This window comes from Salmo trutta, chromosome 4 (genome assembly GCF_901001165.1).
Source record: "Salmo trutta chromosome 4, fSalTru1.1, whole genome shotgun sequence".
In the NCBI taxonomy this organism is placed as follows: domain Eukaryota; kingdom Metazoa; phylum Chordata; class Actinopteri; order Salmoniformes; family Salmonidae; genus Salmo; species Salmo trutta.
Window position 1 is genome coordinate 12595190 of NC_042960.1, and position 135866 is coordinate 12731055.

Sequence of the window (135866 nt, forward strand, 5' to 3'; positions counted from 1 at the left end):
CCATGACTAGGGAGAGACTGTCAACGAATAGCAAAGAGCTGCTGTTTTTATGAGTGAGCTCATGTTTAAGTTCTTACTCAGCACTGTCAACACTTTGTTTTCAACACATTTATAAGCAATAAAATGCACATTCTTCCTACTTCCACTGGCACTACAACCAGCACTGTAGTTGTAATGAATAAGTAGGAAAGTGTATTGATAGGCTTTGTTGTTATTATTAGCGGCTTGTTTTTTTTATATATTGAAGAATATTTCACTTTCTCTGTTCATCGGAGCAACAACATGTGCATGAGGCAGACATAATGGGGTGCGACTCCAGACCTTTTTGGTCCGTGACAGCAGCGGAAAGAGAGAGTGGAGGGATATTGAGAGGCCTATCTGCCGCTCTCTCCCTCAGCTGAGACGGACCATCAGATGCAGGCACCATCAGCCCAGTAAAATGAAATAAATTATTTAAATGTACGCTCACTCAGCTATGCCTCACAAGTAATACAACAACTAATCATATGGCCTATCTCAGATTTTGAAATATAAGTTTTACAAATTGTCCAAACAACAATGCATTGGCATGGAAAGTCAAGCAAAGCCAATATGCAGTGATAATGTATTGGGCCTATAGCCTACTGCACAAACCTCATTGCTACAGTACTATTTTTAATAGGTTCATGTTGTATAAGCTTGCATTTTGACTCAGAAAAGGTTAGTGACCACTGTGTTAGGGGGTTAACCTGAGGCGCCATCAGTCTCTCTGAATCACAACTATAGGAGGAAGGAGCATCGCTAGCCGAGTCTGTGTCTGTTCTCTCCCACCGCATACGGACACCTCCCTGTCGCAGACCAAATCTACGCCTCGCCCTGGTCTCAGCCAGTCTGTTGTCATGGAGATGTTGTTTTCTGGTTCGACTGTCTGTTTCTGATTGTGGTTAACAGTGTTGTTCCCCAGCCCAGAGTTGAGGACGCTGTTCCATCCACTGACCTCCACTATGTCGCCTCTGGTCCTGGCCTGCTTAGTGATGTTGTCCCCTGGGCCCTTGGCTGCACCGGTCTGGGTCTGGGAATCCAAGATGACCGCCCAATCTCTGTTAGCCTCCAGCCAACCACCTGTAGGAAGAGTTTAGAAAATAGACTAAAAACATGGCAGAGAAAACTCTACATATGGAGTTTTTTGTCAATTACCTGGTCAAGTTCATACATTATGTGTATGTAAACATAAGTTTCATTTAATGAATGAAGACAAAAAAATTGTCGGGGACATCAATTTTCCCATTGAAGATCTATTACTGTATGTAGGCTATATGTATTTCTCCCTTACCTTGCTCCCCCATCTTTAGTCCACTCAGCAGATCAATGCTCTCTGGTCCATCCTCTACTGTCTCCTCTTTGACTAACAGCAGATCAGGCTTCCCATCCTCCATGTCTACTGACTGTAAGAGATACAGAGTGAGAGGATGTTGGATCAAGAAATCAGATATGAGCACCCAGCTATGGAGCATCTTCTGATTGGGCAATGAAGGATTGCTATGAGTACTATGCCAACATGTAAGTTAATTTGCTACTGGTTAGATGTTGTTAATGGTGTGATAACTCAAAGACATTGTCCCACACTTAAGACAAAATGTATCAAGACCTGGGCCCATATCCACAGTCTCAGATCGAGGATCAGGTCCCCACCTGTCCACATATTCTTATTCATTAAGAGTATGTAGACAAAACTGATCCTAGATCGCACTCCTACTCTGAGACACTGTGGATACGAGCCCTGACCTAATACCATTCAGACAATAGTTTACAGTTGGCTCACCTCAGTGAGACTGTGTGTGGTCCTGTGTTGCTCAGCTGGTTCCTCTGTGGGTTCAGGAGGAGGTGTAGTCTGGTTGTCCTCCATGACCATGGTCCTCTCAGGGTTCCCCAGACCCTCCTCCTCCTGGAAAAGACAGGCGATACAGATTACACAGACATACACTCCCTCCCCTCAGGTACATACACACACAGATAATAACACACTTTCAACATGGAGTGTTTACCCATCCCCACTACATTTAAGTCCTATACTGTAGTCACAGAATGACTTCACTGTTGTTAAACCCATCATGGTGGACATAAAATATGTTGTGGGTAAATTTAAGTTAGCTATGATGCCATCATCAGACAAACCTGACTAAACTATTTTGACATGTACATTAGGTGTTTGTTAGTGTGTGGATATGTTTAGGTATATTTATTATATTTAAGTCTATATTGGTTATAAAGTGCCTGCTTAATGAAAGTCTTAGAATGAAAAGTCCCAATTTGGGTTTATTGAACATAAACAAGTGTCAAATACACCATATGAATACCATACATATAAATCGGCATGAACTTCATTTTTTATTAAAAGTGTCTTGTGAAAAAATTTACTAGTGGATGGAAGTAATGAAACATAATTTGTGAACATCATATATCCTACACAGTACAAACACAATATGAAACAGACTTTTTAGGCTTATATATCACACAATGTCTGGATGGAATATTCTACTCAGGAATATTCAACACTGAAATTGATTACTCTCATTATTCCAAATGCATCTGTGGATCTTTGAATGAAAATGAATTTGTCTTTAATGCAGGGTTTGATGTACACATCAGAAGATATGGAGTGGAATGTTTTTTCTGCTGGTGTATCCTGAGGTAGCTCCTTTCGGAGAACCTCTTCCTGGAGCGCGTACAGGCAAATGGCTTTTCTCACGTGTGGACCTTCAGGTGCCTTTTCAGGTCACCTGCCTGGGTGAAGCGCATGGGACACTGGGTACAGCTGTAAGGTTTCTCCCGTGTGGACCCTCTGGTGCCTTTTCAGGTCACCAGCCTGGGCGAAGCACACGTGACACTGGGTACAACTGAAGGGTTTCACCCCTGTGTGGACCCTCTGGTGCCTCTTCTGGTTGCCCGCATGGGCAAAGCGCATGTGACACTGGTTACAGGTGAAGGGTTTCACCCCTGTGTGGACCCTCTGATGGATCTCCACCTTCTGGGAGCAGCTGAAGCCTTTGTTACAAAACATGCAGAGGAAACGCTTCTCTTTAACACCCGTTGTTGCTCCCCCTTCCCGCGCCTTGGCCTTTTGAGTTCGATACCTGATCGAAAAGGACATGGCCTTGTGAATTGGAAGGTGCCATTGACATGGTCACTCGGTGTAAAGGGGAGTGGATTGCGACATTTAGATTTGTCTCTAAGCTTTCTCTGTAGTCTAAGAAGTCATTGGTGTTTCCCTGTGAGTGTCCTTTCCTAAGTGAGCCTCGTCTGCATTCCATGTCAGAGGAGGGTCGCTCTCCACTTTCACAGTGACCTCATCTACGACCAGTCCCTCCCCTTTCTTATCTAGGAAATCTTCAGAGTATACACTACTGCTGTACTGGTTCCAGTCCCCTCTCATTGGATTAGTCTGTGTATCTAAGCCCACAGGCATGTCACCAGATATCATCTCTGTCGCTGTAGCGTATGAACAGGACGGATCATTGTGAGTCTGTAACGCGTCAGAGTCCTTACGGGACAGAACCGTCCTCGGGCTACCGTAAAGTAAATACTCTGTGCAGGGAGCAGGAGGACAGCCCAGTCGCCCCAGCCCCGATAAAGTCTTCGTGTCTGACTTGAGGACGGCGTTCGACGTTCCACTGACCTCCGTGATGCTTCGTCGGGTCCTGGGCCGCACTGAGGCAGTGGTGGGGACCTCTGTGGCTACAGGGGGCTCTCTAGCCGCACCAGTCTGGATGTCTCTGCTGTGCCGTAGGTCCTCCTCTCCGTCAGACCTCTCCAGCTTGACCTCAGGACCTGCAGCCTCTGCATCTGCAGACTGACACAAAAAGAGAGGAGGTTATTACCGGTACATGAGTTGGATAACAACGTCGTAGGGAAGATAACAATGCCTCTATGGCAGATGAATTAGGATATACATTTAAGCAAGTGAATAATTAAGTTAAGAATAAATTATTATTTACAATGACAGCCTACCCCGGCCAAACCTGGACGACGCTGGGCCAATTGTGCGCCGCCCTATGGGACTCCCAATCACATGCCGGATGTGATACAGCCTGGATTCGAACTAAGGACTACAGTGATGACTCTTGCACTGAGGTGCAGTGCCCTAGACAGCTGCGCCACTCGTGAGTGCTAAACAGGCCACATTTGAGTTACAAATAATACATTTTTTATGCAACACTATAACACTAACCTCTATCACGATAACGTGCTGGGTTGAGGTTCCACTCCCCTCATCAACAGTGATTGGTTGGTCATCTCTCCATGTATTGTGTTCCGCTGGCTTCACAATGCTCCTGTGGCCTCCAGTGAGATGTCCTTCACCTGAGAGAGTTATTGGGGGAAAGAAGTGGTTAGATTAGCTACTGTGAGTGTTCAACGGTATATTGTACATTATTGACACTGTCGAGAAATGGCAAGGACGTAAGGTAATTCATCTCATAAGTTCGTGACATAGTAGGTAGGTAGACTAGCGTTTAGAGCGTCGGGCCAGAAACCAGATGGTCGCTGGTTCGAACACCCGAACCAACAGGGTTAAAAAAAAATAAACAATCTGTTGATATACCCTTGAGCAAGGCACTACTATGGCAGAGCCTGTAAAACAACACATTCCACTGCACCTAGTGTGTGACAAAACATTTTTTACTATCTATGTATTATGTTCCATGTATTACATTGTTTCATTGAGTAAATCATAGTAAATGCTGTAAATTAATAATCAGGTTAGAATATATTGTTTCTTTGCTAAAAATACATATTTTATTTTTACCTAGGCAAGTCAGTTAAGAACAAATTTTTATTTTCAATGACGGCCTAGGAACAGTGGGTTGACTACCTTGTTCATGGGCAGAATGACAGATTTGTACCTTGTCAGCTCGGGGATTCGAATTTGCAACCATTCAGTTACTAGTCCAACGCTCTAACCACTAGGCTACACTGCCGCCCCAAATAATCTGGGGAATTATTGCATACTATCCAAAAACGGACCAAGACCCAATTCTGGGTAACACCTATGACACATGTGCAGCTGGGAACGGGACGACAACCCCTGCCTTATGCAAAATGTACCTCTTGCCATTCCTCTGTATTTATCGAGGATTTTGACACTAGTGGGTCGAATGGCGAGGACACGCTCCCGTGCCACCTTCAGTTCTAGTAGCTGTAGTCTCCTCCGCAATGCCCTGTTTTCTTTCTGGCTTTGAGTTATTTCCAAACGAAACACTGCATAGTCGTCGTCTACGAGTTTACAGATCTCTGACACGGCTGCATTCGCTAGCACCTCCATAATGGAGGCTATTTGAGTGTGAAAAACCATACAGTTAGCCATTGTAAGCTAACGTTAGCAGCTAGCTAGCGTTCCCTAGATAACACTTATCAACCAAGTCCTGTCTCCAACGCGAATTAAAGACTACATGTCGTAAGTATGTGATGCTATGCAGTTAAATTATTAATATTTTGAATTCCAGGGTGTTAATAAACATCTAAATAACAACAAAAACGCAAACATAGAAATTGTTCATGTGTTCACTTCCGTTTACACTCTTCTTTGTGTGGTTTTCCGGCAGACTAGACCCTTAGTTGCGTATTGCTGCCTTCACAGGTCGTAGTGTGAATTTCACATTTTGTTCACAGAAAATGGAAAAGTAGATTGGGGGAATTTAATTGCACCACCATCTTACCCTACATACACAGCACTATCCCCAACAAACCTACCCCCCCACATACACGCCACTGTCCCCAACAAACCTACCACCCCTTCCCACAACTTTGGCCCTTAAAAGTCCTACACCAGGCCGTCGGCCTGGGAAGATGGAACCCAGGTCACTTCAGTCTCACGCTCTCCACCGAGTCTGCATCACACCAAACAGCGGGCCTCATTTACACTGAAGAGAAAGGATGTTATTGGTTGGTGTCATAGCTCAAAGGGTGTGGTTAAATTCAAAAGCTATGCGCTGTTCTTTGAAATATGATACTGCCAGTGGTGGGAAAAGTACCCAATTGTCATACTTGAGTAAAAGTAAAAATAACTAAATAGAAAAGTTGACAATAACTAAATCCCACAGTTGACAGTGCATGTCAGAGCAAAAACCAAGCTGTGAGGTTGAAGGAATTGTCCGTAGAGCTCAGAGACAGGATTGTGTTGAGGTACAGATCTGGGGAAGGGTACCAAAACATTTCTGCAGCATTGAAGGTCCACAAGAACACAGTGGCCTATATCATTCTTAAATGGAAGAAGTTTGGGACCACCAAGACTCTTCCTAGAGCTGGCCGCCTGGCCAAACTGAGCAATTGGGGGAGAAAGACCTTGGTCAGGGAGGTGACCAAGAACCCAATGGTCACTCTGACAGAGCTCCAGAGTTCCTCTGTGGAGATGGGAGAACCTTCCATAAGGACAACCATCTCTGCAGCACTCCACCAAGCAGGCCTTTATGGTAGAGTGGCCAGACGGAAGCCACTCTCTCTCCCACCAGAGAGGAAGGGGGGGAAGTGGGGCTGGTTCTAGGACTTTAACAACCGGTCGTAAACTTCCTCTCTCGTGCACTGCAGTATGGAGAAGTCAAAATTGCTTTGTGTGTAGAGAGAGACTGCCCCAAAACTTTAAAATCAAAAGATTGGACATTGAAACAATATTTCTACACAAAGAATGTGGGAAATGTTCGGGAGGGACTTAAAGAACAATCATGTGAGAACATTTGTTTGGTGATATCATTAAAGATGTTATAACGGAAATATTGTAACTTTATTGTAACTTTAAGAGATATCATAATGGATATGTCAGAGTTACATCAAAATGTTGTAAAACTTATATAATTCTTATTTTCAATGACGGCCTAGGAACAGTGGGTTAACTGCCTTGTTCAGGGGCAGAATTACAGATTTTTATCTTGTCGGCTCGGGGATTCAATCTTGCAACCTTTCGGTTACTAGGTCAATGCTCTAACCACTAGGCTACCCTGCCGCCCCTGGTGTCCCAGGTCTAAATCAGTCCCAGATTAAAGGGGAACAAGGGGGAAAAAAGCAGTGGAACTGGCTTCAAGGTCCAGCGTTGAGTTTGAGGGAGATGGAGCAACCATGTACTGTCTATGTAGGCCTAAAACTGATTCTGGATAAGCTAAATACTGGGCTCACAGCTAACCTTTTAGGTCAATAATATGCTGTTTTAATACAAATGTTGTTGGATTAATAATCGTGAGAGAACTATGCTTTGAACTGCGGAGTAGAGCACCAGTTGAAGGAGTTATAGCCGGGGTCTCGATGGAGGTAGATACTGAATAATTAAAGCGAATCCAAGATGTGGTTGGTGACCGTCCTCTGAACCACATGATGAATGGGGAATAGGAAGAAACTCAGTCGGTTCCTTTGTTTTTTGATAAAGAGCACATTCCTATGCATGTAAAGTTAGGTTACGAAAAGAATGGAGATAGAGTATTTGTCCATAAGCCACTACAATGCAATAACTGTAAAGGATTTGGCCATGTCAAAAATTTAGCAGATGGAAGGAGTATATTGAAGATCGAAGTGAAGAAGGTCAATGTTGCAATTGTGGTGGGGATCATTATCCAGAGTTCTTGGAGTGCCCTGTAAGGGTGAAGGAGGTCAAGGTGGCAAAAGTAAGGGCGGGTCATTGGATCCCCTACGCAGAGCCAAGCAAAAGAATTGAGACAGCAAGTGACGCTAGTGTTGATGATATGGTAGTGGATACACCCCAGACATTAGTGAATGTTTGTCAATCAAGAGAACCGGACACGCTTTGTGTGAAGAAGGTGGATTTTGTGGCGTTTATTGCAGCGGTTATTAATTGTGCTGCTAAAAAATTGTACATCATTGTGGCTGTGGCAGAAAAGTCTTTGGGCCTGAAAGAATTCACAGCGGATGATCTGCAAGGGGTACTGGCGGCAGAAGATGTACCGCCCTCCAGGGCTCCTGACCCTGTGTAGGGATCAGATTGTGATTTTAACAGAAGTAGTAGAGTGAATTTTGATTAGTGTTGTTTGTTTTTGGTAGTTAGTATGAATTTGTTCATCTAAAACATATTTCGTTTTCTTGGGCATATTTTACTACATTAGGTGGCGGCAATACACTTTTATGAGTGTAATCTGCTCATAAACCTCAAAGAAGAAGAAGAATCGTGAGAGAAATTTAACTAGCTAGTAGCTAATGGGAGCTAGTTATACTGAACAAAAATATGACCGCAACATGCAACAATTTAAAAGATTTTGCTGAGTTACAGTTCATATAAGGAAATCAGTGAATCTAAAAAAATAAATTAGGCCTTAAGCTATGGATTTCACATGACTGGGCAGGGGTGCAGCCATGGGTGGGCCTGGGAGGGCATAGGCCCACCCACTTGGAAGCAAGGGTCACCCACTGTGCAGCCAGGCCCAGCCAATCAGGATGATTTTTTTTCCCACAAAAGGGCTTTATTACAGACAGAAGTTCTCCTTAGCACCCTGCCCTCCCCCCTCTGATGATCCCGCAGGTGAAGAAGCCGGATGTGGAGGTCCTGGGCTGGCGAGGTTACACGTAGCCTGCGGTTGTAAGGCCGGTTGGATGTAATGCCAAAATCTCTAAAACAACGTAGAGAAATGAACATTAAATTCTCTGGAAACAGCTCTGGTGGTCATTCCTGCAGTCAGCATGGCAATTGCACGCTTCCTCAACTTGAGACATCTGTGGCATTGTTGAATGTCAAAACTGCACATTTTAGAGTGGCCTTTTATTGTCCCCAGCTCAAGGTGCACCAGTATAATGATCATGCTGTTTAATCAGCTTCTTGATATGCCACACCTGTCAGGTGAATGGGTTATCTTGACAAAGGATAAAATGCTCACTTACAGCGATATAAACACATTTGTGCACAAACCTTGAGAGAAATAAGCTTTTGGTGCATATGTAACATTTCTCGGATCTTTTATTTCAGCTCATGAAACATGGGACCAGAATTTTACATGTTGCGTTTATATTTTTGTTCAGTGTAGTTATACCTAACCAGGTAAGCTGACTTTTCTCAAAACAAACCCTGTGGCTAGCTACTTCGTGTGCCTTATGCTAGCCTGCACAGACAAATATCACTCCAGAAATGTCAAAATTCTAGACCATTTCTCCCCTCCTGCAGCAGCTTTAGCTCATCTTGAGTAACAGAAAAATGCAGTGAAAACCAGCATGCTGCAAACATTCTAAAATGTTTTGTCACCGGTGCTTGTTTTTAGTCCTTTTAGTTGCTCCTACGGCACTAATCTGGTGAGCACCTTTGGAGCTCCGCCCAAGCAAGGCATTTTATTGGTTTGATGTGTTGTGAGGCGTCACTGATTTACACCGGGTTCTCACTCCTCTTTAGGCTGATTTCTGCCATGGAACTTCCCCAGGCTTCTCGTTTTAGGGGAGCCTGTTTCGCAACAAGGCTACATTTAAGGTAATGTCACATTAAATGTGGAAAGAAAAATAAATCCAATGCATTACGATGACCACCCTTTCCATGCATACAACATTTTTGCACTTTTGGTGACTTGGCCTTTTGGTGCCATGGGGGGGAGGGGGGGGGGGCATTCTTATGACATTGCCAGCAGTAAGATTAATTTGAGCTCGATTTCCAAAAAGACAAGTGCTGTAGCTTTTGAATGATATGTCACTTTCTATTTTCTGACTGAAATTGACGAAGTAGGTACCACTTAAGCATCTGAGGACCAAAACAATCTCGGAGTTTAACAGATTAGATGAAGACATGGCTGTCTCATGGTATGGTGGGGTATGCAAAACTTTGAGCACCTATCTCCTGAACGTTTTGAGATTCCGGTAAAAAAAGTAACTTTCTGACCCTTCTACCATGGGCAAATATGTATGGAAAGTGTCATTCAAATCAAAATGGGTGCAGTTAAAAATGGATTGAAATCAAACGTAATGACCCTTTTATTACTTGACACTCTTTAATGGTTTGATAATTCAAAGGCATGGTCCCACACTTAAGACAAAATGTATCAAGACCTGGGCCCGTATCCACAAAGAGTCTCAGAGTAGAAGTCCTGATCAAAGATCAGGTCCCCGCATGTCTACATAGTCTTATTCATTATGATCTAAAAAGCAAAACTGATCCTAGATCAGCACTCCTACTCTGAGAGGCTTTGTGGATACGGGCCCTGACCTAATATCATTCAGACAGTAGTTTACAGTGGGCTCACCTCAGTGAGACTGTGTGGTCCTGTGCTGCTCCGTTGGTTCTTCTGTGGGTTCAGAAGGTGTAGTCTGGTTGTCCTCCATGACCATGGTCCCTTCATGGTTCCCCAGACCCTCCTCATACCCCTTCTCCTCCTCCTGCAATAGAGACGTAATACAGATTACACACACATACAGTATACTCCTTTAGGTATGTACACACGCACACACAGATAAAACACAATTTCAACATGCAGGGTTTTTTTCCCACGCAGCCTATGTCCAAACAGTAAAAAATATATATATATAAAAATTAAAAGTGGATGAAAAAACATTTTCAGTGTGAACTTACATGACTAAAACTAGATAAAGATAAATGGACCTATATATTTTAATAAGATCATCATTAAGAACTAACAATCACCTAAATAAAAGCTAGACAGTCAGCGACCGCACCATTGGCCATGCCCCTGTCACATCCACCACATATGCCCCATTTTGATCCAGAAAAAAACCCTGACATGGAGTGTTTACCCATCCCCACTACGTTTAAGTCCTATACTGTAGTTACAGAATGACTTCATTGTTGTTAAACCCATCATGGTGGACATGAATACGATGTGAGTAAAAAAAACAAGTCAGCTATGCTAAGTCAAAAGTCATCATCAGACAAACCTAACTAAACTATTTTGACGTGTACAGTAGGTGTTTGTTAGTGTGTGGGTATGTGTAGCTATATTTAGTAAGTGTATATTGGTTATAAAGTGCTGTCGGTTATATGCAGAATAGGGTGAGATCAGATGTGATGTATACAAAAGAGAGTCAATGAAAATCTTAGAATGAAAGTCAATTTTTTTGTTTATTAAACAAGCAGGTTTTATATTCACCAGATGAAAAGAACACATACACAGGTCAACAAAAAATCTGCATGAACATGATAAACTGCATTAGTATACTCATTAAAAGTGTCTTGGGGGAAAAAAACATTAAGTAGTTAAATGGGAGTAATGAAATAAACATTTGTTTACATCATATAGCCTACACAGTACAAACACAATATGCAATAGACTTTTTAGGCTTATATACAGGGCCTTCAGAAAGTATTCATACCCTTTGACTCATTCCACATTTTGTGTTACAGCTCGAATTCAAAATGGATTAAAAAAAAAACTACTAAATTCTCTAAATAATATAACCCAGAATGACAAAGTGAAACCATGTTTTTAGAAATATCACATTTACATAAGTATTCACACCCCTGAGCCAATACTTCGTAGAAGCACTTTTGGCAGTGATTACAGCTGAGGTTCTTTCTTGGTAAGTCTCTAAGAGCTTTCCATACCTGGATTGTGCAACATTTGCCCATTATTCTTAAAAGAAAATCTACAAGCTCTGTCAAATTGGTTGTTGATCATTGCTAGAGAACCATTTTCAGGTCTTGCCTCAGATTTTCAAGTAGATTTAAGTCAAAACTGTAACTTGGCCACTCAGAAACATTCACTGTCGTCTTGGTAAGCAAATACAGTGTAGATCTGCCTTTCTGATTTAGGTTATTGTCCTGCTGAAAGGTGAATTAATCTCCCAGTGTCTGGTGGAAAGCAGACTGAACCAGGTTTTCCTTTAGGATTTTGCCTGTGCTTAGCTCCATTCCATTTCTTTTTTATCCTGAAAAACTCCCCAGTCCTTAACAATTAAAAGCATACCATGATGCAGCCACCACTATGCTTGAAAATATGGAGAGTGGTACTCTGTAATGTATTGTATTGGATTTGCCCCAAACATAACACATAGTATTTATTCAGGACAAAAAGTGAATTGCTTTGCCACATTTCTTGCAGTATTACTTTAGTGCCTTGTTGCAAACAGGATGTGCGTTTGGAATATGTTTATTCTGTACAGGCTTCCTTCTTTTCACTCTGTTAATTAGGTTAGTATTGTGGAGTAACTACAATGTTGTTGTGTCAGTGTTCTCCTATCACAGCCATTATCCTCTGTAACCGTTTTAAAGTCACTATTGGCCTCATGGTTAAATCCCTGAGCGGTTTCCTTCCTCTCCAGCAACTGAGTTAGAAAGGCTGCTTGTATCTTTGTAGTGACTGGGTGCATTGATACACCATCCAAAGTGTAACAAAAGGGATTTTCAATGTCTGATATTTTTACTCATCTACCAATAGGTGCCCTTCTTTGCGAGGCATTGAAAAACCTCCCTGGTCTTTGTGGTTTAATCTGTGTTTGAAATTCACTGCTTGACTGAGGGATAATTTTATGTGTGGGGTACAGCGATGAGGTAGTCATTCACAAATCAAATTAAACACTATTATTGCACCAAAGTCCATGCAACTTATGTGACTTAAGCACATTTGTAGTCCTGAACTTATTTAGGCTTGCCATAACAAATGAGTTGAATACTTATTGACTCAATACATTTCAGCTTTTCATTTGTAATTCATTTGTAAAACTTTTGAAAAACATAATTCCACTTTGACATTATGGGGTATTGTATAGCCCAGTGACAAAAATATAAATGTAATACAATTTAAATTCAGGCTGTAACACAATATTGTATTATATGTCTTATACAGTTGAAGTCGGAAGTTTACATACACTTAGGTTGGAGTCATTAAAACACATTTTTCAACCACTCCACAAATTTCGTGTTAGCAAACTAAAGTTTTGGCAAGTCGGTTAGGACATCTACTTCGTGCATGACACATGTAATTCTTCCAACAATTGTTTACAGACAGATTATTTCACTGTATCACAATTCCAGTGGTTCAGAAGTTTACATACACCAAGTTGACTGTGCCTTTAAACAGCTTGGAAAATTCCAGAAAAAGATGTCATGGCTTTAGAAGCTTCTGATAGGCTAATTGACAACATTTGAGTCAATTGGAGGTGTACCTGTGGATGTATTTCAAGGCCTACCTTCAAACTCTGTGCCTCTTGTCTTGACATCATGGGAAAATCAAAAGAAATCAGCCAAGACATCAGAAAAAAATTGTAGACCTCCACAAGTCTGGTTCATCCTTGGGAGAAATTTCCAAACGCCTGAAGGTACCACGTTCATCTGTACAAACAATAGTACGCAAGTATAAACATCATGGGACCACGCAGCAGTCATACCGCTCAGGAATGAGACGCGTTCTGTCTCCTAGAGATGAACGTACTTTGGTGCGAAAAGTGCAAATCAATCCCAGAACAACAGCAAAGGACCTTGTGAAGATGCTGGAGGAAACCGTATCTATATCCGCAGTAAAACGAATCCTATATCGACATAACCTGAAAGGCGCTCAGCAAGGAAGAAGCCACTGCTCCAAAACCGCCATAAAAAAGCCAGACTATGGTTTGCAACTGCACATGGGGAGAAATATCGTGCTTTTTGGAGAAATGTCCTCTGGTCTGATGAAACAAAATTAGAACTGTTTGGCCATAATGACCATTGTTATGTTTGGAGGAAAAAGGGGGATGCTTGCAAGCTGAAGAACACCATCCCAACCGTAAAGCACGGGGTGGAAGCATCATGTTGTGGGGGTGTATTGTTGCAGGAGGGTCTGGTACACTTCACAAAATAGATGGCATCATGAGGTAGGAAAACTATGTGAATATATTGAAGCAACATCTCAAGACATCAGTCAGAAAGTTAAAGCTTGGTCACAAATGGGTCTTCCAAATGGACAATGACCCCAAGCATACTTCCAAAGTTGTGGCAAAATGGCTTAAGGACAACAAAGTCAAGGTATTGGAGTGGCCATCAGAATTTATGAAATAAATAAAAGCTGAAATAAATAATTCTCTCTATTATTATTCTGACATTTCACATTCTTATAATAAATTGGTGATCCTAACTGACCTAAGACAGGGAATTTTTACTAGGATTAAATGTCAGGAATTGTGAAAAACTGAGTTTAAATGTATTTGGATAAGGTGTATGTAAGCTTCCGACGTCAACTGTATATCACAATGTCTGGGCCTTGCACTTCAACGATTGACCCACGACTGCTGTTTATTTTATGCATCTATGTCATCTTGCTGCGTCTACCTTTAATGCAGGGGTTGATCTTAGCATCAGAAGCTATCGAGTGGAATGGTTACTTCCTATGTTATAGTGGAATGGTTTTTCTGCTGGTGCATCTTGAGGTATCTCCTCTCTGAGAACCTCTTCCCACAGTGAGTACAGTCGAATGGCCTTTCTCCCGTGTGGACCTTCAGGTGCATCTTCAGCTGGTGCTGGCGGGAGAACCTCTTCTCGCACTGGGGGCAGCAGTAGGGTTTCTCCCCTGTGTGGACTCTCTGGTGCCTCTTCAGGCTGGACGATTGTGAAAAACTGGCCTGGCACAGGTGGCAGCCGAATGGTTTCTCCCCCGTGTGCATCCTTTGGTGGATTTCTACCTGTTTGCAGAAACTGAAGGCTTTCCCACAGAATGAACACGGGAAGCGCTTCTCTTTGCCACCGTATCTACTGATCGCATCACTACTACTGTCATTTGTCAATGGGCTTGTGTAGCCATTTAAAGTTGAAGCACTGGCATTGTCTGAGGTCTGGTTTAACATTAGGATATTGTGAGAAGGACAAAGACCGGGGAGTGTCTGTGTTGTCACAGGGTCCATGTTCCAGTTGATAGAACCTATAGAAGGCAGGCTGAAGGCAGTACCTGTTTGGGGGTTAACCTGAGGCGCCAACGGTGTCTCTGAATCACAACTATAGGAGCAGGATGGAGTATCGCTAGCAGAGTTTGTTTCTGTTCTCTCCCGCCTCATATGGATACCTCCCAGTCCCCATGGACCAAATCTATGCCTCGCCCTGGTCTCAGCCAGTCTGTTGTCATGGAGACTAAATTCGGATGTTGTTTTGTGTTCGACTGTCTGTTTCTGGTAGTGGTTAACAGTGTTGTTCCCCAGTCCAGAGTTGAGGACGCTGTCCCATCCACTGACCTCCACTATGTCACCTCTGGTCCTGGCCTGCTCAGTGATGTTGTCCCCTGGGCCCTTGGCTGCACCGGTCTGGGTCTGGGAATCCAAAATGGTCGACCAGTCTCCTCTGTTACCTTCCAGCCAACCACCTGCAGGAAGAGGTTACAAAATAGACTTTACAAACATGGCAGAGTTTTTTTGTTGTCAATTACCTGGTCAAGTTCATACATGATTTTATTTTATGAATTAAGAAAAAATAGAAAAGAAAATAGTCAGGCGCATCACTATTCCCAATGAAGATCTATTACTGTATGTAGGCAGGTAGCCTAGCGGTTAAGAGCATTGGGCCGACTAGCTGAAAAGTCTGTCGATGTGCCCTTGAGCAAGGTACTTAAACCTAATTGCTCCTGTAAGTTGCTCTGGATAAGAGTGTCTACTAAATTACTAAAATGTAAATATGTATTTCTCCCTTACCTTGCTCCCCCATCTTTAGTCCACTCAGCAGGTCAATGCTCTCTGGTCCATCTTCTATTGTCTCCTCTTTGACCAGCAGCAGATCAGGCTTCCCATCCTCCATGTCTACTGACTGTAAGAGATACAGAGTGAGAGGATGTTGGATCAAGAAATCTGATATGAGCACCCTGCTATGGAGCCTCTTCTGATTGGGAAATGAGGGATTGCTATGAGTACTATGCAAACATGTTAGTTGATTTGATACTATGCAAACATATTGGTTGATTTGATTACTTGACACTCTTTAATGGTTTGATAATTCAAAGGCATGGTCTCACACTTAAAGGGCAACTCCACCACTTTTCAACCTCACTTTCATTATCTCCATCAAAATACCAGTGTCAACATACTTTTAGTATATGTGGATACCTGCTCGTAGAACATCCCTTTCCAAAATCATGGACATTAATATGGAGTTGGTCCCCCCTTTGCTACCATAACAGCCTCCGCTCTTCTGAGAAGGCTTTCCACTAGATGTTGGAACATTGCTGCAGGGACTTCCTTCCATTCAGCCACAAGAGCATTAGTGAGGTCGGGCACTGATGTTGGGCGATTAGGCCTGGCTCGCAGTCGGCGTTCCAATTCATCCCAAAGGTGTTAGATGAGGTTGAGGTCAGGCCTCTGTACAGGCCTGTCAAGGTCTTCAACACCGATCTCGACAAACCATTTCTGTATGGACCTCGCTTTGTGCATGGGGGCATTGTCATGCTGAAACAGGAAAAGGGCCTTCCCCAAACTGTTTTCACAAAGGTGGAAGCACAGTATCGTCTAAAATGTCATTGTATGCTATAGCATTAAGATTTCCCTTCACTGGAACTAAGGGGCCTTGCCCGAACCATGAAAAACAGCCCCAGACCATTATTCTTCATCCATCAAACTTAACAGTTGGCACTATGCAATGGGACAGGTAGAGTTCTCCTGGCGTCCGCCAAACCTAGATTAGTCCGTCGGACTGCCAGATGGTGAAGCGTGATTCATCACTTAAGAGAACGCGTTTCCACTGCTCCAGAGTCTAATGGTGGCTAGCTTTACACCACTCCAGCAGACGCTTGGCATTGCACATGGTGATCTTAAGTTTGTGTGCAGCTGCTCGACCATGGAAACACATTAGGTATGTGAAAACGGCACATTTCTAAAGTTAAGTAGAAAAGAATAAGGTAAAAATATTCTACCCAATGACATAAAGTGATATTCAAACACTGAGATTTGCAGTGATGTGGGGAGCAAGAAAATACCCTCCCTTGGGCTAGAAACTCGATGCAGGTTTTGAAAATGAATGTTTTTTACTTTTAATCCGTCACAGAGAAGCATTTTTTTAGGACCTTGTCTTTTTCACCACAGTCTGTTTTCACATATGTAGACACTGGTTTGGTGCTGGAAATGATGATTATAAGATTGAAAAGTGGCAGAACTTACCTTTTAAGATGACATGAATCAAGACCGGGCCGTATCCACAAAGAGTCTCAGAGTAGGAGTACTGACCTTTGCATATGCAATGCATTCGGAAAGTATTCAAACCCCTTGACTTTTTCCACATTTTGTTACGTCACAGCCTTATTCTAAAATTGTGTGTAAAATTATTTAATCAATCTACACACAATACCCCAATCTTCCAGAAGGACAACCATCTCTGCAGCACTCCACCACTCAGGCCTCTATTGTAGAGTGGCCAGACGGAATCCACTCCTCAGTAAAAAGGCACATGACAGCCTGCTTGGAGTTTGACAAAAGGCACCTACAGTGAAGGACTCTCAGACCATGAGAAAAAATATTTTCTGATCTGATGAAACCAAGATTGAACTCTTTGGCCTGAATGCCAAGCGTCACATCTGGAAGAAACCTGGCACCATCCCTACAGTGAAGCATGGTGGTGGCAGCATCATGCTGTGGGGATGTTTTTCAGAGACTAGTCAGGATCGAGGGAAAGATGAATGGCACAAAGTACAGAGAGATCCTTGATGAAAACCTGCTCCAGAGCGCTCAGGACCTCAGACTGGGGCGAAGGTTCACCTTCCAACAGTAAAACGACCCTAAGGACACAGCCAAGACAACGCAGGAGTGGTTTCGGGATAAGTCTCTGAATATCCTTAAATGGCCCAGCCAGAGCCCGGACTTTAACCCGATTTAACATCTCTGGGGAGACCTGAAAACAGATATGCAGTGACAGTCCCGATCCAACCTGACAAAGCTTGAGAGGATCTGCAGAGAAGAATGGGAGAAACTCCCCAAATACAGGTGTGCCAAGCTTGTAGCGTCATACCCAAAGGTGCTTCAACAAAGTACTGAGTAAAGGGTCTGAATACTTATGTAAATGTGCCATTTCAGCTCTGAATTTTTAATACATTTGCAAAAATTTCAAAAATACTAATTTGCATTGTCATTATGGGGGGGTTGTGTGTAGATTGATGAGGGGAAAAAAAACAATTTCAGCAATTTTAGAACAAGGCTGTAACGTAACAAAACGTGGAAAAAGTCAAGGGTTCTGAATACTTTCCGAATGCACTGTAGACAGGTATGTGCCTTTCCAAATCATGTACAATCAATTGAATTTACCAACATCAAGGATGATCAATGGAAACACGATGCACCTGAGCTCAATTTTGAGTCTCATAGCAAAGGGTCTGAATACTAATGTAAATACGTTTTTTTTTTTGCTTTTTAAATTTGCTAATATTTATAAAAACCTGTTTTCACTTTGTCATTATGGGGTATTATGTGCCGATTGATGAGGAAAACAATATTGTATCAATTTTAGCTACGTAGGGCAGCAGAGTGGGCAGCTGAGTGGGCAGCAGCTATGTAAAAAAAATCCAGCACATGCACAGAAATCTCTGTATCAATAGGCAAGTTGGGTTCCAGAAAATCGGGAACAGTATATATTTTTGTTGTTGTAATTTTCTCCCCAATTTTGTCATATCCAATTGGAAGTTACGATCTTGCCTCATCGCTGCAACTCCCCAACAGGCTCGGAAGAGGCGAAGGTCGAGTCATGCTTCCTCCGAAACATGACCCGCCAAGCCGCGCTGCTTCTTAACACCTGCTTGCGTAACCCGAAAGCCAGCCGCACCAATGTGTCAGAGGAAACTGACAACTGAAGTCAGTTGGCTCGCCACAAGGAGTCACTAGAGCGCGATGAGCCAAGTAAAGCCACCCGGCCAAACCCAGATGACACTGGGCCAATTGTGCGCTGCCCTATGGGACTCCTGGTCACGGCCGGATGTGACACAGCCTGGGATCAAACCTAGGCTGTCGTGATGCCTCAACACTGCGATGCAGTGCCTTAGACCGCTGTGCCACTCGGGAGGCTTTTAAATGTAATATTGGTGCACAGTTTCAACTTAAAAATATGTTTTAAAAGGCACTCATTTCGTGGAACAACCCAGTTCACATTGGGCTCACCTCAGTGAGACTGTGTGTGGTCCTGTGCTGCTCAGCTGGTTCCTCTGTGGGTTCAGGAGGTGTAGTCTGGTTGTCCTCCATGACCATGGTCCCGTCAGGGTTCCCCAGACCCTCCTCCTTCACCAGCAGCAACTCTGGACCCTCCTCCTCCTGGAAGAGAGAGGTGATACAGATTACACTCCTTAAGGTACACGCACACACAGATAATAAACACGCTTTCAGCATGGATTGTTTACCCATCCCTAATACGTTTGAGTTCTATAATGTAGCTACAGAATGACTTCATTGTTGTTAAACCCATCATAGTGGACATACATTTTATGTTGTGGATAAATATAAGTCAACAATGATAAGTCAAAAGTCATCAGACAAACCTGACTAAACTATTTTGACGCGTACAGTAGGTGTTTGTTAGTGTGTGGGTATGTGTTGGTATTAGGGCTGTCAAACGATGACAATAATCAAGTTAATGGCATTAGTTAATCGTGATTAATCTGCTCAAATTTGGCCCCAAAGAAAGATTTTTCCATTTAAAAAGTAGTGCATTGAGGTACAGGCGTACTATGCTTTGATTGTAAGGAACGGAAACACAAAATGATCTACGTCAAAATCTTTTAATAGCATTTCCACCATGAACAACACACGTCACTAACATAGCTACAGCTATTACTGCTCCCAATGTTTGAGTAGGCCTACTCCCTCTTATGAATGTTCTTGAAGTGTAACACTTGTACATAGTACAGACACACACACTCCCTCTCTTACACACACAGTTTTAAGTACTGTTAAAGCTTCAGGCATTCTAGGAAAAAACAACTGTCGCTATGGATACAAAGAGCTTTTAAACTGATGAAAACATTGTAACCATCTGTACTGTTCAGATAACTTTACACACATAGTCCTACGCACTCTCCCTCCCACACCGGCTCTCTCACAGTATTGACTGTGATTACTGCTTTGTGGGAAAGAGAAAGAAATAAAGACATTTCACTGTACTAGTGCACATGACAATAAAACCGTGAAACTTGAAAAACACATCCTCTCTCTCTCTCTCACACACACACACACACACACACACACACACACACACACACACACACACACACACTTGCGTATGCAGCCTACCTTTGAAGCAACTCTGAGGAGCCAATTCCTTTTCAGTTCTTCCTGTGCCATCCACATTTGTGCATAGCCTAGTCAGTGGTCAAGTTATCAGGTCGCTAGGTAACATAACTAGCTTGCTAAACAATGGTGTTTGTTATCAAACCAAAAAACAGCAGCTTGCGAGTAGTTTAAAACAGCCTGTGACATGCGCACCAATCTGCAGCAGAAAAAAAATAAAAAACATAGCTCCTGTAATACTGGGTATAACTTTCACATGATTTGGGCTAGAAGCACACGGTCTTCAGCTATGCAAAGGTGCAAGCATTAACTGTAGCGGTGTTCCCTGTTGTGTTCTGCACTTAAAATCGCCGGTGCGGAAACACATGCGCTTAAAAGGTTCCATGCGGTGAAGCTATGGAAACGCAATTAACGGCATCCGAAAAATGTACAGCGATAAACATGTCGCGCGTTAAATGATGGGCCTAGTAGGTATATTTAGTAAGTGTATATTGGTTATGAAGCACTGTTGAGATCATATATAATGTATATTAAAGAGAATCTAAATGAAAGTCTTAGAATGAAAAGTCCCATTTTGAGTTTATTAAACATAAACACGTTTTACATAAACCATATGAAAACCACACATACACATGACCCAACTAAAAATCAACATTAACTTCTTGAAATGCATTTATTTTCTCATTAAAAGTGTCTTGGGAAAAAAATTCAGTAGGTGAACACAAGTAATCCAGGCATTTGTAAACATATACCCTACAGAGTACAAACATAATATGTAACACACTTTAGGCTTATAACACACAATGTCTGGATGCAATATTCTACCCAAAAATAGTCAACACTGAAATCTGTTACTCGTTATTCCAAATGTATCTGTAGATATTTTCTGCTGACAACAATGACAATGTATACATTTGTCTTTAATGCAGGGTTTGATCTAAATGTAAGAAGCTACCGCGTGAAATGGTTTATTTCTGTTATAGACTGGAATGATTTTTCTGCTGGTGTATTCTGAGGTAGCTCCTCTCCGAGAACCTCTTCCCGCAGTGCGTACAGGCAAACAGCGCTTCTCCCGTGTGGACCTTCAGGTGCATCTTCAGCTGGTGCTGGCGGGAGAATCTCTTCTCACACTGGGGGCAGCTGTAGGGTTTCTCCCCTGTGTGGACCCTCTGGTGCCTCTTCAGGTCACCAGCCTCAGCGAAGCGCATGTGACACTGGGTACAGCTGAAGGGTTTAACCCCTGTGTGGACCCTCTGGTGCCTCTTCAGGTTGCCAGCCTGGGCAAAGCGCATATGACACCGTGTACAGCTGAAGGGTTTTACCCCTGTGTGGACCCTCTGGTGGATCTCCACATTATGTGGGCAGCTGAAGGCTTTGTTACAGAACATGCAGAGGAACCGTTTCTCTTTACTATTGCCTGATGTAGCATCCCCTCTCTGAGCCTGGGCTCTAGTCCTGTCGTTTGAGTTCAATACCTGATCAAAAAAGACGCGGCCGTGTGAATCAGAAGGCCCCATCGACGTGGACACTGGGTCGCGATCTCTGAACGCATGTGAAGGGGAGTGGGTCACAACATTTAGATTTGTCTCAAAGCTTTCCCTGTAATCTAAAAAGTCACTGGTGTTGCCCTGCGAGTGTCCTTCTCTTAAGTGAGTCTCATCTGCACTCCATGTCTGAGGAGAGTCGCGCTCAACTTTCACAATCATCTCATCTACGACTAGACCTGCCCCTTTCTTATCTAGGAACCCTTCAGAGTATACACTACTGCTGTACTGGTTCCAGTCCCCTCTCATTGGATTAGTCTGTGTATCTAAGCCCACAGGCCCGTCACCAGGTATCATCTGTGTCTCTGTAGTGTATGAACAGGTCGGATCATTGTCAGACGGTAATGCATCACCTGAGTCCCGATTGGATAAAACTGTCCTCAGGTCACCGTAAAGTAAATACTCTGAGCGGGGAGCAGGAGGACAGCCCAGTCGCCCCAGCCCCGTTAAAGTCTCGGTGTCTGTCTCTGACTTGAGAACGGCGTTCTGGGTTCCACTGACCTCCGTGATGCTGCATCGGGTCCTAGGCTGCACTGGGGCGATGGTGGGGTCCTCCATAGCTACAGGGGGCACTCCAGCCAATCCAGTCTGGATATCTGTGCTGTGTCGTGGGTCCTCCTCTCCTTCAGACCTCTCCAGCTTAACTCCAGGACCTGCAGCCTCTGCATCTGCAGACTGACACAAGAAGAGAGGAGGTTATTGAATAACAATGTCATAGGGGAGTCTCACATTTGATGTACTGTAATTTTGATGTAACACTATTAAACTAACCTCTGTCATGATAACGTGCTGGGTTGAGGTTCCACTCCCCTCATCAACAGTGATTGGTTGGTCATCTCTCCATGTATGGTGTCCCATAGGCTTTACAAAGCTTCTGTAGCCTCCAGTGCGATGTCCTTCACCTGAGAGAGTGATTGGGTGGAAAGAGGTGGTTAGGTTAGGTAATGTCAATGCTCAACTGTATATTGTACACTAAGGTAACATTTATCATAACTTCTTGAAATACTATTTATTGATTGATGTATTATGTTCCATGCATCACATTGTTTTCATTGAGTAAATAGGAAAAGCAGTAAATCAATAATCTGGTTAGAATATGATATTGTGTATTTGCGCTAATATAGCTAAGTACTCAGGGGAATTATTGCATACTATCCAAAAACTGACCAAGACTAAATTCTGGGTAACACATCTGAACACATGTCCAGAGGGGAACGGGGCGACAGGCCGCGCATCCTCTGCCTTCTGCAAAATGTACCTCTTGCCATTCCTCTGTATCGGTCGAGGATCTTGACACTACTGGGACGAATGGCGAGGACGCGCTCTGGCATTGTCCTCTCAGCGCGCTCCCGTGCCACCTTCAGTTCCAGTAGTTTTCTCCGCAATGCCCTGTTTTCTTTCTGGCTTTGAGTTATTTCCAAACGAAACACTGCATAGTCGTCGTCTACGAGTTTACAGATCTCTGCAACGGCTGCATTCGCTAGCACCTCCATTATAGAGGCTATTTGAGTGTGAAACACCATACAGTTAGCCATTGTTAGCAGCTAGCGTTACCTAGATAACATCTATCAACTAAATCGTCTCCAACACGAATTATACACTATATAGGGTGATTATGTGATGCTGTGCAGTTACATTAGTCATATTTTGACATCCAGGGTGTTGCACGTCTAAATAACAACAATAAAAACGCTAACGTAGAAATTGTTCATGGTCACTGTGGTTCACTTCCGGTTACTTCTTCTTTACTGCGGTTGGCATCCAATATTTATGGTGCATTACCGCCACCAACTGTACGGGGATGAAAAAAGGAAACTCCATACTGTGAGAGTGGGAGATCAGTTTTGTTATCTCTCACTTCTTCAGTTCTTCAAACGTCCATAACTCCCTCCCCAGGCTCTGGGGCCTGAGAGGGTATCACTGCTCTTGACAGCACCTCAGGGAACTCCTTCGCTGAGAAATCTTTTAGTCCCAGGAACCACTCTGCCGCATCCACAAAAATGCCCATCTTCCTGGACTTTCCCTCCACATTAGCTGTGCCATTGATCACCATTGCCATAAAAACCACAAAGTCCACCTTCTTTACATACAGGATATCTGGATCCTGCTGGTGGGAGGCCAACTCTGCAACCTGCAGAGGCCTACCTGACAACATCGGACCTCCTACTATTTCTACCCTTCTTACCGTCTCCGCATAGGAGACAGACTGAATTCCCTGATTTTGGCCACCTCCATCTCTTTCATCCTATTTGGGCATTCCAAGGATGTCGCCTCATGTTCTCTACCACAGTTACAATACTTTATTCCTTTGCATTTCTCTTCTGCTATACAGTCTCCATCAAAGTGGTTTCCCCCACACGTCCCACATCTCGGCTCCTTCTGTCTGCAGACACTTTCTACATGTCCAAACATTTTACAACTGTTACACTGCAAAGGCCTGGATATAAAGGCTCTGACAGGATAATACAGATATCCCAGCTGCACTCGAGTCAGGAGGGAACCCACATAAAAAAAGACAAGGACAGACAAACTCTTCTCCTTCTTGCCATTAACCACACAATTCATCCAGCGTACATCAACCACTCCAGGAATTTACTTTAGCATATCAATATCAACTTATTATGCAACTCCAGAAATTACTCATTTTAATAGGTGCCCTGCTCCGATTTAACTTTACCCAAAGCTTTCTCCACCACTTTGGATATCTTCACTGGGTTTACAGAGTTGGGTGTACATAGTTCCAGAAAACATACTCCTACCAAGATACGATGGGGAATTATCAACCCTAGCCAATTTTTCTTATTTTTCAATTTCTTTGGACAAATGTCCAAATTTCCACTGCAAATTGATTCAAGCGCCACCATAGCAATAAACGCAAGAAACCCTACCTCTCTGGATCGCTCACTCTTCAGGCCTACTCACTGAGGGGCTCCCAGTCGAATCCCTCACCCTTGGGCTAACCGCTACTCTCGTCACTGCCTCAGCATAGGACACTTTCTGCCCCACTCAAACTCTGGCAATCTCAACCTGTCTCTCTCTCACAGGGCACTTCGGATCCCCAGCTGCATGGGCGCCCACACACACAGTGCTTTCTCTATCCCAACTTTACACTCCCTCTGACTATCCAAGTGAGAAAAAAGTATATTTTACTTAAATATACTACAAATTCACATAATATACTACAACTACAAGATGTATTTTGCTAGTATATCTTAAAGTATACTATCATTACACTTAACACACATTTTAAATGCATTGTTTTTCTGTCTTTAATTATACTACACTGATTGTACAAAACATTAGGAATACCTTCCTAATATTGAGTTGCACCCCCTTTTGCCCTCAGAACAGCCTTAATCCGTCAGAGCATGGACCAGGCTGGTGACCTGAAAAGGCACCAGAGGGTCCACAGAGAGAAGCCGTCCGCCAGTACGCACTGCGGGAAGAGGTTCTCAGAGAGGCTCTACCTCAGGACACACCAGCAGAAAAACCATTCCACTCTATACCATAGAAAGTAACCATTCAACTGGAGTGCTTCTGACGTTTAAATCAAACTCTGCATTAAAGACAAAGATTCATTTTCATTTTTATCATCAAAAAAGACTTTCAGATGCATTTGGAATAACGAGAGTAACAGATTTCAGTGTTGAATATTCCTGGGTAGAATATTGCATTCAGACATCGTGTGATATACACTGAGTGTACAAAACATTAGTACCACCTATTGAGTTGCACACACTTTTGCCCTCAGAACAGCCTCAATTCATTGGGGCATGGGCTCTAACAGGTGTCGAAAGCATTCCACCCATGTTGACTCCAATGCTTCCCACAGTTGTGTCAAGTTGGCTGGATGTCCTTTGGGTGGTGGACCATTCTTGATACTCACAGGAAACATTTGAGAGCGAAAAACTCAGCAGCGTAGAAGTTCTTGCCGCACTCAAACCGGTGGGCCCACTGAATGGCACACATACACAATCCATGTCTCAATTGTCTCAATCCTTCTTTAACCTGTCTTCTCCTGTTCATCTATACTGATTGAAGTGGATTTAACAAGTAACAATAAGGGATCATAGCTTTCACCTGGATTCCCCTGGTCAGTCTATGTCATGAAAGAGCAGGTGTTCCTAATGTTTTGTACACTCAGTGTATATGGGTCTTTCTATAAACTAGGGTACCAAGTCATTAATAATCATATGCAATTTTTGTTCATGTGGATACATTAAGATATAAAGGGGAATATAGATACATTTAATACAATTCATGAGTTGAATCAGAACTTATGTTTAAACCCTTTTTCATGCTTGGAGTCTTCACAGATTTGGCAAAAACTCGAATCAAATTGTATTTGTCACGTGCGCCAAATACAATACCTTAGTGTGAAATGCTTACTTACAAGTCCTTAACCAACAATGCAGTTTTAAGAAAAATGCCTAAAAATATATAAATAAAAGTAGCGGGGGCACCAGTTAGTCGTGTGACATAAAGTCGTGTGACACCACCTTAGTGGTGGTGTGACACCACCTTTCTTTCCTTACATTTATGATACTGTTGTTTGTTGTTATATCATATACTAAGCATTTAACCATTGAATTACACATTTACCTTGATTCTGTGAAATTCCTGGATAGCTGTCTTACTCTTTTGTATGAAGATCTTGGAAGTGTACTGTAACCTCATAACATTTCAAATCAAATTTTATTGGTCACATACACATGGTCAGCAGATGTTATAGAGTGCAGCAAAATGCTTGTGCTTTAAGTTCCGACAGTGCAGCAATATCTAACATGTATTCTAACAATTCCACAACAACTACCTAATACCCACAAATCTTAGTAAGGAATGGAATAAGAGTATATACATATAAATATATAGATGAGCAATGACAGAGCGACATAGGCAAGATGCAATACATTTACATTTACGTAATTTAGCAGACGCTCTTATCCAGAGCGACTTGCAAATTGGTGCATTCACCTTATGATATCCAGTGGAACAACCACTTTACAATAGTACATCTATATCTTATTTTTTATTTTATTTTATTTTTATTTTGGGGGGGTGGATTGGGGGGGTGGGTTAGAAGGATTACTTTATCCTATCCCAGGTATTCCTTAAAGAGGTGGGGTTTCAGGTGTCTCCGGAAGGTGGTGATTGACTCCGCTGTCCTGGCGTCGTGAGGGAGCTTGTTCCACCATTGGGGTGCCAGAGCAGTGAACAGTTTTGACTGGGCTGAGCGGGAACTGTGCTTCCGCAGAGGTAGGGGGGCCAGCAGGCCAGAGGTGGATGAACGTAGTGCCCTTGTTTGGGTGTAGGGACTGATCAGAGCCTGAAGTTACGGAGGTGTCATTCCCCTCACAGCTCCGTAGGCAAGCACCATGGTCTTGTAGCAGATGCGAGCTTCAACTGCAAGCCAGTGGAGTGTGCGGAGGAGCGGGGTGACGTGAGAGAACTTGGGAAGGTTGAACACCAGACGGGCTGCGGCATTCTGGATGAGTTGTAGGGGTTTAATGGCACAGGCAGGGAGCCCAGCCAACAGCGAGTTGCAGTAATCCAGACAGGAGATGACAAGTGCCTGGATTAGGACCTGCGCCGCTTCCTGTGTAAGGCAGGGTCGTACTCTGCGAATGTTGTAGAGCATGAACCTACAGGATCGGGTCACCGCCTTGATGTTAGCGGAGAACGACATGGTGTTGTCCAGGGTCACGCCAAGGCTCTTAGCACTCTGGGAGGAGGACACAATGGAGTTGTCAACCGTGATGGCGAGATCATGGAACGGGCAGTCCTTCCCCTTGCTGAGGTTCTGCCAGACATGCAGAGATGCGATTCGCCACCTGGTTATCAGAAGGGGGAAAGGAGAAGATGAATTGTGTGTCGTCTGCGTAGCAATGATAGGAGAGACCATGTGAGGATATGACAGAGCCAAGTGACTTGGTGTATGAGATGTAGATGTTTTATTGTTGCTTTAAAGTTATGGTATCATTGGGCCTATCTATACTCTCATTCCTGTAACTGCACATAAAGCTGCAGGAAAATCCTGTTTAAATGTATATCAAACCATTTAGAAATTTTGACCCTGATGTCACACATTGGCTCCTTTATTTATAGAAAGACCCATATGTTCACTTTTATCATACTTAAACACACTTATTAAAACACAATTTTGTACGCTTTATTAATAATTTTGTATATTCATTCCAAATACACTTGGAGCTGTTTATGCAAAAAAGTATATTTAGGAAAAAAAAAAAAATCACTAAATATATTTAAGTATACTTTTAAAAGTATGTGCATTTAAAAAGCAATATTACCCAGGATCCTTTTCTGCAGCTGAAGTTTTGATTTATAATAAGTTCCTCATATTTATGCTATTCAAATGTTTTGATGTTCATTTTCTAAATTAATAATTTATCACCGTAATGTGAAAAACTAGTGTGAAATCCCACTGGTGCACAGTTATCAAAACGTTACATGAAAATTGTCACTCCAGCCACAACTGCTTTGTAAATATCCTCTTGTAACATTGGCTGAGAAGATTCCTTGGTCAATAAAGGCAACCTTTATATGGCTAATAACAATAGCTAATGTGGTTAGCTTTTACTCTATTTGTAAAAGTATACTTGAAACACATTATAAATACACTTTATTTGTAAAGAAAATACAGGAATTCCATTTCATTGTTCATGCTAGTGTACTAATAATACAATGACATTGATTGGTCAACTAAATCAAACTTACATTTACACTGAATTTGAATTTTAGTAGACTTCTATTTTGAGAAATATACAATGTACATAAGGAATATTCAAAATATATTTGTTTTACTATTTATCTAATAAACTAAGAATATACACTACCGTTCAAAAGTTTGGGGTCACTTAGAAATGTTCTTGTTTTTGAAAGAAAGGCAATTTTTTTTGGTCCATTAAAATAACATCAAATTGATCAGAAATACAGTGTAGACATTGTTCATGTTGTAAATGACTATTGTAGCTGGAAACTGCAGATTTTTTATGGAATATCTACATAGGGGTACAGAGAAAGAAATGTATGAAATGTATGCATTCACTACTGTAAGTCGCTCTGGATAAGAGCGTCTGCTAAATGACTAAAATGTCAAATGTAATGTAAATGTACAGAGACCCATTATCAGCAACCATCACTCCTGTGTTCCAATGGCATGTTGGGTTAGCTAACCCAAGTTTATCAATTTTAAAGGCTAATTGATCATTAGAAAACCCTTTTGCAATTATGTTAGCACAGCTGAAAACTGTAGTTCTGATTAAAGAAGCAATAAAACTGGCCTTCTTTAGACTAGTTGAGTATCTGGAGCATCAGCATTTGTGGGTTCGATTACAGGCTCAAAATGTCCATAAACAAAGGACTTTCTTCTGAAACTTGTCCGTCTATTCTTGATCTGAGAAATGAAGGCAATTCCATGCGAGACATTGCAAGGAACTGAAGATCTCGTACAACGCTGTGTACTACTCCCTTCACAGAACAGCGCAAACTGGCTCTAACTAGAATAGAAAGAGGAGTGGGAGGCCCCGGGGCACAACTGAGCAAGAGGACAAGTACATTAGAGTGTCTAGTTTGAGAAACAGACATCTCACAGGTCCTCAACTGGCATCTTCATTAAATAGTACCCACAAAACACCAGTCTCAATGTCAACAGTGAAGAGGCGACTCTGGGATGCTGGCCTTCTAGGCAGAGGTCCTCTGTCCAGTGTCTATGTTCTTTTGCCCATCTTAATCTAATCTTTTTATTGGCCAGTTTGAGAAGGCAGCATTCCAGAGTCACCTCTTCACTGTTGACGTTGAGACTGGTGTTTTGCGGGTACTATTTAATGAAGCTGCCAGTTGAGGACTATTCTATTCTACAATCTGCCATTTCCAGCTACAATAGTCATTTACAACATTAACAATATCTACACTGTATTTCTGATCAATTTGGTGTTATTTTAATGTACAACATTTTTTTGCCTTTCTTTCAAAAACAAGGACATTTCTAAGTGACCCCAAACATTTAACGGTAGTGTACTTAAGTACAACAACAAAAATCTAATTTAGATATTATATATTTTAAATATATGAAAGTATATTTATCACAGACATACTTCTAAATACTTAAATATATTGATGAAGTATGATTTAAGTATATTTCAACAAGAAAAAAATTCTGCTTGGGAATGCCCTTCTGCACATTTCTCACATCGTGGGATCTCCCTCCTACACACTGCTCCAAATCCTTGGCACCTAAAGCACAGTAGGGTTTAGGAACATAGGCTTTCACAGAATAACAAATATAACCTTAGCTGACCTTATCAAGTAGAAACTCTTTGCCAAAGTTCAACACGACATACAGGGTATTCTGTCTCGCCATTGCCACCGGGTCTACATCTCACCAAACAGCACGCGTCACAAACACCAGGAAATATTCTTTTTTATTTGATCCACTTCTACACTCAATGCTACCCCATTGATCACTCCTTTGAGCGGCGTCCTGCACGACACAGGTCGATCCCCAAGATGTGGAGTGCCCACTGCGTCTAGGCGGAGGATGCAACCGTTATCAGTTTGTCATTTACCCAGCTTGAAACAATTATGTGGGCATTTCCATCTAAAAGGAGCACCAACATGTGAAGTTCTTAGGAGCATGTCAAATTAAAGATAAGTCAATATTTTTGTACGTTTCTTTTTTTTAATATGAGCATTTTAAACTACCCTGAATTAAAAGGTATTTCAATATTTGGAAAATAAATACAAATATCTCAATTAACAGACGATACAGTTCTGTTTCTAAAAGACAAGGATCAAGTTGCTTTTGCACTTAATATTATCAAATCATTCTCTTCCGTTTCTGGAACTTAACATAAATGCGAAATATTGTCCCTGCATAACTCAAATTACCAATCTGTTGAGAATATTCCAGTGAAAGATAATGTGAAACATTTAGGGGTGCACATTGTGAAAAACCATATTGTCCGTCAACATCTCAATTTCTCTCAGATTAAAGAAAACAAAATCCATCTTTAACAACTGGCTCCAGCCTGAGCTCTCTATTATTGGAATGGTTTTATTGTCCAAAGCAGAGGTCTGTCACGTTTTGTCTACCCTGGTCTCCCTATTTGGAGCTGATCAAACCAGCAAGGATATCAATAAGACTTTCCTGGACTTTATATGGAAAAATATACAACGCTGTCACGTCCTGACCCTAGTAAGTTGTCATTTTCTATAGTAGAGTAGGTCAGGGCGTGACAGGGGGTGTTTTGTGTTTTTCTATGTTTTCTATTTCTAGGTTTATTTCTAGGTTTTCTATTTCTATGTTGGGTTTTTCTCGGGTTGATCTCCAATTGGAGGCAGCTGGTCCTCGTTGCCTCTGATTGGAGATCATATTTAAGTAGGGGTTTTTCTTCCTGGGTTTTTGTGGGTAGTCGTTTTCCGTTTTGTCAAGTGTACTTGACGGAACTGTTGGCTGTCATTTTGTTTAAGTGTCTTCATTAAAGTAAAAAAATGAGCACTCTACACGCTGCGCCTTGGTCCCTTTTATACGACCCACGTTACAGAACTACCCACCATGATTGGATCAAGCGGCATGCCCAGGCTGAAATGGACACCTGGTCACATAGTGAGTGGACGGAGAGGAGAAATTGGACCTGGGGCCAGGTAATCGAGAGATACCGGAGCCTACCTGGGAAGAACAAGAGGCAGCCCAAAACATTTTTTTTGGGGGGGCACACGGGTAGTTTGGCTGGGCCAGGGGTGAGGTCTGAGTCAACTCCCCGTGATTTTTGTGGTGAGCATGTGCCTGCCTCTCGCCCTCTCTCTCCAGTGCGCCTCCATAGCACAGTACGTCCTGTGCCTGCTCCTCGCGCTCTCCGTCCAGAGCGCCTCCAGAATCCAGTACGTCCTGTGCCTGTTGTTCGCACTTTCCCTCCAGTGCGCATCCATAACCCAGTACGGCCGGTGCCTGCTTTGAGCACTCGGTCCTCAGTGCGTCTCTCCAGTCCGGTAAGACCGGTTCCAGCTCCACGTACAAAGCCTCCAGTGATAATCGGTGGTCCGACGCCTGCATAGATGATCCATGGCACTAAGCCTCTAGTGATGATCCATGGCCCGGAGCCTGTAGGGATGTTCCATGGCACGAAGCCTGCAGAGGTAATCCATGGCCCGGAACCTGTAGGGATTATCCTTGGCAAAAAGCCTGGAGGGATTATAAATGGTCCGGAGCCTGTAGGGATAAACCATGGCACGAAGCCTGTAGGAATAATCCATGGCTCGGCACCTGTAGAGATAATCCATGGTAAGAAGCCTCCAGTGATGATCCAGGGCGCGGAACCTGTAGAGATGATCCATGGCATGGAGCCAGCGGCAACGGTCACTAGTCCGGAACCTCCGGCGACGTTTCTCCGTCCGGAGCCTCCAGCGACGCTCCTCAGCCCGGAGGCTCCCAGCGGCGGTCCGCAGCCCGGAGTCTTCAACGGCGGTCCGCAGCCCGGAGTCTTCAACGGCGGTCCACAGCCCGGAGTCTCCAGCGGCAGCCCGGAGCCTCCAGCGGCGGCCCGGAGCCTCCAGCGGCGGTCCGGCGCCTCCAGCGGTGGTCCGCAGCCCGGAGTCTCCAGCGGCAGCCCGGAGCCTCCAGCGGCGGCCCGTACAGAACCTCCAGCGGCGGCCCGGAGCCTCCAGCGGCGGTCCGGAGCCTCCAGCGGTGGTCCGCAGCCCGGAGTCTCCAGCGGCAGCCGGAGCCTCCAGCGGCGGCCCGGACAGAGCCTCCAGCGGCGGCCCGGAGCCTCCAGCGGCGGTCCGGAGCCTCCAGCGGCGGTCCGGAGCCTCCAGCGGCGGTCCACAGCCTCCAGCGGCGGTCCACAGCCTCCAGCGGCGGTCCGCAGCCCGGAGCCTCCAGCGGCGGCCCGCAGCCTGGAGCCTCCAGCAGCGGCCCGCAGCCCGGAACCTCCAGCAGCGGCCCGCAGCCCGGAACCTCCAGCGGCGGCCCGCAGCCCAGAACCTCCAGCAATGATCTACAGTCCGGTTCCTTTGACGACGATCCACGGTCAGGTGGTAATAAAGCAGAAGGATCAGCGGGTGGAGCGGGGAGTACACCCCGAACCGGAGCCGCCTCCTATGCTGGAGGTTAAGGTTATGTGGACTGCATTTGAGCCGCCATAGACAATTATCACCCTCCCTACCCTCCCTTTTGTTTTGTGTTTTTTTGGGGGGGTTTTGTTGCATTCGGAGTCTGCACCTTTGGGGGGGTACTGTCACGTCCTGACCCTAGTAAGATGTCATTTTCTATAGTAGAGTAGGTCAGAGCGTGACAGGGGGTATTTTGTGTTTTTCTATGTTTGTGTTCTAGGTTTCCTATGTTGTTTTTTTGGGGGTTGATCTCCAATTGGAGGCTGCTGGTCCTCGTTGCCTCTGATTGGAGATCATATTTAAGTAGGGGTTTTTCTTCCTGGGTTTTTGTGGGTAGTTGTTTTCCTTTTTGTCAAGTGTACCTGACGGAACTGTTGGCTGTCGTTTTGTTGAAGTGTCTTCATTAAAGTAAAAAAATGAGCACTCTACACACTGATGGTGGGCTTGAAGTACTAGATTTCATTGATGCCAACAATACCTTTAAAGTAAACTAGATGAAAAGATTTATGCTTAGTTCTGAATCTAATTTATGAGCGTGACTCTGTGAAGTTATTATGGAGCGAGTTAAGTATTTACATTTTACATTTTATCAATAAGACCCATGTATTTACAATGAAAGATGTAATATATTATTCAAATGAAAACAAAACTACTGAATTAGTCGTTAATTTATTCATTCTCTCTCATAAATTTTATATACACAAAAACAGCCTCCAGTATTTATGCTGCAATGGTTTGTGTTGGGGAGCTAGGGTCAGTCTGTTATATCTGGAGTATTTCTCATGTCTTATTCGGTGTCCTGTGTGAATTTAAGTATTTTCTCTCTCTCCCCTCTCTCTCTCTCTCTCTCTCTCAGAACCTGAGCCCTAGGACCATGCCTCAGGACTCCCTGGCCTGGTCCCCAGTCCGCCTGGTCATGCTGCTGCTCCGGTTTCAACTGTTCTGCCTGCGGCTATGGAACCCTGACCTGTTCACTGGACGTGCTACCTTGTCCCGGACCTGCTGTTTTGGACTCTCTCTCTACCGCACCTGCTGTCTCTAACTCTGAGTGATCTGCTATGAAAAGCCAACTGACATTTACTCCTGAGGTGCTGACCTGTTGTACAACCATTGTGATTATTATTATTTGATCCTCCTGGTCATCTATGAACGTTTGAACATCTTGTCCATGTTCTGTTATAATCTCCACCAGGCACAGCCAGAAGAGGGCTGGCCACCCCTCAGAGCCTGGGTACTCTCTAGGTTTCTTCCTAGATTCTGGCCTTTCTAGGGAGTTTGTCCTAGCCACCGTGCTTCTACACCTGCATTGCTTGCTGTTTGGGATTTTAGGCTGGGTTTCTGTACAGCTGTTACGTATGCCTCTAGGAAGACGGAACGCAACATCCTGCTACAACTCAACTCCCCGTGGAGTGAAAGAGGTATGGGACTGTAGGTGCGGGTGCGGGTGCGGGTAAGGATGACAAAGGCAGAGAATTTACTGTTTACTGGGAATTTATTTATTCCTTCACACGGTAAATTTGGGGAAAAGGGGCTGGACGGAAACAAAGCAAAGAAAGTAAAAGTTAAAGAGCCCCCCTCTCCTACCACCTGGTGCGCTAACCAAAATACAGGGGGTGGTCCGCCCAGGTCTTACCTAGTGTGCATAGACAGATTAAATACTACTGATTATGTATGCCCGCAGGCCTCTTGCCTAAGCACTCCCTAGGTGCCTTCCCCTTCCCCCCTGGGAAAAAAATGAAACAGAATAATACAAACAATTTCATAAATCAAAACAGTCCTTTGGACATAAACATACCTCCGCAGGACCGGCTACAAACTACTTCACAAAAAAAAGAGAAACAACTAACACAGGACATCAAAGAAGCTCTCTCTGTCTGAGCAACAAACTAACACAGAACATCACAATCAGCTCTCTCACTTTGTGACATCGACTGATGTAGAAAGGGCTTTATAAATACATTTGATTGATCTTAGACAACAGCAACCGTAAAAAGTTGAAAACCCCCTGCCAACTAATATCAACACTTATATTTACACTGAACAAAAATATAAATGTAATATGTAACAATTTCAAAGATTTTACTGAGTTACAGTTGATATAAGGAAATCCGTCATTAAAATAAATGCATTAGGCCCTAATCTATGGATTGCACATGACTGGGAATACAGATATGCATCTGTTGGTTACAGACACCTTAAAAAAAAGGTAGGGGCATGATAAAAGCAACAGTCAGTATCCGGTGTGACCACAATTTGCCTCATGCAGTGCGACACATCTCCTTTACATAGAGTTGATCAGGCTGTTGATTGTGGCCTGTGGAATGTTGTCCCACTCCTCTTCAATGGCTGTGGGAAGTTACTAGATATCGCCGGGAACTGGAAAACGCTGTTGTACACTTGGATCCAGAGCATACCAAACATGCTCAATTGATGACATGTCTGGTGAGTATGCAGGCCATGGAAGAACTGGGACATTTATATTCATATTGCACAGATTGAGCAGATTGTGTACAGATCCTTGCAACATGGGGCTGTGCATTATCATACTGAAACATGGAGGTGATGGTGGTGGATGAATAGCACGACAATGGGCCTCAGAATCTCGTCACGGTATCTCTATGCACTGAAATTGCCATCCATATTCCCACCACCAGCATGGGGCACTCTGTTCACAACGTTGACATCAGCAACCTGCTCACCCACACAATGCCATACATTCTGTCTGCCATCTGCCTGGGTACAGTTGAAACTGGGATTAATCCGTAAAGAGCACACTTCTCCAGCGTGCCAGTGACCATCGAAGGTGAGCATTTGTCCACTCTAGTCGGTTACGATGCCAAACTGCTGTCACGACTTCTACCGAAGTTGATGCCTCTCCTTGTTCGGGTGGTGCTCGGCGATCGACGTCACCGGTCTTCTAGCCACCATTGATCAGTTTTTCATTTTCCATTGGTTTTGTCTGGTCTCCTTACACACCTGTTTCTTATCCCAGTAATTACATGTTGTGTATTTAACCCTCTGTTTCCCCTCATATCCTTGTCGGTGATTATTATGTTATGTACGTGTTGTTTATGTATCGGTGTGCGACAGGTTATTTGTTTACCCAGATTATTTTTCTACGTTGGTTTTGGAGTTAGTTTTTGTTAATAAATACTCCATTTTTTAAACCACTCTGGTTTCTCCTGCACCTGACTTCCCTGCCACCTACATACATGGATTATGACAACTGCATTCTGGTCAAGACCCTGGTGAGGACGACGAGCACGTAGATGAGCTTCCCTAAGACAGATTCTGACAGTTTGTGCAGAAATTCTTCTGTTGTTGCAAACCCATAGTTTCATCAGCTGTCCGGGTGGCTGGTCTCAGATGATACCGCAGGTGAAGAAGCCGGATGTGGTGGTCCTGGGTTGGCGAGCTTACACGTGGTCTGCAGTTGTGAGGCCGGTTGAGAGGCCGGTGAAGCCAAATTTTCTAAAACAACGTTGGAAGCGGCTTATGGTAGAGAAATTAACATTCAATTCTCTGGCAACAGCTCTGGTAGATATTCCTTCAGCCTGTATGCCAATTGCACGCTCCCTCAAAACTTGAGACATCTGTGGCATTGTGTTGTGTGACAAAACTGCACATTTTAGAGTGGCCTTTTATTGTCCCCAGCACAAGGTGCACCTGTGTAATGATCATGGCGTTTAATCAGCCACACCTGTCAGGTGGGTGGATTATCTTGACAAAGGAGAAATGCTATGATTTAAACAATTTTGTGCAAAACATTTGACCGAAATAAGCTTTTTGTATATATGGAACATTTCTGGGATCTTTTATTTCAGCTCATGAAACCAACCGTGTATCACATATTATTGTGAACTAGACACTAATTGCTTATTGGAAATTTGTGACAGGCACACAAAAAAGTATATTTTTTTCCTGTGCAGTACACCATTTTTTATACAGTGCATTTCAATCACAGATAAAGACAGTAGGTTACTTAAGACAGAAGCGATAGGAGGATGTAACGCTCGTCGTATATAGTAGACCAAGGCGCAGAGGGTTGAGTGCTCATTTGAACTTTTATTAGAACACTTACACAACAAAACAAGAAAACGCACAGTATTACAGGCTAAACACAGCAGTGCAAAAACAACTTCCCACAAGGGACATGTGAAAACAGGGCTACCTAAGTATGACTCCCAATCAGCAACAACCATGTACAGCTGTTCCTGATTGAGAGCCATACCAGGCCAACACAAAGAAATACACAACATAGACAGATCATAGAAATACAAAACATAGAACATAACCAAAAACCCCGGAATACTCTAAACAAACACCCCTCTACATAAACACATATCCCAACAAACCCCGAACCACATAAAACAAACACCCCCCTGCCACGTCCTGACCAAACTACAATAACAAATAACCCCTTTACTGGTCAGGATGTGACAGAGGATGGTTGGTCAGGGAGGATGGGAGGTTGTATAATGTGAATGTCTAGCAACCCAAAGTTTGTGTGTTCAAATCTCATCTTGGATAACTTTAGCATTTTTGCTAATTACCTACTTTGCACTTACTTACTAATTTTTAGCTACTTTGCGTCTACTTAAGTGTTAATTAACCATTCCCCTAACCTAACTCCTAACCCCAGCCTAGATAACGTTAGCCACAACAAATTGGAATTTGTGTAATGTACACAAATACATTATGAAGAAAGAAAAATGTGTAATACACACGAAAAGTGGACTTTTCATGTGCCTGTAATTTGTGTCCATTTCACAATAAACTGTGATAGTGTGTTGCATGGGACCAATACTTTACATGTTACATTTATTTTTTTGTTCAGTGTAGTTTTGGATAAATTATTTGCCTTCTGTAGGTTTAAGAAACATTGCTTGTGCCTTGTAATTCCGTTATTACAAACCCACATTTTTAAGATATTTTCGAATTTCTCTCCCTCGCAAGGAGGAAGGATAATGGAAGTTCAAAGAAGTAATAAGTATACCTACCAATTAGTTAGTGTTTTTACTGATAAAGTTTGTATTATTAAGTGATTAAAACTCATTATGTTACCAATTCTGTAACGGAATTACTGAAAAATCAGTAACGGAATTACTACATTTGAATTGGCTTCAATGGGAAATCATAGCAGTCACAAACAATGTTCCTCATTTTTTGGGGGCACTGAGGAAATTTCAGGTCTGCTGAATGCAAACTGGAACTTTGTGAAAATGATGTGCAACTTCCAGCGTCCATTTACTGTGAACACTGAGGCTGCACCCGCTTTAAGTTACAGTTTGAACAGTGGCAATGTAAGCTACTGTGGCTATTTGATCATAATGTAGGCCTACCAGAGTGGCCTACCATCAAAAATAATGGAGGAAATGCATCCCATAACATTTTCACATGGAAATAGCTGTTTTATCATTCAGCCTACAGTAGCAGCTAATGTGTGGTGTTCAATGTGTTTGATGTAAGAAACCAATTTACAAAATAAAATGCATTATTATTCCCCATACCATTATTACAGAGAATCAGACAAATTATGCTACCCTCTGCCAATTGGCTACTTAGCTTATTCAAGCCTGTCTCAAAATACAACTCTTCACCTGACTCGCTTTTCATAGATGTACACGTTTTGTGCCCTTGTAGGAAGCAATCACTCCCCTATTGTTGACTACAAATGATCTATAACTGGGCTAATAACTCACTAAGTAGCAAAGGATATGAACAAAATGTGCACACGTTGCTGCATACAGCTCTCACTTTGATTTCAAAACAAGCACAACTACTCACGACTGCTCATGCTGTAAATACAGTCCAGTTCAAAGTAAATGGCACAGATCCATATATGCCAATGGTCTATTTGCATATAGGCCTACTGCAGCTCTGGTCTGTGTAGAGTACGGGCGGAGTAGTGCGTGTCAATGCAATAGAATCCTACTCCGATGCATTCTGACTAGAACAACAGCTCTTGCATAGTTTGTTTTGTTGCATTGAAAGTGTCTGATTCGATTGAAAGTGTCTGAAGCGTTGATTCGATCACAATTGCCACAGTAAATGGAAACGTTGATAGTGTTAACAGGGAAAAACTCAGTGGTCACCAACAGTGGTCACCAACCTTTTCTGAGTCAAGATCACATTGAGTGAAAATGCAAGCCGAGATTTACAGCTCAGATTTTTTTTAACATGACTTAAAAAAAACGTAAGCCTATGCAACATTGACCACTAACGGTTGTCGTCGGGAATAGAGGACCAAAACGCAGCAGGAATGTGGATGCTCATCTTGTTATTTATTTTAAATAAAGAGAACACCAAAATAACAAAACGAAGAACGCACGAACAACAAAACAGTCTTGTCAGGCTCACACAGGCAAAACAAGAAACAATCTCCCACAAACACTTAACCAAACACATACCCATATATAGGACTCTCAATCAGAGGCAACTAGAAAACACCTGCCTCCAATTGAGAGTCCAACCCCAATAAACTAGACATAGAAATACAAAAGACTAGAGACCACAGAAATACAAACCTAGAACATAAACCCGGAAATAATAAATCAAACACCCTACTACATAAATCACCACCCCGAACCACATAAACAAAATACCCTCTGCCACGTCCTGACCAAACTACAATAACAAATAACCCTTATACTGGTCAGGACGTGACAACCACTTAACAAACAGTACTGTAGCAATGAGGTTTGTGCAGTAAGCTATAAGCCCAATCACCGCATTTTGGCTTTGCTTGAATTGCCCTGCCAATGCATTGTCGCTAGGGCCATTTAAAAAACTATATAATTCAAAATTTGAGGTGGGCTATATGATCACACCGGTAATAGATCCGTTGCTGTATGACTTGTGAAGCATATATTTAAATAATTTTACTGGGCTGACAGTGCCAGTGGTCAGTCTCAGCTGATGGAGGGTCCTCCGCTCTCCCTTTCCTCCCAAAAGGAGGAAGCTGATGGCGAAACTTGAGTGTATTTTGAACACCCTAATATCTGGGCAAAGCAGAGCTTCAGAGTAGAAGATTAGAGCAACTACCATACTCCTGGGCTTGAAGATCTTGGACGAGCCCCCATTTTGTTATATTCCCCAGCAAGAAACCAAAAATTGTTTCTCAAACAGAAGGGGGAACGAACAAAAACCAAAACGAAACAGGTGGGGTTCTAGGAGGGGTTCTGAAAGACACTCATGGGGGTGTCCACTGAAAGTTGACTAGCAACAACAACTGGGATCTAAAAGACACTCAACATGAGCGGCCATTAAATTTGCCCAAAAAACAGCAAACGAAATTAAAACCCACATCAAACTTAAAGACAGGAAGCAAACCAAAAAGTGGAACAAAACAAAAACAGTGAAAATCAAATAAAGGATTGTTTTTATTATAAATCTAATAGGGAGTGCCAACTAAAGGTGTTAACCCTCCACATCTCTCAAGCCATCTGGAGCACTGGGCCAGCACAGGTGAAACACCTTCTGACTAACGAGATGACAGGCCAGCACAGGTGTAACACATACTGACCAACGAGGTGACACCAATCGGTGCGCCCAACGTGCTAAAGTCCAACCTCGAAATATAAATGGAAAAACAAAAGCCTGTAACAGTAAAGTACAGAACAGTAAAGTATTGTACAGTAGAGTGGAGTACAGTAGAGCACATTAGAGAACAGTACAGTACAATGTACTCTACTGTCCTGTACGGTCCTCTTCTGTGATGTCCAAACTTGTGAAACAAGATTTTGTCTGGTCATAACCAAACAAATGTGATCTTGTTTGGGGGCGGAGCTCATTACAATAATAGCCAGTGTGTAGAATAACACCCAAATATGCAAAATACGTATATTACATATTTCTCTACCTTTGTGTACCTATTCAGGATACATCACCATGAAGCGAATGACATTCATAGTCATAATTATACATTTCTGTATACTATAGATCAGGGACCCAAGATGTAATTCCGTTACCGGATGTAAATCCACTATACCTACCGTAGTTCAATAACCAAAATAAATGTGTTCAATACTTAGTCAGGTAAACATGAATTAAGGCACTAATAGTTCCTCATTATAAAAAACAGCATCAAACAACAGGACAAGGTTGTCACTTTTCATCAGTGAAGCATTTTTAGACACCATCACACCAACCATCACCATATCATCTACTCTGCCTCATCACACTCATTCTTTCCTCAGTTCACTTCATGTAGTTCCCTACGACATCCAAAACCAACAGAATTACTACAAACAAACTAGTATTACATATCACTGTACTCTATACATGGGCCGTGTGCATTTTCTGCTGGTGTGTCCTGAGGTATCTCCCCTCTGAGAACCTCTTCCCGCAGTGCGTACAGGTGAATGGCCTTTCTCCCGTGTGAACCTTCAGGTGCCTCTTCAGCTGGTGCTGGTGAGAGAACCTCTTCTCACACTGCGGACAGCTGTAGGGTTTCTCCCCTGTGTGGACCCTCTGGTGCCTCTTCAGGCTGGACGAGTGGGAGAAACTGGCCCGGCACAGGTGGCAGCCGAACGGTTTCTCCCCCGTGTGCATCCTCTGGTGGATCTCCACCTGTTTGGGGAAACTGAAGACTTTCCCACAGAACGAACACGGGAAGCGCTTCTCTTTGCCACCAGATCTGCTGATAGTGTCACTACTAATGCCATTTGTCAATGGTCTTGTGTAGCCATTTAGTGTTGAGGCACTGGCATTGTCTGAGGTCTGGTTTAACATAAGGAGAGTGTGAGGAGGATGAAGGCCAGGGAGTGTCTGTGTTGTGGCAGGGTCCATGTTCCAGTTGATAGATCCTATAGAAGGCAGGCTGAAGGCAGCACCTGTTGGGTGGTTAAACTGAGGCGCCATCAGTCTCTCTGAATCACAACTATAGGAGCAGGACGGAGCATCGCTAGCCGAGTCTGTGTCTGTTCTCTCCTGCCGCATACGGACACCTCCCTGTCGACGCAGACCAAATCTAATCCTCACTTTGGTCTCAGGCAGTCTGTTGTCATGGAGACTGTGATTGGTGGTTGTTTTGTGTTTCTGGTCGCGGTTAACAGTGTTGTTCACCAGCCCAGAGTTGAGGACGCTGTCCCTTCCACTGACATCCACTATGTCACCTCTGGTCCTGGCCTGCTCAGTGATGTTGTCCACCGGGCCCTTGGCTGCACCTGTCTTGGAATCCAAGATCGTCGCCCAGTCTCCTCTGTTAGCCTCCAGCCAACCACCTGTAGGAAGAGGTTAGAGAATCGACTTAAAAAACATGGCAGAGAAAACTCTACATATGGAGTTTTTTAAGTCAATTACCTGGTGAAGTTCATACATTATAATGTGTGTTTTTGTATGTAAACATAAGTTGCATCACTATTCCCATTGAAGATCTATTACTGTATGTAGGCTATATCAAATCAAATATATTTATATAGCCCTTCTTACATCAGCTGATATCTCAAAGTGCTGTACAGAAACCCAGCCTAAAACAGCAAGCAATGCAGGTGTAGAAGCAGGTGTATGTATTTCTCCATTACCTTGCTCCCCCATCTTTAGTCCACTCAGCAGGTCAATGCTCTCTGGTCCGTCTTCTATTGTCTCCTCTTTGACCAGCAGCAGATCAGGCTTCCCATCCTCCATGTCTACTGACTAAGAGATACAGAGTGAGAGGATGTTGGATCAAGAAATCTGATATGAGCACCCACCTATGGAGCATCTTCTGATTAGGCAATGAAGGATTGCTATGAGTACAATTCAAACATGTTAGTTGATCTAATACAATACTAATTGTTGGATAATTCAATGGCATAGTCCCATACTTAAGACAAAATTAAGACCCGATCTAATACCATTGACAGTAGTTCACAGTGGGCTCACCTCAGTGAGACCGTATGTGGTCCTGTGCTGCTCAGCTGGTTCCTCTGTGGGTTCAGAAGGTGTAGTCTGGTTGTCCTCCATGACCATGGTCCCCTCAGGGTTCCCCAGACCCTCCTCACATCCCTCCTCCTCCTGGAAGACACGGGTGATACAGATTATACATACATACATACATACATATATACACACCCTCAGGTACGTACACACAGATAATAAACACACTTTCAACATGGAGTGTTTACTCATCCCCACTACGTTTGAGTCCTATACTGTAGTTACAGAATTACTTCATTGTTGTTAAACCCATCATGGTGGACATAAATATGATGTTGTGGGTAAAAATAAGTCAGCTATGATAAGTCAAATGTCATCAGACAAACCTGACTAAACTATTTTGACGTGTACAGTAGGTTTGTTAGTGTGTGGGTATGTGTAGGTACAGTAAGCTCCAAATATATTGGGACAGTGACACATTTTTGGGGGGAGTATGATATATGTGCTTCTCTAACTTTCTCATTTTTTTGTGCCATTACTTTTGGTCCCCTAAAATGGGGAGACTATGTACAAAAAATGTTATCATTTCTAAACGGTTCACCGGATATGGATGAAAAATACCCTCAGTTTAAAGCTGACAGTCTGTACTTTAACCTCAGTCATTGTATCATTTATAATCGAAGGTGCTCAAGTACAGAGCCAAAACAACAAAAAATGTGTCGCTCTCCCAATATGGAGCTCACGGTGTATTTAACTATAAAGCGCTGTTGGGTATATGCAAAATAGGGTGATATCAGATGTAATATACAAAAGCGAGTCTCAATGAAAGTCTTAGAAAGTCTAGTGTTTATTAAACATAAACAAGTTTAAATACACCATATGAAAACCACATGTCTAAACTACAAATCTGCATGATAAACTACATTAATTTCTAATTAAAAGTGTCTTAGGAAAGAAATTAAGTAGTTGAATGGAAGTTATGAAATAAGCATTTGGGAACATATACAGTGCCTTCAGAAAGTATTCATACCCCTTGACTTATTCCACATTTTGTTGTGTTACAAAGTAGGATTAAAATGGATTAAATTGAAAAGAGAAATGTCAACGATCTACACAAAATACTCTGTCAAAGTGGAAGAAAAATTCTAACAGTATGAAAAATAAAACACTAATATATCATAATTAGATAAGTATGTAATCCCCTGAGTCAATAGATGTTGGAATCACCTTTGGCAGCTTTGAGCCTTTCTGGGTAAGTCTAAGAGCTTTCCACACCTGGATTAACCAACAATTGGCCATTATTCTCTTAAAAATTCTTCAAGTTTTTGAAGCTGTGGGCCAGAAGAGAAAATAACTGACCCGGCCATGAAAGCTGCCAAAGTGTGTGGGTACATTGCTTACATCCGCTATGACAAGCTTATTGTCCACCCACAGCAAAACACACACCAACTGATTAATGGACTGCTGAATTTTTTTTCTCTTACTTTGTTCTTTTCTATATTATGTCTGTCTCTGAGAGGCTACCCAGGAAAGGGCAAAAAAATTACTCATTAATATATGTAGCCTCAGAAATAAGGTTAATGAAATCAATAACTTGCTAACATCCGATAGCATTCATATATTAGCCATTTCTGAGACTCACTTAGATAATTCCTTTGATGATTACAGCAGTAGCAATTACAAGGATATAACATCCATAGAAGAGACAGAAATGCTTATACAGTACCTTCAGAAAGTATTCAGACCCCTTGACTTTTTACACATTGTTACGTTACAGGCTTATTCTAAAATGTATTTTTTGTTTTAATACCAGATCTCACAATACCATATAATGAGAAACCGACAACAGGTTTAGACATTTTTTGCAAAAAAAAACGCCCCAAAAAGATTTGCATAAGTAATCAGACCCTTTGCTATGAGACTCGAAATTGAGCTCAGGTGCATCCTGTTTCCATTGATCATCCTTGAGATGTTTCTACAAATTGATTGGAGTCCACCTGTGGTAAATTCAATTGATTGAACATGATTTGGAAAGGCACTCACCTGTCTAGATAAGGTCCCACAGTTGACAGTGCATGTCAGAGCAAAAACCAAGCCATGAGGTCGAAGGAACAATCTGGGGAAGGGTACCAAAACATTTCTGCAGCATTGAAGGTCCCCAAGAACACATTGGGCTCCATCATTCTTAAATGGAAGAAGTTTGGAACCACCAAGACTCAAACTGAGCAATCGGGGGAGAAGGGCCTCTAAAGGAGCTTCAGAGTTCCTCTGTGGAGATGGGAGAACCTTCCATAAGGACCACAATCTCTGCAGCACTTCACCAATCAGGCCTTAAATGTAGAATAGCCTGACGGAAGCCACTCCTCAGTAAAAAGGCACATGATAGCCCGCTTAGAGTTTGCCAAAAGGCACCTAAAGGACTCTCAGACCATGAGAAACAAGATTCTCTGGTCTGATGAAACCAAGATTGAACTCTTTGACCTGAATGCCATGCGTCACGTCTGGAGGAAACCTGGCACCATCCCTACGGTGAAGCATGTTGGTGGCAGCATCATGCTGTGGGGATGTTTTTCAGTGGCAGGGACTGAGAAACTAGTCAGGATCGAGGGAAAGATGAACGGAGCAAAGTACAGAGAGATCCATGATGAAAACCTACTCCAGAGCGCTCAGGACCTCAGACTGGGGTGAAGGTTCACCTTCCAACAGGACAACGACCCTAAGGACACAGCCAAGACAACGCAGGAGTGGCTTCGGGACAAGTCTCTGAATGTCCTTGAGTGGCCCAGCCAGAGCCCGGACTTGAACCTGATCGAACATCTCTCGAGAGACCTGAAAATAGCTGTGCAGCGACGCTCCCCATCCAACCTCACAGCTTGAGAGGATCTACAGAGAAGAATGGGAGAAACTCCCCAAATACAGGTGTTCCAAGCTTGTAGCGTCATTCCCAAGACGACTCGGCTGTAATCGCTGCCAAAGCTGCTTCAACAAAGTACTGAGTAAAGGGTCTGAATACTTATATAAATGTGATATTTCAGAATGTGGAAAGCTGTCATGGGTAGCTACTTTGAAAAATCTAAAATATATTTTGTTTTGTTTAACACTTTTTTGGTTTCTACATGATTCCATATATGTTATTTCATAGTTTTCATGTCTTCACTATTATTCTACAATGTAGAAAATAGTAAAAAATAAAGAAAAACCCTTGAATGAGTAGGTGTGTCCAAACTTTGGACAGGTACTTTTTTTGATGTGTTGTCATTACGTCTGCTGTTTTTGATCGACACAAGACAGTTCAATGAAAATGCACCGCAATAGACAACTGTCACATCTATTTTCTACGCAAACTTTCTAAATGTCAATGAAAAACCTCTGGACAAATTTAATGGAAACATAGTTAATGAGTTGAATCAGCTGTTTCTTGCCTGGGGCGACAACAAAAATGTGTGCTGTTGGGGGTACTCGAGGACTGGAGTTGGGAACCACTGGCCTTCACAGTACAAACATTTTTTTTAGGCTTATATATGCCTTGTACACCGAGTGCGCAAGACATTAGGAATACCTTCCTAATATTGAGTTACACCCCTTTTTGCCATCAGAACATCCTCAATTCGTCGGGGCATTGACTCAAAGGTCTCCAGTGCTTCCAGAGTTGTGTCAAGTTGGCTGGATGTCCTTCGGGTGGTGGACCATTCTTGATACACATGGGAAACAGCAGCGTTGCAGTTCTTGACACACTCAAACCGGTGTGCCTGGCACTTACTTACATACCCGTATAAAGGCACTTAAATATTTTGTCTTGCCAATTCACTCTCTGAATGGCACACACTCACAATTCATGTCTCAATTGTCTCAAGGCTTAAAAAATATTATTTAACCTGTCTCCTGCCCTTCATCTACACTGATTTAAGTGGATTTAACAAGTGACATGAATAAGGGATCATACTGTAGGTTTCACCTGGATTCATGGAAAGAGCAGTTGTTCCTAATGTTTTGTACACAGTGTATATTTTACACAATGTCTGGAAGCAACATTCCTCCTGAATATTCAACACTGAAATATGTTACTCTAGTAATTCCAAATGCAACTGTGAATCTTTTGACAATTCATCTGTCTTTAATGCAGAGTTTGATCTAAACGTCAGAAGCAATCGAGTTGGAATGGTTACTTTCAACGGAATGGTTTTCTTCTGGTTTATCCTGAGGTAGCTCCTCTCTGAGAACCTCTTCCTGCAGTGCGAACCACCTCTCTCCTGTGTGGACCTTCAGGTGCATCTTCAGCTGGCTGCTGGCGGTAGAATCTCTTCTCACACTGGGCTCAGCTGTATTATTTCTCCCCTGTATGGACCCTCTGGTGTCTCTTCAGGTTGCCAGCATGGGCAAAGCGCATGTTACACTGGGTACAGCTGAAAGGTTTCTCTCCTGTGTGGACCCTCTGGTGCCTCTTCAGGTCACCAGCCTGGGCGAAGCGAATGTGACATTGGGTACAGCTGTATGGTTTCTCCCCTGTGTGGACCCTCTGGTGGATCTCCACCTTCTGGGGGCAGCTGAAGCCTTTGTTACAGAACATGCAAAGGAACCGTTTCTCTTTACTTTTGCCTGATGTTGCTCCCCCACCCCGAGCCTGGGCTCTAACCCTGTCGTTTGAATTCAATACCTGATCGAAAAGGACATGGCTGTGTGAATCGGAAGACCCCATTGACGTGGACACTGGGTCTCGATCCCTGAACGCATGTAAAGGGGAGTGGGTCCCAACATTTAGATTGGTCTCTAAGCTTTCCCTGTAGTCTAAGAAATCACTGCTGTTGCCCTGCGAGTGTCCTTCTCCTAAATGAGTCTGGTCTGCATTCCATGTCAGAGGAGCGTCATCCTCCACTTTCACAGTCACCTCATCTACAACCAGACCTTCCCCTTTCTTATCTAGGCGCCCTTCAGAGTATACACTACTACTGTACTGGTTCCAGTCTCCTCTCATTGGATTAGTCTGTGTATCTAAGCCCACAGGCATGTCACGAGATATCATCTGTGTCTCTGTAGCGTATGAACAGGACGGATCATTGACAGTCTGTAACACGTCACCGGAGTCCTGATGGGACAGAACCGTCGTCAGGTTACCGTGAAGTAAATACTCTGAGTGGGGAGCAGGACAGCCCAGTCGCCCCAGCACCATTGAAGTCTTGGGGTATGTCTCTGTCTTGAAGAGGATGTTCGGCGTTCCACTGACCTCCGTGATGCTGCTGGGCTGCGCTGGGGCGGTGGTGGGGTCCTCCGTGGCTACAGGGGGCGATCCAGCCGCTGCAGTCTGGCTGTCTCTGCTGTGCCGTGGGTCCTCTTCTCCTTCAGCCATCTCCTGCTTAACCCCAGGACCTGCAGCCTCTGCAGACTAACACAAGAAAAGAGAAGGTTATTACCGGTACATGAGTTGAATAACAATGTCATAGGGAAGTCTCACGAGATAAATGAGGATGTAGAGGTACAGTGCATTCGAAAAGTATTCAGACACCATTTTGTTGTTTGAGCCTTATTCTAAATTCCTCATCAATCTACTCACAAAAACCCATAATGAGTAAGTGAAAACAGGTTTAGACATTTTTGCAAATGTATTAAAAATAAACAGAAATACCTTATTTTTCTATAAAGCAATTGAGCGCAGGTGCATCCTGGTTCCACTGATCAACCTTAAGATGTTTCTACAACTTAATTGGAGTCCACTTGTGGTAAATTCAATTGATTGGACATGATTTGGAAAGGCACTCACCTGTCTATATAAGGTTCCACAGTTGAGAGTTCATGTCAGAGCAAAAACCAAGCAATGAAGTTGAAGGAATTGTCCGTAGAGCTCTGAGACGGGATTGTGTCAAGGCACGTATCTGGGGAAGGGTACCAAAAACATTCTGCAGCATTGAAGGTTCCCAAGAACACAGTGGCCTTGATCATTCATAAATGGAAGAAGTTTGTAACCACCAAGACTCTTCCTAGAGCTGGCCACCCAGCCAAACTATGCAATAGAGGGAGAAGAGCCTTGGTCAGGGTGGTGACCAAGAACCCGATGGTCACTGTGACAGAGCTCCAGAGTTCCTCTGTGGAGATGGGAGAACCTTCCAGAAGGACAACCATCTCTGTAGCACTCCACCAATCAGGCCTTTATGGTAGAGTGGCCAGACGGAAGCCATTCCTCAGTAAAAGGCACTTGACAGCCCGCTTGGAGTTTGCCAAAAGGCACCTAAAGGACTCTCAGACCATGAGAAACAAGATTCCCTGGTCTGATGAAACCAAGTCTTAACACTTTGGCCTGAATGCCAAGCATCACGTCTGGAGGAAACCAGGCAGCACTCATCACCTGGCTAATACCATCCCTACGGTGAAGCATGGTGGTGGCAGAATCATGCTGTGGGGATGTTTCTCAGCGACAGGAACTGGAAGACTAGTCAGGATTGAGAGAAAGATGAAAGGAGCAAAGTACATTGAGATCCATGTTAGAAACCTGCTCAGGACATCAGACTGGGGCGAAAGTTCAACTTCCAACAGGACAACGACCCTAAGCACACAGCCAAGACAACGCAGGAGTGGCTTCGGGACAAGTCTCTAAATATCCTTGAGTGGCCCAGCCAGAGCCTGGACTTGAACCCTATTGCACATCTCTGGAGAGACCTGAAAATAGCTGTGGAGCAACGCTCCCCATCCAGCCTGACAGAGTTTGAGAGGATCTGCAGAGAAGAATGGGAGAAACTCCCCAAATACAGGTGTGCCAAGCCTGTAGCGTCATACCCAAGAAGACTCGAGGCTGTAATCGCTGCCAAAGGTGCTTCAACAAAGTACTTAGTAAAGGGTCTGAATGTTATATTTCAGTTTATTTTTAATATATTGAGAGAGAAAAAAATAAAAAATTCAGTTTTTTCTTTGCCATTATGGGGTATTGTGTGTAGATTGATGAGGGGGAAAAACTAGTTAATCAATTACAGAATAAGGCTGTAACGTAACAAAATATAGAAGTGACGGGGTCTAAATACTTTCCTAATGCACTGTAAGCAAGTGAATTGCTGAAGAGTAGCCTTTCGGAAATAAACAGGCCACATTTCATTTACAAAGTAAAAAAAACATTTTATGCAACACTATTACACTAACCTCTATCACAATAACATGCTGGGTTGAGGTTCCACTCCCTTCATCAACTGTGATTGGTTGGTCATCTCTCCATGTATTGTGTCCCACTGGCTTCACAAAGCTTCTGTGGCTTCCAGTGAGATGTCCTTCACCTGAGAGTGTGATTGGGGGAATAGAGGTGGTTAGGTACACTATTGACAGTTTTGACACTGTCTGTAAGGTAACACTTCACATAACTTCTTGATATACTATTTATAGATCGATTGATTATGTTCCATGCATCATATTGTTTTCAATTAGTAAATAATAGGAAATGTTGTAAATCAAGAATCTGTTTAAAATATGATAGTGTCTTAGTTATCTTGAACAAAGGAATCAGGGGAATTATTCCATGCAATACAAAAACTGACCAACACCCAATTTTGGTCAACCATATGTACTTAACACATGTAAAGCCACACGTGCGCTTAGGGGAACAGGGCGCTATGCTCCGCAGTCTTGGCTTTCTGCAAAATGTACCTCTTGCCATTCCTCTGTACTGGTCGAGAATCTTGACACTTCTTGGACGACTTGCGAGGACGCGCTCTCGCATTGTCCTCTCTGCGCGCTCCCGTGCCATCTTCAGTTCCAGTAGCTGTAGTTTCCTCCGCAATGTCCTGTTTTCTTTCTGGCTTTGAGTTACTTCCAAACGAAACACTGCATAATCGTCGTCAACGAGTTTACAGATCTCTGCCACGGCTGCATTCGCAAGCACCTCCATGACGGAGGCTATTTGAGTGTGAAAAACCATACAGTTAGCCATTGTAAGCAGCTAGCTAGCGTTGCCTAAATAACATATATCAACCAAGTCCTGTCTTCAACGCGAATTAAAAACGCTAACGTGGAAATTGTAATTGGACACTGGGGTTTAGGCAAAAGTCCGACCAAAGGCAATACAAAACTCTATAGACCAGAAACTGTGACACAGGCAAAAAGGACTAAGTACTTCCGAGTCACGGATTTTTGGAATTCTTCTGAATAAAAGTCCTGTACACTTTGAAAATGAATAATTGTGCCAAAACAATGGAAAATGTCCACATTTATCTATACATTTTATACAAGTTATCATAGAAAGAATAATTTAAAGTATTTCTATGTGATTTGTTTTATTTTTTCATGTTTTTTGTGTGTGGAGTCCTATCATTTATTGGACTCTACCACAGGAGGTTAGATGCACCTTAATTGGGGAGGACGGGCTCATGGTAACGGCTGGAGTGGAATGTTATCAAATACATCAAACACATGGTTTGATGTGGAATAGAGTTCCATGGAGTCATGGCTCTATGTAGTACTGTGTGCCTCCCATAGTCTGTTCTGGACTTGGGGACTGTGAAGAGACCTCTGGTCTTGTGGGGTATGCATGTTTGTCCAAGCTGTGTGCAAGTAGTTCAAACAGACAGCTCAGTGCATTCAACATGTCAAAACCTCTCACAAAGACAAGTAGTGATGAAGTCAATATCTCCTCCACTTTGGGCCAGGAGAGATTTACATGCATATTATTAATATTAGCTCTCTGTGTACATCCAAGGGCCAGCCGTGCTGCCCTATTCTAAGACTATTGCATTTTTCCTGAGTTCCTCTTTGTGGCACCTGATCACACAACTGAACAGTAGTCCAGGTGCAACAAAACTAGAGCCTGTAGGACCTGCCTTATTGATAGTGCTGTTAAGAAGGCAGAGCAATGCTTTATTATGTACAGACTTCTCCCCATCTTAGCTACTGTTGTACCAATATGGTTTGACAATGACAGTGTTACTCCAAGCAGTTTAGTTTTGGAAATATTTAGGACTAACTTATTCCTTGCCACCCATTCTGAAACTAACTGTAGCTCTTTGTTAACTGTTGCAGTCATTTCAGTCGCTGTAGTAACTGACGTGTATAGTGTTGAGTCATCCACATACATAGACACACTGGCCTTACCCAAAGCCAGCGGCATGTCGTTAGTAAAGATTGAAAAAAAGTAAGGGGCCTAGACAGCTGCCCTGGGGAATTCTACCTGGATTATGTTTGAGAGGCTTCCATTAAATAACACCCTATGTGTTCTGTTAGACAGGTAACTCTATCCACAATATAGCAGGGGGTGTAAAGCCATAACACATACGTCTTTCCAGCAGCAGACTATGATCGATAATGTAAAAAGTTACACTGAAATCTAACAAAACAGCCCCCACAATCTCGTCATCATCAATTTCTCTCAGCAAATCATCAGTAATTTGTGTTAGTGCTGTGCTTATTGAATGTCCTTCCCTATAAGCATGCTGAAAGTCTGTTGTAAATTTGTTTACTGTAAAATAGCATTGTATCTGGTCAAACTAAATTTTTTCTAAAAGTTTACTAAAGGTTGGTAACAGGCTGATTGGTCAGCTATATGAGCCAGTAGAGGTGGCTTTACTATTCTTAGGTAGCGGAATGACTTTAGCTTCCCTCCAGGCCTGAGGGCACACACTTTCTAGTAGGCTTCAATTTAAGATATGGCAAAGATGAGTGGTAATATTGTCCGCTTTTATCCTCAGTAATTTTCCATCCAAGTTGTCAGACCCGGGTGGCTTGTCATTGTTGATAGACAACAATAATAATATGTTCACCACTTCCACACTCACTTTACAGAATTAAAAATTACAATGGTTGTCCTTCGTAATTTGGTCAGATATACTTGGATGTGTACTGTCAGCATTTGTTGCTGGCATGTCATGCTTAAATTTGCTAATCTTGCCAATGGAAAAAAATCATTAAATTGGTTTGCAATATCAGTGGGTTTTGTGGTGAATGAGCCATCTGATTTAATGAATGATGGAGCTGAGTATACCTTTTTGCCCGAAATTTAATTTAATTTATCTTTGTTTCATAGTGTACTACAATGCAATATGTATGTCCAATATGAAAATCCTATTGCATTTAAACTGATAGGCCAAACTTTAAGGGCTGCAAAATGAGCAGTGATGCTCCTCGCGTTGTAAACTCCGTGGATTTGGAAAGTAGAAGTGCTCCTGAGTAGAATGGACCCCCCTTTTAGGGGGTACAGTCAATTTACGAGACAGTTATATGTTATCATTACCTTTAATGCTGCTAACAATAATGTTAATGCTATGACATTATTTATGCAATTATGGCGATAAACTTTTGTCCTTTTTTGATATTATTAAAGACAATTCTAAGTCTGCTAACATTTTCTCATAAAATTGTACGAATTTCAACCATTTGTATTATAATGTTTTTACTATCTTCATTGCAGAACTTTTATTTTGAAGGGAAATTGCCGAGGTCACAGCCTTTTTCTTGCTCGGTCTTGCATGTTCTTACTGGCAGAATGAAGGTTAGAGAAAGGATTTTATAGGCGTAGACCTTGCGAGCACGTAGTCCTAAAAACCACAGATGAGTTAGCATTTTCTATCTCTTGTTCGTTAGGAGATCCTTTACATTTTGTTCAATGAGATAATATCAGTCAGTTAACATGACCTTTATGAATAATGAAGCCTTTATGTGCTTGTTTTGATTATATAAATGCTTCAAAATTCACAAAGTATGGTTAACTGATTTAGATTCTCATAGAACAAAACGTATAAATTCTCCTGAACCTGTGTTTACCACAGACCTTATTTTCGGTGTTTATAAGCAAAAAAACATTAATTTCCCCATAGGCTTTGGCCAACGAGCCATGGCGGAGTTAGCCTCCGTTAGTGCATACAAAAAGATGCCATTACTATTGCGCTCAATTGGTTGGCGTCATAGCTCAGAGTGTGGCTAAATGAAAAGGGTATGCGGGCTGTTCTTTGTTTATTACATTACACATAAAATATTTCACGATCAGTATCTTTCAGAGCAGACTTGTTTAGAACAATTTCCGTAACTATCCACGTTTCCATCCAACCATTTCATGCGGATGAATTATCTGTCGCAGGCAAAACGTCACGACAGGCTGATGGATTAAAAAAAAAAAATTACGAAGACCATTTATTCATTCGACATGGTTGTATCTTTCTGTGTCGGTAAAATGTATTCTGCAAGAAATGGCGGTGGAAACGCCTTCATGCGCAAATATTGCTATATTAACCATCACTTCGAAGTGAACTTGGAGTCATGCTATGATATTGTGTGGTCCTCCCACTACGACTCAGTGCATGCAGTTTATTATGTTACAGATTAAATACATTATGATGAATTTCACAGGGTGGTGAAGGTGCAAAGTGATGAGCTTGATGCACCTTTCCAATAAATATCAAGGGTCTTATTTTGGTGACATGATGATCGATGCGTGGCTGCTGTTTGACAAATAATATCACTCTTATCCATAATAATCTCATAATGAAGATTGCCTACGCGCACTGTATCTCCGAGTTTGTTGGCAAGAGTGCATGTGCCAAGACCAGAGTAGGCACATTTGCTATATAACCAGGGTTGGGAAGTAACGGATTAAAAAAAAACGGTAGCTGTAATCCTTTACTTTACCAGCAAAAAAATATTGTAATCAGATTACAGAGGCGGGCGACAATTTTGTTATTGTTTCATCTGTGGATTTGCCCTGCAAATGATCAAGATATCAAAGTGTCACCAACAAAAAGGTAAACAGAGCTAGGCCTATAGCAAATGCAGCATATGGCATTCATCGGTACATTTCAATGCCTTTATGCCTAACAAAAATGCAATATAGACATAAACAAATAATGAAATACCCATAAATATCTTTTCATGTTTAATTTTCCCTATTTAAAAACACTCTTACATACCTGTCTGGGTTGGAACTGTTGCTGTTAAATACAATAAATAATTTCATTCTGAACTGGAATAAACAGATTGATCACATCACACAGATGTATAACAGAACACACACACAGGCTTTTTGAACGTGCAACCCTAAGTAACAGTACAGATACATGTCAGGCCTACTGTACATCTTACTGTATAAATTATTGTTGATAGAAAGTCTAGGTTGGAACTGTTGCTGTTTAAAATACATTTTTTTTATTCTGAACTGGAATAAACTGATTGATTACATCACACAGATGTAGACCAGAAAACACCTACATACACACAGTCCTAATGAGAGGTGTGTGGCTGGTTGAAGTTTTCAACAAGCAGGTCTATTCTGGGCTCAGTTTTTCACAGTGCAACACTGAGGTCATGCTCAGCATTGACACTGTTTCTGTACTTGAGAACCCTGACTTGCATAGGTATGTGGTGCCAAACTGGATCAGAACATCTACTGCTTTCTCAGTCAGGCAGGAGACCGCTTAATGCTGCAGATGAGCAACCCAGAGTGTTTGCCTCAAAAAGCATCTTGCTTCAATCAGTTTATTCCAGTTCAGAATAAAAATTATTACTTGTATTTTAACAGCAACAGTTCCAATCTAGACTTGTTTAACAATAATGTCTATAGTAAAATGTACTGTAGGCCTGATAAATTTTTATCTTCACCTGTACTGTTTCTTAGGGTTGCATTCTCAGTAGTTAGCTTGCTTTGGCTAACGTTAGCTATTAGCTGTGTAACGTTACAAGGCCAGGGGATTGTTTGAAAGAGAAACTCACATCTACTATGAGAGATAGTACTCCCTTATTTCTGCATAAATGAAATGACAACAATGCCTTGCTAGTTGACTTACTTTTCCAATTTCGAAGTACTGTTTCCTGAAGCATTCTGCCCTGTTCTGAAAGAACTCCCTGGGTTTACCGTCATGTTGTGCCTGGATGTTGGGTCAGTACGTGTCGTTCTATTAATTTGTTCGTTTTGAGAGACTCATTACTAAGCACTTCCCCACACAAAACATATTGTGGGCGCTCCTCGTTATTTCTCAAAGTTTGTATGAAAGAGACAACAAGTAATCACTGTATTTGCGTTTCGTGACGATTGAGCTCAGTCAGAACTTGTGAGTTCTAGCATGAGTCCATTTCATGACAGCGGTGATGGCGAGTGGGAATAACAAGTCAGTGCAGTGTTGCCAACACATTTTCAGGGTAAATTGCTAGAGGCAGGTTGATTTGTTGTTAGAAGTTGCTAAATGACGTTGTGATGTCATTGCGTGATAACGTAAAACTGCGTCATTACGTAGAATACACAATAACGTTACTCAAATTGACTGTATTCATGTAAGAAAACTGTGGCAAGACATCAGTAGATTTATGAAGGTCTTACACTATTGTGGAGAGATGTACTGCTTGGATTCTTTACCTACGATAGGAATAAGCTGAAACATTTTTCTGTACGTAATTTCATTTTTCTTTTGGCCAAATTTCATATTCACAAATATAAATTTACAAACAAAAAAACAAATTTTCTTACCCTACAAAACGAAATTGAACAGTATTTTAAGACAATGAAATACTCTACTAACAAAAAAGCTGTAGAATTATAAGTGTATGTATGTCCCTTAAGGTCCTTATGTAATGAGATATTGTACCCCCTAGCTCAATTGTCCATTGTATATTATTCATATATACTTGTGTTCCCTCATGTACTTCCTGTATTGATTTGTTGTTAATAAAAAATAAATAAATACTCAAATTGACGGCCATCTCTGCAAAAAATATGATTTGACATTTGTTCAGGTACAGACTCCCACTCTTTTCTGTACTTCTGTCTGTACAATTTTGATTGAGACATGTTGATTGATGTAAATTCTACATTCGTGACCAACTATATTCATTGTGTTTGGCTCGTCGAACCCATACTACTGCTGCTGCAGTCAGCTAACAATGATTTGCAATTTGCTGAAATTGCTGCTGGCCTGCTGCTGCCTGTGCACGAGCTGAGCGCCTGCTGCTGACGTCACTCACAATGCACTTTTGCAGCCAGGCACGTGTTTTGTGACTGACTGTGTGACAGAGAAAATAGTTTTTGTGTCATTTAGAGGGAAAATGCGTGCATTTCAGCGTTTGAGTCACTTTTCAAAAGTTGCTAAAAGTTCCAAATACATTTTTAAAAGTAGCTAAATGTGTTGCTAGGTACTGCTTGAAAAAAAAGTTGCCAGGGTAGTCTGAAAAGTTGCTAAATCTAGCAACAAAGGTGCTAAATTGGCATCACTGAGTCAGTGGCTTGAACAACAGCGCTGCAGCTTGTGGATCGCGGAGTGATCTTCAACAGAACTGCAGAAAAAAGATCCGGTAAACCGCGAAACACACGGGCATCACCCTCTACCGCTCACACTCGCGCAGCTACCAAACTGAGAGATTGCTGCTAAATTGCACTTGGCCAAATAAATTCCAGTAATTATTAATGAAATAATTATACATTTACGTCGCGACCCACCAGACCCATACTTTATTAAGAAACAGAAGCAACCACCCTCAGGTGGTTAGTCTTTGCGCCCCCTCCTTGACATCTAGCCATTGTTTGGGATGTGTGCTGTGTTATAGGCTAGGTACATCTTATGCCCACCCTGACCTTGCCTGTATTGGTGGGGTAACCATGAGGTAACTGAGGCAGGCCTTTTTATTTTGCCTTTATTTAACTAGGAACAAAGAACAAATTCTTATTTTCAATGACAGCCTAGGAACAGTGGCTTAACTGACATGTTCAGGGGCAGAATGACATATTTTTACCTTGTCAGCTCGGGGATTTGATCTTGCAACCTTTCAGGTTACTAGTCCAACGCTCTAACCACTAGGCTACCAGCCGCCTAGACCCTCCATGAAACCATTCCCTAGGCATTAGGCGAGATCCTGAAAGAGAAGACAGACTTCCTATTAGACTACCACCAGGGGCATCTCCCACAACTCTCTGTGAAGGCTGCAGCCCAGGGTGACCTGCTCTGTTCATCATGGATACTGTGGTGTTTGTACATCGGAAATGGAAGGGTCTATCTGTATCAGCCCCAGGCCCTGCTCCATCCCTGCACTGAGACTGTGAAAAGGTGGTCTGGGCTGTGTCACTGATGACCACCAGGACTGAAGTTGGTCAGTCCACCTGTCCACTGGTTGTGTTCTGTGTGGTGGTGGAGTCTCTGTCCCTTGCGGTTCGATCCTGGTTCTGACTCGGGAAGGAAGAGCAACGGCTCCTGATCCAGGGTTTGTGACCAGCCGCTTTAGAGTCTCTCAGCCAGCATGGACTGCAGACTGTAATAACAAATGGCCATTTCCATGTAAAAGAATCCATGAGCACTGTGGTATCCCAGGAGGTCTACCCCGGGGTCTGGTAATAAAGGGGAGGTACGTGAGGCGAAGTTGGCTCCCTCTGCTGGGAATAAGGGAGCTGGGCACCCAGACACGGACAGCTCTCAGTCGAGGTAATTAGAGGAAAGTGCCAACCAGCCTTGGAGGCCAAATAAAAGGAGCATGGTGGCACACTGCAAGAGAGAAGGGGGAGAGACTGACTCCAAGCAAAAGTAGAGAAGAAGGACCGAGTGTTTTTTTGTTGTTGCTATATTTATTTATTTTCTGTCTGAGTAAAGTTGTTTTTGTGGACTAAAGCCTCCCTGTCTTTGTGTCAATCTTTGCATGCTCAACCCAACACACCACAGTTTACCACAGCACCAACATGTGCAAATCATAGGGTCATGTCAAATGAAAGCTAAGAGTCTATATTTTTGGGAAATGTAGGCATATATACATCTTACAACCATTTTATATCCTACAAAATAGGAATAAGCAAAGGCTTTGATTTCTGGTCAAACAGATGGAAGAGGGGACTTAGACAACATCTACCAGAAAAATACTTTAAAGATATTTGAAATACATGAAAACACAATGTAGCAGTAAAGACCCCTGCCAACTAATATCATCAAATATTTCATTTTGGAGAAATGATTTGCCTTCTGTAGATTTGAGAAACATTTACCTGTGCCTTGTAATTCTGTTATTTTCAAATAATTGTCAACATACACTGAGAATACAAAACATTTTAAGAACACCTGCTCTTTCCATGACATAGACTGACCAAGTGAATCCAGGTGAATATGATCCCTTATTGATGTTACTTGTTAAATCCACTTCAAATCAGTGTAGATGAAAGGGAGGAGACAGGTTAAAGAAGGACTTTTAAGCCTTGAGACAATTGAGACATGGATTGTGTATATTCAGAGGGTGAATGTCTGGAACTGCCCTGTCTGGAACTGCGAGGAGTAAAAGAGTAGCCTACGTTGCTACCATGACAAAGACCAAAGACGGTGGGAGTAATGTTGAGGACAATTGTGTCTCTCCATCACAGGTGAAGGATCTTTTAAACAAACAAAAATAGTTCTACAAGCAGTTGTTACAACAACAATAAAAATAACTTCAAGTGTTGTGTCGAAATACTGGTGGAGTCAATTAACGTGTGAATGGATGATCTGACCAGAGAGGTCAAGGACCTGAAGAACAGTTTGCAGTTCTCACAGGGTCAGCTCAATGAGTTTAAACAGGAGAACAGCAAGATGACAGCAATCTGTAGTTCATTGAGAGAGGACATCAGTTCTGTATGTAAATCCATGATAACAATGGCAGAGAAATCATATTATCTCGAGGGACAATCAAGGCAGAACAACGTTGTGGACGGAATTGCAGAATCTCCAAGAGACCTGGACGGAGTCTGAGGACAAAGTGAGGGAAATTATCACTGAGAAACTGAAGATGGACCACAGGAAGATTGAGGGGGAGCACGCCCACAGGACTGGAAAACCCATCACCGGCCCAGGTGACAGGCCCGATAGTGGTCAAGTTCCTGAGGTTCACGGACAAGGTAGCTGTTCTGGAAGGAGCCAAAGCTTGAGAGGAATGTACATCTTCCTCAACAAGGACTATCCTGAAGCTGTGCACCAGAAGAGGAAATAACTTAACCCGGCCATGGAAGCTGCCAGAGTGCGTGGGGACATTGCTTACATCTGCTATGATAAGCTCAATGTTCACCTTCCCTCCCAAAAGCCTGGAAGGGATGAGAGAGCCAAGCCTGAGGGTTTGTAGCTTCAACTCCGCAGCACACACACACACACACTAACACATACCAACTGATTGATGGACTGCTAAATAATGTTTTTATTTTCTCTTGCTCTGTTTGTTATTTTCCATATTATGTCTATCTCTGATCATCTACCCAGGTAATATATGTAGCCTTAGAAATAATGTTAATAAATAACTTGCTAACATCAGATAACATTCATACATTAGCCATTTCTGAGACTTAGGTAATTCCTTTGATGATACAGCAGTAGCAATACAAGGATAACAGCTAAAGAAGAGACAGGAATGCCTATGGGGGACGTGTTTCTGTATATATTCAGAGCCATATCCCTGTAATACTTAGAGAAGATCTCATGTCAAGTGTTATTGAAGTGTTGTGTTGTAAGTTCACCTACCTCATCTAAAGCCTATTCTTTTGGATACCCAATTCTGTGTTATCCAATTGGAAGTTACAGTCTTGTCTCGTCACTGCAACTCCCGTACGGAGTTTGTTGGTCTGATGTGATTAATAAGGAGCACCCAGACGCTGCATTTGATGAATTTATGAAATTGCTTCTTCCAATTATTAACACACATGTATCTGTTAAGAAACTGACTGTTAGAACTGTTAAGGCTCCATGGATTGATGAGGAATTTGAAAACTGTATGGATGAAAGAGATGGGGGCAAAAGGAGTGGCTAATAAGTCTGCCTGCACATCTGACTGGCTGACTTACTGCAAATTGCGAAATGATGTGACAAAAATAATAAACTTTATTATGAAGCCAAGATCAATGATATAAAGAATTAAAGAAAAAAAACTTGAGACCGTTTGATCAAGCCCCCGAGCCAATTCATGAATAATGAAAAAAGCTCTACAGTCATGGCCAAAAGTTTTGAGAATGACACAAATATTAATTTTCACAAAGTTTGCTGCATCAGTGTCTTTAGATATTTTTGTCAGATATTGCTATGGAATACTTATCTTGGCTAGGTCACAGTTGTAAATGAGAACTTGTTCTCAACTGGCCTACCTGGTTAAATAAAGGTTGAATACATTTTTATTTTATTTTTTTAATGTAAAAACTTGAACATCAAGCTCTAAGGGCCGAACCAGCTTCCCCCCGGGGTCTCCTGTCCTCCGTTCGAAGTGAAATTAAAGCTGTGGCAAGTCCAACTAGAAAGGGGTAACAGTTAGAGCCTGAGATTACGTCGGAATATGCCGGTGAGTGTGGAAAGGTCACAAAGGCATTTTGTGACCGGTTTAAGGATGTGCCGGATGGCCTACAACACGAAGTCATTGAGCTGCAAAGTAATGACGAGCTCAAAGCCAGGTACAACAACCCCACTCTCCTTGAGTTCTACAAAATATATGTTAGCGCTGAGCATTTTCCGGTTCTGAGGAGACACTTACATTTGCATCTGTGTTCGGGACGACCTACTGCTATGAGCAGTTCTTTTCCAAACTGACTCTTGCAAAGACTCGATTCCGCTCAAGACTGACTGACACAAACCTAGAAAACCAGCTGTGAGTAGCGTCATCTTCACTGCCAGCTGACATCAAACGCCTCGTCAAAGATAAGCAGTTTCAGCCATCACATTATTGGTGAGTTTGAGTAATCATAACACCAACATTATTTACAATACTAATATTTATTTAAATAGGACTAGCACTTTTCTAAATACTCAAGGACACAAGAAACATCATAAGTCATATTTAAACTATAAAACCAATGTCAGTGATTACAGTCACATTAAAACATGAATTAAGCAGAAAATAGCAAATGTTAATAATATGGCCCCCAAATTAATTTATAAATATCCAAATGGCCCTTGATGGCAAAAAGGTTCCCTACCCCTGATCTAATAGAACACAGAGAGTTTTCTTTAATAGAAGCTTCTCTAATGTTAAACATGTAAAGTGTGGTGTACCACAAGGCAGCTCTCTTGGCCCTCTACTCTTTTTTTTTACCAATGACCTGCCACTGGCATTAAACAAAACCTGTGTGTTCATGTATGCTGATGATTCAACCTTATACGTATCAGCAACCACAGCTAGTGAAATCACTGCAACCCTAAACAAGAGACCCTAAACAGAGTTGCAGTCAGTTTTAGAATGGGTGACCAGTAATAAACTGGTCCCGACATCTCTACAGTATTATATTGAGCACAGGAGGTTGGTGGCACCTTAATTGGGGAGGACGGGCTTGTGGTAATAGCTGTAATGGAATTAGGGGAATGGTATCATGCCATTAGCTCCGTTCCAGCCATTATTATGAGCCGTCCTCCCCCCAGCAACTTCCACTGATACAGAGCCATGATTCCATCTCATATAGCGCAAGTTAACAGCAAACCTGGTTTAAAAAAAACAAAGCAATGGCTCTCCCCCATGTGACCAACTTTGTGTGTATATACTGAAATGTACAGTGTCTTCAGAAAGTATTCATACCTCTTGATTTATTCCACATTGTTACAGCCTGAATTCACAATGGATTGAAAATAATTCAAAAACAATTCTCACCCATCTACACACAATACCCCATATTGACAAAGTGAATACTTATTTTTAGACATTTTAGCAAATTGAAATACAGAATTATCTAATTCACATAAGTATTCAGACCCCTTTGCTGACACTCCTGAAGACACTGTACATTTCATCATCCTTGAGATTGGAGTCCTCCTGTAGCCAATTCAATTGTTTGGACATGATTTAGAAAGAAACACACCTGTCTATATAAAGGTCCCACAGTTGACCCCACAGTTGGCATCTCAGAGCAAAAACTACACCATTTAGTCCAAAAGGAACTGTCTGTAGCTCCCTGAGATTGTATGCTTCAACACAATTCAATGGGATTTTCTCCCATTCTTCTCTGCTGATCCTCTCAAGATCTGTCAGGTTGGATGGGGAGTATGGCTGCACAGCTATTTTTACATCTCTCCAGAGATGTCAGATCAGGTTCAAGTCCGTGCTCTGGCTGGGCCACTCAAGGACATTCAGAGACTTGTCACGAAGCCACTCCTGCATTGTCTTGGCTGTGTGCTTAGGGCCGTTGTCCTGTTGGAAGGTGAACCTTCACCCCAGTCTGAGGTCCTGAGTGCTCTGGAGTAGGTTTTCATCATGGATCTCTCTGTACTTTGCTCTGTTCATCTTTCCCTCAATCCTGACTAGTTTCTCAGTCCCTGCCGCTGAAAAACATCCCCACAGCATGATGCTGCCACCAACATGCTTCACCGTAGGGATGGTGCCAGGTTTTCTCCAGACGTGACGCTTGGCATTCAGGCCAGAGTTCAATCTTGGTTTCATCAGACCAGAGAATCTTGTTTCTCATGGTCTGAGAGTCCTTTAGGTGCCTTTTGGCAAACTCCAAGCGGGCTGTCATGTGCCTTTTACTGAGAAGTGGCTTCTGTCTGGCTATTCTATTTAAGGCCTGATTGGTGGAGTGCTGCAGAGATTGTTGTCCTTCTGGAAGGTTCTCCCATCTCCACAGAGGAACTCTGGAGCTCTGTCACAGTGACCATCGGGATTGGTGTCACCTCCTTGACCGAAGTCCTTCTCCCCCGATTGCTCAGTTTGGCCGAGGCGGCCAGCTCTAGGAAGAGTCTTGGTGTTTCCAAACGTCTTCCATTTAAGAATGATGGAGGCCACTGTGTTCTTGGGGACCTTCAATGCTGCAGAATTTTTTTGTCACCCTTCACCAGATCTGTGCCTCGACACAATCCTGTCTTGGAGCTCTACGGACACTTCCTTTGACCTCATGGCTTGGTTTTTGCTCTGACCTGAACTCTCAACTGTGGGACCTTATATAGACAAGTGAGTGCCTTTCCAAACCATGTCCAATCAATTGAATTTACCACAAGTGGACACCAATCAATATGTAGAAACATCTCAAAGATGATTAACGGAAACATGCGCCTGAGCTCAATTACGAGCCTCATAGCAAAGGTTCTGAATACTTATGTAAATAAGGTATCTGTTTTTTATTTTAAATACATTTGCAAACATTTCTAAAAACCTGTTTTTGCTTGCTCATCATGGGGTATTGTGTGTAGATTGATTAAATAAAATATTTTCCTTATCAATTTTAGAATAAGGCTGTAACGTAACAAAATGTGGAAAAAGTCAAGGGGTCTGAATACTTCCTACTGAACTCTACTGTGATGTCCAAACTTGTGAAACGTAGACGTATATGATTGGTTTAGATTTTGTCTAGGTCGGACCAACTGAGGTCTTGTTTGGGGGTCGATTAGAATAATAACCAGTGTGTATAATTATACCCAAATACGCAAAGGTGGATATCGCATTTTTCTACCTTTTTGTGTACCTATTCAGAATTCATCACCATGAACATTCAAATCCATAATTATGAATTTCTGTATAGTACAGAAATGATGATGTAATTTCATTAACATAATTCTGTTACCGGATGTAAATCCACTTCAATTACCACAATAGATGTGTTCAAACTCAAGGTGTCCTGTCACAGCTGACACGCAAAGATGTCTGCAGAAAGAATGGCATCTTAATTCAGAGCAGATATTCACCAAATTCAACAGAACAGCATAAAGGTATAAGGAAGTCTTTGCAGTACTTACAGAAACATGAAATTATATTATAAAAATGTCAAGCCCATCTTTAACACTGTGATTCAAGTACCTAACAATATGGAGCCATTGGAGTTTATTATAAAACAATTCCGTATGTGTTGATTCAAGAATTAAGTATAATGTTTTGGTTCGACTGATAAGGGAAACTCAGTCCCTGCAATGATACAAAAATAACCAAGTCAGTCAGCACAGAGACAATTTTGTATTTCATGTTTTTTCAATGGTCACACACTCAACATGAAGTTCAGTACTTTTATTGCACAAACGATACATGACAAAGTAGAATAACTTTTCTGTAAATCTGGTGCCCTCGCTTTGGTAAAGGTTCAACATTACAGTACACATATCTTTTCATAAAGTAGTGAAGTAAATATGAATTAAGGCACTATAATTTCCTCATTATAAAACACCAGCATCAAACCAAAAGACAAGGTTATCAATTTATCAGTGAAGCATTTTTACAGACACCATCACACCAACCATCACCATCATCTACTCTGCCTCATCATACACTTTCTTTCCTCAGTTATCCTCATCAAGTTCTCTATACATCCAAAACTAACAGAATTAACTACGAACTAACTTGTACTACACTACATATCACTACAATCTATACATGGCTGTGTGCATTTTCTGCTGGTGCATCCTGAGGTAGCGTACAGGTGAACAGCCTCTCTCCTGTGTGGATCTTCAGGTGCATCTTCAGATGGTGCTGGTGGGAGAACCTCTTCTCACACTGGGGGCAGCTGTAGGGTTTCTCACCCGTGTGGACCCTCTGGTGCCTCTTCAGGTGGCCAGCCTGGGTGAAGCGCATGTGACACTGGGTACAGCTGAAGGGTTTCACCCCTGTGTGGACCCTCTGGTGCCTCTTCAGGTTGGATGGGTGGGAGAAACTGGCCCGGCATAGGGGGCAGACAAATGGTTTCTCCCCCGTATGCATCCTCTGGTGGATCTTCACCTGTTTGGGGAAACTGAAGGCTTTCCCACAGAATGAACACAGGAAGCGCTTCTCTTTGCCTCCGGATTTGCTGATAGCATTACTACTAATGTCATTTTTCAATGGGCTTGTGTAGCCATTTAGTGTTGAGGCACTGGCATTGTCTGAGGTCTGGTTTAACATTAGGAGAGTGTGAGGAGGATGAAGGCCAGGGAGTGTCTGTGTTGTCACAGGGTCCATGTTCCAGTTGATAGATCCTATAGAAGGCAGGCTGAAAGCAGCACCTGTTAGGGGGTTAACCTGAGGCACCATCAGTCTCTCTGAATCACAACTATAGGAGCAGGACGGATCAATGCTAGTCAAGTCTGTGTCTGTTCTCTCCAGACGAATACGGACACCTCCTCGTCCCCGCAGACCAAATCTACGCCTCGCCCTGGTCTCAGCCAGTCTGTTGTCATGGAGACTAAATTCAGTTGTTGTTTGGTGTTCAACTGTCTGTTTCTGGTTGTGGTTAACAGTGTTGTTCCCAAGCCCAAAATTGAGGATGCTGTCCCATCCACTGACCTCCACTATGTCCCCTCTGGTCCTGGCCTGCTCAGTGATGTTGTCCCCTGGGCTCTTAGCTGCACCCGTCTGGGTCTGGGAATCCAAGATGGACGCCCAGTCTGCTCTCTTAGCCTCGAGAAAACCACCTTCAGGAAGAGGTTAGAAAATACTTCACAAACATGGCAGAGAAGACTCTACATATGCAGTGGAGTCAATTACTTGGTCAAGTTCATACATTTATAATGTGTGTGTTTTGTATGTAAACATAGGGTTGTATTGATTTCATTTTATGAACGAAGAAGAAAAAAAATTGCCCATTGAAGATCTATTACTGTAGGCTATATTTATTGCTCCCTTACCTTGCTCCCCCATCTTTAGTTCACTCAGCAGATCAATGCTCTCTGGTCTGTCTTCTACTTTCTCCTCTTTGACAAGCAGCAGATCAGGTTTCCCATCCTCCATGTCTACTGACTGTAAGAGATACAGAGTGAGAGGATGTTGGATCAAGAAATCTGATATGAGCACCCTGCTATGAAGCATCTTCTGATTGGGTAATGAGGGATTGCTGAGTACTATGCAAACATGTTAGTTGATTTGATTACTTGACACTCTTTAAAGCTTTGATAATTCAAAGGCATGGTCCCATACTTAAGACAAAATTAATTAATACCTGGGCCCGTATCCACAAAGCATCTTAAAGTAAGAAATTGATCGTAAGTGCTGAGAATAGAGACATTTTACTCCTACTCTTATGGGTAAATATGCAACGAGTCAGTGGTTCCTGTGCCACTTGCAAATGCTTTGGAATTGTTTAAATAATGTTTTGATATTTCTATATGATCAATCCATAAATAATCTAGACCTACATACAACAGTATCTCTTGCACTTTTCACAATCATTTCACATGATATGCCTAAATACTTATAACCACTAGGCAAAAAATTAATAAACATATTTTTCTTTTGATTATTTAATTACCTACAACATGTTATTTCAAGCTATCCCTTTATAGCAATGGAAGGCATTTAGAGCGTATGTTAACTTAGATTGTGTTCGATGAAAATGATAGACCTTTAGTAAAATGTTGCATGCAACATTATTGGCAAGTGACTTGACACCTACTGTGCCAAAGCGATTTAGAGTTGTTAAAAGGAGTGAGGAGTGTGTTGATATAACAGCAATATTGCCAACATTTTGCTTTTAACAACCATCATAAATTGGTTAAAAAAAAGGTTATGCATGCCAACATATTATATAGGCAATAATTAAGATTAGGCAATGTGATCATGTCTGGCGAAAATTATAACATTCATAGTCACATTCATTGTGGTTTAAGACGTGCTATAGAGCAGGGGTTCCCAAACTTTTTCACTCAGGCCCCCCCATCCAGCATTGGAGAACATCCCGTAATATTTGAGCGACTCAAGCGTTACAGCAAAATCTATGGGCTAAAAAACATTAGCTGACATTGGCTAGTTGATCTGGACATTTCTGACAAGTTCTAAATAGCTCTCTAAGGTATGCAATGACTGACATGACAAGAGAAACTAATTTCGAAATTCCACTCTCCCTCACCACAGTTTGAGAACCACTACTATAGAGTTCACAGCTGGCGATGCCTCATTGCGATTGGTTATTCCCCATCATTTGGTTATTCCCCACCTTTGCACCATATTATTTATATTTTAACTTTGAACTTTCTTCAAACTACAAATCTACCATTCCAGTGTTTTTCTTGCTATACTTTATTTACTTTGCCACCATGGCATTTTTTGCCTTTACCTCCCTTATCTCACATCATTTGCTCACATTGTATATAGTCTTATTTTTTTCTACTGCATCATTGATTGTATGTTGTTTTACTCCATGTGTAACTCTGTGTTGTTGTATGTTGTCGAACTGCTTTGCTTTATCTTGGCCAGGTCGCAATTGTAAATGAGAACTTGTTCTCAACTTGCCTACCTGGTTAAATAAAGGTGAAATAAAAAAAATAAAAAATAAAAATCATTTGTGACAATACCAATAAGCGTGCGTCATTACCATCTTTCATTTGCGGTACCTCAAACTGTCGTGATTACCAGCTGAGAAACTTTTATGAGTTGATTTTACTCCTGGCACAGAGTTTGTCTGGGCAGTGTCTAAACATCATCCAAAAACCTACTCTGAGCAGGGAGTGTTTTTAGACTTAAACAGGTTTGAACTGCATTCCTAGGACCTTTTCTGAGTTGCCCAGGGCCCGTATCCACAAAGAGTAGAAGTGCTGATCGAGGATCAGTATTCCCACCTGTCTACATAGTCTTATTGATTATGATCGAAAAGGCAAAACTGATCCTAGATCAGCACTCCTACTCAGAGGCTTTGTGGATACAGGCCCTGAACTAATACCATTCAGACAGTAGTTCACAGTGGGCTCACCTCAGTGATACTGTGTGTGGTCCTGTGCTGCTCAGCTGGTTCCTCTGTGGGTTCAGGAGGTCTAGTCTGGTTGTCCTCCATGACCATGGTCCTCTCAGGGTTCCCCAGACCCTCCTCACACCTCTCCTCCTTCACCAGCAGCACCTCTGGACCCTCCTCTTCCTGGAAGAGATAGGTGATACAGATTACACAGACACACACTCCCTCAGGTACGCACACACAGATAATAAACACACATTCAACATGGAGTGTTTACCCATCCCCACTCCGTTTGAGTCCTATACTGTAGTTTCAGAATGATTTCATTGTTTAAACCCATCATGGTGGACATAAATATGATGTGGGTAAATATGAGTCATCTATGATAAGTCAAAAGTCAAACAAACCTGACAAAACTACTTTTGACGTGTACAGTAGGTGTTTGTTAGTTTGTGGGTATATTTAGTAAGTGTATATTGGTTATAAAGTACTGTTGGTTGTATGCAGAATAGGGTTAAATCAGATGTGGTGTATACTAAAGAGTCTCAATGACAGTATTAGAAAAGTACAATTTTGTGTTTATTAATTAACATAAACAAGTTTTAAATAGACCACACGTGTCAACTACAAATCTGCATTCATATTCTGGTGCATCCTGTCTTGAAAAAAAATGAAGTATTGAATGGAGGTAATGAAATTGGCATTTGTGAACATCATTATAGCTTACACAGTACAAACACAATACGTAACAGACTTTTTAGGCTTTTACAGTATATGCCTTATACACCGAGTGTACACAACATTTAGGAACTAGTCTTGGGAGGTAAACCGTGTATACTGGGGTATTTGGAAATAGCCACAGAATGGTTTATCAATACCGTATGAACTATTTCTTTGCAGTTTTTCAATACATTTTTATATTTGTAGCTACTTAAAATCTCTACGGGATCAGTGTCCCTAAACCGGGACGGTAGTTGCTAAACATGCGATAATGTGACTAGAAAACATTGTATACCACAGCCAACTTTCCGGGACATGTCTTATATGGGCAAGCTTAAATTCTTGTTAATCTTACTGCAGTGTCCAATTTACAGTAGCTATTACAGAAAAATACACAAAACACATCACGGCAACTGGTTTGATACATTCACCTCGAAGGTAAAAAAATTGCACTTACATTCAGTAATCTTGATCTGATTTGTCATGCTGAGGGTTCCAGAGATAAAATGCAGTGTAGTTTTGTTTGAAAAAATAAATGTCTATATTCAAATGTAGAAACTGGGTTCTACAGTTTGACCCCACTGCTGTCTCTGGCTTCACCCCCCCAGTCCCCGCCCCCCCAAGTCTGAGCTTTTGTACACACTGCTGCCATCTTGTGGACAACATCTAAATTACACAGAATCCTAACAACATTTGCCCTCTCTCTTGCATTCCGAAAATATGATGGAACAAACATGTTTTTTTGTTTGTATTATCTTTTACCAGATCTCATGTGTTATATTCTCCTATATTCATTTCACATTTCCACAAACTTCAAAGTGTTTCTTTTTAAATGGTATCAAGAATATGCAAATCCTTGCTTCAGGTCCTGAGCTACAGGCAGTTAGATTTGGGTATGTCATTTTAGGCGAAAATTGAAAAAAGGGGTCTGATCCTATTAAGCATATACCTGCAGTCAACTTGTGCAATACGTTAGGAGACAAAGCATATAGCGTTCTTCATTAGACATCATTTTACATTATGAAGCTTACCGCAGTTCCCCAGAACAATTGGTTTGCAAATAGCACAACGTGAGAAAGCGGGAGCAGTTGAGTCCAGCTGTGTTTTGACAGGGGTCGCGTTTTATATTGAAAGTCAGTGTTTTTTTACTTCAATAGAGTGATCAGGGATGTGCAACTATAGTTTTCCTTCCCAATAAATACATTAGTGAAACACATTCGGCAGAAAATAGCTTCATTTTCATCAGATGACAACAGAAGTGCAAAGCTATTTGACTGGCAGACACACAAATAAATTTACTTAGAATGAAAAAGCAAGGTATTTTTTTTGCAAAAGCGATGCATGGCCATCGTCTTTCTAATGTTTATCATAGAAAGAATGTAGCCAGCAACATTTCCTAATGTTTTGCTTAAAGTCAATCTTGCATTTTACAGAAATTACAATAAGCATTTTAGATCTGCGTTTACAAAATGCAGCAAGATATTTCCTGCGTGAAAAACACAATTTGCCTAAGCTTAACTTGCTAGTTATCTAAGTAAGTGGCTGAATTAATAAAGGTGACGGGCAACTTTCTCTTCTCCATTCTCTTCCTTTTCATCTTTAGAACCATTTTGGGAAACCGGGTCCTGGCATTTACAAAATTACACTGATTGGCTCAAGAGGGCGCCATAGCAATCAACTGAAGTTCTATAGTTTGAACAAGAATATCTCCTGTCTAGACATGTTTACTGTTGCTGTTAATCCCATCATGGTGGATATACACTGTGTACAAAACATTAGTGTACTTTCCATGACCGAATGACCAGGTGAATTCAGGTGAAAGCTAAGATCCCTTATTGATGTCACTTGTTAAATCCACTTAAAAATCAGTGTAGATAAAGGGGAGGAGACAGGTTAAATAATGATTTTTAAGCCTTGAGACAACTGAGACATGGATTGTGTATGTGTGCCATTTAGAGGGTGAATGGCCAAGACAAAAAAAATGTAAGTGCCTTTGAACGGGGTATGGTAGTAGGTGCCAGGCACACCGTGTGTCAACTGCAACGTTGCTGGGTTTTTCCTCGCTCAACAATTTACATGTGTATCAAGAATGGTCCAACACCCAAAGGACATCCAGCCAACTTGACAACTGTGGGAAGCATTGAAGTCAACATTGGCCAGCATGCTGTGGAACGCTTTCGACACTTCAATATTAGGAAGGTGTTCCACACAATGTCTGGATGCAATATTTTACCCAGGAATATTCAACATTGAAATCTGTTACACTCGTTATTCTAAATGCATATGTGGATATTTTCTGCTAACAGAATGAAAATGTATATTTGTCTTTAAATCGGGGTTTGATCTAAATGTCAGAAGCTATCGAGTGGAATGGTTACTTTCTATATTAGAGAGTGGAATGGTTTCTGCTGGTGCATCCTGAGGTATCTCCTCTCTGAGAACCTCTTCCCATAGTGTGTACTAGCAAACGGCCTCTATCCCATGTGGACCCTCTGATGCCTCTTCAGGTCAACAGTCTGGGTGAAACGCATGTGACACTGGGTACAGCTGAAGGGTTTCTCCCCTGTATGGACCCTCTGGTGGATCTCCACCTTCTGGGGGCAGCTGAAGCCTTTGTTACAGAACATGCAGAGGAACCGTTCCTCTTTACTATTACCTGATGTTGCTTCCCCTCCCTGAGCCTGGGCTCTAGTCCTGTCGTTTGAGTTCAAAACCTGACTGAAAAGGACGCGGCCGTGTGAATCGAATGGTGCCATCGACGTGGACACTGGGTGTAAAGGGGAGTGGGTCGCAACATTTCGATTTGTCTGTAAGCTTTCCCTGTAGTCTAAGAAGTCATTGGTGTTGCCTTGCGAGTGTCCTTCTCCTAAGTGAGTCTGGTCTGCATTCCATGTCAGAGGAACGTCGCCCTCCACTTTCACAGTGACCTCATCTACGACCAGACCCTCCCCCTTCTTATCTATGCACCCTTCAGAGTATACACTACTACTGTACCGGTTCCATTCCCCTCTCATTGGATTAGTCTGTGTATCCAAAACCAATGGCATGTCACCAGGTATCATCTCTGTCTCCGTAACATATGAACAGGACGGGTCATTCTGAGTCTAACACGTCACCTGAGTCCTGATGGGACAGAACCGTCCTCAGGCTCGTGTTACCATAAAGTAAATACTCTGAGCGGGGAGCAGGAGGACAGTCAAGTTGTCCCAGCCCCGTTAAAGTCTCGGTGTCGGTCTCTGACTTGAGGACGGCGTTCGGCGTTCCACTGACCTCCGTGATTCTGCATCGGGTCCTGGGCTGCACTGGGAGGGTGGCGGGGTCCTCCATGGCTACAGGGGGTGCGCCAGCTTCTCCAGTATGAATGTCTTTGCTGTGCCGTGGGTCCTCCTCTCCTTCAGAACTCTCATGCTTGACTCCAGGACCTGCAGCCTCTGCATCTGCAGACTGATACAAGAAGAGAGGAGGTTATTACCGGTACATGAGTTTAATTGGATAACAATGTAGTAAGGAGGTCTCACAAGCTCCACTGGCAGATACATGAGGATGCTACATGTAAGGAAGTGAATAGCTGAGGGGAGCCTTTCTGAAATAAACTGGCCACATTTGATGTACTGTAATTTTGATGTAATACTATTACACAAACCTCTATCATGATAACGTGCTGGGTTGAGGATCCACTCCCCTCATCAACAGTGATTGGTTGGTCATCGCTCCATGTATTGTGTCCCGCTGGCTTCACAAAGCTCCTGTGGCCTCCAGTGAGATGTCCTTCACCTGAGTGATTGGGGGAAAAGAGGTGGTTAGGTTAGCTACTATCAATGCTATATTGTACACTATTGACACTGTCTAGAATTGGCAAGGATGTAAGGTAACACAATATTCAATAATAAAAAAACATTGTAAAATGAACGCATTCTTTATAAGTTAAGGTAGCAAACTCACTAAAAGTGGCAGTAATAAAGTCTCTCTTGAAAAAGCCAAACCTTGACCCAGAAAGTTTTTTATATTATCGGCCTATATCGAATCTCCCATTCCTCTCAAAAAATGTAGAAAAAGCTGTTGCGCAGCAACTCACTGCCTTCCTGAAGACAAACAATGTATATGAAACGCTTCAGTCTGGTTTTAGACCCCATCATAGCACTGAGACTGCACTTGTGAAGGTGGTAAATGACCTTTTAATGGCGTCAGACCGAGGCTCTGCATTTGTCCTCGTGCTCCTAGACCTTACTGCTGCTTTTGATACCATCGATCACCACACTCTTTTGGAGAGATTGGAAACCCAAATTGGTCTACACGGACAAGTTCTGGCCTGGTTTAGATGTTATCTGTCGGAAAGATATCAGTTTGTCTCTGTGGATGGTTTGTCCTCTGACAAATCAACTGTAAATTTCGGTGTTCCTCAAGGCTCCATTTTAGGACCACTATTGTTTTCACTATATATTTTACCTCTTGGTGAAGTTATTCGGAAACATAATGTTAACTTTCACTGCTGTGCAGATGACACACAGCTGTACATTTCAATGAAACATGGTGAAGCCCCAAAATTGCCCTCCCTGGAAGCCTGTGTTTCAGACATAAGGAAGTGGATGGTCGCAACTTTTCTACTTTTAAACTCAGACAAAACAGAGATGCTTGTTCTAGGTCCCAAGAAACAAAGAGATCTTCTGTTGAATCTGACAATTAATCTGGATGGTTGTACAGTCGTCTCAAATAAAACTGTGAAGGACCTCGGCGTTACTCTGGACCCTGATCTCTCTTTTGAAGAACATATCAAGACTTTTTCAAGGACAGCTTTTTTCCATCTACGCAACATTGCATAAATCAGAAACTTTCTGTCCAAAAATGATGCAGAAAAATTAATCCATGCTTTTGTCACATCTAGGTTAGACTACTGGAATGCTCTACTTTCTGGCTACCCGGATAAAGCACCAAATAAACTTCAGTTAGTGCTAAACATGGCTGCTAGAATCTTGACTAGAACCAAAAAATGCTATCATATTACTCCAGTGCTAGCCTCTCTACACTGGCTTCCTGTTAAGGCAAGGGCTGATTTCAAGGTTTTACGGCTAACCTACAAAGCATTACATGGGCTTGCTCCTACCCATCTTTCAGATTTGGTCCTGCCGTACATACCTACACGTACGCTACGGTCACAAGACGCAGGCCTCCTTACTGTCCCTAGAATTTCTAAGCAAACAGCTAGAAGCAGGGCTTTCTCCTATAGAGCTCCATTTTATGGAATGGTCTGCCTACCCATGTGAGAGACGCAGACTCGGTCTCAACCTTTAAGTCTTTATTGAAGACTCATCTCTTCAGTAGGTCCTATGATTGAGTGTAATCTGGCCCAGGAGTGTAAAGGTGAACGGAAAGGCACTGGAGGAACGAACCGCCCTTGCTGTCTCTGCCTGGCCGGTTCCCCTCTCTCCACTGGGATTCTCTGCCTCTAACCCTATTACAGGGGCTGAGTCACTGGCTTTCCGGTGCTCTTCCATGCCGTCCCTAGGAGGGGTACGTCACTTGAGTGGGTTGAGTCACTGACGTGATCTTCCTGTCCGGGTTGGCACCCCCCCTTGGGTTGGCGGATATCTTTGTGGGCTATACTTGGCCTTGTCTCAGGATGGTAAGTTGGTGGATGAAGATATCCCTCTAGTGGTGTGGGGGCTATGCTTTGGCAAAGTGGGTGGGGTTATATCCTGCCTGTTTGGCCCTGTCCGGGGGTATCGTCAGACGGGGCCACAGTGTCTTCCGACCCGTCCTGTCTCAGCCTCCAGTATTTATGCTGCAGTAGTTTGTGTCAGGGGCTAGGGTGTCTGTTTTATCTGGAGTATTTCTCCTGTCTTATCCAGTGTCCTCTGTAAATGTAAGTATGCTCTCTCTAATTCTCTCTCTTCCTTTCTTTCTCTCTCTCTCTCTCTCTCTCAGAGGACATGAGCCCAAGGACCATGTCTCAGGACTACCTGGCCTGATGACTCCTTGCTGTCCCCAGTCCACCTGGCCGTGCTGCTGCTCCAGTTTCAACTGTTCTGCCTGCGGCTATGGAACCCTGACCTGTTCACCGGATGTGCTACCCGTCCCAGACCTGCTGTTTTCAACTCTCTAGAGAAGAGGAGAGGTAGAGATACTCTGAATGATCGGCTATGAAAAGCCAACTGACATTTACTCCTGAGGTGCTGACCTGTTGGACCCTCGACTACCACTGTGATTATTATTATTTGACCCTGCTGGTCATCTATGAACATTTGAACATCTTGGCCATGTTCTGTTATAATCTCCACCCGGCACAGCCAGAAGAGGACTGGCCACCCCTCATAGCCTGGTTCCTCTCTAGGTTTCTTTCTAGGGAGTTTTTCCTAGCCACCGTGCTTCTACACCTGCATTGCTTGCCATTTGGTGTTTCTGTACAGCACTTTGTGACATCAGCTGATGTAAGAAGGGCTTTATAAATACATTTGATTGATAACGTTAGATGGTATTTACATTTACGAAAACCTTACTTACATACATGGCTACTGGTAGGTAACGTTCAAAGACACAGCTCACAATATATATATTTTTTTGATTAACTGAAAATCCTTGCTATCATCTCTGCAGACCATGACGAACGTCCGATAACCCAAATTACGTATTGAGTGGCACCTTTCGAAAACCCCACATCTCCTTATACGGTTCCTTTCTAAATATCCACTCCTTTCGAAACCACCACCTTTCCTGTGAGATTGATTTACATATAGGTAGGTGGCAGCATAGAGACCCAAAGGGATGACCTCTCAGAGATGTTGTCGCAGCTGGACCGCTCACACACACATCTGAACACATGTGCAGGAGGAACAGGCATATATTTACAGCCTCGGCCTTCTGCAAAATGTACCTCTTGCCATTCCTCTGTATCGGTCGAGGATCTTGACACTACTGGGACGACTGGCGAGGCCGCGCTCCCGTGACACTTTCAGTTCCAGTAGCTGTAGTTTCCTCCGCAATGTAATGTTTTCTTTCTGGCTTTGAGTTATTTCCAAACGAAACACTGCATAGTCGTCGTCTACGAGTTTACAGATCTCTGCCACGGCTGCATTCGCTAGAACCTCCATGGTGGAGGCTACTTGAGTGTGAAAAACCATACAGTTAGCTAACGTTAGTATCTAGCTAGCTAGCGTTACCTAAATAACGTCTATTGACAACGTCTCCAATGCGATTTAAATACCACATGTGGTAAGTGTGTGATATTGTGCCGTTAAATTAGTTATATTTTGAGTTCCAGGGTGTTAATAAATCCCCAAACAACAATGCTAACCTGGAAACTGTTCTTGATCACTGTTTACTTTTTTTGTGTGTAGTTTTCCGTCAGACTAGACGCGGTGTTAAGTATTACTGCCTTTCACAGGTCGGAGTGGGAATCGCACATTTTGTTCACAAAAAAATAAGCTATAGGCTACCTTTCATTTGATTTTTTATGCCGGTTTGATCGCGGGGGAGGCACTAGTAATGTCTGCAGTTTTCGGTTTGGCTAGTTGTTTCAAATGTATTAGTCTATAAATAAATATGTTTGCCAAAATCGTCATATCTCCCATGTCTTATTCGACGAGTAGTTGTTCTGAAATGTTTATTGCTTGCCTACATTTTACTCCCTCTGTTTAATATAACACACATTTATTAATTTCGTTGCCTATCCTGACGTGAAGTTTGTTCTATATAAAGTATTTGACTTTGTGGGCCACAAAGTATGACTCTAGTGACAAAATTAAGGAAATTAGGGGGGGATTTCAGCAGGCAAGAAAATTGCCTTAATTTTGTCACTAGAGTCAAATACTTGCTATAGAACAAACTTGACGTCAGGATAGGCAACCGTGTGTGTGTTATCAAAACAGAGGATGGAGTAAAATGTAGGCAAGCAATACAAATTTGCTAGTCGAATAAGATATGGAAGAGATGACGAATTTTAGCAAAGAGATGTATTTATAGACTAACACACTTGAAACAAATAGCCAAACTGAAAACTGCAGACATTACTAGTTCCTCCCCCGCAATCAAAGGACACAAAATACTTTCTGCTACTAAAAATCTGTGAAATGTAGACTAAACTGACAACGGAGTGAAGAGCAGAAATCTAAACAAGCAAGCAAGTCGCAGCAATGAAGAAGAATTGAGTGCGTGCGCGTTTACGCTAGGGGGGATTCTGGCAGGGGGGAGATATTCGGCTCAAAACCGGCAACTAAGGAGAATGAGAGGCTCAATTAAAGATGTTGCAGAACTGCTGTATTTTAAGCACTCCTCCCTTCTGCCCTGATGTTGCTACGACAATCAAGCTATTTTTACCATCCCTGTAACTGTCGCTTCTGCAGAGAGAGTAAAAATAACAAAAAACTCGGCTATATAAGAAGCATTAGGCTCTCTGTCTGATATGAGATTTTTAACACCTGAGTATGCTCCTCTCATTGCGCTGGCGCTGTCGTAGCCTTGACCACGACATTTGTTTGCCGTTCAACTGGATGGTTCGAGCCCTGAACGCTGAGTGGCTGACAAAACATTTATTTTACACTTCTTATTACGTTGGTAACCAGTTTATAATAGCAATAAGGCACCTCGGGTTATATGGTCAATATTCCACAACTAAGGGCTGTCTGTATCCAGGCACTCACTTTGCAATATTTATTGCTTTTTCAGTCGCGTTCCTGAAGCCCAAGAAACAAACACTTAGTTTCCTAGTACATATGGAAATTAAAAAGGTTTATGAATTAATGACTTGTTGGAGGGTTACTGTCAATGATTTATTACATTAAAAAAAAGACAATGACAGGCACAATTGCCCTAAACTACTTTGACACACCGTAGGCTACTCAAGATACAAATGTCTCTGCCTCTTACTGATATGACTTGCTGGCATAACGTTATCGACTAGCTTGGGTTAGCTAGTTAGTGGCTAATATTAGCTAGTAGTGTTGTAGTCTCTTCTGACAGGACCAGGGGCAGACTTAGTGATTTGGAGGCCCCAGGCAGAGGCCAGTCTGAGCCCCTCAGCATCAGATACAGTACCTATAGAAAGTCTACAAGCCCCTTGGATTTCTTCACATTGTGTTACAATGTGGGATTAAAATGGATTGAATTGCCTTTGTAATAAATAAAAAGAAAATCGACACAAAATACTCAAACTGGAAGAATAATCTTGAATTTGTTTTTTAAATTTATTCAACCCCCTGATTGAATATTAGAGACACCTTTGGCAGCGATTACAGCTGTGGGTCTTCTTGGGTAAGTCTCATGAGAGCTTTGCACACCTGTATTGTGCAATAGTTTCCCATTATTCTTTAAACAATTCTTAAAACTCTGTCATATTGGTTGTTGATCATTGCTAGACAACCATTTCCAGGTCTTGTCATAGACTTAAGCAGATTTAAGTCAACTGTAACCTGGTGTAACAGCTGTCCAACAAAGATAAGACTGGTTTCAGCACCAGTGTAACAGATGTGATCGTACTTCGTAACTCTCCTGCGTTGTGTTTTTAAAGAAAGGACTGTCCAGCCAGCGAGCCCAGTTGATAGGTATGTATTCTGATGATAGACACAAGGAAGCACATTAGATGTGTAGGACAACAGTATGTTGATGGCTGTAGATTCGTGATTCGTCACTTGCATGTCAATATCAGACGCTATTTTGTAATCAAATATATCATAATGACATAGTACACAAAATACAATAAATGTAAGTACCTGACGATAGGCACAAGGAAGCACATTAGATGTGGAGGACAACAGTAAGTTGATGGCTGTAGACTTGTGATTTGTCTGTTAGTATGGAAATAACTGAATTAGCACGGAGCTAATGAGACAACTACAATTAGAGCATGCTAGCTAACGCACACTTACAGAAATAACATACAAAAACACATCCCAGGATGCCCCAATATCTAGCAGGTACTGTACGCATACAGTACACCAAACATTAGAAACACCTTCCTAATATTGAGTTGCACCCCCCTCTTTTGCCCTCAATTTATCAGGGCATGGAATCTGCAAGGCGTCGAAAGCGTTCCACAGGGATGCTGGCCCATGTTGACTCCAATGCTTCTCACAGTTGTGTCAAGTCGGCTGGATGTCCTTTGGGTGGTGGACCATTCTTGATACACACGGGAAATTGTTGAGCGTGTCAAACTCAGCAAAACAATAACGAGGTTATATACAAGGACTACCAGTATGGAGCCAATGTGCAGGGGTATGAGGTCGTGGAGGTAATACAGTATGTACATGTAGATAGATAAAAGTGACTAGGCAATCAGACTACATAAACAGAGTACCAGCAGCGTATGTTAAGTGTGAAAATGTGTGTGTGAGGGTATGTAGTGTGTGTGTGTGTTGGGAGTGTCAGTGTACTGTAGTATGTGGGTAGAGTCTAGCAAGTGTGCATAGAGCCAGTGCAAGGAAGTGAGTGCAAAACAATTAAGATAAATAAATAATAAAGGGGGTCAATGTAAATTGTCCATTTTGATTAACTGTTAGAAGCTGTTCATGTTCTTTTGGTCCCAGACTTGGTGCTCGGGTACCGCTTGCCATGCAGTACAATGAGAACAGTCTATGACTTGGGTGGCTGTGACACCGCCTGGTATAGAGGTCCTGGGTGGCAGGGTTCGGCCCCAGTGATGTACTGGGCCATATGCACTACCCTCTGTAGTGCCTTGCGGTTGGATGCCGAGCAGTTGCTATACCAAGCGGTGATGCAGCCAGTCAATATGTTCTCAATGGTGCAGCTGTAGAACTTTTTGAGGATCAGAGGGCCCATGACAAATCTTTTCAGCCTCCTGAGGGGTAAGAGGTGTTGTCGTGCCCTCTTCACAACTGTGTTTGGACCATGATACGTCCTTAGTGATGTGGACACAGAAACTTGAAGCTCTCGACCCGCTCCACTACAGCACCATCGATGTGAATGGGGGCGTGTGCGCACCTCCATTTCCTGTCGTCCACAATAAGCTCCTTTGTCTTGCCCACGTAGTTTTTTGTCCAAGTGTCACATATCTCCCTCAAATACATGGGTTGCTTGAGTGGCGCAGCGGTCTAAGGCACTGCATCACTACAGACCTGGGTTTGAACCCGGGGTGTATCACAACTGGCCGTGTTCGGGAGTCCCATAGGACGGCGCACAATTCGTCCGGGTTAGGGGAGGGTTTGGCCGTCATTGTAAAGAAGAATTTGTTCTTTAACTGACTTGCCTAGTTAAATAAAGGTTAAATAAATCAAATAAAACATTGTACCCCTGCACATTGATCTGGTTCACTCTGTTATAGCTTCATTCTTGTGCATTTTATTCCTCGTGTTACTATTTTTATAAAAAAAGAATGTAACTGCATCGTTGGGGAGCTCATAAGCAAGCATTTCACGGTCAAGTCTACACCTGCTGTATTCGGCGCATGTGACAAAGAAAATTTGATTTAGAAGGAAAACGGTGTTGCAATTGTGGTGGGGATCATGATCCCGAGTTCCTGGACTGCCCTGTAAGGGTGAAGGAGATTGAGGTGTCAAAAGTTAGCAGTCAATCAAATTTCCTATGCGATTTAAAGAGGTGAGAAAACAAGCAACGCTTGCGAAGCTATTGTACTGGATGCACCACAGCCTGTAGTACAATTTTGCTGCCAGGTGGTGATCATTGCCAGTTCTAAACTGTACGGCTCAAGTGTCAAAGAAACTGGACATTATTGTGGCTGCGGCAGAAAAGTAGTTCGGACTTCTGATCATCTTGAGCCTGTGTAGGGATCAGATCTGTTTTACTTTTAACAGAAAAGTAGTTTGATTTAGTTTATTCATTTTGTTCGTTTGTATGAATATATCCTGTTTCCATCCCACACAGTAGGTGGCGACATGCACACTAAATTGTGTTAAAGCCAATATACCATTGAAGAAGAAGTAGTAAACGGAAGTAAGCGTTGACCAAGAACAATTTTCACGCTAGCGTTTTTAGTGTTGTTATTTAGACATTTATTAACACCATGGAACTTAAAATATGACAAACTGGACTGCACAGTATCAAACTTACCACAGGTAGTCGTTAATTCGCGTTGGAGTCAGGGCTTGGTTGATGGTATCTAGCTAGGTGGTAACGTTAACTAACAATGGCTAATTGTGGGGGTTTTCACACTCAAATAGCCTCCATCATGGAGGTGCTAGCGAATGCAGCCGTGTCAGAGATCTGTAAACTCGTAGACGACGACTATGCAGTGTTTCGTCTGGAAGTTACTCAAAGCCAGAAAGAAAACAGGACATTGCGGAGGAAACTACATCTACTGGAACTGAAGGTAGCACGGGAGCGCGCAGAGAGGACAACGCGAGAGCGCGTCGTCGCCAGTCGACCCAGTAGTGTCAAGATCCTTGACCGATATAGAGGAATGGCAAGAGGTACATTTTGTAACCAATTGGGTTAACACTTCGTCAGTTTTTGGATAGTATGAAATAGTTCCCCTGATTACTTAGCTATCTTGCTCAAATACATATCATATTCTAACCAGTTTCTGTATGTCCTATGATTTACTCATTGAAAACTATGACGCAAATCAAATCAACTTGTCACATGCACTGAATACAACAGGCGTAGACTTTACCGTGAAATGCTTACTTATGAGCCCTTTCCCAAAAAGGCAGTTAAAAAGTAAATAGTGACACAATAACAATAACGAGGCTATATATGCATGGAACATATCAATTGATGTTCCCTGTGGCTCAGTTGGTAGAGCATGGTGTTTGCAACGCCAGCATGGTGTGTGCAACGCCAGGGTTGTGGGTTCGATTCCCACGGGGGGCCAGTACAAAAAAAAAAAATGCATGAAATGTATGTATTCACTACTGTAAGTCGCTCTGGATAAAAGCGTCTGCTAAATGACTAAAATGTAAATGTAAAATCTATAAATGGAATATCAAAAAGTTAATTAAAGTATCACCTTACATCCTGGACTATTGTAGACATTGTCACTGGTGTATAATATACCGTTGAGCATTGACAGAAGCTAACCTAACCACCTCTTTTCCCCCAATCACTTGTTCAGGTGAAGGACATCTCACTGGAAGCCACAGGAGCTTTGTGAAGCCAGCCGGACACAATACATGGAGAGAGAACCAACCAATCACTGTTGATGAGGGGAGTGGAACCTCAACCCAGCACGTTATTGTGATAGAGGTTAGTGTAAGTGTTGCATAAAATATTACCGTCACTTTGTATATCAAATGTGTCTGGTTTATTTCAGAAAGGCTCCCCCTCAGCTATTCACTTGATTACATTGTAATTTATCTGCCATAGGGAAGCTTGTGATACTTCCTCACGACATTGTTATCCAATTTAACCTCTCTTGTCAGGCTGCAGGTCCTGGGGTCAAGCAGGAGAGGACTAAAGGAGAGAAGGAGCCACGGCACAGTGGAGACATCCAGACTAGAGAGCCCCCTGTAGCCATGGAGGACCCCACCTCCGCCCCAGCGCGGTGTAGGACCCGACCCAGCATCACCGAGGTCAGTGGAACGCCGAACACCGTCCTCAAGTCAGAGACAGACACGGAGACTTTAACTGCAACACACAGCCTCTTACACACAGGATCTGACCACAGATTAGACCCAGAGAGACTGGGGCTCAGGCCACTGGGCTGTTCTCCTGCTCCTGGTTCAGAGTACTTACCCGTATTTCACCAGAGCCAAAGAACGGTTCATTCCCGTGGAGATGGTGATGGTGACACGTTAGACACTGGTGGGGATGTTCCGTCTTGTTCTTACGCAACAGAAATGGACCCTGACGACATGCCCTTGGGTTTAGACACACAGGCTGATCTGTCCAGAGGGGACTGGAACCATTACAGTAGTAGTGGATACTCTGAAGGGTGCCTAAATAAGAAAGGGGAGGTTATAGTCATAGATGAAGTGACTGTGAAAGTGGAGGGTGACTCTCCTCTGACCTTGAATGCAGACGAGACTCACTTAGGGGAAGGACACTCACAAGGCAGAGATTTCTTAGATTACAGGGAAAGATTAGAGACAAATCCAAATGTCGCAACCCACTCCCCTTTACACACACTCAGGGATCGGGACCCAGTGTCTACGTTGATGGGGCCTTCTGATTCACAGGGCTGCATCCTTTTCGATCAGGTATTGAACTCAAAGGACCAAAGGGCCAATGGGAGGGGAGGGGGAGCAACATCAGGCAATAGTAAAGAGAAACGGTTCCTCTGCATGTTCTGTAACAAAGGCTTCAGCTGCCTCCAGAAGGTGGAGATCCACCAGAGGGTCCACACAGGGGTGAAACCCTTCAGCTGTACCCAGTGTCACATGCGTTTTGCTGAGGCTGGCAATCTGAAGAGGCACCAGAGGGTCCACACAGGGGAGAAACCCTTCAGCTGTACCCAGTGTCACATGCGCTTCTCCCACTCGTCCAGCATGAAGAGGCACCGGAGGGTCCACACAGGGGAGAAATATTAAAGCTGCCCCAAGTGTGAGAAGAGGTTTTCCCATCAGAACTAGCTGAAGATGCACATTTAGGTCCACATGGGAGAAAGGCTGTTCACCTCTACGCAATGTGGGAAGAGGTTCTCAGAGAGGAGCTACCTCAGGATACACCAGCAGAAAAAATATTCCACTAAATAGCCTATGATGTTTAGATCAAACCCTGCATTAAAGACAAATTAATTTTCAGTATTGTCAGCTGAAAAGATCCACAGATGCATTTGGAATGACGAGTGACAGATTTTAGTGTTGAATATTCCTGGGTAAAATGTTGCATCCAGACATTGTATTGTATTTAAGCCTAAAATGTCTGTTACATATTGTGTTTGTACTGTGTAGGCTATTTGATGTATATTACTTACATTCAACTACTTTATTTTTTCCCCAAGACAATTTTTATGAGAAAACGATTGCAGTTTAAATTTGCCTGTCCCGACTAAAAGAAATGTTGGTCACCCGAGAGTTGTCTGTTCTTTCAACAATTGATTGGTAGAAATTTGAAACATTTTTCAATATATATAGTGTTTTAATAAAATCAACTGTATGTACTAGATTGTGTGATGCTTTAAAGGGGAATTGCACCAGCTGATTTGGCCTTGTTTTTTGGCTTGCTCCTCAAGAAATGCTAGTGGCCATGACAGAAGCCAAACATGAGTTGGCTTGGGTGTTTGGATTGATGTGGGTGTCAGAACCTTGCCCACAGCTTTCCCCTCACTCAGTCACAACAAACAAACCTCCTGCAAGTTGAGCTCAATAACTGCAGGCAGATATAGAGAAGCTTTGAATAGATCATTAGCCTAAAGAGTAATATGAGAAGAATGTAATTGCTAAATTGATGTAGATATTCAAAAAAATTGTTTTGCTAACTTTCAAACGTAGTCACAGGTCCATGTAGAATAAACAACACTTTACATAATACCATAGAAGCACAGTTCTGCTGATATAACATTGTGAACCTTTAATCTTTTATTGTCCTTCCCAGCCGATACGAATATTGTGCCTATCTGCATTTTGTCTGGGGGCATTGGGGCTACCTTAGCAAACATGTCCGAGTAGCCATACCTTGTGTGGTGTCCCGTTCACAACAGGAGATCCCTGATCCTGGTTCAGAATACACAGGGTTCCTCCCTCTGCATATTGTCTGATACCATTTAATAAAAGAAGTAAAAAAGTTGTGTCTAGTAAAATGTTAATGCCAGGTGCCGTGTCTTTCTCCCTACAGAGACATCCGTATCAAGCCCGTCTGTCAGTCTGGACTTCATCACATCATCTTGCAAGTCTCCATGTGCTGGCTCCATACATGTTTCTGTGAACACATACATAGTCACTGTTCTATTACCAATGGCAGTTATGACCTATCCTATCTGACACACAAACGGGTACTATGTTGAAGTTTTAGTCTGACCTGTTAAACCTACCTATTTCTGTTCTCTCTATTGATGACCGTTGGTGAGCAGGCAAGAGGTGAGGTCTTTTCCAGAGCCCCATTGATGGGCATAGCAGCATAGATCAGCTCCTGGCCCCTCAAAGGCACTGGTGGGTCACAAACACACACACTATCAATGGTGGTTATAAATAGCCTGGTCCTGGTGGAACCAACCGGATCGCTTTGTTCACCTTTGCACTTCACCTATCAAATGTGAAGGGATCAGGCTGGATCCACCAGGCTAGGTTATGCCCTGGACATTATATGCATCTAAGAAGTAAAAAAAATAAGCAACAAATAATGTCAGTTGAAATAAAATATATGTTTCACAATTGAGTTATTTGTACAGATCAGGAGCCTGTGAACGCTGTTGCCGTTGACAGGTGAAGGTTGCTGGCCGGATACTTGCCAACATGCTAGCTATATTTTAAAGACTTGTTACTTAGTTTTGAACACTTGTCAAACTACTTCACTGCCTGTTCATTGATTAATTGGTGACTGAAAACATTGGTGACGACTTGATCAAGCTTATGAATATGTAAAACTTAAAAAAGGTACTTGTGGTTCTCAGCAACTTGAACCAGCACTGAAATGTAAGCAGTGGGGTTAAGGTCTTCCCCCTCACTGCTCTTTTCCTCAGGTTGAAGCATATCCCTAACATCCAGACAGATGTCAAGAACTTGGGAACCTCCCAGCCACCAGGATAATCATCTTGTTCTTGGAGTTTATTCACAAGGTTAAATAGAAATAGATCCACCCATGTTATTCTCTATCATGCAGAATTGTAGCTAAACTTGTAACTTCGGAAGCTCATTCAATATTACAGACGTGGGTTATTTTCTGACGGACAACACAAGCCTAGCCCCCCCCCCCCCCAAACACAACCTTCCCATTGAAAACCATTGAGTTGGAGTGCCTTTTACGCATCCATTTGTCTGATTGGAAGGCACCCTTATAGTCCTCAATCGACAATGTCAACTCTTGCTCTCTCAAGAGCATTTAGTACCTCGATCCATCTCTCTACAGGTGCTACAGAGAGAATATTCCAAGGACCTCCAGAGACTTCTGACCAATTATCTGCGATCTCGCCAGAGCACAGAGAAGCAAGGTCCGCTGGTGGTAATATACTTTATGCTCTATGTAAACCCCCTTCACTATGGCTGTCTGTCTCTGTGTGATGACATACTGTAGCATATAATCCAGGGCCACTGGTTGGATTGGATTTACTGTACTCACTCCAACTCATGCCCTCTCCTCCCTCTAAAAGTATTCCAGACTTTTATAAAAACAAACGTGTCCATCCCCCTGTCCCCAGGGGAGTCTGCTGGGCCATGGAACTCTAGAGCGGCACATCAAAACACCTGCCACCATGTCAGCTATCAGCAGACAGTTCCCTGAGGAAGGATGCAACCATCAAGGCTTTAAGAGGGACAAATTAAAGGGGATGTTCACCAAATGCAATAAAGTTTTGTATAAACTACTCATGTTCATTTTTTAATAGGTTACAAAACCAGAACTGTTTTAGCCTGGTCTCATTTTTACTAACTACTATGGTAACTTAAACATCTGACAACATGCAGACTTTCTCCATCAAGATAACACTTGGTGCTTCTGATTCAAAGAGGTCTAAAAATCAATGCAAGTCTCATATCCAGGGTGAATAAATTATTCTTCATGTATAAAAGATCACACAGGTGTGCCAACTAAAATATATATCCCAGACAGGCCTGAAGTATAGGACAAATAGGCTGTGTTTAGACAGGCAGCCCAAGTCAGATTTTTTTTCACCAATTGGTCTTTTGACCAATCAGATCAGCGCTGAAAAAGATCTGATGTGAAAAGATCTGGGATTGGTCAAAATACCAATTAGTGGAAAAATATCAGGATTGGGCTGCCTGTAAACGCAGCCAGAGGCAAGTGAAAATAAGTCTGTTCTTGTGTTCGTAGAAGTTGTAAGAATTTGAGTGGTTACACACAGTACATGTTAAATGGCTACGAGACATAAGGAGAGGCTGTAATCAAAGGGAAGGTATTGCTAAAGGCCCCTGTATTCAGTCAGGCAGCTTGAAGCATATGTCACCATCCGGGCCCTTGTCACAGCATGCTGAGGCCTGATAGGGAGATGACAATAAATACATTATGGAACTTTCATCACCAAAGTCGTGTTAGCATTTACTGCACGTTTCTGAACAAACCAACCATTTTGTTAGTGCCATTGATATAAATGGGCAATTCAAAGCAGTTTAGTTTATTAATTCGACCATTTTAAAAAACAAGCACACAAAACTTAAAGGCCATACATGCACATTAATAAAATCATCAAGGATAACACAAAGTCTGGGACTTATTTCCATTGTGGTCCTCTTGAGACAAGATGACTAGACAAGATCAAACACAGTATGGCAGTGAAATAATAAAACAGAAACATAGAAGAACAACATCTATCTCATCATTCCAGTTACATCATAGGGGTTATTCATATGGGCACAGAAGACACCAAACATATTTTTACTTTATTTTTAAAGCTGTCCAGTGAGGACGTTGTTTTACAGGCAGAGGCAACTCATTCCATTCTGAGGCTCCAGTATAGAAGAAAGTACCTTTCCCAGCATTACTCCTGAACCTGTATAAGCACACATCAGCAACACCTGATCTGGTGCTGTGATTGTGTGCATCCCTAACACGAGGAAAGTAATCACTTAGACATCTGGGCGCAGGACCATAAATACTCCTGTAAACCAAACCTAGTCTAATCTGAGACACCCTAGCCTCAACAGGCAGCCAGTTTAGTTTCTGAAAGCAGCTCCTGCCTATGTGAGTGTGTGGACTCACCTTCAATACTACCCTGATCAGCTTATTCTGGGCTATCTGGAGCTTCCCCTTCATAAGTTTAGATAAGCCCCCAAACCAGGAAGTACTAGCATAGTCAAAATGCAATGAGTTCATAAGCATTGACTCATACCTCAAGGGTCCTGTGGTGGCCTGGTAGCATGCTGCTTTCTAGTGATCTTACTCCCACTCCACCTGAAATGCAATAACAAAAACAATATGCCTAGTCAGTAAATTGGCTAAATAAACACTAATGTAATGTACACACCAGCCAAATGATACCCAACCAATACAGCCTAGTAGTCTATTAGCAGTGAAATTGGGAGGGGCATTTTTCTTTCCAACTTTTCAGTCACTAATTCATCAATAAAACAGGCAGTGGGAAGAAGTAGTTTGACAAGTGTTCAAAAGTAACAAGTCTTTAAATATAGCTAACAAATATATAGTTTTTATTTTCTAGAAACCTAGCTAACCTAGCTAGCTAGCTTTCCCCCAGTACTTTCAATTTAGCGAGATCGCTAGCTAAGTAATGGTATTTATATCAACTTCACCAATCAGATGGTTCACTATCAAATATATTCGGTTTCCCCTCGCATCTAAAGCAGCCTGATAAAGCTTGCCAGTTGATAGTAAAGCTAGGATGAATGTCAGAGGCCAGCTAGCTAACCCAATAGCGATCGTCAATGCAATGGCTGGTCTGGAGTTCGTCTCAAATGTACCATTATATTTCACATGATAAGCAAACTACAACAACAAAAATAATCGATGTACACAGATAACAGAGACGATTACCTTCAAGTAGATCGTTGTGGTTTTATTTACTTCATCCTCATTCATGTGGGTAGCTACTTCCTGATATTTGATTGATGGAACAGTCCAGCCAATGGTTAGGCGGCTGTGGTTTTGGTAAAGGGAACTGATTGGTCAGGAGTAAAATATCCTGCCCCCAGAGCTGCGAAAATCGAATTGTACTCTCTTTTTTTGTAACTGACAATTAACCTGTCAGTCTATGTGGTTGTTTTTTGTTTGAATTGTTTACGTGTTCGCTATGCGGGGGAAATGGTAAAACAAGCGGAACTACGTGGCTAAGAACTGTTGTAACGGGGATTATTATCGTAGCAACACACTTTTGGAGTGAAGGCAATCCCACGCTGTTAGCTATGTTTTTCGTGTTTAGTTCGTCAAGGTTGAAGCGTATATGTTAGGATGGTAACGTTATAATAATTATGGATGAAGCGTGAATTCATGCCAAGAATAAGAAGTGTGAAGTTTTTCATTTCCTCCCTTCTGTAATAAGCAACCAATTCGGTATTGTAATTGTATTAATGTGTTTAATCTGATACTGTTATCTCCGGCTAAACTGGTTTATGCATGTAAGCACTTCAGAGTTATATCAAGCTAATAAGTCGCTCATAAGACAAGAAAGTTGTAAGAGTGTGCTTAACTGTATTTTGATTTACTTTATAGTCCTCACGGAAGGTGATAATTCTGACTACCACTACAGAATAAAACCGCCAGTTAAAATCAAGGACCAGTTGTGCTCGTGGTTACTGGAGGGAGCTACACAGAACGTTCTACAAATGTACAAATATCTTGGTAACGTGACAACAGTGACTCAGAACGCTCAGATTCTAAATCTGCAAGTGTATTTTTGATTCACAGCAGAATATTAATATTCGTAAAAAGGATTTGTAATGATTCTGAAAATAAATTGTTTGCAAATCTTATTGAACGTATTCAAATGTTAGGTTACAAGTTTGAGACATGATACAAGCTTGCGAAATTAAATTACACATTTGCAAATCGTACTTGCAACCACTAAATTCAAAATGCAAACTCACGTAGTTCTGTCATTATAAACCCATACACATTAGCTGTAGCAAACATTGCCACTCAATAATTAACTTACTCAGCCACACAAGTCAAACACTTACATTTGGCTGTATTTATACTGATGTACGTCACCATGTCACTGTGTTCATCAATGCACCAACTGACCAAAACATGCTCATGTTAAGTCCTCCTCCAAGTCTCCCTTTTACCTCATTTAACACACGATTTAACAAAAGGCACATCTCGATAAGTGGCCTTTCCTCTTTTGTTCTCTATTGCTTCTCTATTGTTCCTCAAGCAAGGGGGAGGCTAATAACATCACATTTGACCATCATGCCAACTATTGAGCAGTTGTGTCTAGAAAACACTATTTTGCTCAAAACATATGTTTTACCTTTTGGTGTATGTACACTTTACTGTATTTATACTTGGGACATTGTTTTTCAACAGGAAAAGTTTTTTAAAAATCGCTGGTTGACATCGTAACTGTTTCTGTTATGAAAAACCCCAGAGCTCAAACGCTTATCTATCATCTGTGGTATGGGATCTTTACAAACAGTCCTTGACCTCAAGCTGTTTACAGTAAATGGCCGGAAGGCTTCAGGTCTTGTGATGTCTGAGGTGAAATATTAAACATGAACTAAAGTGAACCTGTACTTGATATTCCAGAATAACTGGTCTCTACAAACTGGGTAAGAGTGTTCAACATTTTAATGTCTGTTTAAGATGGCAATTATCCACATACCCCTCATTAACCCATTGTTAACTTGTCATTTGAAACAGGATTGTAAAATACCCTGTTTTTACGGAGACAGTAAACCTAGGCAGTTGAATATTTACGTTACTGTGGTGATGTAAACCAAGATGGAATAAAGTCATTATATAATTTTGTATATTCCAGCTAACACTGTTCTTTCTAAACAAGTCTTCTCTGAATATCAGAGATACTGCCCATAAAAGGTCGTGATTTGTTGTTGATTTCTATTTATTAATATTTCTGTGGTGGAGACACAATGTCTGCGCAATAGACCTTTTGCACAACGTAGCAACGCCCACTTCCTACCGGATTCATAGCTTCCTGTCCCGATCGCGTCCTGTCAGCCTGATTTTAGCCATACTAACCTCGAAGTCGCTCGTTTTATCATTATCTCAGTATATTCATATAATCACATTTCTATAGTTTTTTGAATCATTCTTATTGAAAATTCTGTTTATCCTTTCAGTTAGTGATTTTTGTAATTCGATTATTGTGTTGTGTCTTTTTTTGTCTCTCTTAGCTAGCTATTAACGCGCTAACTAGTAAGGTGTCTAGCAATTAGCCATCGCCCCCTCCCTTACCAACGATGGCACTGTTTTACACAAGGCACTCGCAAGAGCTGCCAAAGATAACAGTGATGGATGTACATCGTCTGGCCAAGACAAGTAGCAAAGCACCGACCTCCAAGTTGGAAAAAGGATTCAAACTTGGTCTCCAGTTACCTTTTCAACTATGAAGGTAAGTATTGCCAAGTTGCCTATCAGACCAGACAAGGACGTTTACTCAAAGCTGTAACGTAGTTTAAGACATGCCTTTTACAGTAGCTAGTTAACATTATGATTGCTCATTCTTTTTTATTCCAAACAGTTTCGAACAGTGACAAAGTGCCACGAGAGGTCAGCATAAGGGCTTGCTGCCACAGGTCCATGAGGAAAAATGAGAAACCACACAGTTTGAGTGTAGGGTGAAAAGTCATCTGTTTGTGGCTGTTACACAGTCAGAGATGAAGCCTAGTCTAAGACTAAGATGTTCCTGTCAATGGACATCTGCGTTAAAAGGCATTGCTTAGTCTAGGACTAGGCTTAACCCATGTCTATGAAACTGTTCTTAGTGTAGTAATTGTTCAGTTGTCTTCCTTGATGTTTCTGTAAGCTCTGTTATGTTGGACGCATTAGATTACATTTAAACAAGGGCATATACCCTTAATAGAAAAGTTTAAACCAGTATTGCTGTAATGAATTTAGTGGCTGTTGCATGTTGCGCCAGTCACTTCTGTTTGTTGGTCGTGACGCATGTTGAGTGATTTTATAGTCTAATAATTTTCTTTTAATATCCCCACGCAGGTTGTACTGAAGCCCTCTGAGCTGGTAACAATGACACAACATCACTGTTCATGTGTTGCTGGCACCTCATTATGCAACCACACAGTTGCATTACTATTCCAGTCTGCACACTATTCCCAGATGGGAACACCAGTCGTCCCACCTGTGCACAGCTGCACAGAGGCCGAGCAGCAGTGGCATAAGCCAAGGACAATGGTATGTTTTAATAGCTATACCACATATCAACATCATATGGTTATAATCACATAATGCTTATAAATGATTTAATGAAAACTTAAATTGTCTCATGATTAGAGCTTCAGTGCCATACAACTCTCCTTCCATGGCCTCCAACTGCTCTTAAATACAAGTAAAACTAAATGCATGCTCTTCAACTGATCGCTGCCTGCACCTGCCCGCCCGTCCAGCATCACTACTCTGGACGGTTCTGACTTGTGGACAACTACAAATACCTAGGTGTCTGGTTAGACTGTAAACTCTCCTTCCAGACTCAAATCAAACATCTCCAATCCAAAGTTAAATCTAGAATTGGCTTCCTATTTGGCAACAAAGCATCTTTCATTCATGCTGCCAAACATACCCTCGTTAAACTGACCATCCTACCGATCCTTGACTTCGGCGACGTCATTTACAAAATAGCCTCCAATACCCTACTCAATAAATTGGATGCAGTCTATCACAGTGCCATCCGTTTTGTCACCAAAGCCCCATATACTACCCACCACTGCTACCTGTACGCTCTCGTTGGCTGGCCCTTGCTTCATACTTGTCAACAAACCCACTGGCTCCAGGTCATCTACAAGACCCTGCTAGGTAAAGTTCCCCCTTATCTCAGCTCGCTGGTCACCATAGCAGCACCCACCTGTAGCACACACTCTAGCAGGTATATCTCTCTGGTCACCCCCAAAGCCAATTCCTCCTTCGGCCGCCTCCCCTTCCAGTTCCCTGCTGCCAATGACTGGAACGAACTACAAAAATCTCTAAAACTGGAAACACTTATCTCCCTCACTAGCTTTACGCACCAGCTGTCAGAGCAGCTCACAGATTACTGCACCTGTACATAGCCCATCTATAATTTAGCCCAAACAACTACCTCTTCCCCTACTGTATTTATTTATTTTGCTCCTTTGCACCCCATTATTTCTATTTCTACTTTGCACTTTCTTCCACTACAAATCTACCATTCCAGTGTTTTACTTGCTATATTGTATTTACTTCGCCACCATGGCCTTTTTTGCCTTTACCTCCCTTCTCACCTCATTTGCTCACTTTGTGTATATAGACTTATTTTTCTACTAAATGATTGACTGTAGGTTTGTTTTACTCCATGTGTAACTCTGTGTTGTATGTGTCAAACTGCTTTGCTTTATCTTGGCCAGGTCGCAATTGTAAATGAGAACTTGTTCTCAACTTGCCTACCTGGTTAAATAAAGGTGAAATTAAATGTAAAAAATGTGATTTAGAATAGTGCCCTTGTACTGTCTTTACAGGGTCTGCAACCTGGGCCCATAGGCAAAATGACCATCACCAAGCCCACCAAAAAGCACATGGCAGAAGGAGAGATTAGGTGAGTATTCCCTAATAGCCAGTATAGTAGGTAGTAGCTGGTCATATCCTATTACACTTTGACTATATAACATGATTTAATTTCAGGTGGTTTCAAGAACATTGTTTAGATTGGCTAACCACAGTGGCTGCTTTGGTTTGTAGAAGTACACTCTACAGCGCCCTTTTTGGACCGCTCCCTAACCTCTCAGTTCTCCAGATAGAAGAGGCAAACAAGAACTTTGACCCTCTATCCAAGCCATTGATCTGCAGCATGGGGGATGTCTGCTGAAAAGCTTTTAGTCGACTCCCACTTTGGAAAGGTATAGGTGGGGAGCCTGCTGTCTTACCAGCAGCCTCCAATCACAACGCGAAACAGTTCACCATAAGGAGACACCACCATTCCCTTCACTGCCATTCCCTTCACAATGTTAGACAATGTGGATGGTCACAGCAAAAAAAGGAAGATGCAATGCAGTAGTAGCCCATTGCTCCTTGGCCCATGTCTTCACAAGAGGCCCACACTGGTTGTTTTGTGAGAAGGCAAGCCACAGCCCAGATGCAGTTGATGCTTCCCATCAGTGACATGAGGATCTCTTGGACAGGGTAGTTATTCCACTGGAATAGCAAAGGTACTGCTCCCTTCTTCAGACGTCGAAGCCCACTAGAAGGTTCAATGAAATCTTAATTTCATAACTTTCAATATAGATGCCGCAACAACTAATAACGTTAACATCGTTAGCACTAACGTTAGCTGGTAGCTAACGTTTGCTAGCTAAAGAGACAAAAAAAGACACAGAACACATTCGAATTACAAAAATCACTAGCTGAACGGATAAACAGAATTTTCCACAAGGATGATACAAAAAAACGCTATAGAAATATGATTAATATACTGAGGTAATGATAAAACGAGCGACTTCGAGACTAGTATGGCTGACAGTAAGCTATGTATCGGGTAGGAAGTGGGCGTTGCTACGTTGTGCAGAAGGTCTAATTTATAATATAATTAGCATTACCGTAGTTCAAAGAGCAACCCGCACTCTTTTCTTCATTTAATCACGCCCCAAGACGCCTGCCAATGAAATCATTTCTCATCCGTGTGGAAGGGAAGTAAACAGTGACCAAGAACAATTTTCACGATAGCGTGTTTATTATTGTTATTTAGACATTTAGTAACACAGGACTTGGTTGATAGATGTTACGTTATTTAGGTAACGCTAGATAGCTTCTAACGTCAGCTAGCTAACAATGGCTATGGGTTTTCACACTCAAATGGCCTCCATTATGGAGGTGCTAGCTAATGCAGCCGTGGCAGAGATCTGTAAACTCGTAGACGACGATTATGCAGTGTTTCGTTTGGAAATTTCTCAAAGCCAAAATGAAAACAGGGCATTGCGGAGGAAACTACAGCTACTAGAATTGAAGGTAGCACGGGAGCGCGCAGAGAGGACTATCAGAGAACGCGTCATTGCTAGTCGTCCCAGTAGTGTCAAGATCCTCGACCGATACAGAGGAATGGCAAGAGGTACATTTTGCCCCGTTCCCCTCTGCGCATGTTTAGATAGTATGCAATAATTCCCCTGATTACAACTTAGTTATCTTTCAAGAAGTTATTAGAAGTGTTACCGAACATGCAGTGTCAATAGTGTACAATCTAGCATTGACAGTACCTAACCACCAATTTTTCCCCAATCACTCTCAGGTGAAGGACATCTCACTGGAGGCCACAAGAGCTTTGTGAAGCCAGCGGGACACAATACATGGAGTGATGACGAAACAATCACTGTTGATGAGGGGAGTGGAACCTCAACCCAGGAAGTTATCATGATAGAGGTTAGTGTAATAGTATTAAATCAAAATTACAGTACATAAAATGTGGCCAGTTTATTTCAGAAGGGCTCCCCTCAGCTATTCACTTCCTTACTACATTGTTATCCAATTCAACTCATGTACCGGTAATAACCTCTCTTCTTGTGTTAGTCTGCAGAGGCTGCAGGTCCTGGAGGATTGTCTCTGGTCAAGCAGGAGAGGACTGAATCAGAGGACCCACAGCACAGCAGAGACATCCAGACTGGAGCAACATCTGGAGTGGCGCCCCCTGTAGCCACAGAGGACCTATCCACCGCTGCTGCGCCTCAACCCAGGACCCGACGCAGCATTACGGAGGTCAGTGGAATGCCAAACGCCATCCTCAAGTCAGAGACTTTAACTGTAACACAAAGGCTTTTACACACAGTACCTGACCACAGGTCAGACCCAGAGAGACTGGGGTTGGGGAGACTGGGCTGTCCTCCTGCTCCCGGCTCCGAGTATTTACTTTATGGTAATCCGAGCCCGAGGACTGTTCATTCCCATCAGGACTCAGGTGATGCGTTAGAGACTGTCAGTGATCCGTCTTGTTCTTACACTACAGAGATGGACCCTGGCAACATGCCCTTGGGTTTAGAGAGATTCACTGATCTGTCTAGAGGGGACTGGAACCGGTACAGTAGTAGTCTATACTCTGAAGGGCGCCTAGATAAGAAAGAGGAAGGTCTGGTCGTAGATGAAGTGACTGTGAAAGTGGAGGGTGACGTTTCTCCCACATGGAATGCAAATAATCACCTAGGAGACGGACAGTCACAGGGCAGAGATTTCTTAGATTACAACGAAAGCTTAGAGGCAAATCCAAACGTTGCGGCCCACTCCCCGTTACACGTGTGCAGGGATCGCGACCCAGTGTGTACGTTGATGGGGCATTCCGATTCACACGGTCGTGTCCTTTTCAATCAGGTATTGAACTCAAACAGCAGGGCTGGAGCCCAAGCGCAGGGAGGGGGAGCAACATCAGGCAATAGTAAAGATAAACGGTTCCTCTGCATGTTCTGTAACAAAGGCTTCAGCAGCCCCCAGAAGGTAGAGATCCACCAGAGGGTCCACACAGGGGTGAAACCTTTCAGCTGTACCCAGTGTCACATGTGCTTTGCCCAGGCTAGTGACCTGAAGAGACACCAGAAGGTCCACACGGGGGAAAAACCATTTGGCTGCCACCTGTGCCAGGCCAGTTTCTCACACTCATTCAACCTGAAGAGGCATCAGAGGGTCCACACAGGGGATAACCCTACATCTGCCCCCAGTGTGAGAAGAGGTTCTCCCACCAGCACCAACTGAAGATGCACCTGAAGGTCCACATGGGAGAGAGGCCGTTCGCCTGTACGCACTGTGGGAAGAGGTTCTCAGAGAGGGGCTACCTCAGGATACACCAGCATAATTACCGCTTTTACCCTCAGAACAGCCACAGTTCTTCAGGGCATGGACTACAATGTGTAAAAATGTTTCTTTGCAGGACAAGGATTGTCCTGACTTTCAAGAATGCCTGAATTGTTTCACCTTGCTTTTCTGGTTGGCTGCAAGTTTCACCTTCCAATTATTTCAGGTCTACAAGAGTGCAAGTTTCACCATGGCACGGACCGCGATGATACATTGGCACATGAGTGTTATTAGTATATGGCAAATATGAGTCAATTATTGCATTCTATCCATGTGGGCTTTCATAGACTACCTGAGACATGAAACAGATAGGTGTCGCCAATTTGTTAATGCGCAATTTGCCTAAATGGGTAATGGAAACACTTCAACCACTACATTTTATTTGATACTGTAGGTTTTAGCGATTTTAATTTTTTTAAATAATAATTTAGGTGTGAGATTAGGTCCAGCTGTTTTTATTGACACAAGATAGTTAAATGGAAACGCACCCTAGCAGGCAGTTGTTGCATCTATTTTCTATGCTAACATTCTAAATGTCGACCAAAAAAATTACTTGACAAGTTAATGGAAACACTAGCTATGTCACGGAAAGAACAGGTGTTCCTAATGTTTGTACATTCAGTGTATAAGCCTAAAAAGTCTGTTACATAATGTGTTTGTACTGTGTAGGCTATATGATGTTCACAAGTGCCTGTTTCATTACTTCCATTCAACTACTTAATTTTTTCTCTCAAGACAATTTTAATGAGGAAATGAATGCAGTTTATCAAGTTTATGCAAATCTTTAGTTGAGATGTGCATGTGTGGTTTTCATATGATTTATTTACAACTTGTTCATGTTTAATAAACACAGTTGGACTTTTCATTTTAAGACTTTCATTGAGACTCCTTAATATACATCACATCTGATCTCACCCTATTCTGCATATACCCAACCGCACTTTATAACCAATATACACTTACTAAATATAACTGCACATACCCACACACTAACAAAGACCTACTGTACACGTCAAAATAGTTAGTCATGTTTGTCTGATGACTTATCATAGTTGACTTATTTGAACCCACAACCTATTTATGTCCACCATGATGGATTTAACAACAATTAAGTCCTATTGTAACTACAGTATAGGACTCAAGTGTAGTGGGGATGGGTTAACACTCTGGGTCAATACTTGCAAACACAGGGGTTATAAAGTACTTATGTAAGGGAAGACCCCCATGAAATTGACAGAAATGAATGGGGACATATTGGCACCGCACGAATCATACACCCTAATGCCAATACCACCCAATTTGGTCCACATTCATCCAAATCATATTGCAAATTTCATATGGCAAATGCCAAGTGTCACACCCCAAAAATCCTATAGATGGCGAGCGCGCTCCACCGTGGATTTTCTTATTGCAAATGTAACACAAGTGAACCCCCAAGAGTCAAATTTTGAAAAAATAAAAAATTATCACCCCCTTAAAGTGCTTTCTGGACCGTTTTTCGATTCTTTTTTTCGATTAATTTTTTTACTTTTTTTTTGTCAATTACACATAAGAGCTGTATGAACATACTTTTGACATATTTTGACAATTTTTTGGGTTGTTTTTGCTTGTGCATAAGGCATATATTTTGTGCATTTGGAATATGATTTCATAGGAAGTCAAAAGTGACTTTTTTGTTGTTGTTGCCAAATGCCATTAGAAATGTCCAAATGAAATGTCCAATTCTTTTTTTTGTCAATTATACATGTATGAAAGTATTGAATGTGCCAAATCACAGCAAATATCCAATAGATGGCGAGCGCTCTCCACAGTGAATTTTCTTATTGCAAATGTAACACAAGTCAAGACCCAAGAGTCAAATTTTGAAAAAAAAAATTCAAAAACTTATCACCCCCTTAACCTCTTACATCTAGCGGAAAACCGCTCCAATATCCAATGATAGGGCGTGGCGCGAAATACAAACTCCTCGAAAATTCGAAAACTTCAATTTTTCAAACGTATGACTATTTTACACCATTTTAAAGACAAGACTCTCCTTTATCTAACCACACTGTCCGATTTCAAAAAGGCTTTACAACGAAAGCAAAACATTAGATTATGTCAGGAGAGTACCCAGCCAGAAATAATCAGACACCCATTTTTCAAGCTAGCATATAATGTCACAAAAAACAAAACCACAGCTAAATGCAGCACTAACCTTTGATGATCTTCATCAGATGACACTCCTAGGACATTATGTTATACAATACATGCATGTTTTGTTCAATCAAGTTCATATTTATATCAAAAAACAGCTTTTTACATTAGCATGTGACGTTCAGAACTAGCATTCCCACCGAACACTTCCGGTGAATTTACTAAATTACTCACGATAAACGTTCACAAAAAACATAATTATTTTAAGAATTATAGATACAGAACTCCTTTATGCAATCGCGGTGTCCGATTTTTAAAATAGTTTTTCGGTGAAAGCACATTTTGCAATATTCTGAGTAGATAGCCCGGCCATCACAGGCTAGCTATTTTGACACCCACCAAGTTTGGTACTCACCAAACTCAGATTTACTATAAGAAAAATTGGATTACCTTTGCTGTTCTTCGTCAGAATGCACTCCCAGGACTTCTACTTCAACAACAAATGTTGGTTTGGTTCCAAATAATCCATAGTTATATCCAAATAGCGGCGTTTTGTTTGTGCGTTCAAGACACTATCCGAAGGGTAACGCGCGGACGCGTATCGTGACAAAAAATTTCAAAATATTCCATTACCGTACTTTGAGGCATGTCAAACGCTGTTTAAAAACAATTTTTATGCGATTTTTCTTGTAAAATAGCAATAATATTCCGACCCGGAGTCGTTGTTTTTGTTCAAAGACTGAAAATGCAAAATGGCCTCTTCATGTGCACGCGTGCGCCCGTCTCATTGTTCTCAGATCGACCACTATCCAAATGCGCTACTGTTTTTCAGGCAGGGGCTGCAAAGTCATCATTCAACGTTCTGGCGCCTTCTGAGAGCCTATGTGAGCCTTAGAAAGTGTCACGTTACAGCAGAGATCTTCTGTTTTGGATAGAGATGACAAAGAAGGCCAAGAAATGGTCAGACAGGGTACTTCCTGTACAGAATCTTCTCAGGTTTTGGCCTGCCATTTGAGTTCTGTTATACTCACAGACACCATTCAAACAGTTTTAGAAACTTTGTGGTGTTTTCTATCCAAAGCTACTAATTATATGCATATTCTAGTTTCTGGGCAGGAGTAATAACCAGATTAAATCGGGTATGTTTTTTTATCTGGCCGTGAAAATACTGCCCCCTATCCATAACAAGCTAAAGTGCTTTCTGGACCGTTTTTTGAAATTCTTTCGATTTTTTAAATATTTTTATTTTTTTGTCAATTACACATGTATAAGAGCTGTATGAACATACTTTTGACTTTTTTTTTACATCATTTTTTGGGTTGTTTTTGCTTGTACATAAGGCATATGTTTTGTCAATTTGCAATTTCATAGGAAGTCAAAAGTGACAATTTTTTCTTTTTTTTTGCCAAATGCCATAAGAAATGTCCAAATGAAATGTCCAATTCTTTTTTTTGTCAATTATACATTGACAGTATGAAAGTATTGAATGTGCCAAGTCAGGTTGTTTGTCCATTTGCCATGTACGATCATAGGAAGTCAGTTTCCAAACCCAACAGTCAGTGAACCATGTCCAAATGGCATTTATACTGCCCAAATTATATATAGCCCTATGTTAAGCCATGAATCAACCTAGATGGTCTATTTGTCATGTATGATGAGGGAGAAGTGGGACTCTGTTGTTTTTTTAACGATTTTCTGAAAAACGTCCAAAATGACCATTACCATCACGAATTTGACATGCTCAAAAATACTGCAGAATGCAAAATTGACTGGCCTGATGAACTCAGGATGGCCGGGCAGTGACTGTGGTTCCTCTCCATCGCTCGTTGTGGTGTTTTCATCATGTCCATTTGGTGATGTTTTTCACTATTGAATCATATTGCAAATGCACAATTTGTTGCAATATTTTTCAATGGGCATTTACCATCACAAGTTTGACATGCTCAAAAATACTGCAGAAATGCATCATTGACTGGCCCGATGAACTTGGGATGGCCGGGCAGTGACTGTGGTTCCTCTCCATCACCCAGCAAGTCAGCGTCCATCAGCCAATTAGATGTCATTCTGACACCAAACTGATATCATCTGACACCAAATCCACTTTTTCCAACTCGTTTAGAAGCCAACTATCACATATCAGAGCAGGCCCATAATTCACAGCACCTTCAGTTTTAACCATAAAAAAACATAAAGCACGTAGTTACGTTCTAGCTGCGGGTCCAGCTCTGACATTATGTGTAGGCCTATGTGAGGTGACCCCAAATCCCAAGTTTCGGCTCGATAGGTCATTCGGTGCCCGAGCAACAACCTTAATTTGGTGCTGAAAATCCATTTTTTCCGGGCGATGCTACGGGGTCCTTGTATGAGCTATTGGACAGAAAGGCTGGGGTCCATCTCTATGGGCCAAGGCGGTTTCAATGCACCTAGTCTTGCGACTCTGGGACATTTCTAAATGAATTGAACATACTGCAAATGTACGAGGCTGTTTCTCGGTCTGAGAACCTTCTAGAGCCACATAACTCACCGTGCACTATCGACTTGAGCTCTATAACAGGTTTCTAAAGTTTCAGAGCTCTAGGTCTGACGGTTCTTGAATCGTTTGAACAAAGGTAACCATTGCAGGCACTGTATGTCTAGCCCCACACTGTGTCACTATGTCCTAGCTGTGTGTGTGTGTGTGTGTTATTTTTTGTGTGCAAATCTGATGGGATAAATGACTGATTTACAGTTCATGAGGGTTACCTAGTCACACATATGAAGTTTTGAAATTATCTGACTTTTTGAACCCTTCGAAACAGCCCCTGTGACCCATATTTAAGGCACTTCCGGTTGGCACAGGAAGCTTAGAATCGACACACATTGTCATTGGGGTAGGCCTTCACAGAATCCTGAGTTTTAAGTCTTTACGTTAAGAATTGACTGATCTACACAGGGTTGAATTCAGTGATTTTCACAATCTGTAGGTTGGTTATATCAAAACACCTTTAGGGTGTTTTTAACAACTACCGGTTGCTCCAGGAAGCTTAGAATCGACACAGCTAGACCTTACAGTAGCCTGATGGATTGTTATCAAAGACAGGTTCATAAGGCATTCATAACCCACATAGGTTTCAGGTTGAATTAAGGGGAATAGGCAATGTATTCCTATGGGGAGAGAAGTCATTGCAAACTGTGAGATTTAAACACCTTTTAACTATTAAGGGTTAATGCCACACGGTCAAGGTTAGGCTTGCACAGATCGGGAGGACCTCAGGAACGTTCCTGAGGTCGAATTGTGCTTCTAACCCTAACGGCTCTCTCGCTGTCACCCAAAAGCACTTGAAATTTGGGGCCAGGCTTCATTTTGGGCCTACTTTTTCTCACGGTCGTTGCGCTTGTACCGAGCGAGCTACGGTCAAGCAGGGCATCTCGTTGAACTCGGCACAGCCTAGAGATAATGGTAATGCCATTGCAGGCTCTGTGTGTCTTTAAGCACCACGCTCTGTCACTCCATCCTTGCTGTGTGTGTGTGTGTGTGTGTGTGTGTGTGTGTGTGTGTGTGTGTGTGTGTGTGTGTGTGTGTGTGAGAGAGAGAGCTTTTCTTTGACATCTGTTTGGAGAAATGACTGATTTACAGTTCATGAGGGTTGCCTAATCACACACATGAAGTTGTGGAAAGATCTGACCTTTTTAACCCTTCGAAACAGCCCCTATGACACCATTTTTAAGGCACTTCTGGTTGACACAGGAAGCTGAAAGTCTTTACGTTAAGAACTGACTTATTTACAGAGGGTTGAACAAGTGTGTTGTTTCAGAAAATCACAGAAATCTCACAGAGCTCCGAAACCCGCCTTAACGGATTCATCTGAACACGTTGCAACTGGATCTGTAACTTTTTTGAAAAAAAACCATTTTTTTTTTAATATCACCAATTTGACATTGTACGATTTCTCTTAAATGACGATAGATAAATGTCTGGTTATTTTTTTCCTGACACCGTAGGCTCATCTACTTTGACATGAAGCGGTGAAATTAGCGCTCTATTTTAATTTTTGACTTTTAATCCCAGAAAAATGGCCTTAACTCAAAAAGCGTTGAGGCCTCGACTCCATCTTGTTCGGGGCCAACTGCCCATTATGCCAAACAATGCTCACCAAGTTTCGTCTTCAAAGTCTTTTCCATTTAGGAGAAAAGGCTACGTCGTGATTGGTGATGTTTGTTACATTTGCAATATGATTCCATTCGCCCTCCTGTGGTATAATCCGGGACAGGTGAGAGATTACCAAAATTTGAAAATTGTATAAAACGGAAACCGAATGTCCGAGAGACTCCGTTCGATGACTTCCCGGAAGATCCGGCCCCGGTGCACGGCCCGACGCCGTCCACGAATTTAACAAACGTTCGCGGACGTCTAGTAAGGGACCGTACATTTGCAATATGAACTTTCTCACTAATCATACAGCAAATGCCGAAATGTCCCCTTCATGTATGTAAAAATACTTTCAAGTACTACTTAAGTATTTTTTGGGGCATTATCTGTACTTTACTATTTATATTTTTTACAACTTTTACTTCACTACATTCCTAAGGAAAATTATGTACTTTTTACTTCATACACTCAAAAATACTTGTTACATTTTGAATGCTTAGCATGAGAAGAAAATGGTCAAATTCACACACTTATCAAGAGAACATCCCTGGTCATCCCTACTGCCTCTGACCTGTCGGACTCACTAAACACACATGCTTCATTTGTAAATGATGTTGGAGTGTGCCCCTGGCTATCTGTAGATTAAAAACCAATAACATTTATCTAATTTGGTTTTCTTAATATAAGGAATTTGAAATGATTTATACTTTTATTTTTGCAGTTACATTTACTTTTGATACTTAACTATGGGCTAGGTGGGATGCGGGACACAGCCAGTGAAATATCAGGGCGGGAAATTCAAAAACAACAAAATGTCTTAATTCAACTTTGTCAAACATACAACTATTTTACACCATTTTAAAGATACACGTCTCCTTGATGTAACCACATTGTCCAATTTTCAAAAAGGCTTTACAGTGAAAGCAAAACATTAGATTATGTTAGGAGAGTACATAGACAAAAATAATCACACAGCCATTTTCCAAGCAAGGACATGTGTCAATAAAACCCAAAACACAGTACTAACCTTTGACGATCTTCATCAGATGACACTCCTAGGACATTATGTTACACAATACATGTATGTTCTGTTCGATAAAGTTCATATTTATATCCAAAAACAGCATTTTACATTGGCTCGTGATGTTCAGAAAATATTTTGCCTCCAATACTTCCGGTGAATCAGCACAACAATTTACAAAAGTACTCAAACGTTGATAAAATATTAAACTGTTATTCAAAGAATTATAGATGAACATCTCCTTTATGCAACCGCGGTGACAGATTTCAAAAAAGCTTCACGGGGAAAGCACACTTTGCAATAATCTGAGTACTGCGCTCAGAAAAATACACCAGGCAATACAGATACCCGCCATTTTGGAGTCATCTAAAATCATAAATAGCATTAGAAATATTCACTTACCTTTGATGATCTTCATCAGAAGGCACTTCCAGAAATCCCAGGTCCACAATAAATGTTGTTTTGTTCGATAAAGTCCATAATTTATGTCCAAATAACTCCTTGTTGTTTGCGCTTTCAGTAAGCTACTCCAAATGTTGGAAGCGCGCTGAAAATTTCACGACAAAGAGTTATATTTACGTTTGTTGAAACATGTCAAACGTTGTAAAACATCAATCTATAGGGCCTTTTTAACGTAAAACTTCAGTAATATTCCAACCGGACGATTCCAATGTCTTGAAAAACGTTATGGAACACAGCTACCTCCTCATGTGAACGCGCGTAATTGTGGCCTATCATTCTCTCAGTCATCAGACTCCAGGAGGTCTTGTTCGCTCTCTGTTGACTGCAAAAGCCTGAAACACGTTCTAAAGACTGTTGACATCTAGTGGAAGCCTTAGGAAGTGCAAATTGAACCCTAAGTCACTGTATACTGAATAGGCCCAGTCTTGAAAAACTACAATCCACTTCCTGGTTGGATTTTTTTCTCAGGTTTTTGCCTGCCATATGAGTTCTGTTATACTCACAGACACCATTCAAACAGTTTTAGAAACTACTAATAATATGCACATGCTAGTTTATGAGCCAGAGTAGTAGCCTGTTTAAATTGGGTACGTTTTTCATCCGGCCGTGAAAATACTGCCCCCTAGCCCAGACAGGTTAAGTATATTTAAAACCAAATACTTTTAGACTTTTACTCAAGTAGTATCTTACCGGGTGACTTTTACTTGAGTCATTTTCTATTAAGGTATCTTTACTTTTACTCAAGAATGACAATTGGGTAATTTTTACAACACTGTGCAAACATAACTCGTTTAAATTTACATGGTTGCTTATCTGGCACAAAATGTGTATTAGCCAATTAAAATCGTGAATTTACTTGCACGTGACAAAACGCTAAATTGGTCCCATAACATGGCACACGTTGGCCCTATGCTAACCTCAACAGGTAGCACTGATTATATCCTGTCACAAATTCTTCATCAGCCTATCAAATACTTTATATCCACCAACCAATATTATTTCTTCAAATAGGTCAACCCTGGCAACTAGATGGATATTTTAAACCTTCAAATTCAAGGTTTACTTTTTTTTTGGTTGGTCTGTAACAAAATGTTGTGTGCCAATATTGCATTGACGCATCATTGACTAGGTTACTGGCTACTACTGATGTTAGACTACATTTTCACGGTTTTGGCATATATGACAAAATTCATGTTTTTGTTTCTGTTCCACACACACCCATCCACAAGAGGTCCTTACAGCTTAAGTTTATCGTACATCGTTAAAAAAAAGACTGTCAAATAGAAGTCATGTAGGCTACCATTATCACTTCTAGGCAGCACACACTGCTAAAGCGTCGACTCTAAATCAGTAGTGCACTTTCACCATGAGCCCCCCCTCGCATCAAGCTTTTTTGTTAGGAAAAAACAGTTCACTGCAGGACCTTGACGCTCGATTCAAAACGCATGCGACGAAGTGGATGATTTATAATAATGCTTAGCCTGCATGTAAGTGTAGCCTACATAAGAATATACTAATGACAGCGAAGTGTCATCCTACATTAAGACTGTCGATTAAACATATTTAAAGGAACTGCAATACTGCCTTATCTGTAGGATGATAACGAGAATGCTACCTATAAGCCTATTGTACACTAACGCTCATCCTCCTCGAGTCAAATAATGCATATGTAACCACGTTTCCATCCACAGTTTTTATGTGAGTAAAGTCATACTGTATATACAAATAAAATAATGACAGCTGTGATGGAAACACGAAGTGTCGGTAAAATGTTATAATTGCAGACAGATCATGTGTTCTTTCGACATGGTGGGATCTTTTGGGGTTGGTAAAATGTATTGTGCGAGAAATGGCGGTGGAAACGCCTTTTGTGTAAATATTGATATAATAAGCATCATATAGAAGTAAACTTGGAGTCACGCAACACTATGGTTTATGGTCCTCCCACTACGACTCGGGAAACCATGCAGTTTTAGTCTACAGATGAAATAAGTTATGATGAACTTCACAGGGGAGTGAAAGTGCACAGTGTTGAGTTTGACGCGCCTTTCCAATAAATATCGAGTCTTATTCTGGTGACTTGATGATCGATGCTTGACCGCTATTTGACAAATACAAATATTCTCGCTCTTATCCATCATAATCTCATCATGTAGACTAGCCTACCCGAACTGTATCTGCCAGCTGTTGGCTAGAGCGCACGTGCCAAGACCAGTAGGCACATTTGCTATTTAACGTAACAGTTTGGGACAAAACTATCCGTAGAGTTGGAAACACATTGAACTTTAGATTTTTATTAGGTACATGAAAACTTAAGCGATAAAGTACATTTTGTGTGCACTATGTCATCACGCACTGATTTTTATCTGATACAAGTTAGTTTAGTGGAAACACCATTGGTTGGAAAATGTGCATATTTTCTTTATGCGGATTTTTGAATATTCATATGAAAATCTGTCGCCAAATGGATGGAAACCTAGCTTGTGACAAGGCAGATGATTATCAAATTACATGTGAACATGTAGGTCTACACTGTGTACCCGTATGTCCATTTAATATAACCTATGCAATATGATTATTAGCCAATAGCAGTGTGTTTGTGCAAGGCTTAACGATTAATTCTTAATCTTAATTTTCAAGTTGTTGGCTGTAGGCAAGTACCTTTTCAACACACTAAGACCTATGCAAATCTACATTTCAATGAGGGGGAATTACTAATGTGAGATTAATACACTTGCCACAATTATGTGGACTAGGCAATTTACACAGAGAGCAATTTGACCAGTCAGTCAAATACACGTGATAGTTGTTTTGATGAACAGAACTTGCAGTTGGAAGAACTTGTGCCAGGATATAATCAGAGAGGTTATCATAGGGCTAACGTTTGCCATGTTGTCTGATGGGACCAGCTACAATTTAGCATTTGGTTACGATTTTAATTGGCTAATACACATTTTGTACCAGGGACCCGTTTACATTTAAGTGATTGCTTATGTTCGCAAGTATGGACCCTCCATGTTGAAAGTGTGTTTATTATCTGTGTGTATGTACCTGAGGGAGTGTATGTCTGTAATCTGTATCACCTGTCCCTTCCAGGAGAAGGAGGAGGGTCTAGAGGTGCTGCTGGTGAAGGATGAGGGGTGTGAGGAGGGTCTGGGGAACCCTGTGAGGACCATGGTCATGCAGAACAACCAGACTACACCTCCTCCTGAACCCACAGAGGAACCAGCTGAGCAGCACAGGACCACACACACTGAGGTGAGCCCACTATGAACTAACATCTTAATGATACTAGGTCAGGGCCTGTCCACAAAGTAGGAGTGCTGATCTCAGATCAGTTTGGCATTTTAGATCATAATGAATAAGACTATATAGACAGGTGGGGGACCTGATCCTCAATCAGCACTTCTACTCTGAGACAGTTTGCGGATACATGCCCAGGTCTTGGTTAATTTGGTCTTAAGTTTGGGACCATGCCTTTCAATTATCAAACCATTAATTAAAGAGTGTCAAGTAATCAAATCAACTAACATGTTTACATAGTACTCATAGCAATCCCGCATTTCCCAATCAGAAGGTGCTCATATCAGATTTCTTGATTCAATATCTTCTCATTCTGTATCTCTTACAGCCAGTAGACATGGAGGATGGGAAGCCTGATCTGCTGCTGGTCAAAGAGGAGACAATAGAAGATGGACCAGAGAACACTGATCTGCTGAGTAGACTAAAGATGGGGGAGCAAGGTAAGGGAGAAATACATGTAGCCTACATACAGTAATAGATCTTCAATGGGAATAGTTATGCACCTGGCTATTGTTTTTTTTCTCCATTCATAAAATGAAATTAATAGAACTTATGTTTACATAGAAAAACACATTCTAACGTATGAACTTGACCAGGTAATTGACAAACTCCATATATAGTTTTCTCTGCCATGTTTATAAATTATATTTTGTAACCTCTTCCTGCAGGTGGTTGGCTGGAAGCTAACAGAGGAGACTGGGCGACCATCTTGGATTCCCAGACTGGTGCAGCCAAGGGCCCAGGGGACGACATCACTGAGCAGGTCAGGACCAGAGGCGACATTGTGGATGTCAGTGGATGGGAAAGCGTCCTCAACTCTGAACTGGGGAACAACACTGTTAACCACAACCAGAAACCGAGATTGGAACATAAAACAACATCTGAATTTAGTCTCCATGACAAGAGACTGGCTGAGACCAGGGCGAGGCGTAGATTTGGTCTGCGGGGACGAGGAGGTGTCCATATGAGAACAGACACAGACTCGGCTAGTGATGCTCCGTCCTGCTCCTATAGTTGTGATTCAGAGAGACTGATGGCGCCTCAGGTTAACCCCCTAACAGGTGCTGCCTTCAACCTGCCTTCTATAGGATCTATCAACTGGAACATGGACCCTGTGACAACACAGACACTCCCTGGCCTTCATCCTCCTCACACTCTCCTTATGTTAAACCAGACCTCAGACAATGCCAGTGCCTCAACACTAAATGGCAACACCAGCGCATTGACAAATGACAGTAGTAGTAATGCTATCAGTAGATCTGGTGGCAAAGAGAAGCGCTTCCCGTGTTTGTTCTGTGGGAAAGTCTTTCGTTTCTCTAAACAGGTGGAGATCCATCAGAGGATGCACACGGGAGAGAAACCGTTCGGCTGCCACCTGTGCCGGGCCAGTTTTTCACACTTGTCCAGCCTGAAGAGGCACCAGAGAGTTCACACAGGGGAGAAGCTTTTCAGCTGCCTCCTGTGCAGGGCCAGTTTTTCACACTCCTCCAGCCTGAAGAGGCACCAGAGGGTCCACACAGGGGAGAAACCCTACACCTGCTCTCAGTGTGAAAAGAGGTTCTCCCATCAGCACCATCTGAAGATGCACCTGAAGGTCCACACGGGAGAGGCTATTCACCTGTACGCACTGCGGGAAGAAGTTCTTCGTGAGGAGCTACCTGAGAATACACCAGCAGAAAATGTCCACGCCCCATGAATAGTGAAATGTAATGAAGTACTAGTTTGTTTGTAGTTCATTCTGTTGGTTTTGCATATAGTGACAACCTTGTCCTGCTTGATGCTGGTGTTTTATGAGGAAATGATAGTGCCTTAATGAATGTTTTCTTGACATTAAGTAGTAAAGATGTTAAACCTTTTTCAAAGCATTCTAAAATTAATTTTATCAAAGCGAGGGGACCAGATTTATAGAAAAGTGTTACCATAGTGAGAAAAGTTATTCTACAATGCATGTCACATGTATACTTTTGTAGAATAAAAGTATTGTACTTAAATACAAAATAGAATCTGTGCTGACTGGGTTATTATTTCAGTCGTTCCAAAACTTAATTATTGAATCAACACATGGATTTATAAAAATAATAAACTGCAATGGCTCCATATTGTTGGGTACTTGAATCACATTGTTGGAAATGTGATTGATTGTGGTTAACATTGTCACATGCGCCCAATACAATGCTTACTTACAAGCCCTTAATCAACAATGCAGTTAAGAAAATGCCCCAAAAAAGCAAGAGATAAATCCAATCAAAGTTTATTTGTCACGTGCACCGAATACAACAGGTGTAGACTTTACAGTGAAATGCTTACTTACAGGCCCTAACCAACCGTTTGAGTTTTAAGTAAAAAAATAGGTATTAGGTGAACAGTAGATAAGTAAAGAAATAAAAACAGTAATTAAAGAGTGAAATAACAGTAGTGAGGCTATATACAGGCACCGGTTAGTCGGGCTAATTGAGGTAGGATGTATATGTAGGTATGGTTAAAATGACTATGCATAAAAACTCAGCAAAAAAAAACATCCTCTCACTGTCAACTGTTTATTTTCAGCAAACTTAACGCGTAAATATTTGTATGAACATAAGATTCAACAACTGAGACCTAAACTGAACAAGTTCCACAGACATGTGACTAAGAGAAATGGAATAACATGTCCCTGAACAAAGGGGCTGTCAAAATCAAAAGTAACAGTCAGTGGCCACCAGCTGCATTAAGTACTGCAGTGCATCTCCTCATCCAGGCTCTTCGTTGGCCATGGCAGAACCCTGACATTCCTGTCTTGCAGGAAATCACGCACAGAACGAGCAGTATGGCTGGTGGCATTGTCATGCTGGAGGGTCATGTCAGGATGAGCCTGCGGGAAGGGTACCACATGAGGGAGGAGGATGTCTTCCCTGCAACGCACAGCGTTGAGATTACCTGCAATGACAACAAGCTCAGTCCGATGATGCTGTGACACACCGCCCCAGACCATGACGGACCCTCCACCTCCAAATCGATCCCGCTCCAGAGTACAGGCCTCGGTGTAACGCTCATTCCTTCAACAATAAACGCGAATCTGACCATCACCCCCGGTAAGACAAAACCGCGACTCGTCAGTGAAGAGCACTTTTTGTCAGTCCTGTCTGGTCCAACCACGGTGGGTTTTTGCACATAGGCGACGTTGTTACCGGTGATGTCTGGTGAGGACCTGCCTTACAACAGGCCTACAAGCCCTCAGTCCAGCCTATTGCGGACAGTCTGAGCACAGATGGAGGAATTGTGCGTTCCTGGTGTAACTCGGGCAGTTGTTGTTGCCATCCTGAACCTGTCCCGCAGGTGTGATGTTTGGATGTACCGATCATGTGCAGGTGTTGTTACACGTGGTCTGCCACTGCGAGGACGATCAACAGTCTGTCCTGTCTACCTGTAGCGCTGTCTTAGGCGTCTCACAGTACGGACATTGCAATTTATTGCCCTGGCCACATCTGCAGTCCTCATGCCTCCTTGCAGCATGCCTAAGGCATATCCGGTGTTGCTGGTGGGAGAGACTGGACCTCTGAAGCGGCTGGCACAAACCCTGGCCCCAAATCGGAATCCTGGATCCGGACCGAACCACGAGGGACAGAGACTCCACCACACAGAACTCAACCAGTGGACAGGTGGACTGAACAACCTCAGTCTTGGTGGTCATCAGAGAGACAGAGACTCTAGCCAGAGATACAGTCAGCAACCAAGGCCCTTCTCTTCAGTCTCAGTGCAGGGATGAAGCAGGGCCTGGGGCTGATATAGATAGACCCTCCTGTTCCTATGATACAAACACCACAGTATCCATGAACAGAGCAGGTCACCCTGGGCTTCAGCCTTCACAGAGAGTGGGGGGTGACCCCCGTGGTGGTAGTCTTTTAGGAAGTATGTCTTCTTCAAGATCTCATCCAATGCCTAGTGAATTGGTTCATAGAAGCTGGACCTGTGTCTGGCTTTCCTCATCTACCTCAGGGTTACAGACAGGGTCAGGGTTGATGTTCACCACAAGAGTTACCTAGCATATAACACAGCACACAATCCCAACAAATCAAATCAAATGTATTTATATAGCCCTTCTTACATCAGCTGATATCTCAAAGTGCTGTACAGAAACCCAGCCTAAAACCCCAAACAGCAAGCAATGCAGGTGTAGAAGCACGGTGGCTAGGAAAAACTCCCTAGAAAGGCCAAAACCTAGGAAGAAACCTAGAGAGGAACCAGGCTATGAGGGGTGGCCAGTCCTTTTCTGGCTGTGCCGGGTGGAGATTATAACAGCACATGGCCTAGATGTTCATAAATGACCAGCATTGTCAAATCATAGTAATCATAGTAGTTGTCGAGGGTGCAACAAGTCAGTAAGTGTAAGTGTCAGTTGGCTTTTTCATAGCCGATCTTTGAGAGTATCTCTACCGCTCCTGCTGTCTCTAGAGAGTTGAAAACAGCAGGTCTGGGACAGGTAGCATGTCCGGTGAATAGGTTAGGGTTCCAGCAGGTCTGGGACAACAGGTCTGGGACAGGTAGCACGTTCGGTGAACAGGTCAAGGTTCCATAGCTGCAGGCAGAACAGTTGGAACTGGAGCAGCAGCACGGCCAGGTGAACTGGGGACAGCAAGGAGTCATCAAGCCAGGTAGTCCTGTGGCATGGTCCTAGGGCTCAGGTCCTCCGAGAGAGAGAAAGAAAGAAAGAGAAAGAGAGCATTAGAGAGGGCATATTTAAATTCACACAGGACACCGGAAAAGACCAGAGAAATACTCCAGATGTGACAGACTGACCCTAGCCCCCCGACACATAAACTACTGCAGCATAAATACTGGAGGCTGAGACAGGAGGGGTCAGGAGACACTGTGGCCCCATCGGATGAAACCCCCGGACAGGGCCAAACAGGTAGGATATAACCCCACCCACTTTGCCAAAGCACAGCCTCCACACCACTGGAGGGATATCTCCAACCACCAACATACCATCCCGGGACAAGGCCGAGTATAGCCCACAAAGATCTCCGCCACGGCACAGCCCAAGCGGGGGCGCCAACCCAGACAGGAAGACCACGTCAGTGACTCAACCCACTCAAGTGACGCACCCCTCCCAGGAACGGCATGGAAGAACACCAGTAAGCCAGTGACTCAGCCCCCGTAATAGGGGTAGAGGCAGAGAATCCCAGTGGAAAGAGGGGAAACCGGCCAGGCAGAGACAGCAAGGGCGGTTCGTTGCTCCAGCCTTTCCGTTCAACTTCACACCCCTGGGCCAGACTACACTTAATCATAGGACCTACTGAAGAGATGTGTCTTCAGTAAAGACTTAAAGGTTGAGACTGAGTCTGCGTCTCTCACATGGGTAGGCAGACTATTCCATAAAAATGGAGCTCTATAGCTCTGCCTAAAGCCCTGCCTCCAGCTGTTTGCTTAGAAATTCTAGGAACAATTAGGAGGCCCGCGTCTTGTGACCGTAGCGTACGTGTAGGTATGTACGGCAGGACCAAATCGGAAAGATAGGTAGGAGCAAGCCCATGTAATGCTTTGTAGGTTAGCAGTAAAACCTTGAAATCAGCCCTTGCCTTAACAGGAAGCCAGTGTAGGGAGGCTAGCACTGGAGTAATATGATCAAATTTTTTGGTTCTAGTCAGGATTCTAGCTGCCGTATTTAGCACTAACTGAAGTTTATTTAGTGCTTTATCCGGGTAGCCGGAAAGTAGAGCATTGCAGTAGTCCAACCTAGAAGTAACAAAGGCATGGATTAATTTTTCTGCGTCATTTTTGGACAGAAAGTTTAAGATTTTTGCAATGTTACGTAGATGGAAAAAAGCTGTCCTTGAAACAGTCTTGATATGTTCTTCAAAAGAGAGATCAGGGTCCAGAGTAACGCCGAGGTCCTTCACAGTTTTATTTGAGACGACTGTACAACCATCCAGATTAATTGTCAGATTCAACAGAAGATCTCTTTGTTTCTTGGGACCTAGAACAAGCATCTCTGTTTTGTCCGAGTTTAAGAGTAGAAAGTTTGCAGCCATCCACTTCCTTATGTCTGAGACACAGGCTTCTAGCGAGGGCAATTTTGGGGCTTCACCATGTTTCATTGAAATGTACAGCTGTGTGTCATCCGCATAGCAGTGAAATTTAACATTATGTTTTCGAATGACATCCCCAAAAGGTAAAATATATAGTGAAAACAATAGTGGTCCTAAAACGGAACCTTGAGGAACACTGAAATTTACAGTTGATTTGTCAGAGGACAAACCATTCACAGAGACAAACTGATATCTTTCCGACAGATAAGACCTAAACCAGGCCAGAACTTGTCCATGTAGACCAATTTGGGTTTCCAATCTCTCCAAAAGAATGTGGTGATCGATGGTATCAAAAGCAGCACTAAGATCTAGGAGCATGAGGCCAGACGCAGAACCTCGGTCTGACGTCATTAAAAGGTCATTTACCACCTTCCCAAGTGCAGTCTCAGTGCTATGATGGGGTCTAAAACCAGACTGAAGCATTTTGTGTACATTGTTTGTCTTCAGGAAGGCAGTGAGTTGCTGTGCAACAGCTTTTTCTAAAATGTTTGAGAGGAATGGAAGATTCGATATAGGCCGATAGTTTTTTTATAATTTCTGGGTCAAGATTTGGCTTTTTCAAGAGAGGCTTTATTACTGCCACTTTTAGTGAGTTTGGTACACATCCGGTGGATAGAGAGCCGTTTATTATGTTCAACATAGGAGGGCCAAGCACAGAAAGCAGCTCTTTCAGTAGTTTAGTTGGAATAGGGTCCAGTATGCAGCTTGAAGGTTTAGAGGCCATGATTATTTTCATCATTGTGTCAAGAGATAGTACTAAAACAACACCCAAACAATGGCTAGAGGTCAAGGAAGGAGCTCAACGACTCCTGCTTCTACCTCCTCTGGTGTCATTGGGTCACAACATGGGAGGCCAAGCAGTAGGACAGACACCGACAAATCATATGCCTGCTCCATGTTTTGGAAGCGCTTTACTGAGAGGAACTATGTGAAGAAGCACAAGACCGTTCACACCATGGACGTTCACACCATGGACGCCCATCAAGTGCAAACTATGTTACATGAACTTCTCCTTCCTGAGCAGCCTTAACAGACATAGGGGAGAAATCGTAGCCGTGTGGCTTGAGATGTACACATGAGATAGCTGGGAACCATTCCCCATATATCCCCATATGCATCGGTGTCACGTCTTTCCAGGTTATTTCACAGCTTGTTTCTAGCATAAAGCATTGCAGCCAAAGCGCTGTTATACTGTAGATCACTTTATATAATATATAGTTTTGTTTTCTTTCAAATCATAAACTATCAAGGGGTAGACCTGTGCTTTTTGCCATTTTCTTCAATAAAACGTAGGCCTGTTTGACAGGCAAAATTAGGCTATAGGCTGCTATGTCCGTCGATTTGTCGGTCAATTCCTCCACCCACCATGCACTCTTTAAATAGCCTTCCTTTGGGTCAGTGAAGGACCAAGCCTCTAATTGACGGGGTATGAGAGGGTATTGCATAGGAAGAAATAGGCTCCAACACAAAGACCTCTTGTTTTTAGTAAAGTCCAATTAAAATGAAGACAGGTGAAAGGAATTATGCCTCCCCGAATTTGTCTACTTTCAGCACCATGAGCTGTCCATTTCCAATTGATTGTGCAGTTGCTGCTGCTTCAAGTTTCAGCACCACAATGTAAGTCACTCTGATAACTCTGCTAAATACATCATGGGCAAGAAACATGTTGTTTTTAATAAAATCAATTATAGTAGTAGCAAGCTATCAAAGTTGAGCTCTGATCTTCCTCATCTTCGCCCTCTCCTCAATTGAAATTGCGCACCCAGTGGAGAATCAGAAATGAGGGGCGGCGTTTCGCACATCGATATATAGCCTAATAAGCAACTAATTCTAAAACACTGAGAAATATTGAAATGTAATCAATTACAAATTACATGACCCTCTCCTGGACTAGGTAAAAAAAAAATACTAAACCCTCCTCTTGACCTTAATTGAAAAAACATGACCCTCCCCCATTTTCCTCCATGTAAACATTCTGTGAATTTCGATCTGTCGATTAGCACTAGCCTGCCAATTCGTCCTATTTCTAGCTCCTGTGTTAGCTAGCCTATGGGTTTTTGTTACATTGAATCTGTATGCCTCTTCTATAATTTGTTTTACTACTGGCCTGTATAAAAAGAGACTACTAGCCTGTATAAATTGTATGTACTGTTGCAGCCTATGTAACACAAGGGTGTTATTGTAGTGGTTTTGTACACCACCAGACCATATTTTAATGTCATCACTAATTACATGAATAGCATTGAAAGCTATATAAAGTCTGTCATTGAGAAAGAGGTTAATGTATTTGTGAATGTTTTTCATTGGAATGAATGTTAAGCAGGCATGTTTTATCCTATTTCACAGTGGGACCTGTTACACAGGCCTAATGAAACAAGCTGTGCATCACCCAAAAACCAGTTGCTTGCATTTGTAATTGAACCTCAACACACCCGTTGTAAAAATAAATGAAAGAGAATTGAAATACAGTAGCTACTTAGGTATGTTTGGGAGTGATCCATGCATTGATTGTATTTAGCTGACCCAAAGACCACGCTAGATGTATTTACATTGAATTTAATTGAATTTATTTGGGGTAACAGACATAAACAACAAAATGTACAGTGTGCATCCAGGGGATATCACTTAAAAGTGGTCCTCGATGGTAAACAATAACACATATCATGATTAAAAGGCCAGACAAAATTTACAAACAAACCATAAATACATTCATTTATATTGACATCCTAAAAACTGGCAATATTTACTCCACTTTTCCCTAACCTTAAAAATCAACCATATTAATTTCACATTTCAACCTTAAAAAACGATCTATTCATTGCACATCATACCTATCGTTCAAATAAATACACCTGACCAACAAGGGGCAGTGGAGTGGTTTCTCTTACTTAGACAACCTTGTCCAAATGAAAACCTTTGCCTGGTTTTTAAAGCTATTTCTACTTTTTCTTTGCTTAATCTCCAAGGGGAGGCTATTCCATAGACAAACGCCTGTATAGAAAAATGCCTGTATAGCTCCTCGCAGTACTGTTAACTTTGGGGATTTTACAATACATAACACTAGCTCTGGTATTGTAACTGTGTTGGTTATAGACCATATCAGTGTTTTTTTTCATATAACCTGGGGCACGATCATTTAAGATGTCAAACATATGATTAAGTTTAACCTCTCTGGCGCATGTGGGACGAACTCGTCCCACCTACGTAACAGCCACTGAAATCCAGTGGCGCGATTTTTGAATCGTTAGAAATACTATTACTTCAATTTCTCAAACATATGACTATTTTACAGCTATTTAAAGACAAGAATCTCGTTAATCTAACCACACTGTCCGATTTCAAAAAGGCTTTACAACGTAAGCAAAACATTAGATTATGTCAGCAGAGTGCCCAGCCAGAAATAATCAGACACCCATTTTTCAAGCTAGCATATCATGTCACATAAACCCAAACCACAGCTAAATGCAGCACTAACCTTTTATGATCTTCATCAGATGACACACCTAGGACATTGTGTTATACAATACATGCATGTCTGTTCAATCAAGTTCATATTTATATCAAAAAACAGCTTTTTACATTAGCATGTGACGTTCAGAAAAAGCATAACCCCCGCAAACTTCCGGGGAATTTACTAACAGTTTGCTAAATTACTCACGATAAACGTTCACAAAAAGCATAACAATTATTTTAAGAATTATAGATACATTACTCCTCTATGCACTCGATATGTCCGATTTTAAAATAGCTTTTCGGATGAAGCACATTTTGCAATAATCTAAGTACATAGCCCGGCATCACAGGGCTAGCTATTTAGACACCCACCCAGGTCAGCCTCCACCAAAATCACATTTCCTATAAGAAAAATGTTCTTACCTTGCTTGTTCTTCGTCAGAATACACTGCCAGGACTTCTACTTCAATAACAAATGTTGGTTTGGTCCCAAATAATCCATCGTTATATCCAAACAGCGACGTTTTGTTCGTGAGTTCTAGACACTATCAGAATGCTACATCACGGTCTCGCGCATGGCGCATTGGCGTGACAAAAAAATTCTAAATATTCCATTACCGTACTTCGAAGCATGTCAACCGCTGTTTAAAACCAATTTTTATGCCATTTATCTCGTAGAAAAGCGATAATATTCCGACCGGGAATATGCATTGAGCCTAAACAGCCAAATTAAATTTCTCCTCAGGAGCGAATCGTGCACGCGCCTCATTCAAAGGTCCTCTGATCCGCCACTTACCAAAGGCGATAATGTGTTTCAGCCTGAGGCTGCCTCGTCAACCTTCAGGTATTTCCCGGGTTCTGAGAGCCTATCGGAGCCCTGGGAATTGTCACGTTACAGCTAAGATCCTTACTTTTCAATAAACAGATGCAAGACGCACGACTCCTTGTCAGACAGGGTACTTCCTGCTTGAAACCTTGTCAGGTTTTTGCCTGCCATAGGAGTTCTGTTATACTCACAGACACCATTCAAACAGTTTTAGAAAATTCAGAGTGTTTTCTATCCAAACCTGAACAATAATATGCATATTCTAGCTTCTGAGTTGGTGTAGGAGGCAGTTAAAAATGGGCACATATTTTTTCCAAAATTCTCAATACTGCCCCCTAGCCCAAACAGGTTTTAAGTTGGTCCACTCTGGACTCCAAAGGCAACAAGCCCACCTCACGGAACTCCTGCATGCCTATATGGTTCCAAGGGGGGACATTAAGCATATACCTGCTAACATTACTGCATTCTCTTTTTCAGCTTTTTTGATAGCCCACTAAACCAAGCAGAGCAGGCATAATCAAAATTACACTGAATCAAGTTTGAGACAAACAGTTTCGTAACTTTGATGTTAAAATATCTAGTGTTACGATATGAACATTTCAATTTGTTTACCTTTTTAGAAAGAATTTTAGCAGCAATCATGTCTCCAGAAAGGGATTACCCTGCATTACCTCGAAACCAGGTAAGGAAGGGGAAGGGAGAGGACATGCAATCTCAATTCATCTTTCCTCGATTCCTTACATTATATCCCTTCACCTTCTTTTCAACTGTATCGGAGTATATAAGTTGGGAGCAGTAATTCTGACATTAACATTTTTATATTTGGCTGCCAAACTTGTTCGCACCATTATGAGATGTAATGTTGTTCATTATTTTGCTTTCCCCATCTTCCCAGAAACAGATCACTTGGGGAAACTGCGCTCTTCTAACATGCTCAGTTTTCCCAACTGTCTATACGTTTCAACACAAAATTTAAATAAGATTTCAGAATTCTGAAATAATTTCATTCAGTTGATATTAAATGAATTTATTTGGTTCAATGTTATTAAACTAAAGCGGAAAGACTTGACATTAATTCAACTGACATTCATTTAACTGGTGCTTCTTTTGTCTCCCTCAGGTTACACAGGGACTGGGAGAAGGGGCACCTAAGGGGATTCTACTCGGACAACCCCCATTCGGAATTCTGCAGCCCATTTTGCATGACTGTGGAAGGGTTCTTTGATTGATAATCTCTCTCTCACACTGCCATAATTCCAATGGATACGTAGTGCAGGATGAGGGGGTGTAATGGATGAAAACCAGTGTGGGGATGTGGACTATTTACTACAAGATGAAAATACACTCATAGAAGGGGTCAGCAACCCAGTCCTCATTGTGGTAGTTCTGAGTCAGGTTTTTGATTGGACTTCTAACACTGCTCTGCAGAGACGATCAACAAAACATCCACCCAGAGAACCAGGAGCATGTGCGTGTTTGGTGAACCAGGAGCATGTGCTTGCTGTTTGGTGAACCAGGAGCATGTGTTTGCTGTTTGGTGAACCAGGAGCATGTGCGTGCTGTTTGGTGAACCAGGAGCATGTGCGTGCTGTTTGGTGAACCAGGAGCATGTGTTTGCTGTTTGGTGAACCAGGAGCATGTGCGTGCTGTTTGGTGAACCAGGAGCATGTGCGTGCTGTTTGGTGAACCAGGAGTATGTGCGTGCTGTTTGGTGAACCAGGAGCATGTGCTTGCTGTTTGGTGAACCAGGAGCATGTGCGTGCTGTTTGGTGAACCAGGCGCATGTGCTTGCTTTTTGGTGAACCAGGAGCATGTGCTTGCTGAACCAGGAGCATGTGCGTGCTGAACCAGGAGCATGTGCGTGCTGAACCAGGAGCATGTGCGTGCTGTTTGGTGAACCAGGAGCATGTGCTTGGTTTTTGGTGAACCAGGAGCATGTGCTTGCTGAACCAGGAGCATGTGCGTGCTGAACCAGGAGCATGTGCGTGCTGAACCAGGAGCATGTGCGTGCTGTTTCAGTAGCAGCTTCTGCCACCTCTTCTATGGTTCCTGTATAATTGTGTATTGGAGGTGTGGGAATTGGCGTGATGCTATTAACTGTCCCATCTGTTGACAAATGGTGACATTTTGTCCCCTGCTCTTCCAATAATACGCCTCACTGCAGCAGGTCCAGGATGGACAGACTGAGCCGATACTCATCTTGCAGGATCTCATTTCTGTCGTTAGAAAACGTCAAATTAGCATTCCTGCAAGACTATTTTGTGGAAATATAATTTGATCTCTGAGCAATCAAGCTAATTGATTTCAACCAGATTGGCTATTTTAATGTATAGGATTCATTTAATAAATATAGTACCTAAAATCCGATTAGGACCAAACTTTTTTTCTAACAATAAGTTGGGTGCAATCAATTAGCTTAATTTCTCAGCGATCACATTATATTTCAACAAAATACTGTTTCCAGAATGCTTATCTTATCTGTTTCTAAATACAGAAACTATTTCAGAACAATCTGAGATGGTGGGTGTTATGGCTTGCTGAAATGACATGGAATGACCCGGAAGCAATATCTAAATGGCATACATCATATCATGTTGATTGACTATCTGTATTGATTATTATTACAGTTATGGTAATTAGATAACACACTGGTAAGATTTGCATTTATTTATTGGGATGATTAGCCAGTAAGCATTTCGTTGGACGATGTACACCATGTGTATCCCGAATATCGATTAATAAAACTGTAATAACAACAACAACAACAACACTGGGATATATTCAATCTCTCTTCCCCCCTTTCAACCAGTACGAGTATGGTTGGAGTAAATATTACAAGACCGAAACCTACTTGAAGGTAACAGCGCTCACTGTTGCCCCTAGTGGCCGGCTTCCATGTCATCTCCCAACGTTCTCTAACATGGATGGACATCAAGTACTGACTTGTATCATGGATGACCCGGCTGAGTGTATATAGTAGGCCTACCATGTGTATCCCGTACATATGACTAATACAACTTGATTAAGTATAACACAGGGATATATTCAATCTCTTCCCCCCTTCAACCAGTACTAGTATTGTTGGAGTAAATATTACAGGATGGTAACAAATAATGTAATGTAACATTTGTTCACAGAAAATCAATTACATTTAAATTGCATCCAGTAGCTGGCAACCATTCTCATACTCCCGTCCGCTTACAAACCCCAAAAATAATATGGACAACGTGAAAAAACTTTTGGTGTTTCTGAAAAAGTGATTTTTCCCTCTTTCATTCAATTACAGGTCATATTATAATTACTTTTTGTTTTCCCGACAGGAGCAAAGAATGACGGGGTTCGATTAATCTCACCCGGGCGCCCGTATAGGCATGTTTTGAATCGGCTGAAAGTGGATTGCATTCGATTTGGAACCGGGCTGCCTCACCGGGGTGAACCAGGTCCCCGTTCAAAGCCCATGGCGAAGTGGGTAAAAAAGAAAAGTGACTTAATCAAGCTAATATTTTTACATTTAGAATGAAAGTGTTTTTAGGTATGATGTACACCGAACAAAAATATAAACACAACATGTAAAGTATCGGTCCCATGTTTCATCAGCTGAAATAAAAGATGCCAGAAATGCTCCATATTCACAAAAAGCTAAATCATTGAAATTGTTCCATGTTGCGTTTATTTGTTTGTTCAGTATAGTTTGTTGATTAAAACAACATAAAACTGTTATAAATTACCAACCAAGCATATCAAAAATGTTTATTGCTAATACATTTTTTTTTAAAGAATCTAGCCGTCGTTGGGATATGAGTAAAGTAGGCCATTTATCATAGGAGTAACGGGGTACCCTACAGCTGTACCCTAATCAGGGGCGTGGTCACGTTAAGCCCTGCCTTGCTGTGTGTATCTTTGTGAACTTGCCATTTGTCTGCTGTAGCGCCAATGAAAATGAGAAGAAAATACTGGCAAAGACACGACAGCGAGGTGCCAATGAGAAGAAAGATGGGGCTTCCTAAAGGAACGCCCCTCGCACCCTGGCCGCATTCAGACCATATTTAAGCAATAAGGTATGGGGGGGTGTGGTATATGGCCAATATACCACGGCTAAGGGTTGTTCTTATGCACAAACGCGGAGTGCATGGCTACAGCCCTTAGCCGTGGTATATTGGCCATTTACCACAAACCCTGGGGCGCCTTATTGCTATTATAAACTGGTATTATAAACCAAAGTAATTAGAGCAGTAAAAATGCATGTTTTGTCATACCCGTGATATACCACGGCTTTCAGGGCTCCAACCACCCAGTTTATAATGGTAATTAGAGCCCTGAATGTGCAATGTAATAAGCAATAATGTAATTCAAAGAACAGCGCGCATACCTTTTAATTTAAGCAGTACCCGTTTTCACTTAGCCACACCATTTTAGGAATGACGTACACCAATAATATCCTCTCTCTTCAGTGTAAACGGAGATGAACATTGACCAAGAACCACTTTAGCGTGTTTATTGTTGTTATTTAGACGTGTATTGACATACTGGAACAAAAAAATTACGCATAACATCGCAGCATCGCATACTTACCCCAGGTAGTGTTTAATTTGCGTTGGAGACTGGACTTTATTAGTCGATGTTATCTAGGTTAAGCTAGCTAGCTAGACTATCGTTAATTAACAATGGCTAACTGTATGGTTTTTCACACTCAAATAGCCTCCAACATGGAGGTGCTAGCAAATGCAGCCGTGGCAGAAATCTGTAAACTCGTAGACGACGACTATGCAGTGATCCGTTTGGAAGTGTCTCAAAGCCAGAAAGAAAACAGGGGATTGAGGAGGAAACTACAGCTACTCGAACTGAAGGTGGTACGGGAGCGCGTCCTCGCCAGTCGTTCCAGTAGTGTCAAGATCCTTGACAGATACAGAGGAATCGTACGAGGTACATTTTGCAGAAGGCCAGGGTGCGTGACATGTCGCACCCGTGACATGTTGTGTGACTTCCCTACGACATTGTTATCCAATTCTACTCATTTATATTAATTCTACTCCAGTAATAACCTCCTCTCTTCTTGTGCCAGTCTACAGAGGCTGCAGGTCCTGGAGGATTGTCTCTGGTGAAACAAGAGAGGAATGAAGGAGAGGACCCACGACACAGCAGAAGCATCCCTACTGCTGCGGAGGACCTATCCACCAAAACTGCGACCCAGACCAGGACCCGATGCAGCATTACGGAGGTCAGTGGAACAATGAACGCCGTACTCAAGTCAGACACAGAGACTTCAACTGTAACACAAAGGCTTTTACACACAGGATCTGACCACAGGTCAGACCTAGAGAGAATGGGGCTGGGGAGACTGGGCTGTTCTCCTGCTACCGGCTCCGAGTATTTACCTTACGGTAACCAAAGCCCGAGGACGGTTCATTCCCATCGGAACTCAGGTGACGCGTTAGAGACTGACACTGATCCGTCTTGTTCTTACACTACAGAGATGGACCCTGGCAACATGCCCTTGGGCTTAGAGACATTGAGGCTGTTCTGAGGGCAAAAGGTGGGGGTGCAACTCAATGTTAGGATCTGTCTATAGGGGACTGGAACCGGTACAGTAGTAGTGTGTACTCTGAAGGGTGCCTAGATAAGGGGAGGTTATAGTCGTAGATGAGGTGACTGTGAAAGTGGAGGGCGACGCTCCTCCCACATGGAATGCAGATGGTCACCTAGAAGATGGACACTCACAGGGCAGAGATTTCTTAGATTACAGCGAAAGCTTTGAGACAAATCCTAACCCTTTACACGTGCTCAGGGATTGCGACCCAGTGTCCATGTCGTTGGGGCCTTCTGATTCACACGGCCGCATCCTTTTCGATCAGGTATTGAACTCAAACGACAGGGCTAGAGCCCAGGTTCAGAAAGGGGGACACATCTGCCACATCTGGCAATAGTAAAGAGAAACGATTCTTCTGCATGTTCTGTAACAAAGGCTTCAGCTGCTCCCAGAAAGTGGAGATCCACCAGAGGGTCCACACAGGGGAGAAACCCTTCAGCTGTACCGTGTCACATGCGCTTCGCCCAGGCTGGTGACCTGAAGAGGCACCAGAGGGTCCACACAGGGGACAAACCATTCGGTTGTAACCTGTGCCGTGCTAGTTTCTCCCACTCGTCCAGCCTGAAGAGGCACCAGAGGGTCCACACAGGGGAGAAGCATACAGGAGCCCCCAATGTGAGAAGAGGTTCTCCCACCAGCTGAAGATGCACCTGAAGGTCCACACGGGAGAGAGGCCATTCACCTGTATGCACTGGAGGAAGAGGTTCTCAGAGAGCCCATTCAATCCGTGGATGGTTTGAATAAAATAACATGATACATTTTTTGGGGGGGGTGTAAGATGGGAACTGTGTAGGAATGATAATGGAGGTACATTTATGGTCTCCTCACTAATGTCCAGTTTGCTAACAGGCATCGAAACGAAATCTAAACAATTGTGGAGCATCGATTTATTTATTTTTAATGGGTGAATAATGGCAAATTTCAAACATTTCCTGACTCATTATTGGACTGTCTGTTAAAGGGAGAGCGAGCTAGAGCCAGAGCTATATCACCATAGCTACTGATGCATGTTATTGAAATGCGATTTATTCTAATACCCTACTCCTTGAAAGTCATGCGTTGATTATACACTGATTTTACAAAACATTAGGAACACCTGCTCTTTCCATGACATAGACTGACCAAGTGAATCCAGGTGAAAGCTCTGATCCCTTATTGATGTTACTTGTTAAATACAACTCAATCAGTGTAGATGAAAGGAAGGAGAAGGATTTTTAAGCATTGAGACAATTGAGACACGGATTGTGTATGTGTGCCATTCAGAGGGTGAATGGGTATGACAAACGATTTAGATGCCTTTGAACGGGGTATGGTAGTGGGTGCCAGGAGCACCGGTTTGGGTCAAGAAATGCAACACTGCTGGGATTTTCACACTCAACAGTTTCTCGTGCGCATCAAGAATAGTCCACCACACAACTGTGGGAAGCATTGGAGTCAACATGGGCCAGCATCCCTGTGGAATGCTTTCGACACCTTGTAGAGTCCATGCCCTGACGAATTGAGGCTGTTCTGAGGGCAAAAGGTGGGGGTGCAACTCAATGTTAGGAAGGTGTTCTTAATGTGTTGTACACTCAGTGTACACTATATAGCATACTTGATGAATGATGATCACTGCAATCAACAGCTGCAGTGTTGCTCATTGGATTACCCCATATCATGAAATAAGCTATGTGAAAGTATTTAAAGACAAAAGGCGGACACATGGAATTATTTTATTTGGATGGATGGTTGGCATGACAAAGGTAAGAGGATATTTTTTTTAATCTAAAATGTGGGTGAAACTTTTCTTCTGTATACATTTGTCGAGCTCGTTATGTGTTGTTTTGTGCACGGGACCCTCGCCTGAATGGACTTGTGCCTGGTAAAAACCTTAGACTATTTAAGCAGTAAGGCCCAAGGTGTGGTATATGGCCAATATACCACGGCTAAGGGCTGTTCTTATGCACGATGCAACGCGGAGTGCCTGGACACAGCCCTTAGCCGTGGTATATTGGCCATATACCACAAACCCCCTGAGGTGGCTTATTGCTTTTATAAACTGGTTACCAACGTAATTAGAGCAGTAAAAATAAATGTTTTGTCATACCCATGTTATACGGTCTGATATACCACAGCTGTCAGCCAATCAGCATTCAGGGCTCAAACCACCCAGTTTATAATGCGCAATATATTCCAACAAAATACACCAATGACATCAGTTAGGAGATAAAGGTTGTGAGCACAGTGTTTCTGATCAGATCAAAAATTTTATTCTAATGTACAGTGCCTTCAGAAAGTATTATTTTTCCACATTTTGTTACGTTACGGCCTTATTCTAAAATGGATTAAATAAAAAGCAATCTTCAGCAATCTACACACAAAACCCCATAATGACAAAGTGAAAACAATTGACATAAAAAAACAGAAATACCTTTATTTGCATAAGTATTCAGACCCTTTGCTATGAGAGTTGAAATTGAGCTCAGGTGCATCCTGTTTCCATTGATCACCCTTGATGTTTCTACAACTTGATTGAAGTCCATCTGTGGTACATTTTATTGATTGGACATGATTAGGAAAGGAACACAACTGTCTATATAAGGTCCCACAGTTGACAGTGCATGTCAGAGCAAAAAACAAGCCATGAGGTTGAAGGAATTGTTCGTAGAGCCAAGAGACAGGATTGTCTCGAGGATTGTCTCGAGGCACAGATCTGAAGAAGGTTACCAAAACATTTCTGCAGCATTGAAGGTCCCAAAGATGTGGCCACAGAGGCCTCCATAATTCTTAAATGGAAGAAGTTTGAAACCATCAAGACTTTTCCTAGAGCTGTCTGCCCGGCCAAACTGAGCAATCGGGGGAGAAGGGCCTTGGTCAGGGAGGTGACCAAGTACCCGATGGTCACTCTAACAGAGCTCTAGAGTTCATCTGTGGAGATTGGAGAACCTTCCAGAAGGAAAACCATCTCTGCAGCACTCCACCAATCAGGCCTTTATGGTAGAGTGGGCCAGACAGAAGCCACTCCTCAGTCGCTTTGAGTTTGCCAAAAGGCACATAAAGACTCGGACCATGAGAAACAAGATTCTCTGGTTTGATGGAACCAAGACTGAACTCTTTGGCCTGAATGCCAAGCGTCACACCTAGAGGAAACCTGGCACCATCCCTACGGTGAAGCATGGTGGTGGCAACATCATGCTGTGGGGATGTTTTTCAGAAGCAGGGACTGGGAGACTAGTCAGTATTGAGGCAAAGATGAACGGAGCAAAGTACAGAGAGATCCTTGATGAAAACTTGCTCCAGAGTGCTCAGGACCTCAGACTGGGGCGAAGGTTCACCTTCCAACAGGACAACAACCCTAAGCACACAACCAAGACAACACAGGAGTGGCTTCGGGACAAGTCTCTGAATGTCCTTGAGTGGCATCTCAGGAGAGACATCTCTGGAGAGACCTGACAGTGATTGAGAGGATCTGCAGAGAAGAATGGGAGAAACTCCCAAAATACAGGTGTGCCAAGCTTGTAGCGTCATACCCAAGAAGACTCAAGGCTGTAATCGCTGCCAAAGGTGCTTCAACAAAGTACTGAGTAAAGGGTCTGAATATTTATGTAAAAAGCTGTTTTTGTTTAGTCATTATGGTGTATTGTGTGAAGATTGATGAGGGGGAAAAAAACTATTTAATCCATTTTAGAATAAGGCTGTAACAATAAAATGTGGAAAAAGTCAAGGGGTCTGAATAATTTCCGAATGCACTGTATTTTCTGCTTGGTTTCCAAAAAAAATGCATTGAAAGAAATTAAATAGGCTACTACCGAGGTCTGATGATGGTTCTAATATAGTAAACGGCATGTTGTGTTGGGTGATGTGCTAAAGTCTGATGTTGGCTACTTTGAACACTGCCGGTGTGTGTTTATGAGTAGTCCCCTCTCAGAAAAGGTAAAATTGCAACCCACAACCCAAATTTATCACGTAAAAGGTATATGACATTTATCAATCGTTTGGGCTTCCTGAATTTAGTATGTTTGCTGATAACATTTATTACTATCGTAGATTTGCGTTATTCTACAAAGTTCTATTTTATGTTACGTTAATCTGGTTACATAACTCTTGCTCTACCTCTGCCTCTCTCTCCCGGAATGAGAAAGATGTACAGTCGTGGCCAAAAATTTTGAGAATGACACAAATATTAATTTTCACAAAGTCTGCTGCCTCAGTTTGTATGATGGCAATTTGCATATACTCCAGAATGTTATGAAGAGTGATCAAATGAATTGCAAAGTCCCTCTTTACCATGCAAATGAACTGAATCCCAAACAAACATTTCCACTGCATTTCAGCTCTGCCACAAAAGGACCAGCTGACATCATGTCAGTGATTCTCTCGTTAACACAGGTGTGAGTGTTGACGAGGACAAGGCTGGAGATCACTCTGTCATGCTGATTGAGTTTGAATAACAGACTGGAAGCTTCAAAAGGAGGGTGGGGCTTGGAATCGCTGTTCTTCCTCTGTCAACCATGGTTACCTGCAAGGAAACACATGCCGTCATCAATGCTTTGCACAAAGAGGGCTTCACAGGCAAGGATATTGCTGCCATTAAGATTGCACCTAAATCAACCATTTCTCGGATTTTCAAGGACAGCGGTTCAATTGTTGTGAAGAAGGCTTCAGGGCACCCAAGAAAGTCCAGCAAGTGCCAGGACCGTCTCCTAAAGTTGATTCAGCTGCGGGATCGGGGCGCCACCAGTACAGAGCTTGATCAGGAATGGCAGCAGGCAGGTGTGAGTGCATCTGCACGCACAGTGAGGCAAAGACTTTTGGAGGATGGCCTGGTGTCAAGAAGGGCAGCAAAGAAGCCACTTCTCTCCAGGAAAGACATCAGAGACAGACTGATATTCTGCAAAAGGTACAGGGATTGGACTGCTGAGGACTGGGGTAAAGTCATTTTCTCTGATGAATCCCCTTTCCGATTGTTTGGGACATCCGGAAAAAAGCTTGTCCGGAGAAGACAAGGTGAGCGCTACCATCAGTCTTGTGTCATGCCAGCAGTAAAGCATCATGAGACCATTCATGTGTGGGGTTGCTTCTCAGCCAAGAGAGTGGGCTCACTCACAATTTTGCCTAAGAACACAGCCATGAATAAAGAATGGTACCAACACATCCTCCAAGAGCAACTTCTCCCAACCATCCAGGAACAGTTTGGTGACAAACAATGCCTTTTCCAGCATGATGGAGCACCTTGCCATAAGGCAAAAGTGATAACTAAGTGGCTCGGGGAACAAAACATCGATATTTTGGGTCCATGGCCAGGAAACTCCCCAGACCTTAATCCCATTGAGAACTTGTGGACAAACAAAAACCCACAAATTCTGACAAACTCCAAGCATTGATTATGCAAGAATGGGCTGACATCAGTCAGGATGTGGCCCAGAAGTTAATTGACAGCATGCCAGGGCGGATTGCAGAGGTCTTGAAAAAGAAGGGTCAACACTGCAAATATTGACTCTTTGCATCAACTTCATGTAATTGTCAATAAAAGCCTTTGACACTTATGAAATGCTTGTAATTATACTTCAGTATTCCATAGTAACATCTGACAAAAATATCTAAAGACACTGAGGCAGCAGACTTTGTGAAAATTAATATTTGTGTCATTCTCAAAACCTTTGGCCACGTCTGTACACTTTGGCAGACAGTCCAACAATGAGTCCGAAAGATTTAGGAACTTAAGACACATTTTCTAAATGTGCTGTTATTCCCCTTTAAGAGTGGCCCCCCGACCTCTGAGAAGACTGAATGCGGCCTGTGGGGCAACATTGGTTTGGCTATATGATGTTCACAAATGCCTATTTCCATTCAACTACTTCATTTTCCCCCCAAGACCCTTTAAATGAGAAAATGTATGCAGTTTATCAAGTTGCTGATTTTTTGTTCAGGCATGTGTATGTGTTCTTTTCATATGGTGTATTTTAACATTTGTTTATGTTTAATATACACAAAATGGGACTCTTCATTCTAAGACTTTGATTGAGACTCTTTAGTATACATCACATCATCGCTCGTGTCCACAAAGCATACCAGAAAAGGTCCTACTCTAGGAATCCTGTAAAAAAATAAACTCCCAGCTCAGAGTAGGTTTTAGGAGGACGTTAAGACACTGCCCAGACAAACTCTGAGCCAGGAGTAAAATCAACTCTTAAAAGTTTATATCGGCTGGTAATCACGACAGCAGTTTGCGGTACCGCAAAGGAAAGACAGTGACGACGACGCTCATTGAAATTGTCGAAAATAAAGGGGAATAATTTAGATGAGGTATCGCCCGCGGTGAACTGTATAGCACGCTTCAGACAACCAACTGAATGTGACTACATCAAATGTTGCAATGGTAAAACGTTTGATATAATTTTCACCTGACACGATCACTTTACCTTCTCTTAATTATCTCCTATGTTGGCATGCATAACCTTTCAAAAAATGTTTTCAATATTTTTGTTGTTGTTGACAATATTACTGTTAGATCAAACACACTCGTCACTGCCGTTTAACAACTCTAAATTGCTTTGGCACAGTAGGACTCAAGTCACTTGCCGATAATGTTGCATACAATGTTGCCTACAACATTTTAAAGGTCTTATTTTAATTAAACACAATCAGTTAACATAAGCCCAAGATGCCTTCAATTGCCCTACTTCAAGTCTCAGAGAGAGTGACGTCACCGATTGAAACGCGCGCACCACCGCTAACTAACTAGCCATTTCACATCGGTTACACATGCATAGCTTTTATTTTTACCCATAAGAGTAGGAGTAAACTCCCATTGTGCACAGACGTCTATTCTATGTTGGTTCAAATGTGGAAACAACGTTGATTCAACCAGTGTGTCCCCAGTGGGATGTCTCTATTCTCAACCTATTCTGCATACACCTAACAGCACTTTATTACCAATCACTTAATTATAAATATACCTAGTGTCAAGTAATTCAATCAACTAACATGTTTGCAATCTCTCATTGCCCAATCAGAAAATGCTCCATAGCAGGGTGCTCCTATCAGATTTCTTGATCCAACATCTTCTCACTCTGTATCTCTTACAGTCAGTAGACATGGAGGATGGGAAGCCTGATCTGTTGTTAGTCAAAGAGGTGACAATAGAAGACGGACCAGAGAGCATTGATCTGCTGAGTGGACTAAAGATGGGGGGGCAAGGTAAGGGAGAAATACATATAACCTACATACAGTAATAGATCTTCAATGGGAATAGTGAGGCACCTGGCTATTATTTTTTTTCTTATTCATAAAATTAAATCAATACAACTTATGTTTACATACAAAAACACGCAATGTATGAACTTGACCAGGTAATTGACAATTAAAAACTGTAGAGCGTAGAGTTTTCTCTGCCATGTTTGTAATGTCTATTTTGTAACCTCTTCATGCAGGTGGTTGGCTGGAGGCAAACAGAAGAGACTGGGCAGCCATCTTTGATTCCTAGACCCAGACCAATGCAGCCAAGTGCCCAGGGGACAACATCACAGAGCAGGCCAGGATCAGAGGCGACACAGTGGAGGTCAGTGGATGGGACAGAGTCCTGGGGAATGACACTTAACCACAACCAGAAACAGACAGTCGAACACAAAACAACATCCAAACTTAGTCTCCATGATAACAGACTGGCTGTGACCAGGACGAGGAGTAGATTTGATCTTTGGGGACAGGGAGGTGTCCATATGCAGGGGGAGAGAACAGACACAGACTCGGCTAGCGATGCTCCTTCCTGCTCCTATAGTTGTGATTCAGAGAGACTGATGGCACCTCAGGTTAACCCCCTAACAGGTGCTGCCTTCAGCCTGCCTTCTATAGGATCTATCAACAGGAACATGGACCCTGTGACAACACAGACACTCCCTGGCCTTCATCCTCCTCACACTCTCTCACACCAACAGAAAATGCACACGGCCCATGTATAATGACATGTAATATAATACTAGTTAGTTTGTAGTTAATTCTGTTGGTTTGGATGTAGTGGGAAACTGGATGAGGTGAACTGAGGAAATAATTAGTATGAGGCAGAGTAGATGTGGTGAAGGTTGGTTCGATGGTGCCTGTAAAAATGCTGATATGTTGATACTGGTGTCAGTGGTGGAAAAAGTACCCAAAGGTCATACTTGAGTAAAAGTAAAGATACTTTAATAGAAAATGACTCAAGTGAAAGTCACCTAGTAAAATACTACTTGAGTAAAAGTATAAAAGTATTTGGTTTTAAATACACTTAAGTATCAAAAGTAAATGTACAAGGCCTCCAGAGTGCTGCAGTGGTCTAATGCACTGCATCGCAGTGTTAGAGGCGTCACTACAAACCCGGATTCGAACCCAGGCTGTATCACAACCGGCCGTGATCGGGATTCCCATAGGGCGGCGCACAATTGGCCCAGCGTTGTCCGGGTTTGGCCGGGGGGGGGGGGTGTTTACTTGGCTCATCATGCTCTAGCGAGTCCTTGTGGCGGGCCGGACACCTGCAGGCTGACTTCGGTCGCCTCCGACACATTGGTGCGGCTGGCTTCCGGGTTAAGCGGGCAGGTGTCAGTGTCAAGAAGCACAGTTTGGTGGGTCATGTTTCAGAGGACGCATGACTCGACCTTCAATTCCCAAACCCGTTGGGGAGTTGCAGCGATGACACAAGATCCAAATTGTGCATTTATGTTTAGTGTGTCCACCAGATCAGAGGCAGTAGGGATAAGTGCATGAGGACCATTTTCCTGTCCTGCTAAGCATTCAAAATGTAACAACTACTTTTGGGTGTCAGAGAAAATGTATGGAGTAAAAAGTACATTATTTTCTTTAGGAATGTAGTGAAGTAAATGTTGTCAAAAATATAAATAGTTAAAACTACTTCAAATACCTTAAAGTATTTTTACATAAGTACTTTACACCATTGACTGGTGATTTATAGTGAGATAAGGATAGTGCTTTAATTCATGTTGTTTTCTTGACTTGAAGTAGTGAAGTTGTGTGTAATGTTGAACCTTTTCAAAGTATTCTAAAATTCATTGTGTCAAAGCGAGGGTACCAGATTTACAGAAAAGTTTTATTATTCTTGTCACTCAGTTTTTTGGGGGGGCTGTATCATTTGTTAACCTTATCTCAGTCAAATTAAAACATTATACCTAATTCTTGAATTAACACATATGGTAAAAATGTATAAATAATAAACTCCAATGGCTCCATATTGTTAAGTAATTGAATGAAAGGGTTAGAGATGTGTTTGACTGTGGTTAACATTTTATAATATCATGTCATGTTTCTGTGTGTACAGCAAAGAGTTTCTTATATAAACCTTTATGCTTTTCTGTTCAATTTGTGTTTACAGTCTGCTGTCAATGAGGACCTGCTGATATCCGGTGTTGCTGGTAGGAGAGACTGGACCTCTGAAGCGGCTGGTCACAAACCCTGGCCCTTGGTCAGAACCAGTCACTCTTCCTTCCCAGGTCAGAACCAGGACCGCACCACGAGGGACAGTACAGGGATGGAGCAGGGCCTGGGGCTAATAGAGATAGACAATCCTGTTCCTTTGATACAAACATCACAATATCCATGATCAGGATAGGTGTTCACCACCTTCTCCAAACTGTTGCCACAAAGTTAGAAGCAAGGAATCGTCTAGAATGTCATTGTATGCTGTAGCGTTAACATTTCCTTACACTGGAACTAAGGGGCCTAGCCCAAACCATGAAAACAGCCCCAGGCCATTATTCCTCCTCCACCAAACTTTACAGTTGGCACTATGCATTGGGACAGGTAGCGTTCTCCTGGCATTCCCCAAACCCAGATTAGTCTGTCGGACTGCCAGATGGTGAAGCGTGATTCATCACTCGAGAGAATGCGTTTCCACTGCTCCAGAGGTCAATGGCAGCGAGCTTTACACCACCCCAGCCAACACTTGGCATTGCGCACTGTGATCTTAGGCTTGTCTGCGGCTGCTCGACCATGGAAACCCATTTCATGATGCTCCCGACGAACAGTTCTTGCAACCGAGAACAGACGATTGTTACGCGCTACGTGCTTCAGCACTCGGCGGTCCCGTTCTGTGAGCTTGTGTGGCCTACCACTTCACGGCTGAGCCGTTGTTGCCCCTAGACGTTTCCACTTCACAATAACAGCATTTACAGTTGACTGGGACAGCTCTAGCAGGGCACAAATTTGACGAATTGACTTGTTGGAAAGTTGGCATCCTATGACGGTGCCACGTTGAAAGTCACTGAGCTCTTCAGCAAGGCCATTCTACTGCCAGTGGTTCTCTGTGGAGATTGCATGGCTGTGTGCTCAATTTTATACACCTGTCAGCAACGGGTGTGGCTGAAATAGCCAAATCTAATCATTTGAAGGGTTGTCAACATATTTTTGTATATAAATCAAATCAAATGTTATTTGTCACATGCGCCGAATACAACTAACCGTGAAATGCTTATTTACAAGCCCTTAACCAACAATGCAGTTCAAGAAATAGAGTTAAGAAAATATTTACTAAGTAAACTAAAGTAAAAAATAAAAAGTAACAATAATGAGGCTATATACAGGGGGTACCGGTACCGAGTCAATGTGCGGGGGTACAGGTTAGTCGAGGTAATTTGTACATGTAGATAGGGGTAAAGTGACTATGCATAGATAATAAACAGCGAGTAGCAGCAGTGGGGGGGTCAATGTAAATAGTCCAGGTGGCCATTTGATTAATTGTTCAGCGGTCTTATGACTTGGGGGTAGAAGCTGTTAAGGAGCCTTATATAGTGTATATACTGAACAAAAATAGAAACACAACATGCAACAATTTCAACGATTTTACTGAGTTACAGTTCATAATGAAATCAATCAATTGAAATAAATAAATTAGGCCCTAATCTATGGATTTCACATGACTGGGCAGGGGTGCAGCCATGACTGGGGAGCCAGGCCCAGTCAATCAGAATGAGATTTTACTAAAAAAAGGGCTTTATTACAGACAGAAATACTCCTCAATTTCATCAGCTGTCTGGGTGGCTGGTCTCAGACGATCCCGCAGGTGAAGAAGCCGGATGTGGAGGTCCTGGGCTGGCGTGGTTACACGTGGTCTGCGGTTGTGAGGCCGGTTAGACGTACTGCCATATTCTCTAAAATGACATTGGAGGCGGCTTATGGTAGAGAAATTAACATTAAGTTCTCTGGCAACAGCTCTGGTGGACATTCCTGCAGTCAGCATGCCAATTGCACGCTCCCTCAAAACTTGAGACATCTGTGGCATTGTGTTGTGTGACAAAACTGCACATTTTAGAGTGGCCTTTTATTGTCCCCAGCTACAGCATCCGATGTCACAGGAAGGCCAAAAAGTTAATCAAGGACAACAATCACCTGATCCACTGCCTGTTCACCCTGCTATCATCTAGAAGGCGAGGTCAGTACAGGTGCATCAAAGCTGGGACCCGAGAGACTGAAAAACAGCTTCTATTTCAAGGCCATCAGACTGTTAAACAGCCATCACTAACATAGAGGCTGCTGCCAACATGCAGACACAAATCTCTGTCCACTTAAATAAATGGACTTAATAAAGGAATCACTAGTCACTTTAAATAATTCCACTTTAATAATGTTTACATATCCTTCATTACTCATCTCATATGTATATACTGTATTCTATACCATCTACTGCATCTTGCCTATGCCGCACGCCATCGCTCATACATATTCTATTCATCCCTTTACATTGTGTGTATAAGGTAGTTGTTGTGAATCTGTTATATTACTGCATAGTCAGAACTAGAAGCTCAAGCATTTCGCTACACTCGCATTAACATCTGCTAACCATGTGTATGTGACCAATAAAATTTGATTTGAGCGCAAGGTGCACTTGTGTAGTGATCATGCTGTTTAATCAGCTTCTTTATATGTCACACCTGCCTGGTGGATGGATTATTTTGGGAAAGAATAAATGCTCACTAACAAGGACAAACACATTTGTCAACAACATTTGAGAGAAATACTATTTGAGCGTATGCAACATTTCTGGAATATTTTATTTCAGCTCATGAAAACTGTGACCAACACATGCTGCGTTTATATTTTTGTTCAGTGTAAATGCATATTCCCATTAAACTGAGATTAATTAAATTGTCATGGTGATGCAGTTTGGACGTTTGGTATAACGTGACAAATTGTCATACATGATTGACAGTGATGGCCTATTTTGAAATGAGGTAGCCTATTCCTAACTTGGTGTTCATGGGATTTAAAAATGTAAACAATAGATTGTGATCGTAAATTCAATCTGGAATGCCAAATTCAAAGGGTTTCGCTCTCTGAGCGTACACTGGACGCTCTGGCCGAGGAGTAGGGTTGATCCGAGCATTCTGACTTCGACAGCAGTCATGCACCCAAGCTAACTGGCTGAAATTGTCTAGCTTGCTAACTACTTCCCGACACAAATGAGAGAACACATCACTCTGACCATTTTACTCGTCCTAGCAGAGCTGGTTATGCTGTGTTCTTTTATCCTGAGCGTTGGTGACTGTAACTCTGCTGCTGGCAACAATTGTATTACGTTTTTTTGCCGACGTTTACTGACACCGGCCATATTCAACAGGTGTTGAGCGTTTGTAAATTCATCAGTTATT

General features: G+C 42.3%; 5 protein-coding genes and 2 pseudogenes across 5 annotated transcripts; 2 read left to right on the forward strand and 5 right to left on the reverse strand.

Annotated features, from left to right (window-relative positions):
* Positions 1 to 5565, reverse strand: part of LOC115191384 (zinc finger and BTB domain-containing protein 18-like) — a 6743-nt pseudogene extending 1178 nt beyond the window's left edge.
* Positions 5566 to 14061: 8496 nt separating this feature from the next.
* Positions 14062 to 23377, reverse strand: LOC115191381 (zinc finger protein 777). Its single transcript, XM_029749260.1, has 6 exons — positions 22912 to 23377; positions 22425 to 22555; positions 22155 to 22328; positions 18988 to 19137; positions 15550 to 15661; positions 14062 to 15224 (listed from the first exon to the last, which is right to left on the reverse strand). Exons 1-6 carry the CDS (start codon positions 23186 to 23188, stop codon positions 14260 to 14262), a joined length of 1809 nt encoding a protein of 602 aa, XP_029605120.1. The 5' UTR covers positions 23189 to 23377; the 3' UTR covers positions 14062 to 14259.
* Positions 23378 to 40141: 16764 nt separating this feature from the next.
* On the reverse strand, positions 40142 to 42354 carry LOC115191362 (zinc finger and SCAN domain-containing protein 5B-like). Its single transcript, XM_029749238.1, has 2 exons — positions 42308 to 42354; positions 40142 to 42007 (listed from the first exon to the last, which is right to left on the reverse strand). The coding sequence occupies exons 1-2, from the start codon at positions 42318 to 42320 to the stop codon at positions 41061 to 41063; spliced, it is 960 nt and encodes a 319-aa protein (XP_029605098.1). The 5' UTR covers positions 42321 to 42354; the 3' UTR covers positions 40142 to 41060.
* Positions 42355 to 46588: 4234 nt separating this feature from the next.
* On the reverse strand, positions 46589 to 76279 carry LOC115191388 (uncharacterized). The gene is made up of 7 exons (XM_029749263.1): positions 75698 to 76279; positions 72473 to 72603; positions 72100 to 72273; positions 68131 to 68292; positions 66074 to 66185; positions 64892 to 65860; positions 46589 to 46884 (listed from the first exon to the last, which is right to left on the reverse strand). The coding sequence occupies exons 1-7, from the start codon at positions 75942 to 75944 to the stop codon at positions 46703 to 46705; spliced, it is 1977 nt and encodes a 658-aa protein (XP_029605123.1). The 5' UTR covers positions 75945 to 76279; the 3' UTR covers positions 46589 to 46702.
* On the reverse strand, positions 46736 to 50414 carry LOC115191323 (zinc finger protein 184-like). Its single transcript, XM_029749200.1, has 3 exons — positions 50262 to 50414; positions 49764 to 49894; positions 46736 to 48021 (listed from the first exon to the last, which is right to left on the reverse strand). The coding sequence occupies exons 1-3, from the start codon at positions 50359 to 50361 to the stop codon at positions 46966 to 46968; spliced, it is 1287 nt and encodes a 428-aa protein (XP_029605060.1). The 5' UTR covers positions 50362 to 50414; the 3' UTR covers positions 46736 to 46965.
* A 5968-nt stretch (positions 76280 to 82247) lies between the features above and the next one.
* Positions 82248 to 84203, forward strand: LOC115191593 (zinc finger protein 354B-like). Its single transcript, XM_029749381.1, has one exon. It carries the CDS (start codon positions 82248 to 82250, stop codon positions 83259 to 83261), a length of 1014 nt encoding a protein of 337 aa, XP_029605241.1. The 3' UTR covers positions 83262 to 84203.
* Positions 84204 to 94820: 10617 nt separating this feature from the next.
* LOC115191312 (zinc finger protein 25-like) lies at positions 94821 to 109324 on the forward strand (annotated as a pseudogene).
* The last annotated feature ends 26542 nt before the right edge of the window (positions 109325 to 135866 follow it).

Coding starts and splice junctions, on each gene's coding strand:
- LOC115191323 (XM_029749200.1), bottom strand. CDS start 50,361: ATGGCACGGGAGCGCGCAGAGAGGACAATGCGAGAGCGCGTCCTCGCA. Junction 49,895..50,261: donor GTACAGAGGAATGGCAAGAG/GTACATTTTGCA, acceptor TCACACTCTCAG/GTGAAGGACATCTCACTGGA. Junction 48,022..49,763: donor AGCATGTTATTGTGATAGAG/GTTAGTGTAATA, acceptor TTCTTGTGTTAG/TCTGCAGAGGCTGCAGGTCC.
- LOC115191593 (XM_029749381.1), top strand. CDS start 82,248: ATGGAGGACCCCACCTCCGCCCCAGCGCGGTGTAGGACCCGACCCAGC.
- LOC115191388 (XM_029749263.1), bottom strand. CDS start 75,944: ATGGTTTTTCACACTCAAGTAGCCTCCACCATGGAGGTTCTAGCGAAT. Junction 66,186..68,130: donor CCACACACAGTATCACTGAG/GTGAGCCCACTG, acceptor TATCTCTTACAG/TCAGTAGACATGGAGGATGG. Junction 46,885..64,891: donor AGGAGAGAGGCTGTTCACCT/GTACGCTACCTC, acceptor CACAGGAGAGAG/GTGGTTCGCACTGCAGGAAG.
- LOC115191381 (XM_029749260.1), bottom strand. CDS start 23,188: ATGGCTAACTGTATGGTGTTTCACACTCAAATAGCCTCTATAATGGAG. Junction 22,556..22,911: donor ATACAGAGGAATGGCAAGAG/GTACATTTTGCA, acceptor TCACTCTCTCAG/GTGAAGGACATCGCACTGGA. Junction 19,138..22,154: donor CCCGATGCAGCATCACGGAG/GTCAGTGGAACC, acceptor TCTCTCTTCCAG/GAGGAGGAGGGTCCAGAGTT.